General features: G+C 43.7%; 1 pseudogene; it reads left to right on the forward strand.

The window, feature by feature from the left end:
• Window positions 1–47,357: 47,357 nt before the first annotated feature.
• Window positions 47,358–112,831, forward strand: LOC134957823 (dimethylaniline monooxygenase [N-oxide-forming] 2-like; annotated as a pseudogene).
• Window positions 112,832–144,179: the final 31,348 nt, after the last annotated feature.

Genomic DNA, 144,179 nt, shown 5'->3' on the forward strand with positions numbered 1-144,179 from the left:
AGGAAACATAGCTACAGGGGTTCCACCAAAACTTTTAACTTTAGGAAGGCTAATTTCAGTATGCTTAGATGTGCACTTAACGACATAGAGTGGGAGGTTCTGTTTAATAACAAGAACACTTCGGAAATGTGGGATGTTTTAAAAGGGTTGCTGGATAGCAATATTCATAACTTTATTCCCATGGGCAGTAAACGCAGGAGTATTAAACTCAAACCAATGTGGCTTAACAAGAAGGTTAAGGCAGAAATGGATAAAAAAAAAAGCGGGCTTTCAAAGCATTTAAATCTAATGGAAAGGAGGAGTCTTTCAAGTATTACAAGGAGTGTAATAAGAAAAGCAAAAAAGCAATAAGAGCAGCTAAAATGGAAAATGAAAAGCAAATCGCTATAGAGCGTAAAACCAATCCTAAAAAGTTTTTTTAAATACATAAACGGTAAAAGGTTAAAAAAAGAGAATATAGGGCCATTAAAAGATGAATTAGGAGAATTGATAAATGATGACGAAATAAAAGCGGAAATACTGAACAAATTCTTTTCATCAGTATTCACCAGTGAAGAACTGATGGTGGGAGTAGAGTATAACAATTGTGACAGTAATGATTCCTGGTTAGATACTTGTTTAAGCGTAGAAGTAGTCCGGGAGAGACTAAGCAAAATTAAGATTAATAAATCACCTGGTCCTGATGGACTTCACCCGAGGGTTCTTATGGAGCTTAGTGCACAACTAGAACGACCCCTATACTTGATTTTCAATAGTTCAATTAGATCAGGCATGGTACCGAAGGATTGGCGTATAGCTGAGGTAGTGCCATTATTTAAAAAGGGATCCAAAAATCTTCCGGGAAACTACAGACCAGTTAGTTTAACATCTATAGTGGGGAAAATATTGGAAGGAATTCTAAGGGACGTCATACAGGAGTATCTAAAGTCCCCTAGGATTATTAGCAAGAACCAGCATGGGTTTGTGAGGGACAGGTCATGTCAGACTAACTTAATTAGCTTCTACGAGGAAGTGAACAATAATCCTGATCAAGGAAAAGCAGTGGATGTGTTCTTCCTAGATTTTGCAAAGGCCTTCGATACAGTTCCTCACAGGAGACTGATGATCAAATTAAAGGAGATTGGCCTAAGAAAAACTATTTGCACATGGATAAGCAGCTGGTTGGACAGCAGGGTACACCGTGTAGTGGTCAACGGGAAGTCCTCAACCTGGTCCCCAGTAGTCAGCGGAATACCACAAGGGTCCGTACTCGGACCACTACTGTTCAACATATTTATTAATGACCTAGAAATAGGCCTGGAAAGCACAGTGTCAATCTTTGCAGATGATACTAAACTGTGTAAGGTAATTAGTTCAGAATTGGATGTGGAGTCCTTGCAGAATGATCTATCTAAACTTGAACTCTGGGCGTCTAAATGGATAATGAGGTTCAATACAGACAAATGCAAGGTTATGCATTTTGGGACTAAAAACAAACTGGCATCCTACATATTAAATGGGGAACGCCTAGTGGAAACAGAGTTGGTAAAAAATATTTGGGGGTATACATTGATAATAGGCTTAATAACCGTACACAATGTCAAAATGCAGTAAATAAGGCAAGTAAGGTGCTAGTGTGCATAAAAAGGGGAATTGAGACAAGGGACTCGGATGTAATCATGCCGCTGTATAAGGCATTGGTACATCCGCACCTGGAATATTGTGTTCAGTTTTGGGCACGATTGTATAAAAAAAGACATCAGTGAACTCGAAAGTGTTCAAAGGCGAGCTACTAAATTGATTAAAGGCCTAGAAGGACTGGACTATAAGGAAAGACTTACTAGGCCTAATATGTATACACTAGAAAAGAGGCGCCTAAGAGGAGATATTATTAATATCTTCAAATATGTAAAGGGACATCACAAAGAGTTATCAGAGGAATTATTTATTAAAAGAACACAGTTTAGGACACGTGGGCATTCGCTGCGACTGGAGGAGAGAAAGTTCCGAACGCAACGGAGGAAAGGGTTCTTCACTGTTAGGGCAATCAGGATGTGGAATTCCCTGCCAGGGAAGGTGGTAATGGCGGACTCTGTAATTGGATTTAAAAAAGGAATGGTTACATTTCTGAATGAAAAAGCTATCCAAGGTTATAATACTTAAAATATCAACGTGGTTAATCCAGGGGTAACATGAGTTATAGTAGCTAACTACTCATAAAACATTATTCAGCAAGTATGTAGAATCATCACAACTTAAAACAGGTTGAACACAATGGGCAATTTGCCTCTATTCAACCTCAAATATTATGTTACTACAGTATGTTACTATGACTGTTTGCGCAATTGTCAACTAGGGATGAGCGGGTTCGGTTCCTCTGAATCCGAACCCGCCCGAACTTCAGTTTTTTCTTCACGGGTCCGAGCGACTCGGATCTTCCCGCCTTGCTCGGTTAACCCGAGCGCGCCCGAACGTCATCATCCCGCTGTCGGATTCTCGCGAGACTCGGATTCTATATAAGGAGCCGCGCGTCGCCGCCATTTTCACACGTGCATTGAGATTCATAGGGAGAGGACGTGGCTGGCGTCCTCTCCGTTTAGAGAAGAGAGTGAGACAGTAGAGAGAGACACAGTAGTAGTAATTTTGGGGAGCATTATTAGGAGGAGTACTACTATACTACTACTACTTGCTGAAGTGATATAGATTAGATAGTGTGACTGTATTAATTATCTGACTTGTGGGGGAGACACTGACAGTGGGGAGCAGTTAGAGTCTGAGAGCAGGACTCAGGAGTACATATAACGTACAGTGCACACTTTTGCTGCCAGAGTCAGTGCCACACTGCCATTGTGACCACACTGACCACCAGACCAGTATAATATATTTTGTTATTGTCTGCTTAGGAGTACTACTTGCAAGTTGCTGATAGTGTGACCAGTGACCTGACCACCAGTTTAATAATCAATCACCACCAGTTTAATATATATATATATATATATATATATATATATATATATATAATTGTATATAATATATATATATATATATATATATATATAATATTGTATACCACCTACCCGTGGTTTTTTTTTTTTTTCATTCTTCTTTATACATACTACTATAGTAGCTTACTGTAGCAGTCTGCGGTGCTGCTGAGCTGACAGTGTCCAGCAGGTCCGTCATCAGTCATTACATAATAAATATATATACCTGTCCGGCTGCAGTACTAGTGATATTATATATACATATATATTGATTTCATCTCATTATCATCCAGTCTATATTAGCAGCAGACACAGTACGTTAGTCCACGGCTGTAGCTACCTCTGTGTCGGCACTCGGCAGTCCATCCATAATTGTATACCACCTCCCCGTGGTTTTTCTTTTTTCTTTCTTCTTTGTACATACTACTATAGTATAGTAGCTTACTGTAGCAGTCTGCGGTGCTGCTGAGCTGACAGTGTCCAGCAGGTCCGTCATCAGTCATTACATAATAAATATACATACCTGTCCGGCTGCAGTACTAGTGATATTATATTGATTTCATCTCATTATCATCCAGTCTATATTAGCAGCAGACACAGTACGTTAGTCCACGGCTGTAGCTACCTCTGTGTCGGCACTCGGCAGTCCATCCATAATTGTATACCACCTCCCCGTGGTTTTTTTTTTCTTTCTTCTTTGTACATACTACTATAGTATAGTAGCTTACTGTAGCAGTCTGCGGTGCTGCTGAGCTGACAGTGTCCAGCAGGTCCGTCATCAGTCATTACATAATAAATATACATACCTGTCCGGCTGCAGTACTAGTGATATTATATTGATTTCATCTCATTATCATCCAGTCTATATTAGCAGCAGACACAGTATGGTAGTCCACGGCTGTAGCTACCTCTGTGTCGGCACTCGGCAGTCCATCCATAATTGTATACCACCTCCCCGTGGTTTTTTTTTTCTTTCTTCTTTGTACATACTACTATAGTATAGTAGCTTACTGTAGCAGTCTGCGGTGCTGCTGAGCTGACAGTGTCCAGCAGGTCCGTCATCAGTCATTACATAATAAATATACATACCTGTCCGGCTGCAGTACTAGTGATATTATATTGATTTCATCTCATTATCATCCAGTCTATATTAGCAGCAGACACAGTATGTTAGTCCACGGCTGTAGCTACCTCTGTGTCGGCACTCGGCAGTCCATCCATAATTGTATACCACCTCCCCGTTTTTTTTTTTTTTCTTTCTTCTTTGTACATACTACTATAGTATAGTAGCTTACTGTAGCAGTCTGCGGTGCTGCTGAGCTGACAGTGTCCAGCAGGTCCGTCATCAGTCATTACATAATAAATATACATACCTGTCCGGCTGCAGTACTAGTGATATTATATTGATTTCATCTCATTATCATCCAGTCTATATTAGCAGCAGACACAGTACGTTAGTCCACGGCTGTAGCTACCTCTGTGTCGGCACTCGGCAGTCCATCCATAATTGTATACCACCTCCCCGTGGTTTTTTTTTTTCTTCTTTGTACATACTACTATAGTATAGTAGCTTACTGTAGCAGTCTGCGGTGCTGCTGAGCTGACAGTGTCCAGCAGGTCCGTCATCAGTCATTACATAATAAATATACATACCTGTCCGGCTGCAGTACTAGTGATATTATATTGATTTCATCTCATTATCATCCAGTCTATATTAGCAGCAGACACAGTACGGTAGTCCACGGCTGTAGCTACCTCTGTGTCGGCACTCGGCAGTCCATCCATAATTGTATACCACCTCCCCGTGGTTTTTTTTTTTCTTTCTTCTTTGTACATACTACTATAGTATAGTAGCTTACTGTAGCAGTCTGCGGTGCTGCTGAGCTGACAGTGTCCAGCAGGTCCGTCATCAGTCATTACATAATAAATATACATACCTGTCCGGCTGCAGTACTAGTGATATTATATTGATTTCATCTCATTATCATCCAGTCTATATTAGCAGCAGACACAGTACGGTAGTCCACGGCTGTAGCTACCTCTGTGTCGGCACTCGGCAGTCCATCCATAATTGTATACCACCTCCCCGTGGTTTTTTTTTTTCTTTCTTCTTTGTACATACTACTATAGTATAGTAGCTTACTGTAGCAGTCTGCGGTGCTGCTGAGCTGACAGTGTCCAGCAGGTCCGTCATCAGTCATTACATAATAAATATATATACCTGTCCGGCTGCAGTACTAGTGATATTATTTATATATATATTGATTTCATCTCATTATCATCCAGTCTATATTAGCAGCAGACACAGTACGGTAGTCCACGGCTGTAGCTACCTCTGTGTCGGCAGTCGCTGGTCCATCCATAATTGTATACCACCTACCCGTGTTTTTTTTTTTCTTTCTTCTTCTTTATACATACTACTATAGTAGCTTACTGTAGCAGTCTGCGGTGCTGCTGAGCTGACAGTGTCCAGCAGGTCCGTCATCAGTCATTACATAATAAATATATATACCTGTCCGGCTGCAGTACTAGTGATATTATATATATATATATATATATATATATATATATTAATTTCATCTCATTATCATCCAGTCTATATTAGCAGCAGACACAGTACGGTAGTCCACGGCTGTAGCTACCTCTGTGTCGGCAGTCGCTGGTCCATCCATAAGTATACTAGTATCCATCCATCTCCATTGTTTACCTGAGGTGCCTTTTAGTTGTGCCTATTAAAATATGGAGAACAAAAATGTTGAGGTTCTAAAATTAGGGAAAGATCAAGATCCACTTCCACCTCGTGCTGAAGCTGCTGCCACTAGTCATAGCCGAGACGATGAAATGCCAGCAACGTCGTCTGCCAAGGCCGATGCCCAATGTCATAGTACAGAGCATGTAAAATCCAAAACACCAAATATCAGTAAAAAAAGGACTCCAAAATCTAAAATAAAATTGTCAGAGGAGAAGCGTAAACTTGCCAATATGCCATTTACCACACGGAGTGGCAAGGAACGGCTGATGCCCTGGCCTATGTTCATGGCTAGTGGTTCAGCTTCACATGAGGATGGAAGCACTCAGCCTCTCGCTAGATAACTGAAAAGACTCAAGCTGGCAAAAGCACCGCAAAGAACTGTGCGTTCTTCGAAATCCCAAATCCACAAGGAGAGTCCAATTGTGTCGGTTGCGATGCCTGACCTTCCCAACACTGGACGTGAAGAGCATGCGCCTTCCACCATTTGCACGCCCCCTGCAAGTGCTGGAAGGAGCACCCGCAGTCCAGTTCCTGATAGTCAGATTGAAGATGTCAGTGTTGAAGTACACCAGGATGAGGAGGATATGGGTGTTGCTGGCGCTGGGGAGGAAATTGACAAGGAGGATTCTGATGGTGAGGTGGTTTGTTTAAGTCAGGCACCCGGGGAGACACCTGTTGTCCGTGGGAGGAATAGGGCCGTTGACATGCCTGGTGAAAATACCAAAAAAATCAGCTCTTCGGTGTGGAAGTATTTCACCAGAAATGCGGACAACATTTGTCAAGCCGTGTGTTGCCTTTGTCAAGCTGTAATAAGTAGGGGTAAGGACGTTAACCACCTCGGAACATCCTCCCTTATACGTCACCTGCAGCGCATTCATAATAAGTCAGTGACAAGTTCAAAAACTTTGGGCGACAGCGGAAGCAGTCCACTGACCAGTAAATCCCTTCCTCTTGTAACCAAGCTCACGCAAACCACCCCACCAACTCCCTCAGTGTCAATTTCCTCCTTCCCCAGGAATGCCAATAGTCCTGCATGCCATGTCACTGGCAATTCTGACAAGTCCTCTCCTGCCTGGGATTCCTCCGATGCATCCTTGCGTGTAACGCCTACTGCTGCTGGCGCTGCTGTTGTTGCTGCTGGGAGTCGATGGTCATCCCAGAGGGGAAGTCGTAAGCCCACTTTTACTACTTCCACCAAGCAATTGACTGTCCAACAGTCCTTTGCGAGGAAGATGAAATATCACAGCAGTCATCCTGTTGCAAAGCGGATAACTGAGGCCTTGACAACTATGTTGGTGTTAGACGTGCGTCCGGTATCCGCCGTTAGTTCACAGGGAACTAGACAATTTCTTGAGGCAGTGTGCCCCCGTTACCAAATACCATCTAGGTTCCACTTCTCTAGGCAGGCGATACCGAGAATGTACACGGACGTCAGAAAAAAACTCACCAGTGTCCTAAAAAATGCAGTTGTACCCAATGTCCACTTAACCACGGACATGTGGACAAGTGGAGCAGGGCAGGGTCAGGACTATATGACTGTGACAGCCCACTGGGTAGATGTATGGACTCCCGCCGCAAGAACAGCAGCGGCGGCACCAGTAGCAGCATCTCGCAAACGCCAACTCTTTCCTAGGCAGGCTACGCTTTGTATCACCGGTTTCCAGAATACGCACACAGCTGAAAACCTCTTACGGCAACTGAGGAAGATCATCGCGGAATGGCTTACCCCAATTGGACTCTCCTGTGGATTTGTGGCATCGGACAACGCCAGCAATATTGTGTGTGCATTAAATATGGGCAAATTCCAGCACGTCCCATGTTTTGCACATACCTTGAATTTGGTGGTGCAGAATTTTTAAAAAAACGACAGGGGCGTGCAAGAGATGCTGTCGGTGGCCAGAAGAATTGCGGGACACTTTCGGCGTACAGGCACCAGGTACAGAAGACTGGAGCACCACCAAAAACGCCTGAACCTGCCCTGCCATCATCTGAAGCAAGAAGTGGTAACGAGGTGGAATTCAACCCTCTATATGCTTCAGAGGTTGGAGGAGCAGCAAAAGGCCATTCAGGCCTATACAATTGAGCACGATATAGGAGGTGGAATGTACCTGTCTCAAGCGCAGTGGAGAATGATTTCAACGTTGTGCAAGGTTCTGCAACCTTTTGAACTTGCCACACGTGAAGTCAGTTCAGACACTGCCAGCCTGAGTCAGGTCATTCCCCTCATCAGGCTTTTGCAGAAGAAGCTGGAGGCATTGAAGGAGGAGCTAAAAGGGAGCGATTCCGCTAGGCATGTGGGACTTGTGGATGGAGCCCTTAATTCGCTTAACAAGGATTCACGGGTGGTCAATCTGTTGAAATCAGAGCACTACATTTTGGCCACCGTGCTCGATCCTAGATTTAAAACCTACCTTGGATCTCTCTTTCCGGCAGACACAAGTCTGCTGGGGTTCAAAGACCTGCTGGTGAGAAAATTGTCAAGTCAAGCGGAACGCGACCTGTCAACATCTCCTCCTTCACATTCTCCCGCAACTGGGGGTGCGAGGAAAAGGCTCAGAATTCCGAGCCCACCCGCTGGCGGTGATGCAGGGCAGTCTGGAGCGACTGCTGATGCTGACATCTGGTCCGGACTGAAGGACCTGACAACGATTACGGACATGTCGTCTACTGTCACTGCATATGATTCTCTCACCATTGAAAGAATGGTGGAGGATTATATGAGTGACCGCATCCAAGTAGGCACGTCAGACAGTCCGTACTTATACTGGCAGGAAAAAGAGGCAATTTGGAGGCCCTTGCACAAACTGGCTTTATTCTACCTAAGTTGCCCTCCCACAAGTGTGTACTCCGAAAGAGTGTTTAGTGCCGCCGCTCACCTTGTCAGCAATCTGCGTACGAGGTTACTTCCAGAAAATGTGGAGAAGATGATGTTCATTAAAATGAATTATAATCAATTCCTCCGTGGAGACATTGACCAGCAGAAATTGCCTCCACAAAGTACACAGGGAGCTGAGATGGTGGATTCCAGTGGGGACGAATTGATAATCTGTGAGGAGCGGGATGTACACGGTGATATATCGGAGGATGATGATGAGGTGGACATCTTGCCTCTGTAGAGCCAGTTTGTGCAAGGAGAGATTAATTGCTTCTTTTTCGGTGGGGGTCCAAACCAACCCGTCATTTCAGTCACAGTCGTGTGGCAGACCCTGTCACTGAAATGATGGGTTGGTTAAAGTGTGCATGTCCTGTTTATTAGTGATGAGCGGATTCGGTTTTACTCGGTTTTACTCGGTTCTCAAAACGGCATCTTATTGGCTCACGGATGTCACGTGTTTTGGATAGCCAATAAGATGCCGTTTTGAGAACCGAGTAAAACCGAGTAAAACCGAACCTCGCTCATCACTACTGTTTATACAACATAAGGGTGGGTGGGAGGGCCCAAGGACAATTCCATCTTGCACCTCTTTTTTCTTTCATTTTTATTTGCGTCATGTGCTGTTTGGGGAGTGTTTTTTGGAAGGGCCATCCTGCGTGACACTGCAGTGCCACTCCTAGATGGGCCAGGTGTTTGTGTCGGCCACTAGGGTCGCTTATCTTACTCACACAGCTACCTCATTGCGCCTCTTTTTTTCTTCTTTGCGTCATGTGCTGTTTGGGGAGTGTTTTTTGGAAGGGCCATCCTGCGTGACACTGCAGTGCCACTCCTAGATGGGCCAGGTGTTTGTGTCGGCCACTAGGGTCGCTTAGCTTACTCACACAGCTACCTCATTGCGCCTCTTTTTTTCTTCTTTGCGTCATGTGCTGTTTGGGGAGTGTTTTTTGGAAGGGCCATCCTGCGTGACACTGCAGTGCCACTCCTAGATGGGCCAGGTGTTTGTGTCGGCCACTAGGGTCGCTTAGCTTACTCACACAGCTACCTCATTGCGCCTCTTTTTTTCTTCTTTGCGTCATGTGCTGTTTGGGGAGTGTTTTTTGGAAGGGCCATCCTGCGTGACACTGCAGTGCCACTCCTAGATGGGCCAGGTGTTTGTGTCGGCCACTAGGGTCGCTTAGCTTAGTCATCCAGCGACCTCGGTGCAAATTTTAGGACTAAAAATAATATTGTGAGGTATTCAGAATAGACTGAAAATGAGTGGAAATTATGGTTTTTGAGGTTAATAATACTTTGGGATCAAAATGACCCCCAAATTCTATGATTTAAGCTGTTTTTTAGGGTTTTTTGAAAAAAACACCCGAATCCAAAACACACCCGAATCCGACAAAAAAAATTCGGTGAGGTTTTGCCAAAACGCGGTCGAACCCAAAACACGGCCGCGGAACCGAAACCAAAACACAAAACCCGAAAAATTTCAAGTGCACATCCCTATTGTCAACCCTGTTGTATCAATGGGTTGAGGGCTTGCAAGTGAAGGACTATGATCAACTGAAAGATCTCATACTCCAGGAGCAGTTCATCACACTCTGCCCAGCTGAGGATAAAGAGTGGGTCCTGGATCAGAACCCCAAGTCGTCTGACGAAGCATCCACCCTGGCAGACCAAAACACCAGCACCAGGGCTTCTGTGGCAAAGAAGAGCTGGGGAGCACCAGGGCAAGTCGGGTGGAGAGAATGTCGACCCGAAGAATCACCCCCGTGGTCCTTTTCAATGAAACCAGCGGCTGCTGCATTTGTTGGGGGATGGGGGAAAAACCTGTTTTGGCAACTGTCCGCAGTTGTTTTAATTGTGGTGAAGTGGGGCACATCAGTTTTAATTGCCCCAAAAAGAAGGAATCTCCTGTGGGAGGCCCAGCCGTGAAACCTGTGCCTGCCATCCTGTGTGTAGAAGGACCCCAAGAGAGACCCCGCAACAATTTACAACCAGTCCAGGATGGACAAAAGATGGCACTTGGGCTATTAGATTCGGGTACAGATCTGACTCTCATAGATTCAGCGCTGGTGGGAGGGATCAACCTTGAAGTTCCTATGGCCCGAGTATATCTTGACTGGGGGGTTAGATGAGGCATCCGGGATGTTGGGGTGCTGGACAATTTACCTGCCAGTGTGCTTCTGGGGACTGATCATGGAAAAATGCACACTGCCTACGTAAATGAAAGTGATGCTAGTAATGATACAGTGTTACTAGCTAACTCTTTTTTCCCTCAGGTGACTCCTGCTGATCTGCAGAACATTAATGCAAATGTATGTGTTGTTCCGAGTGTTGCAGACTTGTGTGTACTAGAACCTAACCCTTTTCACTTTCACAGGGCAGAATCCAGTCAGAAGTGTGTCACAATGCATGTTACCAGATAATACTGCAAATGTAGTGGTTGGGGAGAATATTGTATGCAACCCGGTATCTCATGCAACTCCTGTGCTAGCAGTCATGGGGGTAATTCAGAGTTGATCGCAGCAGCAAATTTGTTAGCAGTTGGGCAAAACCATGTGCACTGCTGGGGAGGCAGATATAACATGTGCAGAGAGAGTTAAAGTTGGGTGGGTTATTTTGTTTCTGTGCAGGGTAAATACTGGCTGCTTTATTTTTACACTGCAATTTAGATTTCAGTTTGAACACACCTCACCCAAATCGAACTCTCTCTGCACATGTTATATCTGCCCCCTCTGCAGTGCACATGGTTTTTGTTAAACTGCTAACAAATTTGCTGCTGCGATCAACTCTGAATTAGGCACCATGACAAGAGCAGCAGCCCAGAAAAGCTATGATTTAACCCCTGCAAGTCGGGAGGGGGGCTCACAAGCAGGAGATCCCCCTCTACCTCCTCCCTCCCTGTAGAAATTACAAGCTCAGGCACTGTCCTAGGGGAGGGGAGGCTATCACCTGCCTTGTTTCCCCAAACTGATAAGCTACTCAAAAGTGACGCATTAAGGGCAGAACAAAAAACTGATCCTAGCTTGGTCTCTATGAGTGAGCGAGCCAAAAAGGCAACATTAGGAGATGAAACAGAAAGTATTTCTGTTGAAAATGGACTGTCCATTGAAAATGGACTGTTGGCTTTCCATATAGCAAAGAATGTAGAAATCTTATCAGGGTGACAAATCAGGGGAGGATAGGTAGATTTGAGTATCATCCGCATACAGATGGTACTGAAATCCGAAAGAGTTGATTAGTTTGCCAAGAGATGTGGTATAGATAGAGAAAAGCAGAGGACCTAGGACTGAGCCTTGCGGTACTCCAACTGAGAGAGGTAGCGAAGGAGAGGTGGAATCAGAGAAACGAACACTGAAGGAGCGATTAGATAGGTAGGATGAGAACCAAGAAAGGGCTGTGTCCTGAATACCTAGGGATTGTAGTGTTTGTATGAGAAGAGAGTGGTCAACAGTGTCAAAAGCAGCAGAGAGATCAAGGAGAATAAGTAGAGAGTAATGTCCTTTAGATTTAGCAGTGACCAAATCATTCACTACCTTAGTCAGTGCTGTCTCTGTGGAGTGTTGGGCACGAAATCCTGACTGAAGTGGGTCCAGTAGGCTGTGTGAGTTAAGAAAGTGTGTGAGGCGAGTGTAGGCAAGTCTCTCCAGTAGCTTGGAGGGGCATGGGAGCTGAGAGATGGGACGGTAGTTAGAGAGAGAGTTCGGGTCAGAGTTTTGTTTTTTCAGAATGGGAGTAATCACTGCATGCTTGTATAGAGAAGGAAAGATACCAGTAGACAGGGAGAGATTACAGATTTTCGTTAAGGTTGGGATGAGCACAGTAGACAGAGCTTTACTAATTTGTGAGGGTATAGAGTCAAGGGGAGAGGTATTAGAGTAGGCAGATGAAAAGAGTGCAGATACTTCAACTTCATTTGTAGGATCAAAGGAAGAGAAGGTGTTAGAGGGTTCAGGCAGGGAATTGAGCAGGTCACTTGCTGTGGAAGAGCATACCATTTCATTTCGGATCTTGTCAATCTTGTCCTTGAAATAGGAAGCAAGATCTTGCGCACTGACAGTGGCTGGTGGGTTAGGTGAGGGAGGGACAAGAAGTGATTTAAATGTATTAAAAAGTCGCTTGGGGTTAGAGGCTTGAGCAGAGATGAGAGATTGAAAATATGTTTGTTTGGCAGTGTCCAGAGCAGTACGATAAGAGTGGTAGGTGGTCTTATATGTGAGAAAGTCACTTGAACTACGAGATTTACGCCACTGGCGTTCAACTTTTCGTGAGAGTTTTTGTAAGTGTCTAGTGTATTTAGAGTGCCACGGTTGACATCTAAGTCTACGTGGAGTGTGATGGGTAGCTGGAGCCACTTCATCAAGTGCTGTTACTAGAGTTTGGTTAAGGTGTGACACAGGAGTCTCTGGAGAGGTGAATGTAGAAATTGGTGAAAGCAGTGGTTGCAGAGAGGTAGATAGTTGTTGAAAATTAATAGCGTTAATATTTCTGCGGGTAAGAGGTGTCCTTGTAGACTTTAGGGACATGGAGTTTGAAGTAATGGTGGAGAGCATGCATGTGATAAGGTTGTGATCTGAGAGAGGGAAAGGAGTGTTAGTGAGTTCAGAAACAGAGCATAGTCTGGTGAATACAAGATCAAGGCAGTGGCCCTCCTGATGAGTAGGGGAGTCAGTCCATTGGGAGAGGCCAAGAGAGGAGGTTAGAGAGAGTAGTTTAGAGGCATGGGGAGATTGTGGACTGTCAATAGAGAGATTGAAATCACCCATAATGATGGTGGAGATGTCAGAGGATAGAAAGTGAGGGAGCCATGCAGAAAAATCTTCCAGAAACTTTTTGGGTTGCCCAGGTGGGCGATAGATAGCTGCAACACGCAGAGAGAAAGGGGTGAAAATCCTAATAGAGTGTACTTTAAAGGATGTAAATGTGAGTGAGGGAACAGGTGGTAAAACAATGTGCGTGTAACATTTGGACAGTAATATTCCAACACCCCCTCCTTTGATGTTACCAGGCCTGGGGGTGTGTGTGAAGTGGAGGCCACCATGTGACAGTGCTGCAGGGGAGGCAGTGTCTGATTGTGTGTGCCAGGTTTCTGTTATAGCCAGCATATTGATTTTTTTTGCTATGAAAAGGTCATGAATAGCTGTTAATTTATTGCAAACAGAGCGTGCATTCCATAAAGCACATTTTAGTGACTTGGAGGTAGATGGGAGACAAGTGATGTTGATAAGGTTTGTTGATTTTATATTCCGTTGTGAATCAGCTGAATGTGAGCGTGGTATGTGGATGGGACCTGGATTTGGGGATATGTCACCAGCTAGTAGAAGCAGAAGAAGAGAGAGATAGGTATAGTTGGGGGAGGTGTGTGATAGTTTCTTATGATGACAGGTAGAGGATGTGACAGTTAGTGTACATAGATAGGTTAAAAGCTCATGAGTGTTGATAAGAGGGGAGTGGATTAATGAGGCTGCAATGTGTACAGAGCGATACATAACAGGAATAGTGAAGGACGATGTCATTTTATAGAGGATACCATGAAGTGCTATGAGGAAAAACAGTTTGTGGAGCATGGTGTTTATAAAGAGAAAAGTATAGATAGGAAAATGCTTATGGAAATTGTTAATTAAATGGTAGATTTACCTGCTTTCCAATGTTTTTCAATGTTTGTTCAACTGTTGGTTTAACTGTTCTTTTTAAAATTTCCTAACTTTGTAATTTCCAAACTTCGTATATTTCTAAACTTCTGACAACTGCCCCGCAGACAACTGCCCCATAACTGAATGCTAACATATACTAGTTCTAATTTACAAAGGCTTCAGCTGAAGCTAATTGGACATCTAATCAAAGGGCTTATATTACCCTGTGTTAAGTAAACACCAGTCCATGTATGCTAATAAACTCCACTCCACTGACCAACATCTATACAAGAGATAATATCAGCTATAAGCAAGTACTAATATTCTACAAATACAATTACATACACTGCTAAAATATACATTGGTGTGAATAGAGATCAAGAGTTATAGTTTGCATGTGAGATGGTTGATTTGCTATGATGAACCATGACCCTGTGAAGCTGCAAGGTGCTCAGCCAGAGCCATGTACAAAGTGTGAGGTTGTGTTTAATCAGGATGAGATACCTGTGGATAAGATGGAGGGTGATAATCCCCATTTACAAGGGCCAGGGGGTTATATGTGCAATAGGTTTGGAAAGGAGTGTGATGCAAGTCATGCCATACAAACCCCCTTCTGCCCTGGCAGAGTGCAGCCAGGGAGGGGAGGAGCCCTTCAGAGAGAGCCACAGTCAGATGCTGTAGAATCTCTGAGGGGGAGGGCCTATCAACCTTTCCCTGAGGCTGAGTAAGGAAAGGAATATGTTACCCTCTTCAATAATATAAACAGGGAGAGAGGTGCCACAGAGGTACCAAAAATTGACGTTACTGATGAACAGCGGGCTATGGCCCAGGCTGTTAGGAAAGGGCCTGCCCTTTCCATCCCAGAGCAGAGCCCATTAGGCCAGGTTACATGGGGTACTGTGGAGCCTGGTATGGTTAGTCCAGGGCCAGAGTCTTCCCTTGATTATTTGGAGATGGTGAGTGTAAAAGTAGGGACAGAGGGGCCTTGTCCCCAAATTATAATGTCTGACCCTATGCTGAAAATGTAATGTCTCCACTATGTTCCTGATGGGGGATGTAGAACTTGTGGGATGTCAGACACCGCAGATGGTCAGATGTTGCCTTGTGCTGCAGTGGTTAATGGCCATGCATCAGGTCCTGCTGTAAGTAGAGAGTCTGTGTCAGAGTCTAAGCTTGCACAGGTGAAATCCCCACCCATTGCGCCAGTATACAGTGTTTATTCACAGAGGTTGTGTATGGAGGTGAATCCGGTGTCTACAAATCCTAGTATCAAAACTTTCATCCGAATGGTTGAACAGGATTATATTGAGAAGAATAAATTACATCATGTGCGATACAATTTGACTAATGAACAGAGGATGGCCATCTCTTCACTTCGGAAGAATGAAGAGATTGTCATGCGGGTCGCAGACAAGGGAGGAGCAGTTGTGGTGTTAGATTTTTATTTTTATGATAGAGACATCAGGAATCAACTGTCCAATAGTGAAGTCTATACCAAGTTAAAAAAGAGTCCTATGTGGGAAATAAAAAAAGAAGGTTGATGATTTGCTATCAATAGGCCTTCAACACAGGTGGTTGGATGAAGAACTAATAAGCCTCTTAACTGTTGACAATCCAGTGTGTCCTGTTTTCTATAGTATAACTAAAATACACAAGTCATTGGAAGCCCCTCCTGGACGTCCAATAGTGTCAGCTAAAAATTCTGCCTTACAGCCATTTGCTCAGTACATTTACTTTTTGTTGCACCCGATAGTAATACAAAGTTTGAGTTATATTAGAGATACACCCCACTTGTCAAAAATTAAGGAAATAACGATGGATCTTGATAAGGTTTACTTTGCCACATTAGATGTGACATCGTTGTATACAGTTATCCCAGATGTACAGGGGGTAAAGACTGTGAGAAGGGCCCTGGAGGAGACAGAGTTTATTGGACCGCCGATAGATTATATATGTGAATTAATTTCATGTGTACTTAAGAACAATAATTTTCAATATGGTGATGCGTTTTTTGTGCAGAATGCTGGGACCGCAATGGGTTCTAATTTGGCACCGGTGTACGCAAATTTGTTTATGAATAGATATGAATGGACATTTGTGTATCCCAAATATGGTCCCAGCATTCTGCACTACTTTCGCTTTATTGATGATATTTTGCTCCTTTGGGGTGGTACTCCTGAGGCCTTTCATGAGATGGTACTCCTGAAGCCTTTCATGAGATGGTCACTGAGTTGAATTTGACTGATAGTTCAATAAGATTCACCAGTAATCTACAGAGTGAGAGAATAGAGTTTTTGGACATAATACTTTTTAAGAAAGGATAGTCCCTTGGTACTACCCTTTTTAGAAAATTGACAGATAGGAACACATTGTTATTTGAAACAAGTCATCATCCTAGGGCTCTGGTTGAGGGTCTCCCAGTTTGTTAGAGTCATTCGTAACAATACAGAATCAGATTTGGCACAGATTCAGATTGAGGAGATGAGGGAGCGATTCATTGACAGAGGTTATTCTGCAAGGGTGGTGAATCAGTGCCTGGTGAAGGCACAGAAGATTTGCCACAAGGAAAAAATTATGAAAGATCCAAAGATAGGAACACCATTTGTGGTGACCACTCAGTTTAACACTAGAGCCATGGTGTTTGCTGATTCTGTTAGGAAACATTGGCTGATTGTGAGTAGGGATAAAAACTTAGAGGGGTTGAGTAAACGCCCATTGGTGGCCTTTAAGACGGGGTCGAATTTGAAACAGCTTTTAATGTGCCCTACAAAGAATTTTGATAAACAGACAACCAAATCATGGTTAAGGAAGAGAAATGTGGGATGCTTTTGATGCACAGGATGCACAACGTGTAGTGGCATGCTTTCAGGTAAAGAATTTTCCCACCCACACACAGGGATCAAGATGCCGATTAAACACTGGCTCTCGTGCACTTCCAGTTATGTTATCTATATATTATTATGTCCTTGTGGACTTTATTATGTAGGTAAGACCATTAGGAATTTTCATGAATGCATGGAAAATCATAGACGGTCTATAAGGGAGGCATTACAGGAGGGATCCAGTGATAAACCTGTGGCGAGACATTTTTTGCAGAAAAAACATTCAGTGACTATGTTGAGATGTATGTTAATAGATCATGTCCCCGTACTGATGAGGAGGTGTGATCATGATAAAATCCTCTTGAGAAGGGAGGCGCAGTGGATCTTTGAATTGGACACTGTGTTCCCAAAGGGATTAAATGAGAACATCAACTTTAGATGTTGTTTGTAATTGAGATTAATGGGTTGGGTTTTTCACGTGCAGTGACAATGTGGGGGGAGCTCTATATAAGTCCAGTCATTATGTATAATAAAGATTTTAATGTATTTGTGATGGTTTTATATGTAATATGCACATTGTAAAAGCCACTGTGTGGGGACAAGGTTAACCCTTGCATATTAGATGCGCTGTTGGAGAAAAAATTTGATAGTGTATATGAAGCTGTTTAAGTTATTGAAATGCACTGTGACACGTATATACAACAGGAAGTAAGATGGCGCCAGTTGGCATACGGGGAAATGTAGTTGCGCGGTGACAGGATGTGAACTACAGGCTGACGCGCGCTAACACACCATCCTGAAGGGAGTTAAAAGGCTCTGGGGACAGTGAGTGAGGGATTACAGACATGCGCAGTGGTGTGGAATGCAGTCAGTCAGGTTTAACAGGTATGTGGATGTCAACACGGATAGTGCAGGGTGGTCTGGTCCCGGCATGGTGGCTTATGTTATTCATTGAGATATTGTATATTTTGTGTCTTTGAGGGAATAGGTATTCTGTCTTGAACTGCACGGATGGCAGCCAAAGTTGACCGACACACTCACCGCCTTGTGCTTAAGCCTAAAGACACCATAACTATGGATTGTGACAGATGATTTTTGTGAAACAGCAACAGATAACATATGTTACAAGTGTTGGACACTAAGGGTTACTATTCTGGATGGGCATAAGCCATGTTAGGCTCAAACCATGTTTTTGTTGTGTGATATGTAAATACCATACAGCACCTAGTGTAACATATATATGAAAAATCTGTTTTGCTGACAAGAAATTGAGAAATTATGATCTAATGAATAAATCCTCCGTATATGGAGAGGTGATATTAAAGAAGTTCTAAGAAAGTTATAATATTATAATATTGGAGAGTGTAAGCTATCATCTATATTATACTACACACTAGGTAGGGATGATTCCCAAGTTCATCCCATAATATATAGCCTAACTATTAGAGATGAGCGGGTTCGGTTCCTCGGAATCCGAACCCGCCCGAACTTCAGGTTTTTTTACACGGGTCCGAGCGACTCGGATCTTCCCGCCTTGCTCGGTTAACCCGAGCGCGCCCGAACGTCATCATCCCGCTGTCGGATTCTCGCGAGGCTCAGATTCTATCGCGAGACTCGGATTCTATATAAGGAGCCGCGCGTCGCCGCCATTTTCACACGTGCATTGAGATTGATAGGGAGAGGACGTGGCTGGCGTCCTCTCCGTTTATAGAGAAGAGAGTGAGACTAGAGTAGAGAGAGACACAGTATTTACTTTAGTAATTTTGGGGAGCATTAGGAGGAGTACTACTACTTGCTGAAGTGATAGTGTGACTGTATATCTGACTTGTGGGGGAGACAGTGGGGAGCAGTTAGAGTCTGAGAGCAGGAGTACATATTTTAACGTACAGTGCACACTTTTGCTGCCAGAGTGCCACACTGCCATTGTGACCACACTGACCACCAGTATATATTGTGATTGTCTGCTTAGGACTCGAGTACTACTTGCAAGTTGCTGATAGTGTGACCAGTGACCTGACCACCAGTTTAATTAATCAACACCAGTTTAATATATATATATATATATATATATATAATTGTATATAATCTCCTATATAATAGCCCAGATCTGTGATCTTGTGATTCATTTGCTAACGCTGGGCGGAGTCTCAACAGTGGGCGGAGTTAGTCAAATGAGTCACAGATCTGGCCAAATCTATAGGACACTAGGAGCAGCTGCAGAAGCAGATAGTATGGACATGGCACAGGCAGGGTGCATACCTCCCAGCTTTCACACACACACACACACACACACACACACACACACACACACACACACTCACACTCACACACACACACACACACACACACACACGGCGAAAAGGGGCGTGGCTTCGCGGGAGGGCCCCGTTTTCGTCAGTGAGGGGGCATGCCCAGCGCTCTGTGAGCTGCTGGCATGCCCCCAGGGGCTGATTATGAGTCCGGGGGGCACAGGGTACTTGAGACAGGGGAGCCCTATCTCATTGCTGTGCCTGCTGTGGGTTGGGGGCGTGGCCTAATCGCGAGACGCGAGGCCATGCCCCATTATGCAAATTCCGGGATTTTTTTTTTTTTTTTTATGGTATTTTGGCCCCTCAGCTATTGGTAAATCCAGAGGAGGTGGTCGCTCCCCCTACACACCCGCACAGGCAGAAGAAAGCAGGGAGACTGCTGCCTCCCTGCAACACCACAGACCTGCCAACATGCAGCAGCGTATGCTGACTGTAGCACAATGCTGCCGTTGTTGCTGGCAGGACGGGGGGGGGGGGGAGCTTCTGACCTGGGACAGAGCTACTCCAGCCAGGGGGCCCCCTAAAACTGTGGGGCCAACGGTACGTACCGCCTGCCCCCCCCCCCTTAATCCGGCTCTGCTGCTGGAACCCCCCCTTAATCCGTACCCCCTGATGCCCCCTCTCCCTCTGTCTCCACTATTCACAGCTGCTCTGCTAAGCAGAACAGCGAGTACAGGAGCTTTCCAACTGCTCCCCCCCCCCCACCGCAGGACACTGCGACCCGCGGGTGGGACAGCGGGACAGACCCCAAAAAATGGGACTGTCCCGCGAAAATTGGGACATTTGGGAGGTATGGGGGTGTGTGAGGGGGTATGCCATACTTGATCCCCACATCAGCATACTCAGCAGGGTCTCTCTGGCAGGGAGGAGCGTCACATTCTGGCACACTCCACGCTTCTTAGCTGTAGTTTTGTGGGTCACCAGCCGCTGTGCACTTTCCGTACTGCCTCTGTTATCTCCAGCCCCTGCGACCCCACCGCTAGCTGCAGCGCTGCCACCCGCAGTGAGTTGCGCCCAGCTCCTTCACACACTTTAGCCGGCGGGTAGCGCTGCAGAAGTCCGCGCTGCTTGCAGGCTCTGACCCCCTCCTCCCTCCAGCATCAGCGTCTCCTGGGAGCTAACCAGTCACTCCCAGTCTCCCCTTACCATAGTGCCCAGCAGCCGTGAGGTCCGCGCCACGTGCATGCTATGACCCCCTCCTCCCTCCAGCCGCAGCATCTCCTGGGGGCTAACCAGTCACTCCCAGTCTCACCTTACCACAGTGCCCGGCAGCTGCGCAAGGTCTGCGGTGTGTGACTGAGGAGGGGGGGAGTGATGCGGACGGGCAGAGGAAGCAGGAATACAGCCTAAGAGAGTCAGCCATGCCAAGTCTCCACCAGCAGCAGATGCCAACAGGTTGGAGTGGAACAGCAGCAGCCAGCAGCAGTGACTCCGGTAAGACACATCTGTCTGTCACCACTGTTCTGTCCCTAATACCAATCTCTCCCGTGCCCTGTGTTCTGTCATGTCCCTGTAACCCCTGGCCTTGACCTGCCACCCTTATCCTGGCCCTTTCACCCTTATCCTGGCCCTTTCACCCTTATCCTGGCCCTGTCACCCTTATGCTGGCCCTGCTACCCCTATCCTGGCCCTGTCACCCCTGTGCTTGCCCTGTCAACCCTATACTGGCCCTGACACCCCTGTCCTGGTCCTGCCGCCCCTACACTGACCCTGTCACCCCTATCCTGTCCCTGTCATTTCTGTCCTGGCCCCGTCGCCCATGTCCTGGCCCCGTCGCCCATGTCCTGGCCCCGTCGCCCCTGTCCTGGCCCCGTCACCCCTATCCTGGCCCCGTCACCCCTGTCCTGGCCCCGTCACCCCTGTTCTGACCCTGTCACCCCTGTCCTGGCCCAGTCAACCCTGTTCTGACCATGTCACCCCTGTCCTGGCCCTGTTACTGCATACCCTCCAACTACCTTTTTGGCAGGTACAGTACCCGCAGCACCTCCAGACCTCTCCCCAATGCACCACACCTCCGCACCTTCCCCTCCACCACATGCGGCACTCCACCCCTCCCCCACATGCTGTGCCTCCAGACCCCCTACACCACCCGCGGCTCCCACTCCTCCGCCCCTTCACCACCCCCAGCAATCTCCAGGCCCCCTCCACCATTCACCCCCCTTATATGTCTCCCCCACACCTGCCCCCCTCCACCCGCAGCATCTGCAGACACCCTCCTCCATCCGCGGTCCCCCCCTCACCCACCCCTCCCCCACCAATGGCACCCCCGCACCTGCCCCACCACCACCTGCAGCACCTCCGGACCTCCTTCCCCATCTGCCGCAACACCCGTACCTGCCCCTCCCCTACCCATGGCGCCTACGGACCCCTACCCCACCAGTGGCACTCCCGCCCCTTCCCATCCCACAGCACCTCCGGAACCCTTCACCCATCTGCAACATCCCCACACCTGCCCCTCCCCCACCCATGGCACCCCTGCCCCTCCCCCACCTGCAGTGCCTCCGGACCCCTCCCCCATCTGCATCCCCCACTCCTCTGCCCCTCCCCCACCCGCAGCACCTCCCAACCCTTCCCCATCCGGGCCCCACCCCCACTTCCGCCCCCCCTCCATCCGCAGCATCTACAGACACCATCCGCAGTACCCCCGGCACCCGCTACATTCTGTACATTGTGGCCTGCAGGTGCTGTTCACGCCGTCGCAAGGGGCTGCGCCTCCTTCACCATCGCACACCCTTTCATTGTGCAATATTTAACCACTAACAAAGGAATGCAGGTGATACTCCATATAACACAAATATTGAACCCCAGAAAGGCATGCAAGGGTTAAGGGGGCGTAGCCCCTTGCGACGGTGTGAAGAGCGCCCGTAGGGCGCGATGAAGCACCTAGTATATATATAATTGTATACCACCTACCCGTGTTTTTTTTTTTCTTTCTTCTTGATACATACTACTATAGTAGCTTACTGTAGCAGTCTGCGGTGCTGCTGAGCTGACAGTGTCCAGCAGGTCCGTCATCAGTCATTACATAATAAATATATATACCTGTCCGGCTGCAGTACTAGTGATATTATATATATATATATATATATATATATATATATTAATTTCATCTCATTATCATCCAGTCTATATTAGCAGCAGACACAGTACGGTAGTCCACGGCTGTAGCTACCTCTGTGTCGGCAGTCGCTGGTCCATCCATAATTGTATACCACCTACCCGTGTTTTTTTTTTTTCTTTCTTCTTGATACATACTACTATAGTAGCTTACTGTAGCAGTCTGCGGTGCTGCTGAGCTGACAGTGTCCAGCAGGTCCGTCATCAGTCATTACATAATAAATATATATACCTGTCCGGCTGCAGTACTAGTGATATTATATATATATATATTAATTTCATCTCATTATCATCCAGTCTATATTAGCAGCAGACACAGTACGGTAGTCCACGGCTGTAGCTACCTCTGTGTCGGCAGTCGCTGGTCCATCCATAATTGTATACCACCTACCCGTGTTTTTTTTCTTTTCTTTCTTCTTGATACATACTACTATAGTAGCTTACTGTAGCAGTCTGCGGTGCTGCTGAGCTGACAGTGTCCAGCAGGTCCGTCATCAGTCATTACATAATAAATATATATACCTGTCCGGCTGCAGTACTAGTGATATTATATATATATATATTAATTTCATCTCATTATCATCCAGTCTATATTAGCAGCAGACACAGTACGGTAGTCCACGGCTGTAGCTACCTCTGTGTTGGCAGTCGCTAGTCCATCCATAATTGTAAACCACCTACCCGTGTTTTTTTTTTTTCTTTCTTCTTGATACATACTACTATAGTAGCTTACTGTAGCAGTCTGCGGTGCTGCTGAGCTGACAGTGTCCAGCAGGTCCGTCATCAGTCATTACATAATAAATATATATACCTGTCCGGCTGCAGTACTAGTGATATTATATATATATATATTAATTTCATCTCATTATCATCCAGTCTATATTAGCAGCAGACACAGTACGGTAGTCCACGGCTGTAGCTACCTCTGTGTCGGCAGTCGCTGGTCCATCCATAATTGTATACCACCTACCCGTTTTTTTTTTTTTTTCTTCTTGATACATACTACTATAGTAGCTTACTGTAGCAGTCTGCGGTGCTGCTGAGCTGACAGTGTCCAGAAGGTCCGTCATCAGTCATTACATAATAAATATATATACCTGTCCGGCTGCAGTACTACTGATATTATATATATATATATTAATTTCATCTCATTATCATCCAGTCTATATTAGCAGCAGACACAGTACGGTAGTCCACGGCTGTAGCTACCTCTGTGTCGGCAGTCGCTGGTCCATCCATAATTGTAAACCACCTACCCGTGTTTTTTTTTTTCTTCTTGATACATACTACTATAGTAGCTTACTGTAGCAGTCTGCGGTGCTGCTGAGCTGACAGTGTCCAGCAGGTCCGTCATCAGTCATTACATAATAAATATATATACCTGTCCGGCTGCAGTACTAGTGATATTATATATATATATATATATATATATATATTAATTTCATCTCATTATCATCCAGTCAATATTAGCAGCAGACACAGTACGGTAGTCCACGGCTGTAGCTACCTCTGTGTCGGCAGTCGCTGGTCCATCCATAAGTATACTAGTATCCATCCATCTCCATTGTTTACCTGAGGTGCCTTTTAGTTGTGCCTATTAAAATATGGAGAACAAAAATGTTGAGGTTCCAAAATTAGGGAAAGATCAAGATCCACTTCCACCTCGTGCTGAAGCTGCTGCCACTAGTCATGGCCGAGACGATGAAATGCCAGCAACGTCGTCTGCCAAGGCCGATGCCCAATGTCATAGTACAGAGCATGTAAAATCCAAAACACCAAATATCAGTAAAAAAAGGACTCCAAAATCTAAAATAAAATTGTCGGAGGAGAAGCGTAAACTTGCCAATATGCCATTTACCACACGGAGTGGCAAGGAACGGCTGAGGCCCTGGCCTATGTTCATGGCTAGTGGTTCAGCTTCACATGAGGATGGAAGCACTCAGCCTCTTGCTAGAAAAATGAAAAGACTCAAGCTGGCAAAAGCACCGCAAAGAACTGTGCGTTCTTCGAAATCCCAAATCCACAAGGAGAGTCCAATTGTGTCGGTTGCGATGCCTGACCTTCCCAACACTGGACGTGAAGAGCATGCGCCTTCCACCATTTGCACGCCCCCTGCAAGTGCTGGAAGGAGCACCCGCAGTCCAGTTCCTGATAGTCAGATTGAAGATGTCAGTGTTGAAGTACACCAGGATGAGGAGGATATGGGTGTTGCTGGCGCTGGGGAGGAAGTTGACAAGGAGGATTCTGATGGTGAGGTGGTTTGTTTAAGTCAGGCACCCGGGGAGACACCTGTTGTCCGTGGGAGGAATAGGGCCGTTGACATGCCTGGTGAAAATACCAAAAAAATCAGCTCTTCGGTGTGGAAGTATTTCACCAGAAATGCGGACAACATTTGTCAAGCCGTGTGTTGCCTTTGTCAAGCTGTAATAAGTAGGGGTAAGGACGTTAACCACCTCGGAACATCCTCCCTTATACGTCACCTGCAGCGCATTCATAATAAGTCAGTGACAAGTTCAAAAACTTTGGGCGACAGCGGAAGCAGTCCACTGACCAGTAAATCCCTTCCTCTTGTAACCAAGCTCACGCAAACCACCCCACCAACTCCCTCAGTGTCAATTTCCTCCTTCCCCAGGAATGCCAATAGTCCTGCAGGCCATGTCACTGGCAATTCTGACGAGTCCTCTCCTGCCTGGGATTCCTCCGATGCATCCTTGCGTGTAACGCCTACTGCTGCTGGCGCTGCTGTTGTTGCTGCTGGGAGTCGATGGTCATCCCAGAGGGGAAGTCGTAAGCCCACTTTTACTACTTCCACAAAGCAATTGACTGTCCAGCAGTCCTTTGCGAGGAAGATGAAATATCACAGCAGTCATCCTGTTGCAAAGCGGATAACTGAGGCCTTGACAACTATGTTGGTGTTAGACATGCGTCCGGTATCCGCCGTTAGTTCACAGGGAACTAGACAATTTCTTGAGGTAGTGTGCCCCCGTTACCAAATACCATCTAGGTTCCACTTCTCTAGGCAGGCGATACCGAGAATGTACACGGACGTCAGAAAAAGACTCACCAGTGTCCTAAAAAATGCAGTTGTACCCAATGTCCACTTAACCACGGACATGTGGACAAGTGGAGCAGGGCAGGGTCAGGACTATATGACTGTGACAGCCCACTGGGTAGATGTATGGACTCCCGCCGCAAGAACAGCAGCGGCGGCACCAGTAGCAGCATCTCGCAAATGCCAACTCTTTCCTAGGCAGGCTACGCTTTGTATCACCGGTTTCCAGAATACGCACACAGCTGAAAACCTCTTACGGCAACTGAGGAAGATCATCGCGGAATGGCTTACCCCAATTGGACTCTCCTGTGGATTTGTGGCATCGGACAATGCCAGCAATATTGTGTGTGCATTAAATATGGGCAAATTCCAGCACGTCCCATGTTTTGCACATACCTTGAATTTGGTGGTGCAGAATTTTTTAAAAAACGACAGGGGCGTGCAAGAGATGCTGTCGGTGGCCAGAAGAATTGCGGGACACTTTCGGCGTACAGGCACCACGTACAGAAGACTGGAGCACCACCAAAAACGCCTGAACCTGCCCTGCCATCATCTGAAGCAAGAAGTGGTAACGAGGTGGAATTCAACCCTATATATGCTTCAGAGGTTGGAGGAGCAGCAAAAGGCCATTCAAGCCTATACAATTGAGCACGATATAGGAGGTGGAATGTACCTTTCTCAAGCGCAGTGGAGAATGATTTCAACGTTGTGCAAGGTTCTGCAACCTTTTGAACTTGCCACACGTGAAGTCAGTTCAGACACTGCCAGCCTGAGTCAGGTCATTCCCCTCATCAGGCTTTTGCAGAAGAAGCTGGAGGCATTGAAGGAGAAGCTAAAAGGGAGCAATTCCGCTAGGCATGTGGGACTTGTGGATGGAGCCCTTAATTCGCTTAACAAGGATTCACGGGTGGTCAATCTGTTGAAATCAGAGCACTACATTTTGGCCACCGTGCTCGATCCTAGATTTAAAACCTACCTTGGATCTCTCTTTCCGGCAGACACAAGTCTGCTGGGGTTCAAAGACTTGCTGGTGACAAAATTGTCAAGTCAAGCGGAACGCGACCTGTCAACATCTCCTCCATCACATTCTCCCGCAACTGGGGGTGCGAGGAAAAGGCTCAGAATTCCGAGCCCACCCGCTGGCGGTGATGCAGGGCAGTCTGGAGCGACTGCTGATGCTGACATCTGGTCCGGACTGAAGGACCTGACAATGATTACGGACATGTCGTCTACTGTCACTGCATATGATTCTCTCCCCATTGAAAGAATGGTGGAGGATTATATGAGTGACCGCATCCAAGTAGGCACGTCAGACAGTCCGTACTTATACTGGCAGGAAAAAGAGGCAATTTGGAGGCCCTTGCACAAACTGGCTTTATTCTACCTAAGTTGCCCTCCCACAAGTGTGTACTCCGAAAGAGTGTTTAGTGCCGCCGCTCACCTTGTCAGCAATCTGCGTACGAGGTTACTTCCAGAAAATGTGGAGAAGATGATGTTCATTAAAATGAATTATAATCAATTCCTCCGTGGAGACATTGACCAGCAGCAATTGCCTCCACAAAGTACACAGGGAGCTGAGATGGTGGATTCCAGTGGAGACGAATTGATAATCTGTGAGGAGCGGGATGTACACGGTGATATATCGGAGGATGATGATGAGGTGGACATCTTGCCTCTGTAGAGCCAGTTTGTGCAAGGAGAGATTAATTGCTTCTTTTTCGGTGGGGGTCCAAACCAACCCGTCATTTCAGTCACAGTCGTGTGGCAGACCCTGTCACTGAAATGATGGGTTGGTTAAAGTGTGCATGTCCTGTTTATACAACATAAGGGTGGGTGGGAGGGCCCAAGGACAATTCCATCTTGCACATCTTTTTTCTTTCATTTTTATTTGCGTCATGTGCTGTTTGGGGAGTGTTTTTTGGAAGGGCCATCCTGCGTGACACTGCAGTGCCACTCCTAGATGGGCCAGGTGTTTGTGTCGGCCACTAGGGTCGCTTAGCTTACTCACACAGCTACCTCATTGCGCCTCTTTTTTTCTTCTTTGCGTCATGTGCTGTTTGGGGAGTGTTTTTTGGAAGGGCCATCCAGCGTGACACTGCAGTGCCACTCCTAGATGGGCCAGGTGTTTGTGTCGGCCACTAGGGTCGCTTAGCTTACTCACACAGCTACCTCATTGCGCCTCTTTTTTTCTTTGCGTCATGTGCTGTTTGGGGAGTGTTTTTTGGAAGGGCCATCCTGCGTGACACTGCAGTGCCACTCCTAGATGGGCCAGGTGTTTGTGTCGGCCACTAGGGTCGCTTATCTTACTCACACAGCTACCTCATTGCGCCTCTTTTTTTCTTTGCGTCATGTGCTGTTTGGGGAGTGTTTTTTGGAAGGGCCATCCTGCGTGACACTGCAGTGCCACTCCTAGATGGGCCAGGTGTTTGTGTCGGCCACTAGGGTCGCTTAGCTTACTCACACAGCTACCTCATTGCGCCTCTTTTTTTCTTTGCGTCATGTGCTGTTTGGGGAGTGTTTCTTGGAAGGGCCATCCTGCGTGACACTGCAGTGCCACTCCTAGATGGGCCAGGTGTTTGTGTCGGCCACTAGGGTCGCTTATCTTACTCACACAGCTACCTCATTGCGCCTCTTTTTTTCTTTGCGTCATGTGCTGTTTGGGGAGTGTTTTTTGGAAGGGCCATCCTGCGTGACACTGCAGTGCCACTCCTAGATGGGCCAGGTGTTTGTGTCGGCCACTAGGGTCGCTTATCTTACTCACACAGCTACCTCATTGCGCCTCTTTTTTTCTTTGCGTCATGTGCTGTTTGGGGAGTGTTTTTTGGAAGGGCCATCCTGCGTGACACTGCAGTGCCACTCCTAGATGGGCCAGGTGTTTGTGTCGGCCACTAGGGTCGCTTATCTTACTCACACAGCTTCCTCATTGCGCCTCTTTTTTTCTTTGCGTCATGTGCTGTTTGGGGAGTGTTTTTTGGAAGGGCCATCCTGTGTGACACTGCAGTGCCACTCCTAGATGGGCCAGGTGTTTGTGTCGGCCACTAGGGTCGCTTATCTTACTCACACAGCTACCTCATTGCGCCTCTTTTTTTCTTTGCATCATGTGCTGTTTGGGGAGTGTTTTTTGGAAGGGCCATCCTGCGTGACACTGCAGTGCCACTCCTAGATGGGCCAGGTGTTTGTGTCGGCCACTAGGGTCGCTTAGCTTAGTCATCCAGCGACCTCGGTGCAAATTTTAGGACTAAAAATAATATTGTGAGGTGTGAGGTATTCAGAATAGACTGAAAATTAGTGGAAATTATGGTTTTTGAGGTTAATAATACTTTGGGATCAAAATGACCCCCAAATTCTATGATTTAAGCTGTTTTTTTAGTGTTTTTTGAAAAAAAAACCCGAATCCAAAACACACCCGAATCCGACAAAAAAAATTCGGTGAGGTTTTGCCAAAACGCGGTCGAACCCAAAACACGGCCGCGGAACCAAACCCAAAACCAAAACACAAAACCCGAAAAATTTCAAGTGCACATCTCTACTAACTATATACTAACAGCTTGGGTGGAGGCAGCGAGCTTGTAGGGTAGGGTTGATTGTAGAGTTCTCAAAAGTGATAGAAATATCAGTTTGGTAACTGATATTAGCTGGTGAAAATATAACTAACTCTGTTTTGGAAATATTAAGTTTGAGGTGACGAGATGACATCCAAGATGAAATGGCAGAGAGGCATTCAGTGACCCGGCCCAAAACAGATAAAGACAAATCAAGGGAAGATAGGTAGATTTGAGTATCATCTGCGTACAGATGATACTGAAATCAAAAAGAGCTGATTAGTTTCCCAAGAGATGAGGTTCTATAGCTCATCTCTTGGGAAACTAATCAGTTCTTTTGGATTTCAGAAAGAAAAGCAGAGGACCTAAGACTGAGCCCTGCGGTACTCCCAATGAAAGAGATAGTGAAGAGGAGGTGCATTCAAAGAAACGGACACTGAAAGAGCGATTAGATAGGTAGGATAGGAACCAAGAGAGGGCTACACCACATTAATAATTAATACTAGAGATACAGTGGTGGAACTCACTTTTAACATTTGTATTTTCACACTATTCCAACCTTTTCACTTCTCTGTATATGTATGTCAATTAAAATATTTTAACCTCTATATATTGCTGTGTATATCCCAAGATTGGGACAACTTTTATACAGATGGGTCCTCCGTTATCTTGGCATGCTGAGGCGTTAGTCGCAATCGGCCATACACAGTGTACCTAGTCATAGGGAGGCGCGACTAGTTGTAGGGAGGCGCATAGAGCGTTTGCATTACCTATGAGTGTAATACCTGCGATCATCCACCAGATGTCGCTTTTTCAAATCACCAATGCGCATGCGTATGGTCTCCATTAAAATACAATATTGAACTACAGTGTAAGAACTACTTTACTGGTGCATCTCATTACGCTTCACGCTACAATATGCTACAGTATGTCATACAGTATATAACGGTATATACAATACAGACGCAAATAGTACAGCAGATACAGATGCAAATGAACATGTTACAGGTACAGTATGGTCTATTGATGTTAGGGATATGTGAGCATCCAAATCCCGTAGTATTAAGTATTATGGGGAGAGATAAAAGCTCCTCCCTAAGTTCCTGGATGCCAAATCACTGTGCTTAGCGTCTCTGTACGGTATTTTGTATTTGAGTACTAAATAGCATGAACAGCTTGTAATGTACAGTGGCAAGTTTAATCTTTCTAAGTATAATGGAGAAAGATAAAATCTCCTCCCTATGTTCCTGGATGCCAAATCACCATCCTTAGTATCTCTGTACAGTATGATCTATTAGAGTACTAAATAGCATGAACAGCTGGATGCCAAATCACCGTCCTTAGTATCTTTGTACAGTATGTTCTATTAGAGTACTAAATAGCACAAACAGCTTGTAACGTACTGCGACAAGTATAATCTTTCTAACTATAATGGAGAAAGATAAAATCTCCCTAAGTTCCTGGATGTCAAATCACCATCCTTAGTATCTCTGTACAGTATGTTCTATTTGAGTACTAAATAGCACATACAGATTTTAACATACAGCGTCAAGCATAATCTTTCTAAGTATAATGGAGAGAGATAAAAGCTCCTCCCTAAGTTCCTGGATGCCAAATCAACGTCCTTAGTATCTCTGTACAGTATGTTCTTTTAGAGTACTAAATAGCACGAACAGCTTGTAACGTACAGTAGCAAGTGTAATCTTTCTAAGTATAAAGGAGAGAGAGTAAAGCTTCTCCCTAAGTTCCTGGATGCCAAATTCCCGTCCTTAGTATCTCTGTACAGTATGTTCTATTAGAGTACTAAATAGCATTAACAGCTTGTAACATACATCGGCAAGTGTAATCTTTCTAAGTATAATGGAGAGAGATAAAAGCTTCTCCCTAAGTTCCTGGATGCCAAATCACCGTCCTTAGTATCTCTGTACAGAATGTTCTATTTGAGTACTAAATAGCATGAACAGCTTGTAACGTACAGTGGCAAGTGTAATCTTTCTAAGTATAATGGAGAGAGATAAAAGTACCTCCCTAAGTTCCTGGATGCCAAATTCCCGTCCTTAGTATCTCTGTACAGTATGTTCTATTAGAGTACTAAATAGCACAAACAGCTTGTAACATACAGCGGCAAGTGTAATCTTTCTAAATATAATGGAGAGAGATAAAATCTCCCTAAGTTCCTGGATGCTAAATCACAGTACTTAGTATCTCTGTACAGTATGTTCTATTTGAGTACTAAAGAGCATGAACAGCTTGTAATGTACAGTGGCAAGTGTAATCTTTCTAAATATAATAAAGAGATATTAAAGCTCCTCCCTAAGTTTGTGGATGCCAAATCACCATCCTTAGTATCTCTGTACAGTATGTTCTATTTGAGTACTAAATAGCACAAACAGCTTGTAACGTACAGGGGCAAATGTAATCTTTCTAAGTATAATGGAGAAAGATAAAAGCTCCTCCCTAAGCTCCTGGATGCCAAATCACCATCCTTAGTATCTCTGTACAGTATGTTCTATATGTGTAAGCATGGAACCCCTTTAGTGGCGTGGATCGGACTTTCATTTTTTTATTTTAGACAAGGCCGTGGATTACTTCAGGAAAGGAGAGGACCGATCATCACTGGATAATAAGTGAGTATATTGGAATTTTGGATTTACAGGTACACAATTGAATTCTAGATGGAGAAGGGGATGTGATTGGGCGGCGTGGGATGTAGGTAAGTATGTATGAGTGTGTAAGTGTGTTTTCATAAAATTGTACTGTCACGGTGTGTGTGTGTCTTGTTTTTATTTGGGTATTTCTTTTGTTGTAGAACTACAGGTACCAGCAGGCCCGTTATTTCCCCGTAAGAATGCCAAATTGATTTCTCACAAATATTTAAAATGCCCGCTCTAATATATATTGTAAATGCCTGCAACTCTTATTACCATATCCCATGAATGTGCGCTGTACATCGCACAACACTGCATCCCATAAGAGAAAACAATACACCCACACATTATCTGAGTTCCAAAGCTCATTGATGTATATATTTGTTGTTAAAAGGATATGGATTCAATACATATTACAAAGTACAGTATACCTATAGTTACATGAATACAACTCACACAGTAAACAGTTAGAACAAACAATTACATACAGTTATATGCAGTTTCAGTTACATGCCAGCGATACAATAACATATCTTTCTCATATAAGTTTGTCCCTCCATATGACTCTCTCTCTCTCTCTCTTTCCTCTGTAAAATCATGCTGAGACTTCATCTTCCTCTGAGACCAAAAAGCAACTAACTTCCTGTGTGACCAGCAAAGTGTGTTAACTAGTTTCTGGTGGAGGGGTTCATGGTGAGTCACTATTCTCTTTGTATATGCTGATCAGGTTCAGCCTTGAAGACTGACAAAAGGCTGGCTTGAGTTCCCTGTCCACTGTAACATTCATTGTTCTAACAAAGTGATTTTAGCTTTTATACATGTAATCATAATTCCGTGTTGCAATGTACTACAACTTAATAACAAGTATCAAATTAATCTACACATTAAGCTGGTTGCTTCAATAGTAAACATGACAGGTCTATCTGGTTCCATTCAAATAATACACATACATGACACCACTTCATTACATATACAATTCTAAATCATCATGATGTCTGGCGCTTGATATTATTATAATTATGTACTGTATGAAATAAGTGTCGAATCCATCTCTGTGGCATGTCCATGTAAATGCGTGTGTTACCATATTTTGCTGTGCTCGCTGCGCGTATTTGCAAGTATAGCGACTTAAATGTGTGTAGTTTGTATGTTCTCTTTATGTAATATTTTTTTTACTTCGACACCCGCATGCTGGTACTTGTGGTTCCCCAAGTACAAGCAAGCAGGGGAGGCTTTCTGGGACTTGTAGTTCTAAAAAAAAGACAATATTCTTTTTTACACACAAAAAGTCTATCAGCCCCCCATCCACCGCCCAGGGATGGGGGGACAGCCTCGGGATTCACCCCACTTCCCCAGGGTACCCCGCCCAGAGGTGACTAGTTGGGGGGGGGTAATGCCACGGCCACAGGGACCTACATAAATGTGTCCTCCGGCTGTGGCGTTATCTTCTCAGCTAGTGGAGCCCGGTGCTGGTTTTAAAAATATGGCGGACCCCTATGTCTTTTATCCCCTGTATTTTTGGAACCAGGGCCAGCTCAAGAGCCCAGTGCTGGTTGTCTAAATACAGGGGGACCCCAGTCAATTTTTCCCCAGTATTTAAACTATAAGGACTGGCTCAAGGAGCCCGAGGCTGGTTATGCTTAGGAGGTGGACCCCATGCAAAAAAGTTTTATTTTTTTTAACTATTTCTGACCATTTTCCACAGAGAAACATGCACGGATCTCACTGATCCGTGCATGACTATCTGAACATGCCAGCAAAAAGCAGGTCAATTTGAAAGCTCCTTTTTTTATGAATTCTATGCTTTCCCGGCAGTGTTTGCCTATTGTCAGCAGTGATGGAGAATACAAATTCTTAGTAAATTACCGAGTTGTATAAAGTACAACACAGATTCTCTAACACCGACGATCTACAGTACTGTGTTGCTCGAACAGTTAGTTTAGTCAGAATACAATAATTTATATTTACTGGGTACTGTATGTCTATGGGTGCTCATTACCGCTGTGTATTTTCTATAGCGGAATGAGTCACTCCTGCAGATTTACTCTGATTTATGTGAAACCTGTGTGCACCCTTCCATTGAATGTATTACAAAGAAAAATAAATAAATAAAGTGAATGTCAGGGGAAATTGATTGGCACTTTGGGAATCGAACCCGGGACTCTCAGCATGGGAGGAGGGAACCTTCACCGCTTGCTCACCCACATCACTGCATGGAAGTTACACAAGTTCATGTGTAAAAGTAATGCAAGCAGCGATTCCTTCCCATTGGTTTTTGTTTATGCTGTTAGGGGACTAGGGCGCTCATATACAAAACACGGTATTTAGTGCACTGTACATACTTTAAAGTCAATGAGCTACATTATTCCTTTCACACATGAGTTGCGTCTGCATACACAAGTGTTTTAACACATTCATTTGCATCTGAATAAACTATTTTTTTACTCTATCTGACCATTGATTACCATCTGTGTGTACACTATGCAGTACAGGACTGTATATTATCATTACAGTCATCACTGACCATTTGCCAGAGCTTGTACTGTAGTTCAATCTGCCACTATTCAAACTAAAGTACTGGATTAGTGGAGCAATAGCCACCCAGCGGTGGAGATGTGTATTGCATGCTCGTGCCTCAATGCAACTGTCCATGATTAAACTCAGCAACCTAAGCTATCACCTAGGCATGACTAAACTTCCGTGTCAAAGCAGAAACAGCCTAGATAATGGAGGACTCATCTGTATTTTAAGCATTAAAGACTAAGGGCCCGATTTATCACCATCCACATCCTTGCAAGGATGTATCATTTATTGGAGGGATGCATCAATTATCACATGCAGGGATGGCACTCTGCAGCATTATCGGGGTATTTTTCGTAAAAAATACCCTGATGTCCTGCTGCGCATGTGCCGCCCCACTGATATCGCTGCTACTGCCAACACATGGTTGACCCTCTGTCGGGCCTACCCCCCATGCTGCAGACCCCCATCTAGCAGGATAATATACTTACTATTTCAGGGAGCCAGTTTCCTGCTTGGCTACCAGGCACCGGATCCTGTCTGCTGCGGTGTGCCCCAGTGCTGTAAAGTGTGCTGCAGCATCACTTTACTGCACCGGGGTCACAGCACAGCATATGGGGGACCCAGCACCCGGCAGCACTCCCCGGTGCAGCAGACATTGGCTAAGTATGGTTTTATTTTTTTTATCTTTTTTTTTTCTTTAGCTGATCACTGGAGCTGGGTCCCGCACAGCTTTCTTTGCCAGGGGCAGAGAAAGCTGGGCATATACCTGCCTATTGCAGTGCTGCCTTGTGATATCGCCAGCCTGAGCTGGCGAGATTATCTCAGGGCACACTGTAGTGTTTTTTCACATTTTATTTTTAGTAAATTTGGCCACATCGAATTTCTCCATTATAAGTATGGGGAATGCGATGTGGGTTACAAAAAAAAGTGAATTAAAGGTTTTGGAGCAGTTTTTCATGAAAACTGCTCCAAATGCCCTTTAATACCGATGGAGCCATGCTAATCGTGGTTCCGTCTGTGCCTGGGTGCCCCCGCCTGGGCAAGCCTATCACTGTGTCTTGAGCGTGCGCACACACGCATCCATGATGCACCCCATTCACTAGTATGGGAGCGTCTCTGTGCACTCCCGGCGGGGCTAAGTGGCTGGATCACCTAGCCCCACCTAGTAGGAGTGCACGTATGCGATGGAGCCACACTACATGAGTGCAGCTCCATCTGTACGTTGGAATGATACTAAAAAAATGTGTAAAGGGTGTGAAAACACCCTTTTTCACATTAATTTTGTAAAAATAATGATAATAAATGGGCCCCTAAATTTTAATTTGATATAAATCTCTTTAAGAATTTTCCTCACATTTGTGCACCCAATCGAACAACTGCTTTTTGGTCCTTACTTCCTTGCTCACAATTACCTGGTTTCTGCACCCCCAGAAACCAAAATTTAATCAAGGCATAATATTATTGGGGTACCATGGTGAACTAACTCACCAATAGTGTGCAGATATAAATCTTTCTCTCTTTAACTTTTGTGGGATTACAGGTCAAGCTGGAGATGAGTGGAAACAGTAAAAAAAAGTCAATTAAAAGACCTGCCATTTTAGGACCCCCCTTTTTTTAATTACTTGATTCTGTAAAAGTTATGCTGACTCCCTGTCCATAAATAATTTACAGCCCTATTTCTCTTAATGTTCCTTGAGTGCAATTTTCTAATGACTCTTGTCTCTGAGTTACAGTATAAATGTTTTTAGCACTAAAGTTGGCATAAAACTAGAGATGAGTGGGTCCAGTTCTCCAGGAACCAGACCCACATGAATTTTGTGATCCGACCTGGGATCCAAGTCTGACTCTGAGTTTCCCACCTGACTCGGATCCCAAAATGAGGCAAAACATCATCCTGTCGGATTCTCATGGGTTTTGTATTCTATAAAGGTCCCCGATGATTGCACTATCTTCACTCTGGTTTGTATTGAATGGACGTGCCTGTGCGGATTCCGTCAAGGGGTGCTATGTTGTCCATCCAGGGGTGCTATTGGTACTCTCTCCATCCATAAAGGTGTGCATTGTCCTCCAGGGGTATACTCTCCATCATAAAGGGGTGCTATGTCCTTCAGGGGTACTCTCTCCATCCATAAAGAGGTGTTGTGTCCTCCAGTGGTGTCCAGTGTACTATACTATTATTTTTCTGTGACACTACTGGTCAGACCACAGTGTATAATCATACATGTATTGCAACACTGTAGGTGGAAGTAAACTGCAGTGTAATATATATTCTAGCTCTTACATGTATTGTGTGACACTGTAGGTGAAAGTAAACCACAGTGTTAGATTATTATTTCTGTATCATACACGTATTGTGTGACACTGTAGGTGAAAGTAAACCGCAGTGTTAGATTATTATTTCTGAGTCATACATGTATTGTGTGACACTGTAGATGAAAGTAAACCATGGTGTTAGATTATTATTTCTGAGTCATACACGTATTGTGTGACACTGTAGGTGAAAGTAATCTGCAGTGTTAGATGATTATTTCTGACTCATACATGTATTGTGACACTGTAGGCTGAAAGTAAACCGCAGTGTTAGATTATTATTTCTGACTCATAGATATATTGTGACACTGTAGGTAGTACTTTTTTTGTACAAATTGTGGTGTGTGATGTACCCCTATGTGTTCGTGTTTGTTGATAGAGATGGAGGATGAACAATTGAGAGGAGAGCAGTAAGCACATACTAGTACTGCAGTTGTCACAAGTCAAAGTCATCTACTAAAGCCAATGCCCAAGGGCATAGAGGACTTAAGGCAGGGCATATAAATTCAAAGAAGCAATTTAACTTTACATTGGTAAAGAAAAAAACATCAAATGGAAAGTTAGCTGCAGAGAAACATGAAATTGGCAATATGCCATTTGCCACACAAAGTGGCAAGCAACTACTCAGGTCTTGGCCTTTATTTATAAGTGGTAGTACTGCAACTGTCAGTGAGGCAACTTCTTCTGTGTCTCATGATGATGCAAGAACTTTTCACTCAGAGTCTAGAAGAGATGTCAAAAAATGAAAACCACTAAAGCAGTAGAACAAACTGTGTTCAGAACCATCACACATTCCTGAGGAACATTTAGGGGTGTCCATGTTAGCTATGTGTGAGTCTGACATTTCTCACACTGTCCTCATAGAGAAGCCTCCTTCACCTTCTTCCACCATTTCTATACCATCTGCACATGTGCGGAGCAGTACAAGTAAAGATGGTGTAGATGACATAATAAAAATTGAGGATGCTTGTGTGGACTTGGATCAGGATGCTGGGGATATGTGTGTACTGCTACTATCTGAAACTGAAGATGAGGATGTTGATGCTGTTGTTTGTGTAAGTCAACCAGCAGTGGCTGCAGTTCTTGCCCATGATAAAAAGAAAGCCATTGTGATGCCTGGGCATAAGACCAAAAAAGCCATTTCTTGGATGTGGGATTATTTTTACCCAAATCCTAACAATGTTCATGAAGGCATCTGCTCCATTTGTGAGGCCAAAGATAGTAGAGCTAGGCAGCTCCTCCATGTTAAGTTTTTGTGGTGAGTTTATGAAATGTATTTTACAAAATTACAATGTAATTAGCACCCTCATCATCAACCTCCTCATTAGTGATCGGAGGTAGTCATTCCAAAAAATTGTTTTGTGGGGGTCCAAAGAAAGCAACCACTTCAGCCACAAAAGTGTCAGTCCCTATCACAGAAGTGCTTGATTTGTTAAACTGTGCATAGCTTTTTAAATAACCATCATGGGGGGGCAAAGACAATTCAATCTTGCCCCACTTTTCTTTTTTGCCACTGCTGTGTGACAATCTTTCATAGATGTGCTATAAACTGCCGAGTGTTTGTGCATCGGCTCTGAGGGTTAGAAACCAGCTGGCTTGCTTGAGCCTTTGGACTAAAATGGATGAAAACAATATTTTGAGATGTGAAGTGGTCAAACTTGACTGTAAATGACTGGAAATTAATGTTATTGAAGTTAATAATACTGTAGAAATAAAAACAGACCCAACTTCTGTGATTTTAGCTGTTTCTATGATTTTTGGAAAGAAATACAGATCCAAAACCAAAACATACAATGGCGGTTGGGGCAAAACCAAATACAGATCCAGAACACAAAGGAGATACAAATCCAACATCAAAACCAAAGCCAAAACACAGGGCTCAGCACACATCTCTACATAAAACTATACCTAGATTATTGCCGGTATCCAATTGGCACCGATAATTACAGCACAGCAAAAATGAGCTAAAAAATTGTGTGATATTATTACAGTCTATCCATTTTTATTGTGCAGTAAATTACCTAAATCGTTCTCCGTTGGTTTTATAAGAAAATAATGTTTTGGGTGCGTGGATATGGTAACAATGTTACCAAATATGTTCAGAGGAGGACCACAATGGCTGGATCTCTGGGATGTAACTCAAAACTAAGTAGTAGCAGCAGCAAGGAATCATCATAGACAGAACAGATGTATGTAACCAAGGATATTTAACCATTTGCCTGGCATGGTCGGATCGTTTACTAACACACAAGGCAGTGTGTTATCTGATCTTGTTGCAAACGATGTGTAACCATTCAGATACTCATAGTGGACAGCTGCAGGAAGTGAATTTTCATGCAGCTGCTGCTCTCATAGGGATCTCCTGGTCCCTCTGCTTCCTGGTAACCTCCCCTCAGTGCCTACGTGCTTCTGATCACTGCTGATTGGTCAGCCCAGAATTACCCTCACCCGGTGGCTGCACAGAGGAGCAGCTGCCGGAAAATGTACATAAAAGCCCACCTAGTGTGTACCTTGCAATCAAATGTACCCAAAAGCTTAAAGTCGCAATGGTAGCAATGTTTTACTATGTTTCGGTGTTGTGACGGTGATGATCCAATGTTCAAATGTTCCAAAAATTATGTTTTATAAATATTTTAAAAATTCATTTTTTTTCCCCATAAAATAATTTTGGATAAGTTTAAATATATGTTCTTCACTTTATTCAGTCACAAAAACATTTGCCAGTTAAGTGATTATTGATGTTACTGGTACTATAGGTGTTTTAGGGTCTGGGACTCAGGGTCGACACCAATTAGGTCAACACCACTTAGGTCGACACCAGTTGGTTGACACACCTTTGGTCGACACACCTTCGGTCAACACTGCAAATAGGTGGATATGGACAAAAGGTCGACATGGACAAGGTCAACAGGAAACATGGTTGACATGAGTTTTTAAAAAAAATTGTGTTGTTTTCTTTGTAATGTGACCGGGAACTCCAATTAGGTCACTGTGTCCCCTCGCAAGGCTTGCTTCGCGCGCCATGCTTCGGGCAAGGTTATCGTTCCCAATCGTAGTCCATGTGGATCATAAAGTATGAAAAGGTTCAAAAAATGAAATTTTTTAAAAACCTCATGTCGACCTTTTACCTGCCGACCTTGTTCATGTCGACCATTTGTCCATGTTGACCTAGTTGCAGTGTCGACCTAAGGTGTGTCGACCAACTGGTGTGGACCAAAGTGGTGTCAACCTAATTGGTGTCGATCTGGAGTCCGGATACCAGGTTTTTATCAGGTATTGATAGTCGCAAAGCAGAATAATGCACAAGAAGCATGGTCTAATACTGTCCAGGTATCTAGACGTAGTCAGAGGCATAGTCTTAAACAGTTCCAAAGGTCTGTTACAAGTGTGAGTAAAAAGGTGATAAAGGTCAGTTAGAACTGTACAGGTACATTAAAGAGTTGTAGCTTTTGCAATTTGTTGCTTCTTTGCTGAATCAACTTAAAAATTTAAAGTGCGGTTAGTATAAGTGCAAAACATGGCAGGCTTATTATTAACCACTTGCCTGGCATGGTCGCATCAGATGTGACCATGCCTGCAAGTGCTCTATCTGACCCGGTCGCACAGGATGCGACCAGTCAGATAGAGAGTGTTAGCAGCGGCAAGGAAGGGACACTTCCCTCTGCCTCCCTGCACTCTCCCCCACTGATTTCCATGCTGCCGATCACTGCTGATCGGTCAGCACGGCAGGATCCCCCCCTCCAGCGGCTGCAGACAATGGCAGCAGCTGGGGAGTGTAAATTAACCCTCCCAAGCCATCCCCAGCCCCCCCCCTCCGTGTACCTGCAGTCTGTCCCGGCCTTTCAAAATGAAAGCCACGATGTTCCTGATGTTCTGATGGTTGCGATGTTCCCGACTGATGTTTCGATGTTTGAAAATAAAATTAAAAAAATATATTTTCACGGGAGATGGGGAATATAATCCTAAGCTGTGACGCAGACAAGGCCTTCGACAGGGTGTCTTGGGCACATATCAATAGGATGCTTAGACACCAGAACTTTGATCCAGCCTTTACACATGTTTTTCAAACACTATACCAAAATCCCCAAGCATTCTTAACAGTCAACGCCCATAACTCCAAACGTTTTACACTGCAACGCGGGACCAGACAAGGCTGTCCTTTATCCCCTCTCTTATTTAACCTAGCAATGGACCCCCTCCTCAGACACTTCTTAAAGGAAAAAAAATGGAGAGGTATTAAACTAGCCAATCAGGAACTTAAATTTTCAGCATTTGCAGATGACATATTACTTTATGTTAGCAATCCTCATGAGGCCATACCACATTTGCTTAACATACTTAATTCCTTTGAAACAGTATCAGGATTCAAAATTAATTACTCAAAGACAGAAGCATTAGCCTTCTTTCCTGCAGCTAAATTAGGGTGGGGTGACACCTTTCCATTCCAATGGGCAAAGAACAACCGTCTCACATATCTGGGCATCATAATCCCAGATCACCCTTCCAAATTATACTCCCTTAACGTTCTCCCACTCCTCGCCAGAACTCACGCAGACTTCACCAGATGGGCTCACCTTCCGCTGACATACACAGGCAGAGGTCACTTGTATAAGATGATCAGCTTCCCACGCCTCTTATACGTGTTACAAATGCTTCCGATGATCCCAAATAAAGGCACATTCACACAACTAGATAAAGCGCTGACTAAATTTATCTGGGCGGGTAAACGCCCACGCTTTTCCCTATTCAAATTGCGACAACCAAGATCACTCGGGGGTTTAAATCTACCGTGTCTTCGAGCATACGCATTAGCAGCAAATTACAGGATTGCCCTAGACTGGATTGGTGGACAAAACAAATACACCAATGCACAATTAGAACAATCCTTCAGTCCCACCTGGAACCTGACGTCCCTACTACACACCTCTCCGAATAATATGCCTACCCATATAAAAGACAATGTGCTCATCTCTGCGACTTGTGCTGCATGGCAAAAGATCCGCTCTCAATTAAAACTCTCAAACCAGATGTCACTCTTCACACCCCTCTGGGGCAACCCTGACTTTAAGCCACATGATATTCCGTAATTGGCACGAAGGGGGACTGAAACATGCACATCACTTCTTAGACTCCCAAAATCTAACACTACTCACACACTCACAGATCATAGAACGTTTCCCAAACTTATCCATACCACTATTCCCCTTCCTTCAAGCAAGCAGCTTTGTAAGAAAATTATTATCCAGTCTATCCTCCCAAGATATCTCCAACGCTTTAGATAGATCGGCTCGACTTAATCCAAAAGATCATTTCTCAATAGCATTCATACACACACACTCTCGTCCATTACTAAATATAGATTCTGGCACAGTGGGCTTACTGAAATGGACGAGGGACTTCCCGGACCTGACACTAAGAACTATTCTAGACGCCAACAGCTACCTAGATAAGACACTGGGCTCAGTCACATACACAGAGATGCACCAGAAAATATTACACAGAGCATACGTCACCCCCAGATTGAGGTTTCTTATAGGAGCTGCCCCTACATCACGCTGCTACAAATGCACCACCTTAGAAGCGGACATAGTCCATTGTCTCTGGTCATGCCCTAAAGTACAGGCCCTATGGCAGGCACTCCAATCATATATATCCGCAGAGCTAAAAATACAGTTTACCATAAATAAAACCTGGGCGTTCTGGGGCATATACCCACCTTCTTCACACAACACGCTAACCAAAGGCAATCGCATCCTATTAATCAAACTGGCCGCTGCAACAAAGAAAACAATCCTCTCTCAATGGATCGCCACAGACCCAATCCCCATCACACTGCTACACCCCAGAATCTCCCATCTCTTCCACTTGGATTGGACCAACACCTCACTACAGAAAGACAAACTAACAGAAAAATACTTCCAAACTTGGCTACCGTATGTTATAACCCTATCTCCACTGGTAAGGGCCGCTTTGCGACAATGTTTTCAAGACACCAGATGGTACCTACTAGAGACGCTTAACTCTACTGCTCCTTTCTGACTCTGATCTTCATCTGTATACATATCTTCACACAATTTCCATAGAATCTGATATGACTTTGTAATATCACGCTCATCTTTACATAATTGATTGCTCTAACTACATATCTAAGGATGTTAAAATATGGCGGAACACCATAATTTATATGTATTGTCAAGATGTTTTGCACTGAATACATTTGTGACCTGTTATCTGTTACTATATTCTGTAACCATCTGTCAATAAAAAAAATTTGAAAAAAAATAAAAATATATATTTTTTCCTTTTTTTAACTAAAATCATTTGGGATAGGGTTAAATTCATATTCTTCACCTAATTCACTCATTTAAAAAAATGACAATTTCGGAGTGGTTTTGGCAAAATAAATCGTCAGTTTAATAATTAAAACTACTATGCCCCTTGTGGGAGCTGGAAAGAAAGAGAGAGTGAGTGATTGAGAGGAGTGAGAAAGAGACAGAGACAAACACAGGGGGTATAGGGGGAGAGAGAAAGAGAGAGGAGCAAGAAAGGGCAGGAGAGAGGGAGGTCAGGGAGAGAGAGAGAGTTTCATGAAAAAGAGGGAATGAGAAAGAGAGAGACAAGAACGAGGAGAGAGAGAATGGGGAGGAGGAAGAGAGAAAAAGTGGGGAGCGATTGAGAGTGTCAGGGAGGGAGGGAAAGAGAGAGAAAGAGAGGAGCAATAGAGAGTGAGGGTGTCAGTGAGAGAAAGAGAGGGAGAGAATGAGAGAGAGAGAGAGGGTGTCAGGGAGGGAGAGAGAGGGTGTCAGGAGAGAGAAAGACAGTGTCAGAGAGGGAGAGAACGATAGTGTCAGGGAAAGAGACGGGGAGAGAGACAGTGTAGGGAGAGACAGTGTCAGATAGAGAAAGTGTCAGGGAGAGAGAGAGAGAGAGGGAAAGAGCAACCGTGTCAGTTAGAGATAGACAGACAGTATCAGGGAGGGAGAGACAGTCTCAGAGAGAGAGAGAGTGATAGTGTGATAGGGAAAGAGAGGGAGAACAGCAGGGGAGAGAGTATCACGGAGAGAGAGGGGGGGGGGTAAACAAGCAGGAAATACGTTACCCGTCTGTCCTGAGTACAGCAGAGGTCTCTGAAAGGGGTGGTCACTTCACAGAATTAGTACCTACCCCGTAAATGTCCGCGAATTGCAGCACCGACAGCCGGGACTTGGAGCTGGCCAGAAAGGGCCCCCATACACCACCTCTAGATCCTCTGCATAGCTGTTCTCACCATGGATCGGGCTGAAGGAGGGGAGCAGCGGGCCTTGGAGGCAGTAGATGTCTGGGTCCAGGGGGAGCAGCGGGCCCTGGAAGCAGGTTGGGCCCCATAGAAGCTGCACCCCCTGCACCCTTGGTAGGTACACCACTGACTGTACACCTGCAGGCAAATTTTTAATCTTTAAATGGTGCCAAGAGTCTAATACTTGTGCAGTCAAACAATAGTCAGAACAGCTGGAAAATGTAGAAAATGAAAATGGAGAATGTACACCCAATAAAGTACATAAGAAATCACAGGAGCAGGTTATGATGGTCAGCAAGATAGAAGAGACACAGACCAATCAACCACCTGGTACTGAGAACAAAGTCCAGACTTCCTATATACCCCATAGAGGTGGAGAACAAGGATAAAAGAGACTGTTAGCATCTTTATGCATGCAAAAAATAACTCTTACAAATGCTGGACAGTGATGCAAGTAAGTCTTTCTTACTTTCAGCCTGCAGGAAATCAAATCACTTTGCTAATCTAGCAAACTAAGGCCCTAATTCAGACCTGATTGCAACAGCAAACTTGTTCTCTAATGGGCAAAACCATGGGGGTCATTCCGAGTTGATCGCTAGCTGCCGTTGTTCGCAGCGTAGCAATCAGGCTAAAAATCGGCATTTCTGCGCATGGGTACGGACCGCAGTGCGCGCGCGCGAAGTACTTTCACAAAAAACTATGCAGTTTTACACAAGGTCGAGCAACGCTTTTCTGTCGCTCTGCTGATCGGAGAGTGATTGACAGGAAGTGGGTGTTTCTGGATGGTAATTGACCATTTTCCGGGAGTGTGCTAATAAACGCAGGCGTGTCAGGTAAAAATACAGGCGTGCCTGGGGAAACGGGGGAGTGGCTGGCCGATCGCAGGGTGTGTTTGTGACATCAAAGCAGGAACTAAACAGACTGAAGTGAGCGCAAGGGAGGAGTAGGTCTGCAGCTACTCTGAAACTGCTTGAAAAAAATTCAGCACTGTTCTGCTAACCTTTCGTTCACACTTCTGCTAAGCTAAGATACACTCCCAGAGGGAGGCTTAGCTTATGCACTGCTGCTAAAAGCAGCTAGCGAGCGATCAACTTGGAATGAGGGCCCATGTGCAGATATAACATGTGCAGAGAGAGTTAGATTTGGATGGGGTGTGTTCAAACTGAAATCTAAATTGCAGTGTAAAAATAAAGCAGACAGTATTTACCCTGCACAGAAACAAAATAACCCACCAAATCTTTTTTTTGCTTTTGCGATCAGGAATGAATTAGGCCCTAAGTTGTACTAGTGCGGAATGAGTGGCATAGACCAAACTTCCAGATAACATGCTCCCCTGTGCACCATAGGCTTTGTAGGATATTTCAATAATGCTTTAATACAGTAAGTTTGGGTACATGTACATTTTATTCAGGTTCTCATGAGCTTTCTTGTAGTCCATAACCTTTCCATTTAGCAAAAAAGTTTTTAAGCGACACAAGAGTCCAGAAATCTTTCCATTATGCAACTGCTTGGATTGTGTAGTCTTATGGGTAATAGTCCAGTAGAAGATGCTCAAGAATGTGAAAAGAAACTTGATTTGAGACCAATGAAATACACTCAGGGTGCAACACTTCTCCCCCTTTTTAAGAATTAGGGTCCCTGTGATTCTCAGACGCTCAGATATTTTTCTTTGTAGAGTAGATTTTTCTAAAAAGTGAGTTGGACTAGTAACATTTTTTATTACATTCTCTGCCTTACTTGAAGATAATAAGGGGGAAAGGCAAAGGGGACACATGTACCAAGCCACCTTTCCAGGGGAACCCCAGATGGAAAGACCAAGGGATAGATCGCTATAGCCCTGTGCAAGGCGCAAATAAAAAAAAATAGCATACTCGCAATTTTACTGAGATGCTCTGTACTGTATGGTGGGCACTGGGATGCTCTATGTACTAACACACAGTCACTGGTATGCGATGAGTATAGTATAGATGTCAAAGGGATGTTCTTTTTTTATATTTGGATACATTTCAAATAAATAATCCATGAAGGTTTTCACATATATGCATCTTTAATATCCGCAACCTACAGTACAGTACTTTTAATGTGTATGATGACACTATACCCTTAATATTCAGCCATTGGGGGACCCCAGTTCTAAGGAGTACTTCTGCTACATAATATAGGTCTCCACAAAATGTGCAAAATAGGAACACTTTGGATTCTGATCAACATGGTACATAGCAGGAGACCTGATAAATGTACAATGCTTACAAAATAAAACATTTGGAAATATTGTAAATATAAGTGTTCAAACTATCCATATAGTCTTTATGATTCACTACAAATTAGAATCAGGGTCATTGGTGATTGTAAATTTTCATGATTAAAGAACTGGCGAAATTTTATAGAATTTAGAATGAGACTTAAATTTTCAAGCAACTCTAATTTAATGTGAATTAATAGATTTAATTCTTACCTATAAATTCTCAGGACACGCAGTGTGAGGTTTATTTTTCAGCAGTACTCTCCATATTCAAAATCAATAAAAATGGTTCTCAATCGATATTGGGTTACAGGGGATGAATCACACATTTACTAACAGATGAGTTTTTATATTCATTCTAACATTTTAGTAAATGTGTGTTTTAGCCCTGGAAGTAGAACAGTGATTTCAAATAAATGAAAATCAATCAGATTTGACCGTAAGTAAATATACCCCTAACTCTTGTGCAGATTCCCTTTTAGTTTCTTATTTCAATAAATAATATTGTATGTCCTGCTTTGGATACATTCTCGGCTCTCTATACTTGGCTGCTCTTGTTATTTCAGCCTCTGGTAAAACTAAAGAATACTTTGTGTGTTTTATTATTTTGGACATTACAGTTTACAGAACAGTTATGTTTGTAGGTACTGTCTCTGCTCTATGCACACTTTTTCTGACCTTGTTATGAACTATGGGGGTCATTCCGAGTTGATCGCTCGCTAGCAGTTTTTAGCAGCCATGCAAACGCTATGCCGCCTCCCACTGGGAGTGTATTTTAGTTTAGCAGAAGTGCGAACGAATGTATCGCAGAGCGCATGCAAAAAATGTTTGTGTAGTTTCAGAGTAGCTCAAGACCTACTCAGTGCTTGTGATCACTTCAGACTGTTCAGTTCCGGATTTAACGTCACACACCCGCCCAGCGTTCGCTCAGCCATGCCTGCATTTTTTCTGGCACGCCTGCGTTCTTCTGAACACTCCCTGAAAATGGTCAGTTGCCACCCAGAAATGCCCACTTCATGTCAATCACTCTGCAGCAACCAGTGTGACTGAAATGCATCGCTAGACCCTGTGCAAAACTACATCATTCGTTGTGCCCGTACGTCGCGTGTGCGCATTGCGCTGCATATACATGAGCAGAACTACCGTTTTTTTACCTAATCGCTGCGCTGCGTACAAATGCAGCTAGCGATCAACTCGGAATGACCCCCTATACCTGGTGCTTTGCTACCAGGTGAATGCTGTGAACATTAGGCATAAAACTTTAAAACTTACAGTATTTTTTTCTATTAATCTTTAGATCACACAATGGTTAAGACTGTTGCAATCATTGGAGCTGGATTTGCCGGGTTGGGGTCTATGAAAGCATGTTTGGAAGTAGGATTAGGGCCCACCTGCTTTGAAAGAAGTGATGATCTTGGAGGCCTCTGGAGGTTCACAGTAAATGCACTTCTTTTATACAGTGTTTTCTTGGATTTATTAATGACATAAACAAATCTTAATTTAAATCATTTAAGAGAAAAAACTATTATTATGTATCAAACTGACATATTAAAAATATCCTGTTTTAGGATAAAGTTGAGGATGGAAGAGCCAGCATTTACTGGTCTTTAGTCACCAATTCTTCCAAAGAAACTATGTGCTTCAGTGACTTTCCAATGCCAGATGATTTTCCCAACTTCCTACCCAACAGCAAAGTTTTAGAATACATCAAGTTGTACGCTGAGAATTTTAAACTGCAGCAATATATCAAATTCAAGGTAAGGTATATTACATTTCACAAGATATAGTCACATTTTACATAAATCCCAAACCATATAGAGAGGTATTGTATAACACAGAGTCACTAATTATAATGCCTTTAAAATGCTGTTGTCCTCCAACAAACTACCAGATCTGCCCCATAGGGTTGCAAGCATTTTTGTGCGGCTCAGGCATTCGGCAAGCTAGGTGAAGGGTGCGAGAAGGGGTAATTTTGCCACCATTTAAACCAAGTGACAACAGCAATTTGCACCCTTCAGCTGGAATTGCATTTCCAGTGTCTAACTGTATGTTGCAAAAGAGTGTCAAAAGAAAAAAAAACACATCAAAATATGTTGGAAAGGAGCAACTTGAAATGTTTTTACTATGGCTAACATGAGTATTCCTGTTACTGGTGAGAAAGAACAACCACGTGGTACAAAGTGACTATACAGAAGAAAAGCATAAAGAATCTGCATTTGTGTAAACTAAAGAATGCTGCACCTCCACATGTTTACTATGTGTTAATTACTAGCACCCTATTTGTAGGAAAACACGTTATTAATGTCAATATACTACTACATGTAATTATGGATGAAATGTAAAGTTTTGTTCCCTGTGCTAAATATGGTATGTTAAACAATGCATGATACAAATTAGCTGTTTCTGGGTGGCTTCACTAAAAGATATTTTTATTATCTAGCCTGTCATATTTCAGTGGAATGCAGTGCCATTGAGAGACATAAAGGGCGCTAGGGGATAGGCCGAACGCCGATCACGTGACCGGAGACGCTCACGTGATCGTATCAATGGATGAAATACAGATGAGCTGTGAGAGTGATGCACTCGCGGTCACGTGATCAAAGGTGGTCACGTGATCGGAACATAAGAGTGATACGATAGAGGAGATACTATGATAGGTTTACTCCAAGTCACGTGATCGGAGCACGGTCACGTGACCAGGAAGTATTATAAATGGTTCAATAATCTATGCACCGAATAAAGGTATTAAATACTAGTTTTTAAGATATATAATGATTATTAGTTATGTGACACAATGGGAATGCCTTCCATAATACATTTTTATCAGTTCTTTGGGACGTTTTTTTAAATATATTTTGATAACAACAGGTGACTGTGATCTAAACCTAATTAAGAAGGTATATAGACAGATATAGATGGCCTGTGAGATATGCTCCTGAGAATGCTGGCAGCCATTAGTCCAGCAAAACGCGTTGAGCTTTACATCATCTGACCACCAGCACGATCTCCACTTCTGCTCCCACTGGTAACAATTGGACTCTTTTGCCTCCATTGGACTTTCAAAAGTGTTTCAGCTCTGGGACCCGGAACCATCCCCTACTGCCATTTGGATCTACAGCTGCAATTGAGATCCTTTGGTGACTATACCTGTAAGGACTGGGTAACATTACACTCGAAAACAAACCAATGGCTATGTTGAGGAATGAGCCCTAACCAGATGTGGTGCATATCAATTTGAGAGAGAACTAAGTGGTCATTTGCATATATTTCTCTGTCACCAACTCAGTTCAGATAGAGAACTGTGATAATTCAGTTTAGACAGAGAACTGTCATTTATTTCTTTTAAAATATTTTAGTATATAGTTTTTATTGCATATTTAATAAATTGTTGACAATTATATTTTTGGTTTATCGTCCCTTATTGGATTAACAGCCGCCGCAAGTATATATATTTATATCTTTAGGCAAGACTTATTAGGGGCTGACCCCCCCTATAACGGCTGCCGCTGACAGCGCACTCATAATCTTTTTATTTGTAAATTACTAGCACCCTATTTTTGCTCAATTCGACTTAATATCCTCCTGTTGGCATCATGAGATCCCTAATGTATGTATACTTGTGTTTGTGCACAGACAGGAGTTTGCAGAGTGGAGAAGACTCCCGACTTTCCTATTACTGGGCAGTGGTTAGTTACTACCGAGACCGATGGAGACAAAAAGACTGACCTCTTAGATGCTGTTATGGTTTGTACCGGTCAACATGTGCAACCCATGCCATTAAACACCCTTCCAGGTAATTTTTAGAGTGTATAGATCTAAAATGTGGTGCTGGTACCCAGAAAAGGAGTACATTTTGGGGGAGATTTACTAAACCTTGGAGAGTGATAAATTGCACAGTGATAAAGTACAAGCCATCATGAAATTTATCACTTTTCAAGGCTTAGTACTTCTGGCCCTTTAAGAGATCGCAAAATAAACTGCTATCCCCATATCAGCTCTCTGATATCCCTTATGTTAAAACTAAAGGCATTATTGTCATGAAACACCCTTCATCACATACCCTCATCCTGCCTGAAGAGCTTGTAGTTCATGTAGTTCATAATCTGCGCCTCAAACATTAGCGTGAAAAGACTCGCACATAAAAAAATGCCTTTGCTTTCGTACGTTTGGTAGGATGCATCCAGCTGTACAGCAGTATCATATGCACCAGGTACAGTATACATCAAGAGCAAAACGTGTGGTGTAAAGAAAGTGCAGTGTGTCCATATGACTTGGGCTTTTTGGAACTTTTATGCCCCGTCAACCCCCTGTACTCACTTGAAAGGCATTAGATTACTTTTTAAGCCCTTATAGTCACTGCTTGGATGAAAACAATTCTTTACCAGTGGAGTAAGAAAGAGCCCATTCTCATACCTTTGATGTTACCACGTTTGGCATTTTTTTAATGAAATGGACTGTATTGAATGTTTACTTGATGTCGAATCCGGGGCTGAAAGATTTTTTACTATTTGGCTTCCTTATCACTCTACTACAACACGCATGGGAATATATTAGAAGAGCAGCTGGGCTGACAACATGTTGGAAGTTACCCCTATTTTAAGCTCTTTACATTTTTACTGATTGAAGTAATAATGATTATCCTCTCTCTTTCTCTCTGGCCACTCTTAATGGTGTTCTCCTAATTTGCTCATTAATTACATTATTGGTTGGAACATTAATGTGCATATTGGTTTGCTTGTTGTTTTATGTATTATTTGCACTTTATTTACCATGTGTTGTATTATTGTAATTACTTTGGGTGTTCTTTATAATAAATACTAGTTACCAACCCGTCAAAATGACAGAACAACATAACAGTAATGTCAGTGCTGGCGGCTGAGTGCTCCCGATTGAAGCAACACTTGAATTGCTTTGTTGGGTGCCCCCTAGAGGTGAGGAGCAGCATTCGCCTTTATATTATGTAGGACAGGGGTGTCAAACACAAGGCCCGCGGGCCAAATCCGGCCCGCCAGACCTCGTCTGATGGCCCGCGGTGCCGCCGCCAGCCTTGCAGCCTCCCCTTTTTTTTTTTCAATGAATTTACTCCGTGCCTTACCTTCCGGGACCTGGCCCGACTTCTTCCTGCCCCGCACTGCTCCCTGGGTGTCGGACGTGACGTCATCACGTGACGTCCGCCCGACATCTCCAGGGATCAGAGGAGCGCGCGGACGCCGCGGAGAGGAGCAAGAAGAAAGAAGTAAAAGAAAGAAAGAAGTAAAAGGTAAGTAAAGTAAATGGAGGGGGCAGATGGCTGGGCACTATAAAAGGGGGCAGATGGCTGGGCACTATAAAAGGGGGCAGATGGCTGGGCACTATAAAAGGGGGCAGATGGCTGGGCACTATAAAAGGGGGCAGATGGCTGGGCACTATAAAAGGGGGCACATGGCCTTGTGTTTTCCATATGTTTAATAAAGTGTTTGGCAATATTTGTATGTTTAAAAAAAAATTAATGTTTGTTACCAAAAAACATTTTTCAATACATTGTACAATAATTGTACATTTGAATATCTACTTGTCATTATTCTGACTATGTTTCTGCTTTCAGAGCTAGTTATTACTTACATTATTACAAAAAACAGTAATAATTGAATGCAGTGACATTAATTTATGATAATAAAGAGTGGACACATAGACCTACAGATACAACCGGCCCTTTGATGGGGACCAAACTGCTGATGCGGCCCCCGATGAATTTGAGTTTGACACCCCTGATGTAGGATATTTTTTTTGGGAAAAAGTACAGCGATGTATTGGTAGAAACATAGCAACGTAGATTTTGACGGCAGATGAGAACCACTTGCCGCCTCTAGTTTTCCCATGTACATGCACAAACTTTTTTTTTTTTGGGGGGGGGGGGGGGGACCCTGTAAACCTACCCATATATTTTTGGAGTGTGGGAGGAAACCCATGCAGGTATGGAGAGAATATAAAAACTGCACACAGTTAGGGGTATAGTGGAAATCAAACTCATGACCCTGTGAGAAAGGTAATGCTAACCATTACACCGTACTGCCCAAAGTGCACAATATAATAATATAATGCTGTGTCACTTACTATTTCTAGATAGTGTTATTAAAACTGTATATGTCAAGGTCACATTTGCTATATAACATAATTACATGCAAATATGAATTTGTATAACTAAAAACATAACTAAAAATGTACTTAAATTAGGTGATATTTTATTAACTAAACACATGTTATTTTGCCTTTAAAAACTTTCCTGCCACTGTCCACATGGAAATAGCAAATAAATAATGCAAACTGACACCGATCACTTGATATACTACAGCCGCCACACCAATATACTTGTATCACCCCAGGGTTGGCAGGTATGTCTAAGTGGTTGGAAGAGGTATCACAGATGTTCATGGCTATGTGACAAACCTTTTCCCTAAAAAAGTGTTCTTCCCCATACCTTATCCATAGTATAATGCTCAGAGAGGTAGTATAGATTGATACGCAACAGGAATGTATAGAGAGCAGTTCCAAGAGGATGTATTTTTATTGAGCTGCAATGAACTCTGGATTTAAAGAGGATGATTGGTTATTTGGCAAAAATTAGGCAATCACAAGAACAAGATGATATTGAAGAAGATTTGAAAATCACAATTGACCATAGCATACAATGCACTGGAACATTTAGGGATCTATTCATGAAGCAGTGAAAAGTGTGGAGAAGTGAGCCAGTGGAGAAGTTGCCCATGGCAATGAATCAGCATTGAAGTAACATTTATCATTTGCATATTATACAATTGTACGGAGCAGACTCACTTCACTCTTTTCACTGCTTCATGAATAGACACCAGTAACTAAAAGGGACAATCAATCTAATCACAGATATATGCATATTCCGATAACACAACAATAATGATGGTGATGAGAAGAGTGATGAAAAATACAATTCTCAATAACAGTTGCTAACTTTCCCTAATAATGATGTTTCAGTCTTCACTGGCAATTACATTGGAGCTCTCTTTTGATTCTTAAGGGCCACAGTGTTGCAATGGAGTGGTGATTACATTTGTAAAGCAAATTAGTAAAGTCACTGTAAGTCAATTATGCAAAGATGATGTAAATAGCAAATAGATTCTAGTGTCTCTAACAAAAGCAGCTTACTCTGTAGTAAGGGTTCCTTGGATAGGTTTACTCAGTTTCTTTTTCTCAAATAGCTAGATATTCCTTCGTAAATGACTCGGTCTTTGTACTCCTAAAAATGACTAATGTCTCAAGTTTCTTAGAAAGTGTGTCTCTGTCCTGACAATTGTATTCAAATGAGGGCTGGTTTATGAACTGTCAATATAGGGCCTGGTGACAACCCAAAGGATATGTTACCAAAGGATAATTGGGCCTGGCGCTTGCTTGCAACTCTCCACACCAACAGTCTCTGTGTACTCACTCCTTTCCTCCGTGATAGCTATTTCCATTGGCTAGAACTGTCTCAGCAGTTCTCAGTGTTACAAGATGGGCATCCACACCTTTCAATAGGCCTGGCGGTGTCCAGTCCCAGGCTGTGACATCTCATGCCCACTCTCCAGTTCTCTGCACTCTGGCAGCACTCCGCTGCCTCAGCTCTGCAGTGCTGCTCTCCACCAGCCAGCATGAACACCCCGTTTGCTCCATTCTGTCCGCTCCTGCTCCGCTCCTGTCTGCGTGTAAAGCACTACAATTACTTCCTTTCAACTCCAGAAGGCTCCATATGGCCAGACTCCGGTCTAACCTTAACCCTTGCTATACCAGCATGACACTTTCCAGGCTTCAGACACTGTACGTCTCTTTTTAAAAGGGTACATACACAATGTTCTGGGGTGCCACATAATAAGTAGTATCAGCTGCAGTGGTGAATCAGCACACATCCATTCAGAAGAATACAGTAGGTTGAAATTAAAGATGGCTACCAGAGACAAAATGAGGTGCAGGTGAAGTGTAGATCTATGTTTGATGATGGAAATCCAGTTTAAACCGACTTTTGAAATTTTTGCATTTTTGTTACAGAAGAAATTAATTTTAAGGCTTGCATATAATCAGTGTGTCATATAGTACAAAGGGTTTAGTACAATAGTAAAAAACATAAACTCCCTGATTTATTTCATGTTTTTGTGAGAAGAATCTGTAAATTGTGTGACAAGAATCTGCAAAAACAATAACAGATTCAATTTTTATGTCAGTTACCTAAACTGTATTAATTCATTAAGTATATTTTTTTAAGTTTGTGGGCAGAGTCATTTCCAACAGATATTTTGGGGTCCTGTTGGAGCATTTAAAAAGAGATTGCCCTAATTATATGTCCCAAAATTTAATTGTCTAATTAATGATGTAATATGGGGATAATTGACTTGTTTCTGTAAAGGTATTGAAAAGTTTCAAGGACAAGTTCTACATTGTCAAGAATACAAAAAGCCAGTTGGGTTTGATGGCAAACGAATATTAGTAGTCGGAATGGGTAACACTGGAGTTGATATCTCAAGTGAACTTTCTACACGAGCCTCACAGGTATATGTATTTCACTGAATATATATATATATATATTACTAGATAATAAGTGGAGAATGTTCTATTAATTCAATTTAATTTACAACTGTAGTTTCTAATATAAGAGTCATAGTATTTATTGTAACCTATTCCAGGGCAATTAAAGCTACAGAGAAAAACTAATTTTAAATTGAAAAAAAGCACAATCTGGCAATTTCAAACTTACAAACCTGTGGAAAATTAAATAAAAACAATATATAAAGAGTGCCATGTTTTTATTCATGGACATGCACATGAGGGGTTAAGAGGTCTAAGCATTAAATCTTGGGGAGAGATAAAGTGGCTGCAGATAAAGTACAATCCAATCAGCTCCTAACTGCCATGTCACAGGCTGTGGTTAAAAACTGACAGGAGCTGGTTGATTGGTACAATGGGACTCATTTATCAATAAGTGATAGAACTTGTTGGAAATGATAAAACTTGTTTCATATGATAAATGGTTCTCCAGACAATCAGCTCCCAACTGTTATGTTTACTAACCATCATGTGTTTGAAAATGACAGTTGGGAGCTGATTAGCTGGAGCACCATTTATCACTCAATGCATTTTATCATTCACAATGAGTTTTATCACTCATTGATAAATGGGCCCCTTTATCTCTGTCACTTTATTTCTCTCCAAGGAAACCCCAAAGTACCAACAACCAGCTCCTAACTGTCATTTTTCAAACACAGCCTGTGACATGGTAGTTAGTAGCTGATTGGCTGTACATAGACCCCATAGACCTCTATTCCTCTAGCTCCTCAGTTGTGATTGCTGCACATCTGTTTGGACTATTTTCCCTGCCTCTCATATATCTGCTGACCATATCTTCATGTCTTTTCAGTCTTCTCTAGGTTTCCTGAGAGCTGTCAGCTGTCTGGACTCTTGTTTATGTAATTACTCCCTGGATTGTTGAGTTGTTTAATTTTCCTGCTGTGTGACTCATTACTGTTATTTTGTCATATTCTTATGTTTTACTCCAAATCTTATACAGGTTGAGTATCCCATATCCAAATGTTCCGAAATACGGAATATTCCGAAATACGGACTTTTTTGAGTGAGACTGAGATAGTGAAACCTTTGTGTTTTGATGGCTCAATGTACACAAACTTTGTTTAATACTCAAAGTTATTAAAAATATTGTATTAAATGACCTTCAGGCTGTGTGTATAAGGTGTATATGAAACATAAATTAATTGTGTGAATGTACACACACTTTGTTTAATGCACAAAGTTATAAAAAATATTGGCTAAAATTACCTTCAGGCTGTGTGTTTAGGGTGTATATGTAACATAAATGCATTCTGTGCTTAGATTTAGGTCCCATCACCATGATATCTCATTATGGTATGCAATTATTCCAAAATACGGAAAAATCCCATATCCAAAATTCCTCTGGTCCCAAGCATTTTGGATAAGGGATACTCAACCTGTAATACAATGTTAATACAGTGTTATATCTGCTTGCACCTTGGTGGTCATTCTGAGTTGATCGCTCGCTAGCAGTTTTTAGCAGCCGTGCAAACGCTATGCCGCCGCCCACTGGGAATGCATTTTAGCTTAGCAGAAGGGAGAACGAAAGGATCGCAGAGCGGCTACAAAGTTTTTTTGTGCAGTTTCCGAGTAGCTCTAAACCTACTCAGCGATTGCGATCACTTCAGACTATACAGTTCCTGTTTAGATGTCACAAACACGCTCTGCGTTTTTCCTGGCACGCCTGCATTTTTCCGAACACTCCCTGAAAACGGTCAGTTGACACCCAGAAACGCCCACTTCATGTTAATCACTCTGCGGTCAGCAGTGCGACTGAAAAGCTTCGCTAGACCCTGTGTGAAACTATATAGTTCATTGTGCCCGTACGTCGCGCGTGCGCATTGCGCCGTATGCGTAGAAGTGCATTTTGTTGCCTCATGCAGCTAGCGATCAACTCGGAATGACCACCCTTGCGTCACCATTACCATCTTTACTTTTTACTACAGAACTCATTATTATTTTAGTTACTTTTCTGTTTGCAGGTTCTTTAATTCCATGTGTGACACGTGTTTCAATAATACGCTGTGGACTTTGCGCATGCACAGCTGGCCAAAAAGCACCCGTCTGAGATTTTAGCAGTTTTACAACTGCTACTGAATTAGGCCCTGTGCTGCTCATTGCTGTGCTGCTTGCAGATGAAATGGACTATATATATATATATATATATATATATATAACAAGTATATTCCTGCACTCACATCAAAGTTTTAAGACAACGGTGGGGTGCTCCTAGTGGAGATCTCCATAGAAATGGTAGACCCACAATATTTAAACAGAAGTCCAACAGTGTGGAGGTGCAAATACATACATGTTCGCTGTAGAAGATGAGATCTTCTTTAAGGATGCTGAAATTAAGTCTAAAGTATTCTTTTATACTCGTTTCATAGACTATTTGTTAATTTTCTGGAGTGGCACTAGAGATGAGTTCATGAGGGTTGTGGAGGATCATAATTCTGATTCCCCAGTAAAATTTAACTGTACCATGAGCCAATCTTCACTGATCGGAATTCAATGCTACATATTAGCAGTTGTCATCCTAGGTCATTAAAAATGGGATTGCCCTACTCCCAAATGATATGTATTTATAGAATTAATTCCAACCCTTAGATAGCTATGACCCAGATGGATCTACTTATTGATAAATTTACAGCACGAGGATATAAACGTAAACATTTGGTAGATACAAAAAATAAAATCCTCTTGTTAAATAGAGAAGATCTCCTTAAAAAGAAAGAGACTGTAATTAAATCTAACAAGCTGACATGGGTTAATAAATTTAATGTAGGATCATCTATCACTAATCAGGTCTCTAGAAAAGTATGGCCTATAGTTAAGAGTGATCGTGAAGTGGGGATCCCTGATCATTCTCTTATGCATTGTTATTCCCGTGGGAATAACCTTAGGGATATTCTTGTTAAAACAGATTTACCCAGTCTAGTTCCAACTACTGTAAAAACATTTTTACCCCAGGCCAAAAATGGCTGTTTCAAATGTTCCTGTACTACATGTGGTTTCTTGCTATCAGGTGACTTGTTTTTTCACCCACATTCCGGTAAAAAATATTCTATTAGATACCGTTTGACATGTGAGAGTACCTATGTAATCAATCAATTGATTTGTCCTTGTGGACTATCATACATAGGTAAGACAATAAGGAAATTCAAGTAACGCATGACTCTTCATCGGTCGGCAATTAGGGCGGCATTGGCAGGTGGTATAAAAGACCAACCAGTGGCGAGGCATTCTGTTGAGGCTAAGCATAGCCTGACTAGTTTGAAATACCGCATGATTGATCATGTCCCTCCTCTACGTAGAGGGGGTGACCGTGGCAAATTACTCCTTAGGAAAGAATCCTTTTGGATTAACAAACTAGATGTAATAGCACCAAGGGGTCTAAATGAGATGCTCCCGTTGTCTTGCTTTAACTAATTGAATCTATCTTACTACTGATGTACTTGTAGTATAAGATCGTTACAAATGATTTATCATGCAAATATAGCTTTGATCTAATCTAGTTTTCTAGTATATGATCGGCATACACGAATGATCACACAATTTGATCTGCCAAAAATAGGATAAATGCATATATTATATTTATCTCATGATTAAAATATAGGTTGATATAGTTATTCCAGCCTTTACACTAACTAATGATGAACCCATCTAGTAGCTCTGTATAAATTTGAGCCTTTGGATTAAGTGATCTATCTCCCAGTTTGTTTATGTGTATGCTTATGCTTTATTTCAGTATTTTGTCACAGTGGTGTATGTATTGCCATGACAACAAGCGCACGGAGGTGCGATGACGTCATAGGCGGGCGCCCGACCCCGGAAGCTGCATCTGGCGCCGGTGAGCGGGACCCACACGTGTATGGTGGCGGGTATATAGGTAAGTCACTTGTGTTTGTTTTAATATGTATCCTGACGAAAACCATTAAAGGTTTGAAACGTTGACATCCATCCAATGTCTCTGTGATCTTGTCCTGTGTGCCGCTGATGAGGACTTATATATATATAAATTTATATACATACATACATACATACATACATACATACATAGTGGTATATGGAGTAAATATGGCTCTGATACTAGCCAGTGCCTCACCAGCAATAGACCTCACCGCACGTCGCTGGTGCCACGGTATATCAATGCCTTTCCTATAGTGCTGTTTCCCCATCATTCACCTTTCATTTTTATTGTCAAATAAAAATACACCCTTCACTTCCATCAACTAGTACAACTGCCATTCGTCCTGCTCTCTCTCTCTCTCTCTCTCTCTCTCTCTCTCTCTCTCTCTCTCTCTCTCTCTCTCTCTCTCTCTCTCTCTCTCTCTCTCTCTCTCTCTCTCTCTCTCTCTCTCTCAGACATACAGTGCAGAGATTAGTGAGTGTTTGCATGGAGGTAGTGGTATCATATACTGTATATTTCCAATATGCTATATAGCCATACTCCTTAACTACAGACCTCTCTGTTATAAATTCTAGGGAAGGCCAATCCCTGCCCGTTTTTTCAATCCCAGGATACAGGATTGAAAAACCTCTCAATCCTGGGATTCTCAGGATCCCGGGATTGAGTTGGCCAACTAAAATATTATTTATTCATGGCCATGCAGCACAGGCCCACAGGTAGAAAATAAAACTCATTTTTCCTGTGGGCCTGTGCTGGGCCATGAATATTATTTTATACCTGTGGTTTTATGTTAGGACTCAGCTGAGGCCCCAGACACCACAGGTATAAAATAAATAACATTCATGGCCCAGCACAGGCCCGCCACTCCAGCAACACAACACAGATAACAATGGCCCACCATTGCACCCAACAAGCCCCCCCCATCGCCCGAATAAAATAAATAATACTAATTAATACTCACCCAGGCCTCCACTCCTTTCCTCAAAGATAAGCAGCAGGATTAAGCAGGGCACAGACAACAGGCAGTGGCCCTGTCTCATTGGGCACTGGGACAGGGCTGGCTGGTGTGGCACTGGTTTGCAGCAGCAAGGTTTCCTACTTCTCCTGAGTCCTGTACCAAACTCCCGCAGCCTGCTTTTATGAGCAGTGGCACTCAGAGTCATTATAGTATTGCTGCTCAGATCAACTGTGGTGACTGAGTGAACAGTAGCATGCCAGTCCACCTCCGCTTAATTTAAGATTGCTGGTGGGTGCAACTGAAGGGGTGGGCTGGTGTGGGGCTGCAGTTTAGGTATAGGCTGCCGGGGGGGGATTAGTGTCAAGCGGCATGGGGGGTAGGGTTAGGTATCCCAGGGGAGGGTTAGGGTTAGGCTATGAGAGAGGGAGGGTTAGGTTTAGGCTGTGGGAAGGGGGGTTAGGCGCCTCTGGGGAGGGTTAGGTTTAGGCTGCAGGGGGAGGGAAGTAGGAGGGTTAGGGTCAGGCTTTAGGAAAGGTGGGGTAGGGAGGATAGAGATTAGGGGTAAGTATACTTACCAACTCGATGTTGGAATCCTGAGCGTCTGGATGTCGATGTCAGTATTCTGACTGCCATACTCCTTTACCACTGACCTCTCTGTTATAGATTCCCTACCATCAATATCTGTATGCTCCACTTGTTATACATACTCCTTTACCACAGACCTCTCTGTTATAGATTCCCTACCATCAATATCTGTATGCTCCACTTGTTATACATACTCCTTTACCACAGACCTCTGTTATATATTCCCTACCATCAATATCTGTATGCTCCACTTGTTATACATACTCCTTTACCACAGACCTCTGTTATATATTCCCTACCATCAATATCTGTATGCTCCACTTGTTATACATACTACTTTACCACAGACCTCTCTGTTATAGATTCCCTACCAATATCTGTATGCTCCACTTGTTATACATACTCCTTTACCACTGACCTCTCTGTTATAGATTCCCTACCATCAATATCTGTATGCTCCACTTGTTATACATACTCCTTTACCACTGACCTCTCTGTTATAGATTCCCTACCATCAATATCTGTATGCTCCACTTGTTATACATACTCCTTTACCACAGACCTCTGTTATATATTCCCTACCATCAATATCTGTATGCTCCACTTGTTATACATACTCCTTTACCACAGACCTCTGTTATATATTCCCTACCATCAATATCTGTATGCTCCACTTGTTATACATACTACTTTACCACAGACCTCTCTGTTATAGATTCCCTACCAATATCTGTATGCTCCACTTGTTATACATACTCCTTTACCACTGACCTCTCTGTTATAGATTCCCTACCATCAATATCTGTATGCTCCACTTGTTATACATACTCCTTTACCACTGACCTCTCTGTTATAGATTCCCTACCATCAATATCTGTATGCTCCACTTGTTATACATACTCCTTTACCACTGACCTCTCTGTTATAGATTCCCTACCATCAATATCTGTATGCTCCACTTGTTATACATACTCCTTTACCACTGACCTCTCTGTTATAAATCCCCTACCATCAATATCTGTATGCTCCACTTGTTATACATACTCCTTTACCACTGACCTCTCTGTTATAGATTCCCTACCATCAATATCTGTATGCTCCACTTGTTATACATACTCCTTTACCACAGACCTCTGTTATAGAATCCCTACCATCAATATCTGTATGCTCCACTTGCTATATGTTCTCCTTTACCACAGACCTCTGTTATAGAATCCCTACCAATATCTGTATGCTCCACTTGCTATATGTTCTCCTTTACCACTGACCTGTTATAGAATCCCTACCATCAATAGCGGTATGCTCCACTTGCTATATGTTCTCCTTTACCACTGACCTGTTATAGAATCCCTACCATCAATAGCGGTATGCTCCACTTGCAAACTATCTTTTTTCTGTTGATCTAGTATTATCTCTGGTAAAACTGTATGACCTTCTCCAGACAAATGGTCATAGTGGTCCTCACTTATTGACGGATTCTAAGTCGCATACAAACCGTCTGTAGTTGTCAACTGCTGCGGAATCCTGATTAATCTACTTCATGCTTATGCAGGAATCCATAGGGCTAAGCGGAAAGCTGTGCAGCCCATAGATTTTCTGCCAGCCACAGCAACCATCCTTATGATTACTATAGGCACTTACACCAGCCCAATGCTAGGTGCAAGAGATCCATCAGACACAGGCTCTGTATACACCATTCAGAATCGCGCAGCACATTACATATACACCTATGACACTCCCACAAAACAGGATGGATCCGTGTGCTGGGTCTGCCACTGCCCTGTTGCCACCCCGAAACACCTAATGTCACAGAGATAGTTTTGGCCAAGTTCTGTCACCCTCTGAATAGGACAGGCACAGACATACACAAAATGCCTCCGTTCACATCTGTGCATGCGCTATATGCAGAAACTGGCCATATGCAACAGTACACACAGATCTGACTCAGAATCAGGACCTTATAGTGCTCACTTACTGCTTGTCCCTGTATCTTACCTCTCCTATGTAACATATCTTGCAGGTATACCTTAGCAACAAGAAAGGAGTATGGATTTTACAACGTCTGGGCAAAGGAGGATTGCCATATGATTTGCTATTGCTGCGCCGTTTCAGCAATATGATCGATAACCTGATGCCTCCGGCTGTGTCTCGATGGATGACAAAGAGATTCATGAATGAACGATTTAACCATGAATTGTACAACATAGAACCTGAGGGGTAACTTGAAATCTGAGTAATTAATTCTTCCTGCAGACATTTTAAAATAACAATCTTAAGTTATCATTTCTATCAGGCTGCTGTTGTTACAGGATATATAGTAGTCTTTCATAAAAGGGAGAAGTGTACAAGGACATAGCGTTCCGAGCAGGGATCCGAGTCCGGCTCAGGTTTTCTTGTCTGAATCGGTTCCCAAAATGAGGCAAAACGCCATCTTCCCGATGTCGGATTCTCGTGGGTTTTGGATTCTATAAAGGTCCCATCTGGTGATCGTGTCATCTTCACTCTGGTGAACGGATATGTCCGTGCTGTGTCTAGGGGTGCTGTGTTGTCCATCCAGGGATGCTGCCCTGCTGTCCATCAAGATGCTGGTGCTGCTGTGTCCAACCAGGTGTGCTGCTGTGTTGTCCATCAAGGGGCTGTGGCTGCTGTGACTGACAAGGGGTGCTGCTGTGTCGTCCATCAAGGGGCTGGGGCTACAGTGTCCAATGAAGTGTGCTGCTGTGTTGTCCAGCAAGGGGCTGGGACTGCTGCATCTGACCAAAGGTGCTCTGTCCATGCTGTTTCTGTCCATACAGGGGCTGCTGTGTCCATCCAGGGGTGCTCTGTCAACCTAGGAGTGCTCTGCAACGGTGTAAAAAAAATACATATAATTCAAATTTTATATATATATATATATATATATATATATATATATATATATATTTATTTTCGCGCTAGACCCCAGTGTACTCTACTATTATTTTTTCTGTGACACTGCAGTTCAGACCACAGTGTATAATCATACACTTATTGTGACATTGTAGGTGTCCACAGTGATACTTTGTTGTACATAAAGAGGTGCTGTGTTGTCCATCAAGGGGCTGCTGTGTCCATCCAGGGGTGCTCTGTCAATCTAGGGGTGCTTTGCCCCAGTGTAAACAAAATAAAAGCTAAAAATATAATAAAAAAAATATATGTTTATACAATTTCCAAAGGACCGGCACTCACATAATTGTAGCAGCTTGACCCGGTGCCAGCATAACAAAGAATTATTAGCTTCACCCAGGATGCGGCACTCAGGGCACGATGTTCATGGATAGACAACACAAACCATGTTTACATCAACGTTTCAGTTTTTTATAAACTGTTTTCAATATATATATATATACACACACACACACACACACACACACACACACACACACACACACACACACACACACACACATACACACACACATACACACACACACATATATATATATATATATATATATATATATATATAATTATTATTTTTGTGTGTGCTATGCCCTGGTGTACTATACTATTATTTTTCTATGACACTGCCGGGCAGGCCACATTGTATAATCATACAGATATTGGGGAAAAAGACAAAAAAGCCACCTCTTACGTGCAGAATTATTTCTACCCAAATCTGGACAACAATTGTCAAACCATCTGTACCACTTGTAAAGCAAGAGTAAGTAGAAATAGGGACCTTAAGCATCTAGGAACCTCCTCCCTGTTACATCACTTGCAGCGCATTCAAAAGTTTTAGCCAAATTCAGAAACTTTGGCTGAAGACGTAACAATCAGTCCAGCGTCACCTAGTTCCCTTCTCTCTGTTAGAGCCAAGTGCCTGCAATCTCCACCATCAACACCTTCATCATCAAACATCCTCAATCATGATCGGAAGTTACAATGTTTGCTTTAAAATGGAAAAAGAAAACTGGTATTACAGTGCACAGGAATTGGAAACAAGTAATTAATTGAAACACATATAAATCAATGAATCTCAGCTACCGGACGCTTTTCAGAGCTTCACAACAGACACATTCATAAAAACATATACAATGTATCAAAATTTCTTTCTGGCAGTGAGTCTCCCAGCTTGGAAACAGTTTCTAATGGGTTCACTTAACTCATTGGAGTAAAATGCAGACAATGGGGGTAATTCTGAGTTGATCGCAGCAGCAAGTTTGTTAGCAATTGGGCAAAACCATGTGCACTGCAGGGGGGGGGGGAGCAGATATAACATTTGCAGAGAGAGTTAGACTTGGGTGGGTTATTTCATTTCTGTACATAAATACTGACTGCTTTATTTTTACACTGCAATTTAGATTTCAGTTTGAACACACCACACCCAAATCTAACTCTCTGCACATGTTATATCTGTCCCCCCTGCAGTGCACATGGTTTTGCCCAACTGCTAACAAATTTGCTGCTGCGATCAACTCAGAATTAGGCCCAATGGGGTATATTTACTAAGGTCCCGATTTTGACCGAGATGCCGTTTTTTCATCAAAGTGTCATCTCGGTAATTTACTAAGCAATAATCACGGCAGTGATGAGGGCATTCGTAATATTTTGGAAGTCCTAGGAAAAAATCACGAATCAATACACCATCGGTCAAATACGCCTGCAATTTGCTAGAAATCGGGAATTTACTAAAAAGTGCAAAACACAAACACTGCCGACAATAGCCAAACACTGCCGTGATAAAATACAAATCGTGAAAAAGTGCTAAAAAAAAACAGACCTGCTTTTTTATCCCGTGTTTGTATAGGCATGCACGGATCCATGAGATCCGTGCATGTTTTTCAGTGGGAAGGGGGGGGAAATGTTCTAAATTTTCGGGGGGAAAATTGCGTGGGGTCCCCCCTCCTAAGGCAAACCAGCCTCGGGCTCTTTGAGCCGATCCTGGTTGCAGAAATATGGGGAAAAAATGGACAGGGGTTCCCCCATATTTAAGCAACCAGCATCGGGCTCTGCGCCTGGTCCTGGTTCCAAAAATACGCGGGGACAAAAAGAGTAGGGGTCCCCCGTATTTTTGAAACCAGCACCGGGCTCCACTAGCTGGACAGATAATGCCACAGCCGGGGGTCACTTTTATACAGTGCCTTGCAGCCATGGCATCAAATATCCAACTAGTCACCCCTGGCCGGGGTACCCTGGGGGAGTGGGGACCCCTTCAATCAAGGGGTCCCCCCCCAGCCACCCAAGGGCCAGGGGTGAAGCCCGAGGCTGTCCCCCCCCATCCAATGGGCTGCGGATGGGGGGCTGATAGCCTTTGTTGATAGTTATGAATATTGTTTTTAGTAGCAGTACTACAAGTCCCAGCAAGCCTCCCCCGCAAGCTGGTACTTGGAGAACCACAAGTACCAGCATGCGGCAGAAAAACTTGGCCGCTGGTACCTGTAGAACTACTACTAAAAAAATACCCCAAAAATGACAAGACACACACACCTTGAAAGTAAAGTTTTAATACATCCATCCATCCACACAAACATATACACATACTTACCTTATGTTCACACGCAGGTCGGTCCTCTTGTCCAGTAGAATCCATGGGGTACCTGTTGAAAAAATTATACTCACAAAATCCAGTGTAGATCGGTCCTCTTCAAATCCATTTGTAATCCACGTACTTGAGAAAATAAAAAAACGGAGTCCCGACCACGAACTGAAAGGGGCCCCATGTTTTCACATGGGACCCCTTTCCCCGAATGCCAGAAACCCACTCTGACTTCTGTCTAAGTGGGTTTCTTCAGCCAATCAGGGAGCGCCACGTTGTAGCACCCTCCTGATCGGCTGTGTGCTCCTGTACTGACTGACAGGCAGCACACGGCAGTGTTACAATGTAGCGCCTATGCGCTCCATTGTAACCAATGGTGGGAACTTTCTGCTCAGCGGTTGACCGAAAGTGACCTCACCGCTGAGCAGAAAGTTCCCACCATTGGTTACAATGTAGCGCATAGGCGCTACATTGTAACACTGCCGTGTGCCGCCTGTCAGTCAGTACAGGAGCACACAGCCGATCAGGAGGGTGCTACAACGTGGCGCTCCCTGATTGGCTGAAGAAACCCACTTAGACAGAAGTCAGAGTGGGTTTCTGGCATTCAGGGAAAGGGGTCCCATGTGAAAACATGGGGCCCCTTTCAGTTCGTGGTCGGGACTCCGTTTTTTTATTTTCTCAAATACGTGGATTACAAATGGATTTGAAGAGGACCGATCTACACTGGATTTTGTGAGTATAATTTTTTCAACAGGTACCCCATGGATTCTACTGGACAAGAGGACCGACCTGCGTGTGAACATAAGGTAAGTATGTGTATATGTTTGTGTGGATGGATGGATGTATTAAAACTTTACTTTCAAGGTGTGTGTGTCTTGTCATTTTTGGGGTATTTTTTTAGTAGTAGTTCTACAGGTACCAGCGGCCAAGTTTTTCTGCCGCATGCTGGTACTTGTGGTTCTCCAAGTACCAGCTTGCGGGGGAGGCTTGCTGGGTCTTGTAGTACTGCTACTAAAAACAATATTCATAACTATCAACAAAGGCTATCAGCCCCCCATCCGCAGCCCATTGGATTGGGGGGACAGCCTCGGGCTTCACCCCTGGCCCTTGGGTGGCTGGGGGGGGGACCCCTTGATTGAAGGGGTCCCCACTCCCCCAGGGTACCCCGGCCAGGGGTGACTAGTTGGATATTTGATGCCACGGCCGCAAGGCACTGTATAAAAGTGACCCCCGGCTGTGGCATTATCTGTCCAGCTAGTGGAGCCCGGTGCTGGTTTTAAAAATACGGGGGACCCCTACGCTTTTTGTCCCCCGTATTTTTGGAACCAGGACCAGGCGCAGAGCCCGATGCTGGTTGCTTAAATATGGGGGAACCCCTGTCCATTTTTTTCCCATATTTCTGCAACCAGGATCGGCTCAAAGAGCCCGAGGCTGGTTTGCCTTAGGAGGGGGGACCCCACGCAATTTTTTAAAAACATTTAAACTTTATTTTTTTTTTAAACAAAGTGCACAATGAAGCCCAGCACGGATCTCTCAGATCCGGCCGAGATTCATTGTATTAAAGTCGGCAGTGTTTTACAAGTCACTCACGTAAAACACTGCCTAAAAAAACGAATGACATCGACATCGGAAAACCTGAAAATGCAGAATACGGCAGCTTAGTAAATTAGTCGTAATCAATTAAAAAAGTTGCATATTTACACTTTCGATGTCATTCGTGATTGAACTTTGACCTCAAACGGGATAACACGAATCTTAGTAAATTTACCCCAATGTGTCAATTTAGTATCAAGTTAGTACAGTTGATGAGAATTCTGTGCTATTCCTACATGCTGGCCAAAGAACATTAAAATGAATTTGCAAATCCTCTAGATAAGTAGAATCAACTGTATAAAAAACATAAACTATCTGTTTTGTCTGGACAGACGGTTAATTAACCACTTGCCTGGCATCATAGGTGTGCACAGCTTATTTTATTATGGGGTGCACTGCCTTTTGGATATGTCTAGCACTATTTTACATGCAGTAAAATCACATGGCTTAATCGAATTTCTCCGTAGTTCCTAATAATACAAGTAGATATAATACACCCCAAAGAAATAAAACATAAGGGTGCGACCACTGGCCGGTACTGACTGTCCGCTATGGCATAACCCTGAGACCTAGCTGTTGCTGCACCCTATTGCTGCTTACTCTTCCCCAACCTATCCCTGACCCAGTGGCAGAACTAGAGAGTGGTGGGTCTAGGTGCACATTACGCCACATGGTGTGAGACAAAATTTACAATCCGCTGCCCAGTATGAGCCAAAATTCACATTACACCACACAGCATGAGCCAAAATTCACATTATGCCACACTGTATGAGGCAAAATTAATATTACGCAACACAATATGAGCCAAATTTCACATTATGCCACACAATATGAGCCAAAATTCACATTATGCCACACGGTATGAGCCAAAATTCACATTATGCCGCATGGTTTGAGCCAAAATTCACATTATGCTGCATGGTATGAGCCAAAATTCAAATTACACCACACAATATTAGCCAAATTTCACATTACGCCACACGGTAGGAGTCAAAATTCACATTACACCCCACAATATGAGCCAAATTTTACATTACACCACACAATATGAGCCAAATTTCACATTACACCACATGGTATAAGCCAAATTTCACATTATGCCACATGGTATGAGCCAAAATTCACATTATGCCATAACGTATGAGTCAAAATTCACATTACGCCACATGGTATGAGCCAAAATTCACATTACGCCACACAGTATGAGTCAAAATTTGCATTACATTGCATGGTATGAGTGGAAATTCACATTATGCAACACAATATGAGCCAAATTTCACATTATGCCACACAATATGAGACAAAATTCACATTACACCACACAGCATGAGACAAAATTCACATTACGCCACACGGAATGAGCCAAAATTTACATTACGCCGCATGGTATGAGCCAAAATTCACATTATGCTGCATGGTATGAGGCAAAATTCACATTACGCCACGTGGTATGAGCCAAAATTCAAATTACACCACACAATATTAGCCAAATTTCACATTACGCCACACGGTATGAGTCAAAATTCACATTACACCCCACAATATGAGCCAAATTTTACATTACACCACACAATATGAGCCAAATTTCACATTACACCACATGGCATAAGCCAAAATTCACATTATGCCACATGGTATGAGCCAAAATTCACATTATGCCATATAGTATGAGCTAAAATTCACATTATGCCACACGGTATGAGACAAAATTTACAGTCTGCTGCACAGTATGAGCCAAAATTCACATTGCGCCGCACGGTATGAGCCAAAATTCACATTCGCCACACTGTATGAGACAAAATTCACATTGCACAATACAATATGAGCCAAATTTCACATTATGCCACACAATATGAGCCAAAATTCACATTACGCCACACAGTATGAGCCAAAACTCACATTACGCCACACAGTATGAGCCAAAATTCACATTATGCTGCATGGTATGAGCCAAAGTTCACATCATGCCACATGGTATGAGACAAAATTCACATTACACCACACAATGTTAGCCAAATTTCACATTACGCCACACGGTATGAGCCAAAATTCACATTATGCCACACAATATGAGCCAAATTTTACATTACACCACACAATATGAGCCAAATTTCACATTACCCCACACGGTATAAGCAAAAATTCACATTATGCCACATGGTATGAGCCAAAATTCACATTATGCCATAAGGTATGAGTCAAAATTCACATTACGCCACATGGTATGAGCCAAAATTCACATTACGCCAAACAGTATGAGTCAAAATTTGCATTACATTGCATGGTATGAGTGGAAATTCACATTATGCAACACAATATGAGCCAAATTTCACATTATGCCACACAATATGAGACAAAATTCACATTATGCCACATGGTATGAGCCAAAATTCACATTACGCCGCATGGTATGAGCCAAAATTCACATTATGCCGCATGGTATGAGCAAAGATTCACATTACGCCATATGGTATGAGACAAAATTCACATTACACCACACAATATTAGCCAAATTTCACATTACGCAACATGGTATGAGCCAAAGTTCATATTATGCCACACAATATGAGCCAAAGTTTACATTACGCCACATGGTATAAGCCAAAATTCACATTATGCCACACAGTATGAGCTAAAATTCACATTAGGCCACATGGTATGAGCCAAAATTCACATTATGCCACACAGTATGAGTCAAAATTCACATTACGCCACATGGTATGAGCCAAAATTCACATTACGCCACACAGTATGAGTCAAATTTTGCATTACATCACATGGTATGAGTGGAAATTCACATTACGCCACACAGTATGAGCCATATTCACATTATTATGAGCCTCCCCCTGGCGTATCTCAGCCAAAACGTATGAGCTTTACATCACCCTTGCATCTCTTAGCCACACCATAATCTCCTCCCTGCGTTGCCTCTCATCATCATCATCATTTCACCCAGTGGAGGATTGCTGTGTGGATATCACCGGTGTGGGTATTTCGAGATCCAGTAAGTACAGTCTTAATGCATTTCCCTGTCTCCTTCCGGCATCAGGGGCTTCATCATCTGATCAATGCTCAGCATCGGTACACTGTAATTTTTCCACTGACAGTCCCCCTGAGATGACTGTGCATTAAAAGATATAAGCCCCAGTAGCAGCAGGATGACAATTTGCAGCAGGATAGTGTGGAGAGTGGTGAGAACACCTTTTTTTAACCATCTGGCCAGACAAAACAGATAGTTTATGTTTTTTATACAGCGGATTCTACTTATCTAGAGGATTTGCAAATTAATTTTAATAGACTTTTGCCTGCATATAGGAACAGCACAGAATCCTCATCAACTGTACTAACTTGATACTAAATTGACATATTGTCTGCATTTTACTCCAATGAGTTAAGTGGACCCATTAGAAACGGTTTCCAAGCTGGGAGAAATTTTGATACATTGTATATGTTTTTATGAATGGGTCTGTTGCAAATCTCTGAAAACCGGCCGGTAGCTGAGATTCATTGATTTATATGTGTTTTAATAAATTACTTGTTTCCAATTCCTGTGCACTGTAATACCAGTTTTCTTTTTCCATTTTTGTCCAAACTAATCGGGAGAATAGCCCTATATTACAGGCTGCACAGAAATTAATGTGGGAAAGCGCTTGGTCAATTCTTTTTTCTATATAGGTTTGCTATAAAAGTAGCTAGAAAATAGCAAAAACCATTATACAATATTTAGAAATGATAGTACTTTCTTAGATCTCTACTGTACACAATGGTGTAACTATAGAGGTAGCAGGAGATACAGCTGCTATGGGGTCTGTTGGCTTGTGCGGGGGGGCAAACGCAATCCCACTGCACCCTCTAAAAAATATTTTGTCTTCATTTTTTTTTTTTGCCGCATCGGGTTTGGGGCCCAGCAGTCTACTTACTAATAAGAAGGTGGAGCCACTTGTTCTACAGAATCCAAAAGAGTGGCTTTGCCTGAGGTTGTGGCGGCGGGACAGCATGGCCAATGAACGCACACTGATTTCGTTTATACAGTGACATTTCCGCTAGTCACACACCGCTGGCACCACTACTGCAATCACAGCCACGCTTACAGTTTCACTAGAAAAAGTGGATTTGCCTCCGTCCACCCTACCAATAAGTACACTGCTGGGCCCCAAACCCGCCATGGCAGCAGAAAGTAAAAATACAAAAATAATAAAATAATAATAATACATTTTAGAGGGTGCAATGGGATTGCCTTCGGGACCCTCTCAAGCCTCCAAGTCCCATAACAGCTGCCTCACCTTGTATAGTTAGAGGGTATGGCCATGTCTGTCCATCTATGACCCCTTTCATATGTCTGTCTATGACCCCTCTCATACATCTGTCTATGCCCCCTCCTGTCCGTCCACTTGTCCGTCTATGCCCCCATATGGTTGTGCTCTATCCTTCCATTTGCCTGTGTATGTCCCTTCCTGTTCATACTGTAACATGAATATGTTTTATATCTTTTATAAATATTAATTATTCATTTGTATATTTATGTATATGTATGAATTGTAATGAAAATAGTATATGTATATTTGTTGTGGTGCAGAAATAGAGAAATAGCCGCGTGCTGGTAATGTAGGGAGGCCGTGTGCAATGAGGGACCGCGCGCCGGTAACTTAGGGGAGCCGTGTGTAGAAGGGAGACCGCGCGCCGGTATAGAGAGTAGAGCCTTGTGCAAAGGGGGACCCGCGCGGCCGGTAAGAGAGCGTATAAAAGACGCTCTCAGCCGCCCGACAGCAGTATGCTGATCCATCTTGCAGTGTTGGCACCTAGTTCTCTCCGGCGCTGCTAAGAGCTGTAACGCTGTAAACATTACAGCAGCAGCCGGAGAGCTCCTGGGGTAGCGCAGCCAGTCAAGGAAGTCTCTGGGTGCTGGGAGACGGAGCGGCTGGGATTACGAGGCAGGAGGCAGGAGAAGCGCTAAGGTTGCCTGCCTGTCCTCGGATCCCTAGGCTGCTGTTCCGCTCCAGAGTGCGGCTGCCGTAGCACCCTTGCTCCCGCAGACGGCTGTAAACATAACTGCGGGTAGCAGGAGTCAGAAGGCGGCGGCAACATAGAGGGAGCTCCGGCATCTCTCACCCCTGGCAGCAGTGCAACAAGAAAGGAGGAAAGGAGGTGGCCCCTTATACCCTCACAGTTCAGTAAAGGGGCCATTCCATTGCTGAGACTCCAGACAAAGGGAAGTGGCGCTTGCAAGCTGAGCCAATAAGAGAGTCGGGGAAGAAAGTGACAGCACCGCTGATACGCCAATGATCGTGGAGGTGTAAGTGAACTATTAACCCCTGCACATATTAAGTGTTAGAGGCTGCCCCACTGAGATGAGAGACATTTAGCTTCACGCATACTGTATGTTTAGACTGTATTAGTCCAGAGGAAATCCTTATTGCACACTAACGTTAACCCTTTAAAGGACTGAGAACTGAAAATATACATACAGTAAGGGGTATAATAATAAGGATGTAAGCAGTTAAAGTACATATGACTGGCAATAGACTTTATTCCTTCTAAAAGTGAGAGACTATAAAGGCTTGTGACTTCCTTGCTATTTGGAGTTTCTGAAGTATATTAAAAGAGACTGAAATAATTTGGGGACTCAAGAACTTGTGGCATTAATGAGCCTCTGCTTAATTACACTAATAACCTGCAAGTGTAATTATTATTTATAGCCTGCACTACAATAGTTATAAGAACAAAGGAAGTGCTGGACATAACAGTCTGTTAAATAGAGTGGTACCTCCTGTCATTTAATAAAATGGATATTATAATAGTATATATTTATATACACCGAGGTAATGAAATAGAATATACTCATGAGCAGGAGGAGTGAATATTTAAGTCATTCAAGTTTATATGCAACTAATCCTTTAATATATTGGAATTGGAGCATTATTTATGCAAGGATGCAACTATTCAACTGAACAAGCCTTTATAATACTTATGAGAGACTATTTCTGGCAGGAGTTGCAGTGTTATTACTAGAGATGAGCGGGTTCGGTTTCTTTGAATCCGAACCCGCACGAACTTCACTTTTTTTTTCACGGGTCCGAGCGACTCGGATCTTCCCGCCTTGCTCGGTTAACCCGAGCGCGCCCGAACGTCATCATGACGCTGTCGGATTCTCGCGAGACTCGGATTCTATATAAGGAGCCGCGCGTCGCCGCCATTTTCACACGTGCATTGAGATTGATAAGGAGAGGACGTGGCTGGCGTCCTCTCCATTTAGATTAGATTTAGAAGAGAGAGAGAGAGAGAGAGATTGCTGTGATACTGTAGATTAGAAGAGAGTGCAGACAGAGTTTAGTGACTGACGACCACAGTGACCAGTGACCACCAGAGACAGTGCAGTTGTTTGTTTTATTTAATATATCCGTTCTCTGCCTGAAAAAAACGATACACAGTCACACAGTGACTCAGTCTGTGTGCACTGCTCAGCCCAGTGTGCTGCACATCAATGTATTGTATATAAAGCTTATAATTGTGGGGGAGACTGGGGAGCACTGCAGGTTGTTATAGCAGGAGCCAGGAGTACATGATAAATAATATTATATTAAAATTAAACAGTGCACACTTTTGCTGCAGGAGTGCCACTGCCAGTGTGACTAGTGGTGACCAGTGCCTGACCACCAGTATATTAGTAGTATTGTATACTATCTCTTTATCAACCAGTCTATATTAGCAGCAGACACAGTACAGTGCGGTAGTTCACGGCTGTGGCTACCTCTGTGTCGGCACTCGGCAGGCAGTCCGTCCATCCATAATTGTATTATAATATATACCACCTAACCGTGGTTTTTTTTTCATTCTTTATACCGTCGTCATACTAGTTGTTACGAGTATACTACTATCTCTTTATCAACCAGTGTACAGTGCGGTAGTTCACGGCTGTGGCTACCTCTGTGTCGGCACTCGGCAGGCAGTCCGTCCAACCATAATTGTATTATATACCACCTAACCGTGGTTTTTTTTTCATTCTTTATACCGTCGTCATACTAGTTGTTACGAGTATACTACTATCTCTTTATCAACCAGTGTACAGTGCGGTAGTTCACGGCTGTGGCTACCTCTGTGTCGGCACTCGGCAGGCAGTCCGTCCATCCATAATTGTATTATAATATATACCACCTAACCGTGGTTTTTTTTTCATTCTTTATACCGTCGTCATACTAGTTGTTACGAGTATACTACTATCTCTTTATCAACCAGTGTACAGTGCGGTAGTTCACGGCTGTGGCTACCTCTGTGTCGGCACTCGGCAGGCAGTCCGTCCATCCATAATTGTATTATAATATATACCACCTAACCGTGGTTTTTTTTTCATTCTTTATACCGTCGTCATACTAGTTGTTACGAGTATACTACTATCTCTTTATCAACCAGTGTACAGTGCGGTAGTTCACGGCTGTGGCTACCTCTGTGTCGGCACTCGGCAGGCAGTCCGTCCATCCATAATTGTATTATAATATATACCACCTAACCGTGTTTTTTTTTTCATTCTTTATACCGTCGTCATACTAGTTGTTACGAGTATACTACTATCTCTTTATCAACCAGTGTACAGTGCGGTAGTTCACGGCTGTGGCTACCTCTGTGTCGGCACTCGGCAGGCAGTCCGTCCATCCATAATTGTATTATATACCACCTAACCGTGGTTTTTTTATACCACCTAACCGTGGCAGTCCGTCCATAATTGTATACTAGTATCCAATCCATCCATCTCCATTGTTTACCTGAGGTGCCTTTTAGTTCTGCCTATAAAATATGGAGAACAAAAAAGTTGAGGTTCCAAAATTAGGGAAAGATCAAGATCCACTTCCACCTCGTGCTGAAGCTGCTGCCACTAGTCATGGCCGAGACGATGAAATGCCAGCAACGTCGTCTGCCAAGGCCGATGCCCAATGTCATAGTACAGAGCATGTCAAATCCAAAACACCAAATATCAGAAAAAAAAGGACTCCAAAACCTAAAATAAAATTGTCGGAGGAGAAGCGTAAACTTGCCAATATGCCATTTACCACACGGAGTGGCAAGGAACGGCTGAGGCCCTGGCCTATGTTCATGCCTAGTGGTTCAGCTTCACATGAGGATGGAAGCACTCAGCCTCTCGCTAGAAAACTGAAAAGACTCAAGCTGGCAAAAGCACCGCAAAGAACTGTGCGTTCTTTGAAATCCCAAATCCACAAGGAGAGTCCAATTGTGTCGGTTGCGATGCCTGACCTTCCCAACACTGGACGTGAAGAGCATGCGCCTTCCACCATTTGCACGCCCCCTGCAAGTGCTGGAAGGAGCACCCGCAGTCCAGTTCCTGATAGTCAGATTGAAGATGTCAGTGTTGAAGTACACCAGGATGAGGAGGATATGGGTGTTGCTGGCGCTGGGGAGGAAATTGACCAGGAGGATTCTGATGGTGAAGTGGTTTGTTTAAGTCAGGCACCCGGGGAGACACCTGTTGTCCGTGGGAGGAATATGGCCGTTGACATGCCAGGTGAAAATACCAAAAAAATCAGCTCTTCGGTGTGGAGGTATTTCACCAGAAATGCGGACAACAGGTGTCAAGCCGTGTGTTCCCTTTGTCAAGCTGTAATAAGTAGGGGTAAGGACGTTAACCACCTCGGAACATCCTCCCTTATACGTCACCTGCAGCGCATTCATAATAAGTCAGTGACAAGTTCAAAAACTTTGGGTGACAGCGGAAGCAGTCCACTGACCAGTAAATCCCTTCCTCTTGTAACCAAGCTCACGCAAACCACCCCACCAACTCCCTCAGTGTCAATTTCCTCCTTCCCCAGGAATGCCAATAGTCCTGCAGGCCATGTCACTGGCAAGTCTGACGAGTCCTCTCCTGCCTGGGATTCCTCCGATGCATCCTTGCGTGTAACGCCTACTGCTGCTGGCGCTGCTGTTGTTGCCGCTGGGAGTCGATGGTCATCCCAGAGGGGAAGTCGTAAGCCCACTTGTACTACTTCCAGTAAGCAATTGACTGTTCAACAGTCCTTTGCGAGGAAGATGAAATATCACAGCAGTCATCCTACTGCAAAGCGGATAACTGAGTCCTTGACAACTATGTTGGTGTTAGACGTGCGTCCGGTATCCGCCGTTAGTTCACAGGGAACTAGACAATTTATTGAGGCAGTGTGCCCCCGTTACCAAATACCATCTAGGTTCCACTTCTCTAGGCAGGCGATACCGAGAATGTACACGGACGTCAGAAAAAGACTCACCAGTCTCCTAAAAAATGCAGTTGTACCCAATGTCCACTTAACCACGGACATGTGGACAAGTGGAGCAGGGCAGGGTCAGGACTATATGACTGTGACAGCCCACTGGGTAGATGTATGGACTCCCGCCGCAAGAACAGCAGCGGCGGCACCAGTAGCAGCATCTCGCAAACGCCAACTCTTTCCTAGGCAGGCTACGCTTTGTATCACCGCTTTCCAGAATACGCACACAGCTGAAAACCTCTTACGGCAACTGAGGAAGATCATCGCGGAATGGCTTACCCCAATTGGACTCTCCTGTGGATTTGTGGCATCGGACAACGCCAGCAATATTGTGTGTGCATTAAATATGGGCAAATTCCAGCACGTCCCATGTTTTGCACATACCTTGAATTTGGTGGTGCAGAATTTTTTAAAAAACGACAGGGGCGTGCAAGAGATGCTGTCGGTGGCCAGAAGAATTGCGGGACACTTTCGGCGTACAGGCACCACGTACAGAAGACTGGAGCACCACCAAAAACTACTGAACCTGCCCTGCCATCATCTGAAGCAAGAAGTGGTAACGAGGTGGAATTCAACCCTCTATATGCTTCAGAGGTTGGAGGAGCAGCAAAAGGCCATTCAAGCCTATACAATTGAGCACGATATAGGAGATGGAATGCACCTGTCTCAAGCGCAGTGGAGAATGATTTCAACGTTGTGCAAGGTTCTGATGCCCTTTGAACTTGCCACACGTGAAGTCAGTTCAGACACTGCCAGCCTGAGTCAGGTCATTCCCCTCATCAGGCTTTTGCAGAAGAAGCTGGAGGCATTGAAGAAGGAGCTAAAAGGGAGCGATTCCGCTAGGCATGTGGGACTTGTGGATGCAGCCCTTAATTCGCTTAACAAGGATTCACGGGTGGTCAATCTGTTGAAATCAGAGCACTACATTTTGGCCACCGTGCTCGATCCTAGATTTAAAGCCTACCTTGGATCTCTCTTTCCGGCAGACACAGGTCTGCTGGGGTTGAAAGACCTGCTGGTGACAAAATTGTCAAGTCAAGCGGAACGCGACCTGTCAACATCTCCTCCTTCACATTCTCCCGCAACTGGGGGTGCGAGGAAAAGGCTCAGAATTCCGAGCCCACCCGCTGGCGGTGATGCAGGGCAGTCTGGAGCGACTGCTGATGCTGACATCTGGTCCGGACTGAAGGACCTGACAACGATTACGGACATGTCGTCTACTGTCACTGCATATGATTCTCTCAACATTGATAGAATGGTGGAGGATTATATGAGTGACCGCATCCAAGTAGGCACGTCACACAGTCCGTACTTATACTGGCAGGAAAAAGAGGCAATTTGGAGGCCCTTGCACAAACTGGCTTTATTCTACCTAAGTTGCCCTCCCACAAGTGTGTACTCCGAAAGAGTGTTTAGTGCCGCCGCTCACCTTGTCAGCAATCGGCGTACGAGGTTACATCCAGAAAATGTGGAGAAGATGATGTTCATTAAAATGAATTATAATCAATTCCTCCGCGGAGACATTGACCAGCAGCAATTGCCTCCACAAAGTACACAGGGAGCTGAGATGGTGGATTCCAGTGGGGACGAATTGATAATCTGTGAGGAGGGGGATGTACACGGTGATATATCGGAGGGTGAAGATGAGGTGGACATCTTGCCTCTGTAGAGCCAGTTTGTGCAAGGAGAGATTAATTGCTTCTTTTTTTGGGGGGGGTCCAAACCAACCCGTCATATCAGTCACAGTCGTGTGGCAGACCCTGTCACTGAAATGATGGGTTGGTTAAAGTGTGCATGTCCTGTTTTGTTTATACAACATAAGGGTGGGTGGGAGGGCCCAAGGATAATTCCATCTTGCACCTCTTTTTTCTTTTCTTTTTCTTTGCATCATGTGCTGATTGAGGAGGGTTTTTTGGAAGGGACATCCTGCGTGACACTGCAGTGCCACTCCTAGATGGGCCCGGTGTTTGTGTCGGCCACTAGGGTCGCTAATCTTACTCACACAGCTACCTCATTGCGCCTCTTTTTTTCTTTGCGTCATGTGCTGTTTGGGGAGGGTTTTTTGGAAGGGACATCCTGCGTGACACTGCAGTGCCACTCCTAGATGTGCCCGGTGTTTGTGTCGGCCACTAGGGTCGCTAATCTTACTCACACAGCTACCTCATTGCGCCTCTTTTTTTCTTTGCGTCATGTGCTGTTTGGGGAGGGTTTTTTGGAAGGGACATCCTGCGTGACACTGCAGTGCCACTCCTAGATGGGCCCGGTGTTTGTGTCGGCCACTAGGGTCGCTAATCTTACTCACACAGTCAGCTACCTCATTGCGCCTCTTTTTTTCTTTGCGTCATGTGCTGTTTGGGGAGGGTTTTTTGGAAGGGCCATCCTGCGTGACACTGCAGTGCCACTCCTAGATGGGCCCGGTGTTTGTGTCGGCCACTAGGGTCGCTAATCTTACTCACACAGCTACCTCATTGCGCCTCTTTTTTTCTTTGCGTCATGTGCTGTTTGGGGAGGGTTTTTTGGAAGGGCCATCCTGCGTGACACTGCAGTGCCACTCCTAGATGGGCCCGGTGTTTGTGTCGGCCACTAGGGTCGCTAATCTTACTCACACAGCTACCTCATTGCGCCTCTTTTTTTCTTTGCGTCATGTGCTGTTTGGGGAGGGTTTTTTGGAAGGGACATCCTGCGTGACACTGCAGTGCCACTCCTAGATGGGCCCGGTGTTTGTGTCGGCCACTAGGGTCGCTTATCTTACTCACACAGCGACCTCGGTGCAAATTTTAGGACTAAAAATAATATTGTGAGGTGTGAGGTATTCAGAATAGACTGAAAATGAGTGTAAATTATGGTTTTTGAGGTTAATAATACTTTGGGATCAAAATGACCCCCAAATTCTATGATTTAAGCTGTTTTTTAGTGTTTTTGGAAAAAAACACCCGAATCCAAAACACACCCGAATCCGACAAAAATAATTTGGTGAGGTTTTGCCAAAACGCGTTCGAACCCAAAACACGGCCGCGGAACCGAACCCAAAACCAAAACACAAAACCCGAAAAATTTCAGGCGCTCATCTCTAGTTATTACTAGAAGACTAGAAAGGTTACATTATTGATACAAACTTTGTGGACACTATAAAGGAAAGAAACAAAAGTAACCACAGAGAGAGAGAAAGAGGCTGAATAGAACCCTAGCAATCTTTCTAACTAAATATATATGCCAAATGGAGACCAAATAATATGTTTGGCTATTTGTCAAGTACTGCATCTATTAACAGATTGAAGGATAAGAAGATAGGGAAAGGAGAAGGAACATATATTATTCCCAGTGAAGGAAATTGACTAATTTTAGGTCATAAACTGGAAAATATCCATTACTTCCTAAGGACAACAATTTCTTATGTACTAAACGGGCCCCAACTGCGCAAACAGTTTATTAGATGAGAGTACCCGGGTCACTCTTTATAGTATATTCAAGTGTTTTTTTGTAATGCATGCAAAATATTGAATGTATAGGAAAAAGACATTGTTTAAATAGAGGAGTATTGTAATAGGGAGTTAGACATAAGTATTGAGTAGAATTAAAGTAAAGAATGTATTAAAACTAACCTATAATACTTACCATAAAAGTGTTGTGTTGGTATCAACAGACTCTGGGACCCTGAAAAGAGAAGAAAAACAGGTATTAAATGTATTAAGGGGATTGATATATTAAATGTATATTTAATGAATGGTACACATACTTTACACCTGGCTTTCCCAGGCAAGCCGACAAAGAAATTAGCTTGGGTGGAGGCACACATTTATACTAGTGACCCTCATCTGGAGGTAAGGTAGGGTTACATTTTGGAGGCACTTAGCCGAGACGAATATATAGGACATTATAATGGAAAAGATTACAGAAGAAGAGTTATACGCTTGGTGTATACAGAGAGGAATAAGTTTAAAAAAATGTATGGGAGTAGGGGGAAATTTCTCTGACATTCACGATGATGTAGTATTAGAGACTTTAGATAAACTGTATGGAGTAAATAAACCCAGGATCATAGACAAAAGGAGAGAAGATTCTGGGAGGGTAGTAGCTATACTAATAGAGACGGAAAAAGAGTTAGATGCTAAACTAATACCCACAATGATTGTAGCTGGAGGAGAGATTGGAAGATTATGGCGTATTATATGGCCTAAAAGTAGTGATGAAGAAACTATTAGTGCTCACATTTCAGCTTCTGTTGGAAACCCTGAAAGGATTGATGTAAACTGTAACACTCGGGAAAATGGTGCTAATGTAAATTGAGGGCAGTTTGAGACTATGGTAGATAGAGTGGTTACCCAGTTAGAGTGGTGGCACTATGAAGGAAGTTACAGGAGATTGAGAATATTTTCAGGAACAGTGCCTGTGCCAATTGGGGAAGAAACATACGAAGCATGGAAAGAAGCTGCTGTTCAGCAAGCTGAAGAGTGGCAATGTCCTGACCAAATTAAAAGGCAGAGGGTAGTAGAGAGCTTGAGGGGTCCGGCCATGGGTATTATTTAGGCAGCTAGGAGAAGCAACCCACAAGCCACACTTGAAACTTATTTTGAAGCTTTAGATTATGCCTATGGCACTTTAGAGGATGTGGGAGATTTGACCTCAAGATTCCATCATACATTTCAAGAACCTGGGGAGAAACTTAGCACTTATTTGATTAGGATAGATAAACTTTTGTATAAAATAGTGGATAAAGGGGGCATTATTAGAGAGGAGGTAGATGGAAGTAGGATGAAGCAGTTCCTTAGAGGAGCATTGACTACTGACTTTGTGGCACAAATGTTAAGATGTTCAGGAATAAGAGAAACCCTCCCACTTTTAATGATCTGCTAAAAGAAGTAAAGCAGGAGGAGGTATTAATTGAAATGAGAGAAAAAACTATAAAAAAGTAAAAGTGATACAACCCACTGTGGAAGTGAATCCATTTGAAGAAAAAATACTTAAAATGATAGAAGAACAAAATAAAAAATTAGAACAGTTTATGGTTTTACAAACCAATAGTAATTCTAATCTTTCCTTAACAAGAACAAATAATAATATGTCTGTGAGAGGAAGGGGAAGTAATTATAGTAATAGAGGCCGAGGATGTTTCAGATGTGGTAGGTCCGGCCATAGGGCATATGAATGCACTATTGATCCTGGAAACCTTTCACAAAGAGTTAGTGATAATAATTTAACATTAAACAGTCATAATCCTTCTGGACAGGGAAACGGACGGGGGAGGACTGTGAACCCCTCACAGTCCCCCTAGAAGTCAGCTACTGCTTTTCGGGGAATTCCTGGTGGAATGGGAAAATTCCAGAAGGTCTGATGGGTCCTACGCCAATAGTCTCTGCATCCATTAATGGGAACAAATGTAAAGTTTTACTAGACAGTGGTTCTCAGGTGTCAATTATTTTTGAATCCTGGTATAATGAACACATATCAGATGTGCAAATACAACCCCTTAATGGATTAATAATCTGGGGTTTAAGTGTAAGCAAATATCCTTACCTAGGGTATGTACTTTTCGTGAAAGATCTCGCAGGATAGCTCCTGCAGATTTTGAAGATGTCCAGTTACATTTAAAGGGATTATTAGAGAATCAAATCATTATAGAATCCTGTAGTCAATATGCTTCTCCAATTGTAATTGCTAAAAAAAAAAAAGGGAGAATTCGTATGTGCGTAGATTACAGGACCCTTAATGCAAGAACTGTCCCAGACCAGTACACAGTTCCTAAAATTGATGAAGCATTAGACTGTTTGCAAGGAAGTGTATGGTTTTCGGTATTAGACCTACGGAATGGATTCTACCAGATCCCCATGCGCCCTGAAGATAGAGATAAAACTGCATTTATTTGCCCATTAGGTTTTTTTGAATTCCTAAAAATGCCCCAGGGTATTAAGGGAGCACCAGCTATATTCCAGAGGACAATGGATAAAGTAATTGGGGATATGAATTATAGAGAGGTCATTGTCTATTTAGATGATATCATTGTTTTTGGGAGTTCCCTTCAAGAACATAATACCCGTCTTATTAAAGTTCTAGATAGATTAATTGAAGGAGGATTGAAGTTGTCTATTGACAAATGTCAGTTATGCCGATCCTCAGTGAAATACTTAGGACACATTGTAAATAGAGAGGGAATTGCCACTGACCCTGCGAAGGTTGAGGCTGTAGTAAATTGGCCTAAGCCTAATAAATTAAAAGAACTCAGATCTTTTTTTAGGTTTTTGCGGGTACTATCGCAGATTTATTCCCAGTTATTCTAAGATTTCAAAACCCCTTACTGAGTTGACTAAAGGATATCCACCTACTTATAGGAGAAAAGAGACCAAGACAACCCCTAAGTGTTGGTTTAAACCTAATGAACCTTTTGGAAAACGGTGGACTCAGGAATGTGAAATGGCATTCCAGAATTTAAAAACAAAGCTAGCTGGGGCTCCAGTTTTAGCTTATGCAAACCCTTCACTTCCATATGTACTTCATATAGATGCTTCACAAGAAGGTATTGGGGGAGTATTGTATCAAAAGCATCAAGAAGAGTTGAAGCCTGTGTCCTTTACTAGTAGGGGGTTATCTGCTAGTGAAAGAAATTACCCCACACACAAATTGGAGTTTTTAGCTTTAAAATGGTGTGTGGTGGAAATATTTCATGAATATTTATATGGAGTAACCTTTGAGATTCACACAGATAACAATCCTTTAACATACATTCTTACTACTGCAAAATTAGATGCGACAGGACACAGATGGCTTGCAGCTTTGGCTCTATATAATTTTTCTTTGAAATATAGGCCTGGAATTAATAATATTGATGCTGACTCATTATCCCGAATACCTAATCAAAGTAATTGTGTTACTATTGATGAATGGATTGAGGTACCTGCTTGTGAAGTGAAGGGGATGTGCCATCATATTGAGATTAAGGAAATGACCCCAGGAGAATCATTGAGTTCATTGGGTGCCACTGAAAAAATTCTGCCTTTATCATATTGTTGGTTGAGTCATTTAGAATTAGATGGGTTGCCAAAACTCAGGAAAACCCAGATACAGGGAGATCAGAGGAAAGATCCAGACATTGGATTTATCATATCTGAAATAACAAAAAATAAAAGTAATGAAAAAATAGGATTTTGGTACTTACCAGGTAAATCCTTTTCTTTGAATCCATAGGGGGCACTGGAGTACTCTTGGGATATGGACGGCTTCCACAGGAAGTAGGCACTGAATAAATTAATTTTGAAACTACACCTCCCCTCCATATCCCTGAGTACCTCAGTGTTTTTTACTGAGCCGAACAGGAGCGATAGAGAGGTTGACAATGTAGAATTACATATAACATAACGGACAACAATAAAGTTGACAACATTACTGACAACTAAACAGTTGACACCATAACTTGTTAATCTGAACCAGTCGGTGAAAATGTGTTACCATAAGATCTACTGAACCTACCCCAAACCAGGTAAACTGCTCTGGGTGGGCGTCCAGTGCCCCCTATGGATTCAAAGAAAAGGATTTACCTGGTAAGTACCAAAATCCTATTTTCTTTTTCATCCACTAGGGGTCACTGGAGTACTCTTGGGACGTACCAAAGTTTCCCCCGTGGGCGGGAGAGCTGTTTGGCACCTGTAACACTGGGCGGCCAAAGCTAGATGCTGATGCCGCCAACGTATCAAACTTGTAGAGGCGCACAAACGTGTGCACCGAAGACCATGTAGCCGCCCGGCAAAGCTGTGTCGTAGAAGCTCCATGACTCGCTGCCCATGATGTTCCCACAGCACGTGTGGAATGAGCTGTTACTGATGTAGGCAGCTGTAACCTAGCATGAAGGTAAGCCTGACGTATGGTCAGTTTAATCCAACTGGATAAGGTCTGCCTATAAGCTGGCCAACTCATCTTGGCAGCATCATAGAGAGCAAACAATGTATCCATCTTACGAACGGTCGACGTTCGGGATACATAAATGGGTAATGCGCGTACCACATCCAACCTACCAGAGTCTCCTGTAACACAGGAACAACTATTGGTTGATTGATGTGAAAAGATGACACTACCTTTGGTAGAAAAGCGGAATTCGTCCGGAGTTCCGCTCTGTCATCATGAAACACTAAATACGGTGGCTTGCACGACAAAGCACCCAAATCTGAAACACGCCTTGCTGATGCTAAGGCTAAAAGAAAAATTGTTTTCCCAATTGAGATATATAATATCCACTTGTTGTAAGGGTTCATAATAAAAAGACTGTAAGAAATCTAAAAACCAGATTCAAGTCTTATGGCGCAGTAGGTGGAGTGAATGGAGGCTGAACTCTGAGGACACCCTGCATAAAGGTGTGAACCGACGGCAATAGGGCCAATCTACTATGAAAATAAATGGACAACGCCGATATCTGCACTTTAAGTGTGGATAAACTCAGACCTCTATCTAACCCCATCTGTAGAAATAACAAAAGACGGGATAACTTAAAAGATGATGTCGGAAACTTCCGAGCTTCACACAAACCTACATAGGCACGCCACATTCTGTAATAATGAGCTGCCGTAACCGGCTTCCTAGCTCGTAACATGGTTGGTATAACTGATTCTGGAATGCCCTCTCTTCTTAAGAGGGCTGTCTCAACAGCCACCCCGTCAAACGCGGCCGCACTAAATCGGGGTAAAGGAACGGACCCTGCTGTAACAGGTCAGAACGTAGTGGGAGCGGCCAAAGACCGACTGCGAGTAGACCGCGGAGATCCGAGAACCAAGCTCTCCGAGGCCAAAGAAGCGCCACTAGTATAACTGTGACGGACTCTCCTTTTGATCCGTTTTAGCCACAGAGGGAGCAGCGGAAACGGTGGAAACAGATACACGAGACTGTATGGCCACGTGATTGTGAGAGCATCCACCGCCACTGCCTTTGGATCTCTCGTTCTGGACACGACCTGGGGCGTTTGATGATTGTGGCGAGATGCCATCAGGTCCACCTGCGGGTAACTCCATTTCTTGACCAGCATGTGAAATACTTCTGGATTTAATGCCCATTCTCCTGGATGAAAATTCAGACGGCTGAGATAATCCGCCTCCCAGTTGTCCACTCCCGGAATGACTACTGCCGACAATATAATTTGGTGATACTCGGCCCAATAGAGGATTCAAGCTACTTCCCGCATTGCCATACGGCTGTTCGTTCCTTCTTGTTTGTTGATGTATGCGACCGCCGTCGCATTGTCTGACTGCACCTGAACAGCCTGAGCCTGCAGCCTGTGCACTGCTTGTCGTAGCGCATTGTAAATTGCCTGGAGTTCCAGGACATTTATAGACAGCAATCTTTCGTGAACCGCCTAGAGACCCTGGAGCTGATAATTTTGAACTACAGCTCCCCAACCTCTGAGACTCGCGTCCGCCGTGAGAATTATCCAATTCCAGGCACCGAACCGTTTCCCTGCGGTTAGATTCTGTACTTTTAGCCACCAGAGTAGAGACACTCTGGCCCTTGGAGACAACCTCACCCTGCGGTAAATCTGCAGATGCGAGCCCGACCACTGTGCGAGCACATCCAATTGAAAAGGACGTGAGTGAAGTCCTCCGAACTGAAGCACTTCGAAAGCTGCCACCATTGTGTCTAATAGGCGAGTGCACAAATGAACAGAGACTGTGCGTGGCTTGAGCACTAATTGTACCAGATGACGAATGACCTGTACTTTCTGTTCGGGTAGGTAAATTCTTTGATTTACCGTATCGAGAATCATGCCTAGGAATTGAAGTCGTTGAGACGGAATCATTCAGGAATTCGCGTAGACAATGGTAGGAAATCAGATTTTCCCACCTACTTGGTCTGCGATCTATCTCGTTTAGAATCCGACTCCGCCTGTTAGGAACGTAGCCAAAGTGGACGTTATGCGCCACTAGCGAAGCTGAAAACGCAAGAACCAACTGCCAACGTCCAAAGAAGCTGTAGGCAGCAAGAAGTGTAAGGTGGTCTTTATTTAGGGCAAACCTGAACTGGAGTGCCCTGCCACTACAGCCTTGTTACCTCAAAACCCTTACCAAAGCAGGGCGAAGCAACAGCCCTACTGCTGTGTAGGGTACACTCCGATAGGTAGTAAAACACCCAATAATTGTAATTGTCTCTCATTGGAAATCGTTCTGCCTTCGTTGAGAACCTGACGTACTGGCCTGGTGCTATGAGGGCTGGCGGCAAATCGACCGCAACAATCTAACTGAAACAGTAAAAAAGAAAATTTATTCCCCCCCCCCCCCCCTCAGGCAGTACATGCCCCCGCATTCCCCCAAAAGAGGACCGGTAAGGGTCTGTCTTGTGCAGTTTTTACGCAGAGTACTAACCACTATACGATCATGGCAACTTAAACGAGCCAGGTAGGAGACGAACCTACAATCTTGTTATCTGTAGTCAGATGCGTTATACATTGCGCCACTGGCCCAGATTCGTATTTGTCCGACACACTGTGTGACCGACTTTGCAGCGAAGCTGCTTGTTTGACTATGCATTAGACTTAGTGATCATGTACTCCAACCAGTAAGTACACCACGGAAGTAACGTGTGTATTAACCTGCATTACCGTGCATGTGGTTACCAGCAATAGTGAATCTTCCTGTAGAGTCATGCTGTACAAAAAACAATTAATAAATTAAACTCCTAACAACACCCCGCTCCTCCAGATGCTAAGTGTTGTAGAGCAGCAACCTCTGGGAAAGAACCAGGAAGTAACGTTAAAAGAAAATGGTGTCCTACCATGTTTTTTTTTCTTTTTTTTAACACCTGTTAAACCAGGATCTGAACCAGTGTCCATGCAATCATAATGTTCACTGTGGCCGGAAAGCCTAACCACTTAGCTACAGAGCCACCTGTAAAAACAATAAGCAAAGCTGCTGCAGATGAGGCCTGAACTCACCATGTTTGCTGTGCTCAACAGATACTGTTTAATAAGCACTGTGTGCTGACCAATTAGTCTTGCTTACTGCAAAATAGATTTTTAATGTCAGCATATTATATATATATATATATATATATATATATATATCTACACATACATACAATAATGTATATTCACACATACTCAGACCTTAATAAATATATATATATATATATATATATATATATATATATTCCATATATCCATACATACACATATATATTATATACCCATATACAAATATCCAGATATATCCTGATACAGAGGTATAATACATTTTTAGAAGTCTGAAACTAAATGTGACCTCACACAGGCTTAAAACCTGAGATGACTGCTGCTTAACCACAGCTTAGTTAATGGGCCCTATCTAGTGGCCGGCGCCGAGAGCGCGCTCTTGGGAGCGGCCTCTGGAGAGCTATCCTGACTGTAAAACCTATGGTAGGTTTATATTGATAGTGTAAGCCCAAACTGAGCTATTTAACAGTTTAAACTAGCATGTATTAGTATGCAATCTAGTTGGATCACCAGTTTCCCCCAGATGGCAAAACAATATGCAACATTGCTTAGCTTCCAAGCTCAGATGAGTTTGGGCGTATCCAGAGTGGTGTGGCTGTAGATTAAAAATACCTACAGCACCTTGTACTCCCAGGTGGCTAATCAGGCCCAACACTGCTTAGCTTCCAAAATCAGATGAGATTGGGCGTATCCAGTGTGGTGTGGCCAAGTGAATTAAGCCAAAGCTGCTGCAGGTGAGACCTGAACTCACAATGCTTTGCAGTGCTCCACAGATACTGTTTTATAAGCACCATGTGCTGACCAATTGATATAACATATCTTACTTTACAACAGTGAACAAAGCCAGTATTTGGCTGCCACAGCCATGATTCAGATTTGCAGTCTTTAGGATCAATATAAACAGTTATGAAATAAATAATTAGTAAGAGAAGTGAGTGTATACCGATGTTTTAGACATGGCAGGGAAACTGCTTATTAGTAATTGCTGGTGTCTTACTCATGCAGACAGACAATACAAAAAAAAAATACAAAGACAGACAACTTGCACGACTCAGTAAATAGCACTAAGGTGTCTCTATAAATATATATCTGGCCAAGTGCAGTGCACGCCAGCAATATGCCTAATCCCAAATTCCCCTTAACACCCCTGCGCCTTCAATGAAGGAGAGATGTAACACAGGAAATTCTGGAAATACAATAGGAAACATGGTTAATCTTGTTTTAACAAAGACTTCATAGCCTATTGTAATACATATGCAGCGCTGCTGTATTCCCTTTATCAATAAGAGTTGAAACATGAGATTATATCCAGTGACCCTGACATTTCTGTGTACAGGGAACATCACTGTGGCAGCAAAGTTACTCACTAGGCTAAGGAGCCTGCCTTTTGTCTCTCATTTGTGTGCCCCCCCGTGCTCCGTGTACCTCGAAGGCCTGGGAGCGCGCTGCATATAGCCGTGAAGCGGCCTATGCATAAAACCACGTGGCTCAGAGCGGCGGGGGAGACAGCTTAAACAGCGGCGCTGGAAGCGGTGGCGGGCAGCTGAAGGCAGCGGCGGGCGGCCACACACACACACACACACACAGTATCCCACACAGCGGGGCGGCAGCGTGAGCTGACCGCCCCGTTCAACATACCTGGACCCTGTGGTGAGGGCTATGACGGGGCTTCTCTGTAAGTTCCGTCCAGCCTTTACTGCAGGTTTTAGTCCAGCACGTGGTAGTGAGGGAGCTCTTTTTTAGAGAGGTCCGACACCCACAGCTGCTATAGCAGCCTTCACTATCCCGGACCCACGCCTATTGGAAGGGGGGAAGGGATGTGGTAAATCGTTGAAAAAAGAAAAAACTTAGAAAAAATTCCAATGAAATGTGGACAAACTCCACAAGCCTACTAACTGTGTCGAGCACAGAAAAAACACTGAGGTACTCAGGGATATGGAGGGGAGGTGTAGTTTCAAAATTAATTTATTCAGTGCCTACTTTCTGTGGAAGCCGTCCATATCCCAAGAGTACTCCAGTGACCCCTAGTGGATGAAAAAGAAAAAGGACCCTTTAATATTTAATGCTTCTGAGGAAGTAAAATTATTAGAGAGACAAAGGAAACATTTATTGATGATTAATGGATTGTTATATCGGGTAATTGGAAGGAGAGGAGAAAAAAATAAATATCAAATAGTATTACCAAAGATATATCGATCTATGGCAATGAAGGCATTATATGATGACCATGGCCATTTAGGAAATTATAAGACATTACATTTGATATATGATAGGTTTTATTGGCCTGGCATGAGGAAAGACGTAGAAGCATATTGCCAAAATTGTGGGAATTGTATAGTACGGAAGACTGTAAGTAGCCAATTTGCCCCACTAGTAAATTTTAGGAGTAATGGTCCTATGGACCTAGTTTGTATGGATTTTTTAACATTAGAAGTAGAACCCGGAAAGAAATGCCACATATTGATAATTACAGATCATTCTACAAGATATGCCCAAGCATACGTTACACCAAATCAGAAAGCCCATACTGTAGCCAATACTCTATGGGATAAATATTTTGTCCATTACGGTCTGCCTAACCGATTACATTCTGACCAAGGGAGAGAGTTTGAGAGTAAGTTGATTAAGGAACTCTGTACGATTTGTGGGATAACTAAATCACGAACCACCCCTTATCATCCTCAGGGAAACCCTCAACCTGAAAGGTTCAACAGAACCTTGTTGAATATGTTAGGAACTTTAAACCCATTGGAAAAGGCATATTGATCGTTTAATACATGCTTATAATTGCACACGGAATGAGGCCACAGGGTATTCCCCATATGCTTTGATGTTTGGGCGAGAAGCTAGACTTCCCATAGACGTATGTATGGCGACCTCTACTAGTGGCAAACCTGCTATTTCTCATCTTAAATATATTAAGAAACTAAGAAAAGATTTAAAAGAAGCATATGACTTAGCCAATAAAACTACTACAAAATTAGAAATGAAAAATAAAAGTCATTATGACAGGAAAGTACGGGATCAAGTCTTGGCTCCTGGGGATAGAGTATTATTAAAACAACTTGGGACCCCTATAAAATTTTAAATAAGTAATAGATGGAGAGAAGATCCCTTCATAATAATAGAAAAGTTTCCTGGATTACCTGTATATAAAATTAGGCCAGAAAATGGGGATGAGATTGTATTAACTTTCCATAGACAACACTTACTCCTAATAGGACGAGAAGTTCGTTTAGATAATTATAGGAATGACTTGGAGTCAAGTTCCGATATAGGGGTCAGGGAGGATGGATCTGAGCAAATTATTGAGGTTGACGATATGGAAAATTTAGAGGATGAAGTTACAGGGCAAGGATGCTACTTTAAGGATGGGGTTGTTGACTTATGGGAATTCATTCAAAAGGGGAATACTGATGGACCCATTGGATTTTCTTTTGATGAAAACCCAGAGGGTAATATCGACCGGTTTTATTCAGAAAACAGCAATAATATGAGTGAGTTGGAGGACAATGTACCAGTAGGATTGGATGATAGTTCTATGGAATATACTGACAATGACAGTATGGTGGAACAGGCTATAGAAAGACCCAGAAGGATATGTCAACCCCCATGCATACTTACTTATGATGAACTAGGAGTACCTAGCATAGTACCCAGGGTAGTGCACCCTAATATGGTTAATGTATGGCCATATTATGGAGATAAATTTTATCAGATGAAGTTAGGATGGTGATCCAGTGAAATATTTTCTTAATTTTAATGGATCACCAGGGGAAGAAGTGTAACATGAATATGTTTTATATCTTTTATAAATATTAATTATTCATTTGTATATTTATGTATATGTATGAATTGTAATGAAAATAGTATATGTATATTTGTTGTGGTGCAGAAATAGAGAAATAGCCGCGTGCTGGTAATGTAGGGAGGCCGTGTGCAAAGAGGGGCCGCGCGCCGGTAACTTAGGGGAGCCGTGTGTAGAAGGGAGACCGCGCGCCGGGGAGCCGTGTGTAGAAGGGAGACCGCGCGCCGGTATAGAGAGAGTAGAGCCGTGTGCAAAGGGGGACCCGCGCGGCCGGTAAGAGAGCGTATAAAAGACGCTCTCAGCCGCCCGACAGCAGTATGCTGATCCATCTTGCAGTGTTGGCACCTAGTTCTCTCCGGCGCTGCTAAGAGCTGTAACGCTGTAAACATTACAGCAGCAGCCGGAGAGCTCCTGGGGTAGCGCAGCCAGTCAAGGAAGTCTCTGGGTGCTGGGAGACGGAGCGGCTGGGATTACGAGGCAGGAGGCAGGAGAAGCGCTAAGGTTGCCTGCCTGTCCTCGGATCCCTAGGCTGCTGTTCCGCTCCAGAGTGCGGCTGCCGTAGCCCCCTTGCTCCCGCAGACGGCTGTAAACATAACTGCGGGTAGCAGAAGGCGGCGGCAACATAGAGGGAGCTCCGGCATCTCTCACCCCTGGCAGCAGTGCAACAAGAAAGGAGGAAAGGAGGCGGTACCTTATACCCTCACAGTTCAGTAAAGGGGCCGTTCCATTGCTGAGACTCCAGACAAAGGGAAGTGGCGCTTGCAAGCTGAGCCAATAAGAGAGTCGGGGAAGAAAGTGACAGCACCGCTGATACGCCAATGATCGTGGAGGTGTAAGTGAACTATTAACCCCTGCACATATTAAGTGTTAGAGGCTGCCCCACTGAGATGAGAGACATTTAGCTTCACGCATACTGTATGTTTAGACTGTATTAGTCCAGAGGAAATCCTTATTGCACACTAACGTTAACCCTTTAAAGGACTGAGAATTGAAAATATACATACGGTAAGGGGTATAATAATAAGGAGGATGTAAGCAGTTAAAGTACATATGACTGGCAATAGACTTTATTCCTTCTAAAAGTGAGAGACTATAAAGGCTTGTGACTTCCTTGCTATTTGGAGTTTCTGAAGTATATTAAAAGAGACTGAAATCATTTGGGGACTCAAGAACTTGTGGCATTAATGAGCCTCTGCTTAAATACACTAATAACCTGCAAGTGTAATTATTATTTATAGCCTGCACTACAATAGTTATAAGAACAAAGGAAGTGCTGGACATAACAGTCTGTTAAATAGAGTGGTACCTCCTGTCATTTAATAAAATGGATATTATAATAGTATATATTTATATACACCGAGGTAATGAAATAGAACAGGGCCGGCTCCAGGCCTACTAGCACCCTGAGCGAGAAAATTTAAAAGCGCCCCCCAACCCCTATGCGCGCGCCTAAGGCGCGCGCACTTCGGGAAAAGTGTGCGTGGCCTCCTGGGAAAGTGGGTGTGGCCTCGTAACTTCATATTATTAAACTATAAATAAATATATTTTTTCACACCCCCTCTATGCACACAATTAGCAGCCTTATGCAGAACAGCCACAGTAGTGTTCCTTACACACAATGTCTCCAGTGTAGTGCCAGCTACACATGACATGCCCCGCAGCAGTGCCAGCAACACATGACATGCCCCGCAGCAGTGCCAGCTACACATGACATGCCCCTCAACAGTGCCAGCTACACACAATAGACCCCCAGCAGTGCCAGCTACACATGATAGTGTTCACGTTTTAGGGCAGGGTGCTGAGCACAAGGAGGGCACATTTTTAAGTAAGGAGGGCAAAATGATGTACATACTGTAATGCTTGGTGCTCCTCCACCCACATGCTGAAGCATGGACAGTGCGCGCCGAAGGCGCGCAGCAAAAATTTAGGGGCGTTGCTTCGTGGGGAAGGTGCATGACCACAGAATAGTGGCAATTCGCATTACACCACATAGTAGTGCAGCTAATACACATTGCACCAGGTAGAACCTCCTATACACTTTGCGCCAGGCAGAGCACGTTAGACACTTTGCGCCAGGCAGAGCACGATAGACACTTTGCGCCAGGCAGAGCACGTTAGACACTTTGCGCCAGGCAGAGCACAATAGACACTTTGCGCCAGGCAGCGCACGATAGACACATTGCCTAGCCACAGACGCCTAGTAGATACACTACATGATATGCCCCCCAGCAGTGCCAGCTACACGTGACATGCCCCCCAGCAGTGCCAGCTACACGTGACATACCCCCCAGCAGTGCCAGCTACACGTGACATGCCCCCCAGCAGTGCCAGATACATAAATGGCCACACAGTGCAGATATGCCCCCAGTGCCAGATACATAAATGCCCCCACAATGCCAGATACATAAATGACCACACAATGCCAGATACATAAGTGCCCCCACAGTGCCAGATGCATCAATGACCCCACAGTGCCAGATACATAAGTGCCAGATACATAAGTGCCAGATACATAAATGCCCCCAGTGCCACAAAACATAAATGCCCCCACAGTGCCAGATAAATAAATGCCCGCCATGCCACAAAACATAAAAGCCCCCACAGTGCAGATATGCCCCCACAGTGACAGATACATAAATGCCCCCAGTGCCAGAAACATAAATGCCCCCACAGTGCCAAACATAAATGCCCCCACAGTGCAGATATGCCCCCACAGTGCCAGAAACATAATGCCCCCACAGTGCCAGAAACATAATGCCCCCACAGTGCAGATATGCCCCCACAGTGCCAGAAAAATAATGCCCCCACAGTGCAGATATGCCCCCAGTGCCAGAAAAATAATGCCCCCACAGTGCAGATATGCCCCCACAGTGCCAGAAAAATAATGCCCCCACAGTGCAGATATGCCCCCACAGTGCCAGAAAAATAATGCCCCCACAGTGCAGATATGCCCCCACAGTGCCAGAAACATAAACGGCCCCACACAGTGCCAGACAGATTTTAACTTACCTGTCACTGACACTGCGGTGCTGCTGGGAGCCGGGAATACTGCTGTGGGCGCGGGCGGGTGGGCGGGCTGCGGACGGAGGAACGAAACTGTCTTCGCGCTATGCACGCTGCGCGGCGCCGGCGTCCAACGTCAGACGCCGGCGCCGCACAGCGCGCTGCATAGCGCGCACACAAGCGGCCGGGAGTGGGACACACAGAGGCTGGCTCCAGGCAGGAATATGGCGGCCGCAGCGTGCGGCGCCCTGTAAGAGTGGCGCCCCGCGCGGCCGCTCTAGTCGAACATGCCTGGAGCCGGCCCTGAAATAGAATATACTCATGAGCAGGAGGAGTGAATATTTAAGTCATTCAAGTTTATATGCAACTAATCCTTTAATATATTGGAATTGGAGCATTATTTATGCAAGGATGCAACTATTCAACTGAACAAGCCTTTATAATACTTATGAGAGACTATTTCTGGCAGGAGTTGCAGTGTTATTACTAGAAGACTAGAAAGGTTACATTATTGATACAAACTTTGTGGACACTATAAAGGAAAGAAACAAAAGTAACCACAGAGAGAGAGAAAGAGGCTGAATAGAACCCTAGCAATCTTTCTAACTAAATATATATGCCAAATGGAGACCAAATAATATGTTTGGCTATTTGTCAAGTACTGCATCTATTAACAGATTGAAGGATAAGAAGATAGGGAAAGGAGAAGGAACATATATTATTCCCAGTGAAGGAAATTGACTAATTTTAGGCCATAAACTGGAAAACATCCATTACTTCCTAAGGACAACAATTTCTTATGTACCAAACAGGCCCCAACTGCGCAAACAGTTTATTAGATGAGAGTACCCGGGTCACTCTTTATAGTATATTCAAGTGTTTTTTTGTAATGCATGCAAAATATTGAATGTATAGGAAAAAGACATTGTTTAAATAGAGGAGTATTGTAATAGGGAGTTAGACATAAGTATTGAGTAGAATTAAAGTAAAGAATGTATTAAAACTAACCTATAATACTTACCATAAAAGTGTTGTGTTGGTATCAACGGACTCTGGTACCCTGAAAAGAGAAGAAAAACAGGTATTCAATATATTAAGGGGATTGATATATTAAATGTATATTTAATGAATGGTACACATACTTTACACCTGGCTTTCCCAGGCAAGCCGACATAGAAATTAGCTTGGGTGGAGGCACACATTTATACTAGTGACCCTCATCTGGAGGTAAGGTAGGGTTACAATATGTCTATACCACCATATAGTACTCTGTCTGTACATCTGTCCATCTATGCCCCCTCTCGTTTGTCTATACCCCTATATGGTGCTCTGTCTGTTCGTCTGTCTGTAAATGCCCCCTCCCATCTGTGTATGCCCCCATATTGTGCTCTGTCTGTCCATCTGTCTGTCAATGCCGCCAACGTCCTTCAATGCCCTTATATGGTGCTCTCTCTGTACGTCTGTACGTCCATGATCCGTCCACACCCTCCATCCATCCGTCTGTCTGTCTATGCCACCTCCCTGTCCTCTGTTGTAGTCAAGTACTTTCTCTACTGCTCGCTCCTTCTCCCTCTCTGTCTCCCCTCTCTCTCCCTAATCTTTTCCTCTCCCTGACACTCTCTCTTTCTCTCATTCGCTATTTTTCCATGAAACACCTCTCTTTCTCTCTTCCCTCTCTAACTCTCTACTCCCTCTCTCTCATCCTAGCGCCCTCTTTCTCTCTCACTCCCCTCTCTGCCCTGCCTCTAAATGTCACCCTCAGCTTGAGTTTGGGATCTGACAACTGATAATTGACTGAGGGAGCAGCTATTGTCAAAAGAAGGAAACGAGGTGGCTGAACGTAGTTCTTACTCATGGATTGAAGACTTAGGCCCGGAGATGTAGAGGGGTAGGCAATGAGGACAATGAACAAGAATGATACACTGAAGAAAGATTAATTAATCTTTACTGAGACCTCAATCATACACAGTGACTAGGAGATAAGTCTGAGTGAATTCTGAAGGATGAAATGTTTGTGACTTGCAAACTATGCTGAAGAATACTGAATGAAGAAGTGACTTGTGATTTGTAAATGATGCTGAAGAACACTGAATGAAAAGATGACTTGTGAATTGTAAATGATGATGAAGAGCCCTGAGTGAAGAGATGACTTGTGATTTGTAAATGATCCTGAAGAACACTGAATGAAGAGATGACTCGAAGAACGATGTTGAAGAGAGAATCACTGTGAGCACCATCAGCAAATGGAGACCCTCTATCAGATAGAGGACCCAGCATCTAAACTGCAAGAGCAGGTGGACCTGGAGTAAAGGAATGTGATAACAGAACTGTCCACCGGACGGTCTCCACAGAAACAGGATACCAGGGGTTAACCTGGGAGTGCAGAGCTTGAGCACCTTACAGCAGAAAGTAACTTAAAGCACTGGCATCATAGCTAAGCATCAACACCTTTTTATAAGGGAAGACTGCACTGGATTGGCTGAACGTGAACTGGAATACCTATTGGCTTGGCTTGGTCTCCAACATGGCGGCTCCCTGCACAGAGGACACACATGGTACCAGCACATAGCTACTACCTCTGGCCTCAGCCTCCCACATGCTGCACTCAAGCAACAGGACACTTGCAAACAGACACCTCCGGCTACCATGCTCTGCTCCCCAGGACTCAGGCCCCAGCCTCCAGTTGCCCAGCAGTCGCACCGGAGGACCTTGCTGCTACAGCTACTATCAGCCGCAGCCACACCAGTCAACTAACATGAAGGCTGCAGGGATCAGAACTAGAGGTAAGACTCTGGATGCTGACAGTAACCCCCCCCCCCCATCCCGTCCCTTTTAGGTTGGTCTCTGAACACCCACGCTGCTTAGTGGGATTCTTAGCATGAAAGGCACAAATTAGTCTTGGAGCATGAACATCCTCTGTGGCCACCCAATATCTTTCCTCCAGACCATTTCCTCTCCAATCTATGAGATACTGGAGACGACCATACCTCTTGCAGGAGTCAAGAATCTTATAAACCTTGAATTCCTCATTTTGAGTGGCTTGAACCTAGGGAGGTTAAGGAAAAGCTGCCTAAAAACAATTTAGTACAAGAGGATTTAGCAGAGAAATGTGAAAGGCATTGGGAATTTTTAAATAGGGAGGCCGTTTCAACTTGTAAGAAACAGGATTCAGCACTCTTTTAATAGGATATGGACCAATGAATCTTCGAGTGATTTTTTTTGGTAGTAACTTTGAGTCTGAGGATTCTGGTGGATATCCAAACACTATCTCCCACTTTGAGACTAGGAACAGCTCTCCGTTTCCGATCGGCGTAGATCTTATATTTCTGGGAAGTCTTCAGTGATACCTTATGAATTTGTCCTCAAATCTTAGTGAACTGATGAAGAGTGGATTCAGCAGCAGGAACCTCGAGAGCTGGGAGAGATTTGAAGGTAGGAACTTGTGGATGGAAACCGTAGTTAATGAAGAAAGGAGTGGAATTGGTAAAAGAATGTAAGAAATCTTACATTCAGTAGTATCCTTTAAAGGATACAGGTGTTTTACCTTGAGGACCAGCACTGCTGTGCACTTAAACTCCTACTTGGAGTCGTGTGTAGGAGCCCAGTTTGACAACTGCAGCCCGGAGATTCCAGCCTGCAGCATTTCATTTTTACACCCGCACAGTTCTAGCCGCTCACATTCTGACCAAGCGGCAGGAGCGGTTATTGCCGTCTCACAACAGGTTCGGCACGGGTTTATGGACAGAGACTGCACCAGGTGCCTTTCCAACTACAACACACTGCTGCTCAGAGAGGCCGGCTGGTAACCAGCGCATCCGTCCCGACGACCGCTGCAGCTCCGGCTCCATTACTCACCTGTCCCTGCTTGGGAAACATGGAGCCGCCTGATGCTGCACCGACCGGGTGACTGCGATTAACTAGGGCTCCCTGCACATTGCGGCATGGCTCTTGCCTATCGCTGAGGCTCTGGTGTTTCACATTTCCCTGGCCAATGGGATAGCACCAGGGAGCAGGCATTGAAAGCTCCTGCCCAGCGATATATGTGCTCATACATCTATTTGCTACATCATCGATCTTGTACCGGTTGAATAACACTATTTATCTTGGGCTTCATGTAGTATTCTTCAAGTGCACAGCCGTGAGTTATTTTTCATTTATTGACAACCATATTCCAGGTTTTCATCCAAGTGCATATACTGAACTCTGCACTTCTCACGTCCCCCTTGGGGTTATCAGTAATTGAACGTTTAACATTTATCTTAATTGGTGTCCAAGCCACATTTTGGATGCTTAATTATATATTATATATCAACATTATTGTGATGTTTTAATATTGTAACATACCCCCGGAACGTTGTTGTATTTTATTTTTCAAAAATAAATGTCTCCAATTGCTTGATTGTTAAGCGCCACTTGGTTTTGTTTGCTCTTTTAAAAATGTGAAGGCTTTCAGAGCCTCGGGTTGCCAAATCGAAGGATTGGCTCTTTTCCTGGCTAACATGGTAATTGGGGCGATGATATTGGAGTAGTTTTTGATAAATTTTCTGTAAAAATTGGCAAAGCCAAGAGATCATTGGATCCCTTTTGGAGTTGTAGGAAGAGTCCAATCATAACCGCTTGGACCTTGGTTGAATCCATCTGTACCTCAAAGGTGCACTTTTCTAACTTGCAAAAAGATGATTCATCCTAAGACGGTTTAAGACCTCTTTGACTTGCTCACGATGGACCTTCAAATCTTTAGAAAAAATGAGAATATCATCCAAGTATACCACTAGACAACTGTAAAGATGATCTCTGAATATCTCATTCAAGAAGTTCTGGAAGGCCACCGGAGCATTGCAGAGACCGAAGGGCATCACTAGATACTCGTAATGCCTGTTCCAGGTGTTAAAAGTGGTCTTCCATTCATCTCCAGAATGAATACGTATCAGATTATAAGCCCTTCGATGGTCCAATTTACTGAAAACGATAGCCCCTTTCACCCGATCTAATAACTCGGGAATCAGGGGCAGAGGATATCTGTTCTTCACAGTGAGATCATTGAAACTCTGATAGTCTATGCATGGCCACAAACCCCCATCCTTCTTTTTCATGAAAAAAACCCTGCCCCAGCCGGGGAGGAAGAGGGGCGAATAAAACCCTTACTGAGATTTTCTGAAATATAGTCTGACATAGCCTGGAGAGTCTAGACGAGCTGACATACTTTGCATAAACTGCATGATTTGAGTTTGCGTAGCTTCCTGCTTATTTAAATGTGACAGGATGTCTGAGACTGCGTCACCCCCAGAAGCCTGATCACTTGTCGGATCCATGGGGCCATTTACTGTCACGCTCGGCTTGAGTTGGGGAGCTGCTGATTGATAATTGACTGAGGGAGCAGCTAGGAAGGAAACGAGGTGGCTCAGTGTAGTAGTTACTCATGGATTGAAGACTTAGGCCCGAATATGTAGAGGGGTAGGCAATGAGGACAATGACCAAGAACGATACACTGAAGAAAGATTAATTCAGTTTTAATGTGACCTCAATCATATACAACGATTAGGAGATAAGTCTGAGTGAATTCTGAAGGACGAAATGTTTGTGACTTGTAAATGATGCTGAAGAATACTGAATAAAGAAGTGACTTGTGATTTGTAAATGATGCCGAAGAACACTAAATGAAGAGATGACTTGTGGTTTGTAAATGATGCTGACGAACCCTGAATGAAGACATGACTTGTGATTTGTAAATGATGCTGAAGAACAGTGAATGAAGAGATGACTTGTGACTTGTAAACGATGCTGAAGAACACTGAATGAAGAGATGACTTGAAGAACGATGTTGAAGAGAGGATCGCTGTGAGCACCGTCAGCAAAAGGAGATCCTCTACCAGATAGAGGACCCAGCTGTTAAACCACAAGAGCAGGTGGACTGGGAGCAAAGGACTGCGATAACAGAACTGACCACCGGACGGTCTCCACAGAAACAGGATACCGGGGGTTAACCTGGGAGTACAGAGCTTGAGCACCTTACAGCAGCAAGTAACTTGAAGCACTGGCAACATCGCTAAGCATCAACCCCTTTTTATAAGGGAAGACTGCACTGGATTGGTTGAACGCGAACTGGGATACCTATTGGATTGGCTTGGTCTCCAACATGGTGGCTCCCTGCACAGAGGACACATATGGAACCAGCACACAGCCACTACCTCTGGCCTCAGCCTCCCAGGTGCTGCACTCAAGCAACAGGACACTTGGAAACAGATACCTCCGGCTGCCATGCTCCGCTCCCCAGGACCCGGACCACAGCCTCTAGACGCCCGGCAGCAGCATCGGGAGGACCTCGCTGCCACAGCTCCTATCAGCTGCAGTCACACCAGCCAACAGGAAGGCCGCAGGACCAGAACCGGAAGTGAGACTCCGGATGCTGACAGTAAGGGGCATTGTAGTGACAAAGGCTGGGGGGTTGGAGAGGGTGACCTTCCATGATATTGCTATAGGGCCCACAAAGTTCTAGTTGAGCCCCTGACTGTACATACATTGACATCAGGACTGGTTGAAATGATTTAGTTGAACACAAAAGAAAGAAAAGTACATCTGCACACTTGAATGGTCTACATTAACGGTTTAGTTCAATAATAAATGAATCAATGAAACCCCAATATACATGTGTCTGGATTAGACTTTAGGCCTCTCTGGGGGTGCGACCCTATTACAACCAAAATATCGAAACAAATATAGAGAACTAGAAAGACGGTTGTGGAGTTGGGTGCACAGTATCAATTAATTGGATTGATTGTCAAATATAAAACATAACTTTTATTATTTATATTAATATTCAGAAGGTCCTTGTCTTAGGACACATACAGCAAAATATAGAGGTTAAAAAACATGACATATACAAACACATAAGTGATATAGAAGAAAAAAGAATGTGAGACAGATTCTTAAAAAGTGGGATCACCACAATGACTCCTGCAACAAGTATGATTGTTTATATGTGGGACGTTATCCACTCAGGATACAGCTTGAATCACATTTATCAGTTCTAGATATATTTAATATTGTGTGGAGCGATTGGGTATAGCCACAGATGGTGGGGTATTTCTAATGGGACACTACCTCTGGTGCGTAGATGCAATATAATGTGTGATACTGCTAGAACCTCTTGCCAATCTATTAATAATGGATTACTCTTAGGTAAAAATCATTAACTGAATTGATGCTGAGAATGACATCATAAAGAAAATTGTGCCACTGGTGCCCTATATTAAGTGTGTGATGTATCCCCTTATAGATAACTAGTAGGCGAATCCATAATGCTAGAGGTGTATATGTTTGTCAAACAAACATATACACCTCTAGCATTATGGATTCGCCTACTAGTTATCTATAAGGGGATACATCACACACTTAATATAGGGCACCAGTGGCACAATTTTCTTTATGATGTCATTCTCAGCATCAATTCAGTTAATGATTTTTACCTAAGAGTAATCCATTATTAATAGATTGGCAAGAGGTTCTAGCAGTATCACACATTATATTGCATCTACGCACCAGAGGTAGTGTCCCATTAGAAATACCCCACCATCTGTGGCTATACCCAATCGCTCCACACGATATTAAATATATCTAGAACTGATAAATGTGATTCAAGCTGTATCCTGAGTGGATAACGTCCCACATATAAACAATCATACTTGTTGCAGGAGTCATTGTGGTGATCCCACTTTTTAAGAATCTGTCTCACATTCTTTTTTCTTCTATATCACTTATGTGTTTGTATATGTCATGTTTTTTAACCTCTATATTTTGCTGTATGTGTCCTAAGACAAGGACCTTCTGAATATTAATATAAATAATAAAAGTTATGTTTTATATTTGACAATCAATCCAATTAATTGATACTGTGCACCCAACTCCACAACCGTCTTTCTAGTTCTCTATATTTGTTCTGGTTGAAATGATGCAATGTTGCTGATATTAAACTGAAATTAGGACTCTTGGGGCAATAACAAACAAGGCTAAGCAGCAAAAGTAACCCAAGTTAAAAAGACAATAAAAGAAGAATAAAAAAAAAATTGATTAATTGATTGTGGTAGGCACTGGCAAATGTATGGTCCTCTGTGAGGTGAGGCCTGTTGGCAAAAAGACAATAATAGAATAAGACAGTAACCAATGCCCCTCAAAAATGCAGCCCATAATGACAATAGAGCTATGATCTTTAAAAAATATCTCTGCAAATAAGACCATCCCTAATGACCCCCAAAATTACAGCACATTTTGAAAAGAAAAGTGGTGCAAGATAGAATTGTCCTTGGGCCCACCCACCAACTTTTATGTTTGATATTAAAAAGGACATGCACAGTTTAACAAACTGCTAGGTTTGTTTGGGCCCCTGCAAAACATTTTTTTTTGGGGGGGAAGGACTTCCTTTGATCACTAATGAGGAGGTTGATGATGAGAGTGTTAATTACATTATAATCTTGTAAAATAAATTTCTTAAACTCGCCACAAATGACTTAATATGAAGGAGATGCCTAGATGGCTAACGTCCCTACCTCTATTAACTTTGTCCTCACAAATGGAGCAGATGCCTTCACAACATTGTCAGGATTTGGGTGCAAATAATTCCACACGCAAGAGGTGGCTTTTTTGGTCTAATGCCCAGGCATTACAATGGTTTCTTTTTATCACAGGCAAGAACTGCAATCACTGGTGGCTGACTTACACAAACAACTTCATCAACATTCTCATCTTCAGCGTCAGATAGTAGTAGTACACACATATCCCCCTCATCCTCTTCCAAGTCCACACAAGCATCCTCAATTTCTATTATGTCCTCATCACCATCTTTACCTGTACTGCTCCCCACATGTGCAGATGATGAAGAAATGGTGGAAGGATGCAAAAGAGGCTTCTCTATGAGGACAGTGTGAGAAATGTCAGACTCACACATAGCTAATGTTGACACTTCTAGACTTTCCTCAGGGATGCGTGATGGTTCTGAATACACAGTTTGTTCTACTGCTTTAGTGGTTTTTATCATTTTTTACATCTCTTCTAGATTCTGTATGAAAACATATTGCATCGTAATGAGAGGCAGAAGAAGATACCTATATAGAGAGAATGGGAGCGCATATACAATTGGAAAATATAAAAAAAGTTATTTATTTATACACATATATAAAAACATATATTTGTGGATTCTAACTAAAAAGTTGCCAATGCTTAACACATCCTAGGAGCATTTACCACAGTTCTTATAATCCGGTTATTGGTTGCACACGCGCCCCAATCACTTTAATGGAAGTGTCTCTGTGTACTCCCATAGTGGGGCTAGGCGCCGGAACACCTAGTCCCGCCGGGCCTGCGACGGAGCCACACTAGATGAGTGCAGCTCCATTTGCGTATGTTATGAATACACAGTGGTGTATGGCCTGCGAAGTCACAGTGCTTGTACTTTATAAATACACAGTGGAGCATACTTTTAATATTTTTTCAACTGTTTTTACTTTTCTTGACCGTTTAATTTTTTTTTCCCATTTTTAAAACTTTTGTAAAAATTTTTATTTTTTTTTAACACTTGAGCAGATGGACACTGGACAGGTGTGTCATCTGAACTGGAGCAGATGGACACTGGACAGGTGCACCAGCAGCACTAGAACAGATGGACACTGGACAGGTGCACCAGCAGCACTGGAACAGATGGACACTGGACAGGTGCACCAGCAGCACTGGAACAGATGGACACTGGACAGTTGCATCAGCAGCACTGGAACAGATGGACACTGGACAGTTGCATCAGCAGCACTGGAACAGATGGACACTGGACGGATCATCATCAGCACTGAAGCGGATGGACACTGGATAGGGGCATTGGAGGTCATTCCGACCTGATTGTAGCTGTGCTTTAGCACAGCTATGATCACTGACACTGAAATGCGGGGGGACGCCCAGCACAGAGCTAGTCCGCCCCGCATGTCTGGCCAGCCCCCCTTCCCTCACAAGTACAATAGCATTGCTCAGTGGCGATGCTTTTGTACTTGAAGAGTAACTCCCAGCCAGCGCAGCTCCTGCGGCTGGCCGGGAGTTACTCATCGCTGCCCTGGGTTGAAGCGGCTGCATGTGACATCACGCAGCCGCTGCGGCCCACCCCCTGCCACACCTGCGTTGGCTGGACCGCACCCCAAAAATGGTGGGCAAACACCGCCGTGCCACCCCCTCCCGCCCAGCGACTGCCTCTGCCTGTCAATCAGGCAGAGGCGATCGCTAGGCAACGACGGCCATTGGCCATCTGGCATGTGCCGGTGCAATGCAGAACCGGCGCATGCGCAGTTCTAACCCAATCGCACCGCTGCAAACAACTGTAGCGTGTGATCGGATCAGAATTACTCCCATTGATAGCACTGGAGTGGCTGGACACTGGACAGCCGCTTAATGGACACAGCACAGCCACTTTAGATGGACATATGCAGCACAGTCACTTGTATATAGAGACTGGACACAGCACAGCCATTTGTATGGATGGACACAGCATAGCCACTTCTTTGGAGTCTGGACATAGCACAGGCATGGCATCTTTGTATGCAGAGTTTGTGCTAAAATATGCAAAAGATACAGGAGGTGTCTTGAGTTAAAAGACGCACACTGCAGGCTTCTGTGATCCGCTGCTGCATCCAAGGATGCAGTATCAGATCAACTGCATGACCATCAGGCAACTGAGTAACCCTCAGGTTGAATCAGGCAGCTGAGGCCAGTGTACAAAGATGCAGCCACTTGCTTTGGCCCGCCCAGAAAATGGGACCAACATGCCCCCATTTCTTTTGACACTTCCTGATACTGCCCCCAAATGCCAGCAATATGTCAGGCATGCTGCAGTGTTTGGAGGAGCACTACTAGCAATCTTGCAGCCCCAGATCTGATCATGGCCCTCATTCCGAGTTGTTCGCTCGTTATTTTTCTTCGCATCGGTGCGATTTTCCGCTAACTGCGCATGCGCAATGTTCGCACTGCGGCTGCGTCAAGTAAATTTGCTATGCAGTTAGGTATTTTACTCACGGCATTACAAGGTTTTTTCTTCGTTCTGGTGATCGGAGTGTGATTAACAGGAAGTGGGTGTTTCTGGGCGGAAACTGACCGTTTTATGGGTGTGTGTGAAAAAACGCTGCCGTTTCTGGGAAAAACGCGGGAGTGGCTGGAGAAACGGGGGAGTGTCTGGGCGAACGCTGGGTGTGTTTGTGACGTCAAACCAGGAACGAAACTGACTGAACTGATCGCAGTAAGTGTCGAGCTACTCAGAAACTGCTAAGAAATTTCTATTCGCAATTTTGAGAATCTTTCGTTCGCAATTCTGCTAAGCTAAGATACACTCCCAGAGGGCGGCGGCTTAGCGTGTGCAATGCTGCTAAAAGCAGCTTGCGAGCGAACAACTCGGAATGAGGGCCCATGTGCAGTGCGGCTCCTGTGCATGTGCAGATCTAAAAACATTAGAGATTTACATACATCCCTGAATTAGGGCCCTCATTCCGAGTTGATCGGTCGGTATTTTTCATCGCATCGCAATGAAAACCCGCTTAGTACGCATGCGCAATATTCGCACTGCGACTGCGCCAAGTAATTTAACAATGAGGATAGTATTTTTACTCACGGCTTTTTCATCGCTCCGGCATTCGTAATGTGATTGACAGGAAATGGGTGTTACTGGGCGGAAACACGGCGTTTTAGGGGCGTGTGGATGAAAACGCTACCGTTTCCGGAAAAAACGCAGGAGTGGCTGGAGAAACGGAGGAGTGTCTGGGCGAACGCTGGGTGTGTTTGTGACGTCAAACCAGGAACGACAAGCACTGAACTGATCGCACAGGCAGAGTAAGTCTGAAGCTACTCTGAAACTGCTAAGTAGTTTGTAATCGCAATATTGCGAATACATCGGTCGCAATTTTAAGAAGCTAAGATTCACTCCCAGTAGGCGTAGGCTTAGCGTGTGTAACTCTGCTAAATTCGCCTTGCGACCGATCAACTCGGAATGAGGGCCTAGGTCCGTACTGTGTAAAAGAAGAATCTGCTAAAGACCAAAAACATTAAATAAGTAAATAAAATTATCAAAATTTTATTTCAATGCTATCCTCCAACAATTATCTTCTCAATGAAATGCATCACAATATGGAAACTTTTTTCTCTTTAGTTGGTGTTAACCAGCAGATATTTGCTAAAAGACCATGGGGGTAATTCTGAGTTGATCGCAGCAGGAACTTTGGGGGTCATTACGAGTTGATCGTACCTGTGCAAATTTTGCACAGCTACGATCAACTTTCCTGTCAATCAAGCAGAGGCAATCGCCGCCCTGCTAGGGCCGTCGGCCGTCCCGCAGGCGCACAAAGGCGCCGGCGCATGCACAGCAGGGACCCGTTCGCTCTGCTGCATGAAAACGCAGTGAGCGAACGGATCGGAATGACCCCCTTTGTTAGCAGTTGGGCAAAACCATGTGCACTGCAGGAAGGGCAGATATAACATGTGCAGAGAGAGCTAGATTTGGGTGTGGTGTGTTTAATCTGCAATCTAAATTGCAGTGTAAAAATAAAGCAGCCAGTATTTACCCTGCACAGAAACAAAATAAACCACCCAAATCTAACTCTCTCTGCACATGTTATATCTGCCTCCCCTGCAGTGCACATGGTTTTGCCCAAGTGCTAAAAGATTTCCTGCTGCGATCAACTTGGAATTACCCCCAAAGTTCCTGCTGCGATCAACTCAGAATTACTCCCCATGTACTCATCTGTCCATTATAGTTACTCATATTATGTTGCTTGGGACATTAACCAAGCTTTAGGATTATTTCATTTATACATTATAAATTTTTTTTAAAGCGGCGGTCATTTACAAAGAATGGTTTTGCCTTGCAAATGATTGACGTTTTTAAAATAAATTCCAAGTTCGCTGGAAGCCCGCACCTCTGGCCAACTCGGCTATCATTACATTCGGCCCATTATTTTAATTACTAAGTAAATTAGTGATGTGTCAGTATATTTTTATTAATGCCGTGTTCTGTCGGGCTCAATTATTATCAAGCCAGAAGTTAAATCATTCACGGAGACATCAGCCCATTTTGCAGATGGTTCTGTTGTGAGCAACCTTGATGTTGTCATACTTGCCACAGGATATACATACAGTTTTCCTTTTCTGGATGATTCACTTGTGAAGATTGATGAAAGCAAAGGCTCTTTCTACAAAAAGATCATTCCTTTGGGCATTGAAAAGCCCACAATAGCATTCATTTCCTTTATTCTCCCAATTGGGCCAACCATGGTCGTTGCTGAACTTCAGTCTCGATGGGCTACAAGACTCTTTAAGGGTAAGAGATTGTGATAATAATGAGTAAACTTACAGGAAAACTATAAAAACAGATATCTCTAACTTTATCCTATCCAATGGGGGTCATTCCGAGTTGATCGCTTGCTAGCTAGTTTTAGCAGCTGTGCAAATGCTATGCCGCCGCCCACTGGGGAGTGTATTTTAGCTTAGCAAAAGTGCAAACGCATGTGCAGCTGAGCTCTACAAAAACAGTTTGTGCAGTTTCAGAGTAGCTCTGAACCTACTCAGCGCTTGCGATCACTTCAGCCTATTCGTGTCCGGATTTTACGTCATACACCCGCCCAGTGAACGCCCAGCCACGCCTGCATTTTTTCAGACAAGCCTGCATTTTTGCAAACACTCCCTGAAAACGGTCAGTTGACACCCAGTAATGCCCCCTTCCAGTCAATCTTCTTGTGGCCGCCAGTGCGAAGGAAAACTTTGCTAGAACCTGAGCACAACCACAAAGAGCTTTGTACCCGTATGTCGCGTGTGCGCATTGCGGGGCATACGCTTGCGCAGAAATGCCATTTTCCACCTGATTGTTGCGCTGCGAAAATCGGCAATCAACTCGGAATGACCCCAATGTGTCAGTAAATTATTTTTCTACAATCATTTTCAGGATTACACAATCTTCCAAATGCAGAAGAAATGAAGGAGGAAATGATAAAGGATGAGAAAAATAGAAAGAAATGGTGAGATAAGAGACACTTCCTTTATAGATAAAATATTTAATAATTGTTACAAAATAAAAATGAATTATATATTTATTAATGCTTCCATTATAATGCATCTAAGGACATGTCTTCTCTTTTTAAGCATGCATAACTTACTGTATAGTATGTTTAACTGCTGTGAGATGCACACACAGGTGTGTTATATTTTTTCAAGATTCATTATGTCGACATTCATAATGCCAACATGAGAATGGTCACAATGTCGATAGGCAGAATGTTGTCAATAATGAAATGTCAACATTATTAGAATATTAACAAAACATACCAAGTGTTCTAGTGGGGGATTTATCTGTTCCGGGCGGTAGTAGAGCCCCTTATACACATTACATCACAGTAGAGCCTCTTATACTCATTATGCCAGGTAAAACCCCTTATACACATTATACCATATAAAGCCCCTTATACACATTATTCCATGTAGAGCCCCTTATACACATTATGCCAGGTAAAACCCCTTATACACATTATACCATATAAAGCTCCTAATACACATTATGCCAGGTAGAGCCCCTTATATACACTATGCCAGGTATGCACCATATACACATTATGCCAGGTAGAGCCCCTTATAAACATTATGCCAGATAGAGCCCTTATACCTCATTCCTCCTCATCATCATCCCCCCCCTTCCCCTCACAAGGTTTAATGTCAGTGAACAGAGTGTGTGTTAGAGCTGGGTGTAATGTCAGTGAGCAGAGTGTGTATGTGAGCAGTATGTATTGTTATTGCACAGTGTGAGCAGGGTGTTGTGGTAGTGAGCAGTGTGTGTGTGTGTGTGTGAGCAGGGTGTTGTGCCAGTAAGCAGTGTGTGTGTGTGTGTGTGTGTGTGTGTGTGTGTTTAAGCAGGGTGTAGTGCCAGTGAGCAGAGTTTGTGTGTGTGTGCAGGGTGTAGTGACAATGAGCAGTGTTGTGCATCAGCAAGGTGTAGTGTCAGTGAGCAGTGTGTGAGTGTGTGTGTGTGTGTGTGAGCAGGGTATAGTGTTAGTGAGCGGTGTGTGTGTGTATACGTGTTGAAACAGGGTATAGTGTCAGTGAGCAGTGTGTGTTTTTGTGAGCAGGACTTTTATCAGTGAGCAGTTTGTGTGTTTAAGGAGGGTGTAGTGTCAGTAAGTAGTGTGTGTGTGAGTAGGGTGTAATGTCAGTGAGCAGTGTGTGCGTGTGTGTGCGTGTTTGTGTGTGTGTGTGTGTGTGTGTGTGTATGTGTGTAAGCAGGGTGTAGTGTCAGTGGGCACTGTGCGTGTGTGTGTGTGTGTGTGTGTGTGTATGTGTGTGTGAGCAGGGTGTAGTGTCAGTGAGCAGGGTGTGTGTGAGCACCTTATCCCAGGAGTACCTATACTGTGTTTGAACAGCAGCAGTCAGCAGCTGGCTCCAGAATTCCCTCTTCACACACTGCAAGAGAGGAGAAGGGGGGGCGAGCAAATCGGGGATAGACTCTAAGAGTCTAACTGCCTAGCAATACCTGCTGTAATGTATACAGTGGCCAGCACTGCAGCTAACAGCGCATACATAGGTGGCCAATTGGAGTGGATGCAGATAGTGCCCTCACAGGGCAAATGCTGTTTACTAAACACCACCTGCGCCACACTAGATACGGGCCTGGGTTATATAATATGTAGTAGTCACATTAAAGTAGTATGAACTCAAGTGACTGGCACTTAATTCAGGCATTCATATTGATATGCTAACAGACATTCATGTTAATGGTATGTTAGGTTGATGGCTATCATATTGATGTATCAGGTTGACATGAGAATGTCGACATGGTCACAATGTCAGCATGCAGAATGTCAGCATGCTTAGCATGTTGACATTGACCATATTGACATTCATCGTGTCTACATTGATGACATGTCAACATGATAGAATGTTGACATATCATCCCTAGTGGCCCAGCGAACACTTACAGTATCTTGCGGGATATAAACTAACAGTCGATTTTGTGTTTCAGTCGATTTTCAGTTGATCTTCAGTCGATTTTGAGTGACCGCTATTTACTAAAGTCAAAATCGACTCAAAATTGACCCAAATAGAACTTTACACTCAAACAAGACTACAATAGAACCTTCTATACTTTAACAAAAAGTTCAATTCCTAACCTATATTTACTAATAGTTGATTTGAAAATCGTCTCAAAATCGACCCAACATCACCATTTTTAACAGGACCACCAGAAATAGATCTATTTGATTTTTTTTCCATGTAAAATTGTCTGAAGCCTCATTATGATGGAAAAAACATGGTAGAGAAGCACTACCATGGGGCACTCTGGCTTCAGAAATCATGACATTGAAAGGCACAGCAATGATTTGAAAAACAAAAAGGCGGAGATACAATTTAGGCCAGGAATTAAGGTGTTTGTGGGTAATACAGTGTATGTGACCTGTTTTTGGCCAATAGAAATATTTTTGGTCAATTTTGAGTTGATATTGGGTTGATGTGTGATCGATGTTATCAATTTTTGATGAAAAAATTGATAACACTTTTAGAACTTTAAAATAGAACTCACATCACAGCTATTTTTAAAAGGAACTCAAAATTTACTTTTAGTAAATTTGCTATTTGGAATAGAACCACTGTAGTCGCTTTTGTGGGGATGTTGGTTCTATTCTGGTTCATTTTAAATAAAACCAAGATCGACTGGTAGTAAATATACCCCCTAGTCCCAATTGCTGCAGCAGCAAAAGCATGGCTTCCGGATCCAGATGGTTATGTGACCATCACTTCCAAAAACATAATATGCAAAACATGGCAAGCAATCAGTTTATTGGTCCACTACAGTTGCTCGCAAGGGAGGGGCTAAACTAGACAAGATAAAACAGAAATCCCCCAGCACACAGTAATGGACAAGCAAATTAGATTTACACCCTATATGATAGTAGTATTGCAGAGATCTCAGTTACTCATATTTGCAAAGATATGGGGGGTCATTCCGAGTTGATCGCTATGCTGCGATCAGGTCTCTGCTGCACATGCGTATGCACCGCAATGCGCACGCGCGTCATACGGGTACAATGCGGATCGTTGCTGCGCTATGGCTTTAACAAAGAATCCATTCGCACAGCCGATCGCAAGGAGATTGACAGAAAGAGGGCGTTTATGGGTGTCAACTGACTGTTTTCTGGGAGTGGTAGGGAAAACTCAGGAGTGTCTGGGCATTTGGAGGGCAGGTGTGTGACGTCAATTCCGGCACCAAAAAGACTGAAGTGATCGCAAGGGCTGAATAAGTTCAGACCTACTCTGAAACCTCAGAAAATGTTTTTGCAGAGCTCGGCTGCACAGGCGTTCGCACACTTGCAAAGTGAAAATACACTCCCCCGTGATCGGCGACTATGCGTTTGCACAGCTGCTAAAAACAGCTAGCGTGCGTTCAACTCGGAGTGACCCCCAAGGTGTAGTCAAAGGCCACTTTGCAGCATCTCTGATATGGTGGTCTTAACACTACAGTACATGATAATAGTACCAACTTTGGGTCGTACATTGGTCTATTGCTACATGATAATAGTACATATAATTATATATTTCTGAAACAAGAGCTACAGTAACTCTGTAGGATATCGGCATGGTGTTTGGCAACATATTGAACCATGTTGACATTCTTGTGTCAACATTGTGGTGTCAAGATTATGAACGTCAACATAGTAACTGGATCCCAACATTTATGTCACTGATCTGATTTTCTGTGCCCACCACCCCTCATGCACAATTGCGTGATTTTCAGGTGAAGGCGATGTAGACCCTGCATCTAATCTGGACACAATGCTTATCCATAAATCATACAGAAGAAAAACTTCTTAAAACTAAAAACATTTTATTACAAACATGCTGAATTTCACATTTTGCAGTGGATTCTAACGGCAGGATGTAGTGCTTTCCAAGTTGGCCGGAGGTGCAGGTTTATAAAGCACCACTCATTTACAAAGCATGGTTTTGCCTTGTAATGATTGCCCCTTTAAGAAAATGCCTGAGATCTGCCAGCAACCTACACCTCCGGGCCAACTCAGATGTAAGTTTTGTCACAGAAATTTCTATGCAGTACATGAATGTTGGTCTACTCTAGACTGTACCATGTTTGTGAAGCTTTAAACACCTACGAAACAGAAAAGTATCTCTGGAAATTGTTACAATTTGACAACTATGCTGAAATTAAATCTTTTCATTGATTAAAACTTTTTTTTGCTCTTCCATTAAGGTTTGCAACAGCTAAAAATAATTTTCGACGTATATATTACATTCCATACTTGGATAATCTTGCTTCAGATATAGGGGTGAAACCAAACATATTCAAGATGTTCCTAACCGACCCACTTCTGGCATTCAAAGTTGTTTTTGGCCCCTTCAATTCTTACCAACTCCGTCTGACTGGTCCTGGCAAGTGGTCTGGAGCTCGAGAAGCCATTTTGACCCAATGGGACCGTGTTGAAAAGCCCCTAAGAACGCGAGTGGCAAAACGACAGTCTACATCACCACTGGCATCATTGACGCTCTGGTTTTATTGCTTTTTGGTGTTGCTTGTAGCTATCTGGCTTAAAAACTGAAATGTACAGTAACAAAGCTTTACTCTGTGATATATAAAATGGTTAATCAAATAGCAACACTGTTGTTTTGCACAGGTGTTTTGAAAATCATAACAAATTTGCAATTTTTAAAAGTTTTTCTTAACTGCAAAAACATGCTAATCAGGAAAGTGTCTCAAAAGTAATCTGTAACTACTCTTATAAAGTCATTGCTACAGAATGTGCATTGGATTGAATGCAAAATGTACTGTAGGCACCCTTTTCAGGAGATTTTCTTATTCTTACCATGGGCTGAACAGAAGCCTATTCATTGAGTTAAATGACATCCGGTCTAACATAGGAATAACAAACATCCACGAGTATTCATATGTGGTATTCACTAATACTTTTAGTGCTGAAGACAAGTGAGACTCTCCCCTAGATGTACATTAAAAGTGCTAAGGAAGAGTCCCACTTAACCTAAGCATTGCTGTAGCCAAATGGAGAAAAAAAAATCAACACCTTCCAGTACTTCCACTTCTTCTTTCTAGGGTGTGGTTGATCGTACATTATGTTAGGGTGCAATAACATGAAATGAGGGAAGGACATTAAAATCACTCTACTCCGAATCCTATCACCCAGGGGAGTCTATGCTTTCACATATTGTGTCCCCTTAGTGGTTATTATCTGGTGAGAACAAGCGATTCAAATACATTTGAGTATCCACTATCTGGGTAGAGTGAAGAATATTGTAACAAGTTCAGAGGAGTAACTAGGGTTTTTGGAGCCCAGGGCAAAATTAAGAGTGGTACCCCCTCCACCCCCTCCCCCCAAAAAAAAACACACACTCATAAATGAAATGTGTGGGCGTGCTGGAAAATGGGCATGGTCACACACCAGAAGGGGTGTGGTCACTGAAAATGGGGCATGCCAACATGACATGTCACCTGTTTCACATCACACTGGTAAAATATTTTTAAATTTCACATGCACTTTACCAATATGATGGTTTCTCACAATGTGGGACCTCCTGAAGAAATGTATCCTCTAAGGCAGATGGCATCTTCAGTCAGTAAGAGTCCCACTTATCCTAAGCACTGCTGTAGCCAAATGGAGAGAAAAAAATCAACACCTTCCAGTACTTCCACTTCTTCTTTCTAGGGTGTGGTTGATCGTACATTATGTTAGGGTGCAATAACATGAAATGAGGGAAGGACATTAAAATCAATCTACTCCGAATCCTATCACCCAGGGGAGTCTATGCTTTCACATGTTGTGTCCCCTTAGTGGTTATTATCTGGTGAGCACAAGCGATTAACACAATATTACTGTGCATTACAGAAACAGAGCTAGGTGATGGGAGGCAGTGCTAAAATGCCTAATCCTGCCACATACACACTTGAGAGCACCCTAGTTTAGTATGGTTGAAACCCTCTTTCAAATACATTTGAGTATCCACTATCTGGGTAGAGTGAAGAATATTGTAATAAGTTCAGAGGAGTAACTAGGGTTTTTGGAGCCCAGGGCTAAATTAAGAATGGCACCCCCTCCACCCCCTTCCCCCCCCAAAAAAAAAACACTCATAAATGAAATGTGTGGGCGTGCTGGAAAATGGGCATGGTCACACACCAGAAGGGGTGTGGTCACTGAAAATGGGGCATGCCAACATGACATGTCACCTGTTTCACATCACACTGGGAAAATATTTTTCAATTTCACATGCACTTTACCAATATGATGGTTTCTCACAATGTGGGACCTCCTGAAGAAATGTATCCGCTAAGGCAGATGGCATCTTCAGTCAGTATTCGCTATTCATGTAGGAGATCACAGCATCCAGAATATGCCTGTTTGTGTAGGAATATTAACAAGGTCAGCATCATACAACAGCGGTTCAACCAGACTCACTTCCAGCCCCCTGTGTCTCTCAGCCACACCATCTTCCTCCTGTGTCTCTCAGCCACACCATTATCTCCCCCTTGTGTCTTCTCTCAGTCACACTATCACCTATCCCCTGCGGCGTCTCTCAGCACACCATTTCCTTACCCCACTGTCATCTCTCCTCACACCATCAACTCCCCCTGCGACATCTCTCAGCACATGATCACCTACCCCCTGCGTCATCTCTCTGCACACCATCACCTCCCCCTGCAGTGTCACTCAGCACACCATCATCTCCCTCTGCGACCTCACTCAGAACACCATCAACTACCCTCTGCTTTGTCTCTATGCACACCATCACCTCCCCCTGCGTCATCTCTCTGCACACCATCACCTTTCCCTGCGTCATCTCTCTGCACATCATCTCCCACCCTGCGCAGTCACTCAGCACACCATCATTTCCCCCTGTGATGCCTCTCAGCATGTATGCAGTTAGCATACCATTTGTCGGGATCACGGCTGTCACAATACCGATGCCGGGATCCCGACAGGGGCATCATACTGCCACCGGTATACCGGCGAGGTAGGTGTTTACTCCTCTATGGGTGTCCATGACACCCATAGAGGGATAATAGAACCTGTAGTGAGCATAGCTCGCCACCGAGCCAGTAAGGGGGTTTCGCTGCGCTCGCCCCCCTGCCGGCATTCTACCTCTTGGGATGCCAATGTCGGGATACTGACATTTGGCATCCCATCAGGTGGTAAATCATACCGAACTCTCTCGGCACACAATCACCTACCCCCTGCATTGTCTCTCTGAACACCATCACCTACCCCCTGTGTCATCTCTCAGCACACCTTCACATTCTATGTCTCTCAATGTGGTCCCCCCCTTCATTCTATGTCTCTCAGTGTGTCTCCCCCCTTCATTCTATGTTTCTCAGTGTCTCCCCCTCCCCCTTCAATGCCTCTCAATGTCTCTCTCTTTCCCCCCCTTTCTATGTCTTTCAGTGTCTTTCTCTCTCTCCCCCCTTCTATGTCTCTAAGTGTGTCTCTAAGTTTGTCTCTCCCCCTTCTATGTCTCTGAGTGTCTCTCTCCCCCCATGTCTTAGTCTCTCTCTCTCTCTCTCTCTCTCTCTCTCCCCCTCTCCTCCTATGTCTTTCAGTGTCTCTCTCTCCCCCATGTCTTTGTTCTCTTTCTTCTACTCTCCTTCTATGTCTCTAAGTGTCCCCACCCCCCTTCTAATCCTATCAAAGGATGTCACCTCTCTACCCCCTTCCCTTACCGAATGGGAGCCAGGAACTGGGAACTGGGAGTTGGTGGGGTGAGGCGACAGGCAGCAGACTGAGCAGAAAGGGGAGTGTGACACATTGCAGTCACGCTCCTGGCAAAGTGGGAGGTTGGGAGGAATGCTCAGTGGTGGTGCGACTAGAGGAATAGTGTAGCTCAAGAGGTGGTGGGTGCATGGGGTGAGCGGGGCGTGCAGGTGCTGGTGGCGCCCCCCCCCTCTGCTGGGGCTGTCGCGATGCCCATGACATGTGCCCTAGTCGCACCCCCCAGTTACGCCACTGAAAAAGTTCACAAAATGATGTGCATTATCTAATGCAATACCATTATAGCCTATATAATAAAAGGTTAACACTGCTCCTCACCTCTATGGGAGTAATTTAAATATTTTGCACGCTGACAGCCACTACATGGAGCACAATGGAGCAATTCAATTGTTAAGATGACTTGATACAGAAATAACAAAAATTGATTGAGCATTCTAAAGAAATAAAGGGGAAGTGATAGTGGGGGATAAGTAGGGGAGAAAAAGAGAGTAATGTGGGGAAAGTGAAAGAGAGTAGGGAGAAGGAAAGGAACTACCCATATAACAGGAGTGAGTGAGGTATTCTAAGAGAGGTAAAGGCTCCAAAAAAGTTACTCCAAGGAGTCCAAGTACATGAGAACTGATTCGAATTGTATTGGATAATGCTAGTGTTGTATTCTAAGTTCTGTATGTTTTAATGAAAAATTGTTTTCTATTCTGCATTATCATTTTAAAATGAAGATTTTATTATTAAAACCTGTGAATGGAGCTCTGCTTTTGGAAAAGTGAGTTAATACTGAAACAATAACCACAATGAATTTCTAGTTGGCAGACAATTAAAATCACATATTTGCTGTCATTTTACATTCTTGTAAATTCAATAAATAAATAAATAAATAAAAGTTTTATGCCCTGGGTCTGCTTTTCTGGCTGTGATTTGCAGGGAGCGCTTTCTATGGGAAGTCACTGCCACTGCTATGTAGTCCCTACAGGAGGCAGATGTTACTGGGGGGTAACTGCAATCCTGCAGCCCATAGGTAAAAATAAGAATTTACTTACCGATAATTCTATTTCTCGTAGTCCGTAGTGGATGCTGGGAACTCCGTAAGGACCATGGGGAATAGCGGCTCCGCAGGAGACTGGGCACAAAAAGAAAAGCTTTAGGACTACCTGGTGTGCACTGGCTCCTCCCCCTATGATCCTCCTCCAAGCCTCAGTTAGGATACTGTGCCCGGACGAGCGTACACAATAAGGAAGGATTTTGAATCCCGGGTAAGACTCATACCAGCCACACCAATCACACCGTACAACCTGTAATATGAACCCAGTTAACAGCATGATAACAGAGGAGCCTCTGGATAGATGGCTCACAACAAGAACCCGATTTGTTAACAATAACTATGTACAAGTATTGCAGATAATCCGCACTTGGGATGGGCGCCCAGCATCCACTACGGACTACGAGAAATAGAATTATCGGTAAGTAAATTCTTATTTTCTCTGATGTCCTAGTGGATGCTGGGAACTCCGTAAGGACCATGGGGATTATACCAAAGCTCCCAAACGGGCGGGAGAGTGCGGATGACTCTGCAGCACCGAGTGAGAAAACTCCAGGTCCTCCTCAGCCAGAGTGTCAAATTTGTAAAATTTTACAAAAATATTTGACCCTGACCAAGTAGCAGCTCGGCAGAGTTGTAAAGCCGAGACCCCTCGGGCAGCCGCCCAAGATGAGCCCACCTTCCTTGTGGAGTGGGCTTTTACAGATTTTGGCTGTGGCAGGCCTGCCACAGAATGTGCAAGCTGAATTGTACTACAAATCCAGCGAGCAATAGTCTGCTTAGAAGCAGGAGCACCCAGCTTGTTGGGTGCGTACAGGATAAATAGCGAGTCAGATTTTCTGACTCCAGCCGTCCTGGAAACATATATTTTCAGGGCCCTGACAACGTCCAGCAACTTGGAGTCCTCCAAGTCCTTAGTAGCCGCAGGTACCACAATAGGCTGGTTCAGTTGAAACGCTGAAACCACCTTTGGGAGAAATTGAGGACGAGTCCTCAATTCTGCCCTGTCCGTATGAAAAATCAGGTAAGGGCTTTTACAGGATAAAGCCGCCAATTCGGACACACGCCTGGCTGAAGCCAGGGCCAACAACATGACCACTTTCCATGTGAGATATTTTAATTCCACAGTGTTGAGTGGTTCAAACCAATGTGATTTTAGGAAATCCAAAACAACATTCAGATCCCAGGGTGCCACTGGAGGCACAAAAGGAGGCTGTATATGTAGCACTCCCTTAACAAACGTTTGGACTTCAGGTACTGAAGCCAGTTCTCTCTGAAAGAAAATCGACAGGGCCGAAATCTGGACCTTAATGGATCCTAATTTTAGGCCCATAGACACTCCTGCTTGCAGGAAATGCAGGAATCGACCCAGTTGAAATTCCTCCATCGGGGCCTTTTTGGCCTCGCACCACGCAACATATTTCCGCCAGATGCGGTGATATTGCTTTGCGGTTACATCCTTTCTGGCTTTTATCAAAGTAGGGATGACTTCGTCTGGAATGCCTTTTTCCTTTAGGATCCAGCGTTCAACCGCCATGCCGTCAAACGCAGCCGCGGTAAGTCTTGGAACAGACAGGGTCCCTGCTGGAGCAGGTCCCTTCTCAGAGGTAGAGGCCACGGGTCCTCTGTGAGCATCTCTTGAAGTTCCGGGTACCAAGTCCTTCTTGGCCAATCCGGAGCCACGAGAATAGTTCTTACTCCTCCCCGCCGTATAATTCTCAGCACCTTGGGTATGAGAGGCAGAGGAGGGAACACATACACCGACTGGTACACCCACGGTGTTACCAGAGCGTCCACAGCTATTGCTTGAGGGTCCCTTGACCTGGCGCAATACCTGTCCAGTTTTTTGTTGAGGCGGGACGCCATCATGTCCACCTTTGGTTTTTCCCAACGGTTTATCATCATGTGGAAGACTTCTGGGTGAAGTCCCCACTCTCCCGGGTGGAGGTCGTGCCTGCTGAGGAAGTCTGCTTCCCAGTTGTCCACTCCCGGAATGAACACTGCCGACAGTGCTATCACATGATTTTCCGCCCAGCGATGAATCCTTGCAGCTTCTGCCATTGCCCTCCTGCTTCTTGTGCCGCCCTGTCTGTTTACGTGGGCGACTGCCGTGATGTTGTCCGACTGGATCAGCACCGGCTGACCTTGAAGCAGAGGTCTTGCTTGGCTTAGAGCATTGTAAATGGCTCTTAACTCCAGGATATTTATGTGAAGTGATGTCTCCAGGCTTGACCACAAGCCCTGGAAGTTTCTTCCCTGTGTGACTGCTCCCCAGCCTTGCAGGCTGGCATCCGTGGTCACCAGAACCCAGTCCTGAATGCCGAATCTGCGGCCCTCTAGAAGATGAGCACTCTGCAACCACCACAGGAGAGACACCCTTGTCCTTGGGGACAGGGTTATTCGCTGATGCATCTGAAGATGCGATCCGGACTATTTGTCCAGCAGGTCCCACTGGAATGTTCTTGCTTGGAATCTGCCGAATGGGATTGCTTCGTAGGAAGCTACCATTTTTCCCAGGACCCTTGTGCATTGGTGCACTGATACTTGGCCTGGTTTTAGGAGGTTTCTGACTAGCTCGGATAACTCTCTGGCTTTCTCTTCCGGGAGAAACACCTTTTTCTGGACTGTGTCCAGGATCATCCCTAGGAATAGAAGACGTGTCGTCGGGATCAGCTGCGATTTTGGGATATTGAGAATCCAACCGTGCTGCCTCAGCACTACTTGAGATAGTGCTACTCCGACTACCAACTGTTCCTTGGATCTTGCCCTTATCAGAAGATCGTCCAAGTAAGGGATAATTAAAACTCCCTTCCTTCGAAGGAGTATCATCATTTCGGCCATTACTTTGGTAAAGACCCGGGGCGCCGTGGACAATCCAAACGGCAGCTTCTGAAACTGATAGTGGCAGTTCTGTACCACAAACCTGAGGTACCCTTGGTGAGAAGGGTAAATTGGGACATGGAGGTAAGCATCCTTGATGTCCAGAGACACCATATAATCCCCTTCTTCCAGGTTCGCGATCACCGCTCTGAGTGACTCCATCTTGAATTTGAACCTCTGTAAGTAAGTGTTCAAAGATTTTAGATTTAGAATAGGTCTCACCGAGCCATCCGGCTTCGGTACCACAAATAGCGTGGAATAATACCCCTTTCCCTGTTGCAGGAGGGGTACCTTGATTATCACCTGCTGTGAATACAGCTTGTGAATGGCTTCCAATACCGCCTCCCTGTCGGAGGGAGACGTCGGTAAGGCAGACTTTAGGAAACGGTGAGGTGGAGACGCCTCGAATTCCAATTTGTACCCCTGAGATACCACTTGAAGGATCCAGGGATCCACTTGTGAGTGAGCCCACTGCGCGCTGAAATTCTTGAGACGGGCCCCCACCGTGCCTGAGTCCGCTTGTAGAGCCCCAGCGTCATGCTGAGGACTTGGCAGAAGCGGGAGAGGGCTTCTGTTCCTGGGAACTGGCTGCTGGCTGCAGCCTTTTTCCTCTCCCTCTGCCACGGGGCAGAAATGAGGAGCCTTTCGCCCGCTTGCCCTTATGGGGCCGAAAGGACTGCGCCTGATAATACGGCGTCTTTTTATGTTGAGAGGCTACCTGGGGTAAAAATGTGGATTTCCCAGCAGTTGCCGTGGATACCAGGTCCGATAGACCTACCCCAAATAACTCCTCCCCTGTATAAGGCAATACTTCCATATGCCTTTTGGAATCAGCATCACCTGACCACTGCCGCGTCCATAACCCTCTTCTGGCAGATATGGACAGCGCACTTACTCTTGATGCCAGTCGGCAAATATCCCTCTGTGCATCATGCATATATAAAAACGCATCTTTTAAATGCTCTATAGTCAGTAATATAGTGTCCCTATCCAGGGTATCAATATTTTCAGTCAGGGAATCCGACCAAGCCACCCCAGCACTGCACATCCAGGCTGAGGCGATTGCTGGTCGCAGTATAACACCCGTGTGAGTGTATATACATTTTAGGATATTCTCCTGCTTTCTGTCAGCAGGTTCCTTAAGGGCGGCCGTATCCGGAGACGGTAGTGCCACCTGTTTTGACAAGCGTGTGAGCGCTTTATCCACCCTAGGAGGTGTTTCCCAACGTGCCCTATCCTCTGGCGGGAAGGGGTATGATGCCAATAACTTTTTAGGAATTATCAGTCTTTTATCGGGAGAAACCCACGCTTCATCACACACTTCATTTAATTCCTCAGATGCAGGAAAAACTACAGGTAGTTTTTTCTCACCAAACATAATACCCTTTTTAGTGGTACTTGTACTATCAGAAATGTGTAAAACATTTTTCATTGCCTCAATCATGTAATGTGTGGCCCTACTGGAAGTCACATTCGTCTCTTCATCGTCGACACTGGAGTCAGTATCCGTGTCGGCGTCTGTATCTACCATCTGAGGTAGCGGGCGTTTTAGAGCCCCTGATGGTCTTTGAGACGCCTGGACAGGCACCAGCTGAGTAGCCGGCTGTCTCATGTCATCAACCGTCTTTTGTAAAGAGCTGACACTTTCACGTAAATCCTTCCATAAGCTCATCCACTCAGGTGTCGACTCCCTAGGGGGTGACATCACCAGTACAGGCAATTGCTCCGCCTCCACATCATTTTCCTCTTCATACATGTCGACACAGTCGTACCGACACACAGCACACACACAGGGAATGCTATGATAGAGGACAGGACCCCACTAGCCCTTTGGGGAGACAGAGGGAGAGTATGCCAGCACACACCAGAGCGCTATATATATGTTGGGATAACACCAAACAGAGCGTTTTTCCCTTTATAGCTGCTGTGTATATTATACTGCGCCTAATTAGTGCCCCCCCCTCTTGTTTTACCCTTTTCTGTAGTGCAGGACTGCAGGGGAGAGTCAGGGAGACGTCCTTCCAGCGGAGCTGTGAGGGAATATGGCGCCAGTGTGCTGAGGAGATAGGCTCCGCCCCCTTCTCGGCGGACTTTTCTCCCACTTTTTTTCGGAATCTGGCAGGGGTTAATATACATCCATATAGCCCTGGGGTTTATATGTGATGTAATTTAGCCAGCCAAGGTGTTTATATTGCTGCTCAGGGCGCCCCCCCCCCCCAGCGCCCTGCACCCATCAGTGACCGGAGCGTGTGGTGCATGAGGAGCAATGGTGCACAGCTGCAGTGCTGTGCGCTACCTTGGTGAAGACTGATGTCTTCTGCCGCCGATTTTCCGGACCTCTTCTTGCTTCTGGCTCTGTAAGGGGGCCGGCGGCGCGGCTCTGGGACCGGACTCCGAGGCTGGGCCTGTGTTCGGTCCCTCTGGAGCTAATGGTGCCCAGTAGCCTAAGAAGCCCAAGCTGGCTGCAAGCAGGCAGGTTCGCTTCTTCTCCCCTTAGTCCCTCGATGCAGTGAGCCTGTTGCCAGCAGGTCTCACTGAAAATAAAAAACCTAAAACTAACTTTTCCTAAGAAGCTCAGGAGAGCCTCCTAGATTGCACCCAACTCGGTCGGGCACAAAAATGTAATTGAGGCTTGGAGGAGGGTCATAGGGGGAGGAGCCAGTGCACACCAGGTAGTCCTAAAGCTTTTCTTTTTGTGCCCAGTCTCCTGCGGAGCCGCTATTCCCCATGGTCCTTACGGAGTTCCCAGCATCCACTAGGACGTCAGAGAAATCTGCTACTTTTCAACTGTGCAGAATCATTTGGACTTAATGGGTTTTATTGATGTTGATGAATTATGTAACATAACATATCTAAGGATATAATGCACTGCGCGCCTTGTTTGTAAATTACTCCACTAGTTAAAAGAAGCACATAGTATAAAAATTACTATTTTAATTAGTTGTAATTGCTTGCTTGAAATTAAATGTAGGCAAATTAGACCCTTTGTTCTTGTTTTATTAGAAGTGGAAAACTGATCGTATATAAAGCACCAGGATAATTTTAGAATGCTGTATTATTAGAGGTTCATTTTCTAAATACAAATGAATAAAAGTTCTCACATAATACATGCAGTTGAAAAGAACTACACTGATCATCAAAAAGGAGAGGTTATATAACTTTATTAGAAAAAATTTAAATGCACCATACAGTACATAATTTATGATAAAAAATATGCTTTAGTAAGACTCAAGATTAAACTCCAAACTGCTAATTTTGTAACTTACTCTCATCCACAACAATTTCTCTTTACTTCTCTTAATTAAAATGTCTCTTCTTTAGCTGAATAGTCTAACCAAATCCTTCCCTAATAGCACTCTGAAATACTACACTATTTACTGTAGTTTTGCATTACAACACCATTTTCTAGATACAGTATTCTTGTTTTCTCTAGTAAATAAGGAGCAGTGTAGTTATTTGTTAAAACCATTATATTTCACTGGCGATAACATCAGTATTCCCCATCAGAAGGCTAATGGCACTTGAAAAAAATCAGCCCCTGTGTTATATGCATTAAACAACATAGGGATTTGCCATTTCTTACGGGCCAGTGATAATACTTACACCCCCCCCCCCTCCACCCCCACCCCCCCACACCACCACGAAGGTAAATTTAGCAAACTAGCCCCTGGGAAGTACTGTACACTGGTTACATTGTATGAATGTCAAATATGAAGTATAAGTACGAAAAGTAAAATACAAAATAGACCAGTCCAACATAATAAGATAAAGACATAAATATATGAACATTTATAAATAAAAGACCCACAGAGTCATTAGTGCCAGGGACTGGGTATCCTACCCACAGAGGTACCAGGACAGGCAGCCATAGTAGGCACATAAAAAAAAGGTTACATTGCGAGGACAGGCAATGCCTGGAAGTGATGAAATGTAATGGGGGGTTAGAGAATACTGAAATAAGACATGAAATATGGAAGTTATACAGATTCATCATCTCCACATAAAGGTTTATCCTACAACTCCTCCCCACCAAAAAAAATAAATAAAGACAGCTGTCTGAGGCTATAGTTGCCAAGAAAAGCAATGCATGGACATGTAAAGCAAAACTGTGTAGTACAGGAGACAATGATATAAAGATCTAAATGGTGAAAGGAATCTGTAGGATTGAGAGTTGTGTGAATTATTCTTAACCTGCTAAACCTTATCCAAAAAACTGAAGTAGCAATATTATGTTGAAAAGCCTCCTGGAGCATAGACCGAAGTCCATAGTGGGAAGAGGTCAGAGTTACATGCAGCAGTAATGGCCTTCTGGGCCATGATGGTTACCAGGTGGCTTTAGGAATCATTTGGAGCTAGGTAAGTGTCAGGTCAGGTGGAGTAGATGCCATAGGTAGGATCTAGACCAGTGATGGTGGCCAGTGCTGCAGGAAAGGAGAAAGCAACTCTGCTCAGAAGAATTATGGTAGCATAACAGTGGTCCAGTAGAAGAAAGCTTCACCCATAATTGTTGTTATCAAGGGGATGTGGGGAAGGGACTGAAACACCTGCACAAATTGGTGTTGGAATACCTATATGAGATCCCCAAATTATGTTACCAATAGATAGTTCAATTCTTGATGTGTGGGTGCTGCCCAAAGCAATAATGAAAGAAATCAACGAAAGAACAGAAAAAGGATTCTTTCTTTGTTGACACACTTAGAGAGAAAAATAATTATATATTACTAAAATGAAGCTTTTAATACTTATTATTTAACACTCCTTGTGTGAAAAATACAGACGAACATTAAAAAGCAAAAAACAAAAATTATAATATTTAAAAAAAATTAAAATTACAGACTCACTGTACATTTCTTGAAAGTTATTCTTCATTTCATTATTATTCTATATCCATGTATGGATCACTAAATATTATAGTATCAATTTGATCTATCAGAGGAGTAATTATTACAGCTCATAGATTTGTTAAATGTTCCTGAGATATTAATAATTATAGAGTGGATACAGATCTAATATATCAGATCTTAATTTTATGTATTGATTGAGTATGTCCAAATCTAATTCTTAGATAATTATGGCTCTTGTATCCTAAAATGTTGATTCAATTATATGGATTTCATTATTATGAACTTATTTTAAGCAAAGATTATTGGTATGAGTTTAGCAATATATGTTTATTATCAGCAGGAACCCCTGCTCAGGGAATTGATATTTATCTGTATATATCCAATCAAGTATTATAAATTCTGTCAGTTGCGGTGACCTCAGCCGCATCTATTCCACAGACTATATATTATGAGAGTATATGTTAGTATATATCTCTTAAAATAAGTCTGCTGACAATGGCACTTTATGTATTAAATATTGCTCTGGTTTATTCAGTTGGTGAATGCTCACCTTGCAATATACATGCCTTAATATTGAGCAAAATGTATTATTATTATTATTATTATTATACAGATGCCCTCATTAATAATTTTCTGACTATGGCATTAGACACCATATACACTGTGCAGATTAGTTACTTGATCGCTAGGCCAAATAGTGTGTTATAATCACACCATTGAATATACATTGTCTTATATATGTGTATTTAATAAATAAGGTAAAGATATCCCTGCTACTATTTATAATGATTATTTATCCACATAAGATGAGTGTAATAAAAATAATCAATGCTCAGTGGTAATTATTACACTTCAAATATATAAGACATATCTCAGAAGCAATGTGTTTTATTGTAATTATTTGTTTCCGTTGAAAGTAACAATATATTAGACAGCCACATAATAAATTGATATAACATATGAGCTTATTACAACAGTTACATTTATTATAATAACATGTAGCTGCAATTCAGCTTGTTAAATTCTGTATGTCCAAGTTGTACTCAATATGAACGCCAAACAGTGATTCATTAAACGTTAGTAGCAGCTTCTTTCCATATCATTGTTGCTATATGCTTTTCTGAAGCATGAAAATAAACTGTGCAACCATCTATACTGCAGAGGCTCTGTTATCTATATACATGGAAATACATTTGTTGGCTTCAGATGCCTATCTAACATAGCAAGTATAGAAGTCCTCTGTTTAGATGTCATTGTAAAATGTACTTAATTAAACATAGTGAGTTAATAAACTTAGAAAAAGCCTACATGCACGTTTCGCACATAAAAGTGCTTTGTCAAGGGGAACCCGCAAACAACAAAGAGAAAATCCCTTTTCTGTTCTGTCATTGCTCTTCAGCCGTAATTGTGGAGGCTCAATTGGTACCCAGTGGGCTGCACAACCAGAGGCAGCAGTCTTAATGAAGGTGGTCTCTTCGCATAATTCATCCAGATTTTATGCACTGTATTCCTGGTTTGTAAATTACTCCACTAGTTGAATCATACAATTACATTTTTATTTTAATAAGTATTTAGTTGTAATTTCTTGCTTCAAATAACATCCTTGCCTTGACCCAGACAGTAGACAAGCCTGGGTTGAGGCATGAATGTAGTCTGCCAGACCTGGGTGGTGATCAGATGCCTACTGTGATCTGTCCACCAGCTTTGACAAGCACCACGGGAGTTATAGTGAAGCCCAGAATCAGGGCCATGCTCCCAATGCAGCAGTCAGTCTCAGTGTCACCAGAGATGAGATGGTAGATTTGGCTCCTTCAACAGCACTCACAGTAAGCCACAGGGGTGACTGTATAGCAAGTTGAGTGGGGATCCACTTCACAGTACTCAATGACAGCAGTGAAGCTGTCATTGAGGACTATCAAGACCTGCTCAGTACAGTCCTTAGTTTAAACCTTAGCCTTCATGTTTGTACTTTGAGATTCTAGCACATACTCACTACATTAGAAAGTACAATACTATGTGTAACCCCCTTTAACCTCTAAAGAGACTATTCCCTTACTTTACTTAGGGTTTCCTTAATGTCTCTGATGTATCCACACTTAACCAAAGTTGGTGTACCTCATATGTCAGTGCCTCCACCCAAGAATTGGTATTAATGAGCCTTCTTAGGAAAACCTATAGTTGTGATGTAGATGTGTAAATCCATGAAATATACATTTGGTCATACATATATTTATAATATATGTACATTTGTGTGGTAAGGGTATATGGGGGACCGGAGTACTGGTGTTTTAAGCAAACCAATAATTATTAAATTGGAAAAGAAAAAAAAGAAAAGAAAGGTAGGTATATCCATCAATGTAACACATATAAATGCCTACTATGGTGTGTAATATAATGGTGAGGCCCAGAATCAGGGTCATGCTCCCCAACATTGGTAGGTTGGAAGTTGAAACAATGTAGCAGTCAGTCTCAGTGTTACCAGAGATGAGATGGTAGAGTTGGCTCCTTCAACAGCACTCACAATAAGCCACAGGGGTGACTATATAACAAGTTGAGTGGGGGTCCACTTCACAGTCCTCAATGACAGCAGTGAAGCTGTCATTAAGGCTTGTCAAGACCTGCACAGTACAAATAGTGGAGCTGTGTGGCATCTGGGACAGGGTAGGTCTCCTATAGTAGGTAGTTTCTGTTGCATCATGTGGAGGGTATTAGTTATAGCTTCTCTAAATAGCATTACCTAAGAGAAAAAAGCTTTGCCTTTTGTTAATTGATGAATTGACAGATTAATTGTATATATGAGATCTTAGTTTGGACCGTAGTCTTCATGTTTGGACTTTGAGATTCTAGCACATACTGGATGGTATTCAAATAATATATCATGCCTAATCTTCTTACTAAAGTGATCCCCGTTATCATGCATCTTGCACCCTTAGAAATCAGTTTAAGCTGCATAAAGGATTGGGCACCCTTGCTACCCCAGGTGTAGCGAGCTGAAATGATTATACCACTCCCATCAGCAGAAACAGATGAGTGTGGAAGGGGGTGAAAAGAATTGAATATCACCCACTGACTACATTAGAAAGTTCATTACTGTGTGTAAACACCTTTAACCTCCAAAGGACCTAATCCCTTACTTTACTTAGGGTTTCTAGTTTTCCTCTATATATCTACGCTAAACCAAAGTTGGCGTACCTCTTTTGTTAGTGCCTCCACCTAAGTATTGGTATTAAACTAGGTGATTTAACAGACTGCCTTTATTTAGTCTGTCACATAGACAACCTAACTGACCCAAATAGATTTCTTGGCTTTCAATAGGATAAAAAACTAGAGCGTCCCGCCTTTCAGGAGGTACTTGGCACTTGGGAATCAGAGTTTAGGAGCCAGAGCAGTTCACCAACGAAAACATAAAACTGCATACCAGGCGTGTGGAGATGGAGCAGCAGTGGCAAACGCAGGATTTGCATGGGGGGGTTTCCAGAACTGGGCGGAGCCAATCACGGGGGTGGGGACAGAGGTGACCCAGTATATGCTGGGTCCGTAAAACTAGTGTGTGTGTGTGTGTGTATATATACATACATATATCTACACACATATATATATATACATACATACATACATACACACATACATACATATACACATATACATAGCATATTAAACATGCATACATATATATATATATATATATGTACACACACATACAGTACACATATATATACATGTATATATATATCATGTGTGTGTGTGTGTGTTTGTTTATATGTTTGTATGTATATACATGTGTATATATGTATGCACATGGATATATATGTACTATAATTAAAATAAAGTAAACTTTTATTGCACTTACAAGTGCCACCAGGAAGACAGCAGGCTGCAGAGGACGCTAGACAGCCATTAATCATCATGCAGCTAAGTGTTCTCTACAATCTACGCGTTTCGCCTTACGGCTTCGTCAGGATGGTCGAGATGGTCGATTGCATTGCGGGGCTGCCTTTTATCTCTGATGTGGTCCGTCTTTAATTGACACAGCTGTAAGGCGAAACGCGTAGATTGTAGAGAACACTGATCGCCGCCGAGCCCGCAGATCCCCGCCTGACGCCGGACACCGAAAACAGGGAGCCCAGGACCAAGGAGGAGGACGCGGTAAGCGGAAGAAAAGTCTGCCGGCAGACTAAGATAATTTGCATTGCGGAATGATATTTGAGACTTTAAACTGACACTAGCATCATCACGGGACGTCTTCCCGAATTTGGTCTTTAAATAGACTACAAATAAAATATATTAACATCAAATCAAGGAAACAAGCAATAATAGTCCTAACTAATTGACAACTGGAAGCTGGAAACACCCTTAATAAGATAGAGGAGAAGAGTAAATCGCTACAAAGTGTGTCAACTCCCTCAGAATCAGAAACAATTACCAAGAATAGATACATGTGTCTAAATGTTTGTGTGTGTATATGTATTGTCTATGTGAATTAAATAGATGTACCGGTATTTTTACAAATTAATACTCTTGTGATCACAAGCATAGAGTTAAATTGTTTTATCTGATAAAGTGTTTATAATAAAAGAAATATATTTACAAATCTGGTTATAACAAAATTGTTTATTGGGCTCATACAAAGAAAAGCGCTGGAAATTCTCTTCTTTTTATAGTGCACAAACTGTTTAGGGGAAGGAGTACCCCTGACAACCCTACATTTCCAATAGCAGCTACTTTGTATCAAAGATCTAGGAAGAGTTGAGCGCAGCTTGCCACCATCCAAACTTAGCTCCTGATGCTCCTCCAGCTCCTGACTCAGGCCCAGATTAATCAAGCCTTGGAGAGTGATTAATTGCACGGGGATAAAGCATCAACCAACCAGCTCCTAAATGCCATGTTATAGACTGTGTTTGAAAAATGACAATTCGGAGCTGATTGGTTGGTACTTTATCACCGTGCAGTTTATCACTCTCCAAAGCTTGATAAATCTGGGCCTTAGGGGCAGATGTATTAAGCCTGGAGACATCATAAGGAAGTGATAAACTAGTGATAAGTGCAAGGTGATAAACGCACCAGCCAATTGGCTCCTAACTGTTAATTACATATTGGAGCTGATTGGCAGGTGCGTTTATCACCTTGCACTTATCACTGGTTTATCACTTCCTTATGCCTTCTCCAGGTTAATATATCTGCCCATCAGTTACTAATGGCTGCTGCTGACCTTAATCTTGCAAGCTCTTTCACTCCTCCCAACTGCTATGGGCATGCAGGGAAATCACTGACATAGGGGTATATGCAATTGCCGGCGAATCGCGGCAATTTTTCGCCCGTTTTTTTAATTCGACACAATTCGACCGTCGAAATCCTGCAAGTGGGTGCCAAAATTCAACATATTCAATAAAAAACGGATTTGACAGTCCCACTGTCAAAAAACGGCCGATTTGACGGATTTTGATCCGATTTTTAAAAAACATAAAAAACTGTAAAAAAAAACGGAAAAAAATTGCGTGGGGTCCCCCCTCCAAAGCATAACCAGCCTCAGGCTCTTCGAGCCGGTCCTGGTTCTAAAAATCCAGGGGAAAAACTGACAGGGGATCCCCCGTATTTTTAAAACCAGCACCGGGCTCTGCGCCTGGTGCTGGTGCAAAAAATACAGGGGACAAAAAGAGTAGGGGTCCCCTGTATTTTTTACACCAGCATCGGGCTCCACTAGCTGGACAGATAATGCCACAGCCGGGGGTCACTTTTATACAGCGCTCTGCAGCCGTGGCATTAAATATCCAACTAGTCACCCCTGGCCGGGGTACCCTGAGGGAGTGGGGACCCCGTCAATCAAGGGGTCCCCCCCCAGCCACCCAAGGGCCAGGGGTGAAGCCCGAGGCTGTCCCCCCCATCCAAGGGCTGCGGATGGGGGGCTGATAGCCTTGAGAAAATTGAAAGAATATTGTTTTTTCCAGTAGTACTACAAGTCCCAGCAAGCCTCCCCCGCAAGCTGGTACTTGGAGAACCACAAGTACCAGCATGCGGGAGAAAAACGGGCCCGCTGGTACCTGTAGTTCTACTGGAAAAAAAATACCCAAATAAAAACAGGAGACACACACCGTGAAAGTAAAACTTTATTTCACACCTGCCGACACGCACATACTTACCTATGTTGAACCGCCGACTGCCACGCCTCCCTTGTCACTGAAGAATCCGGGGGTACCTGTGAATAAAATTATACTCACCTGATCCAGTGTCCAGATTATAATCCACGTACTTGGCAAAAAACAAAAACGAACACCCGGACCAGGCGGACTGAAAGGTGTCCCATGTTTACACATGGGACCCCTTTCCCCGAATGCAGAGACCCCCCCGTGACTGCTGTCACAGAAAGGTCTCTTCAGCCAATCAGCGCGCGCAACGTCCTGGCACTCTGCTGATTGGCTATGCGCGTCTGAGCTGTCAGACAGCGCATCGCAAAGCCTCTCCATTATATTCAATGGTGGGAACTTTGCGGTCAGCGGTGAGGTCACCCGCGGTTAGCCGCTGACCGCGGGTAACCCCACCACTGACCGCAAAGTTCCCACCATTGAAACTAATGGAGGGAGCTGTGCGATGCGCTGTCTGCCAGCAGACGCGCATACAGCCAATCAGGAGAGTGCCACGAAGTGGCGCTTCCTGATTGGCTGAAGAGACCTTTCTGTGACAGCAGTCACAGGGGGGTCTCTGCATTCGGGGAAAGGGGTCCCATGTGTAAACATGGGACCCCTTTCAGTCCGCCTGGTCCAGGTGTTCGTTGTTTTTTTTTGCCAAGTACGTGGATTGTAATAAAAGACCACAGGACACTGGATCAGGTGAGTATAATTTTATTCACAGGTACACCGTGGATTCTACTTGGACAAGTGGACAGAGGTCAGCGTGTGAACATAGGTAAGTATGTGTGTGTGTGTCGACATGTGTGAAATAAAGTTTTACTCTCACGGTGTGCGTGTCCTGTTTTTATTTGGGTATTTTTTTTCCAGTAGAACTACAGGTACCAGCGGGCCCGTTTTTCTCCCACATGCTGGTACTTGTGGTTCTCCAAGTACCAGCTTGCGGGGGAGGCTTGCTGGGACTTGTAGTACTACTGGAAAAAAACAATATTCTTTCAATTTTCTCAAGGCTATCAGCCCCGCATCCGCAGCCCTTGGATGGGGGGGGGACAGCCTCGGGCTTCACCCCTGGCCCTTGGGTGGCTGGGGGGGACCCCTTGATTGAAGGGGTCCCCACTCCCCCAGGGTACCCCAGCCAGGGGTGACTAGTTGGATATTTAATGCCACGGCTGCAGGGCGCTGTATAAAAGTGACCCCCGGCTGTGGCATTATCTGTCCAGCTAGTGGAGCCCGATGCTGGTGTAAAAAATACGGGAGACCCCTACTCTTTTTGTCCCCCGTATTTTTTGCACCAGCACCAGGCGCAGAGCCCGGTGCTGGTTTTAAAAATACGGGGGGATCCCCTGTCAGTTTTTCCCCCGGATTTTTAGAACCAGGACCGGCTCGAAGAGCCTGAGGCTGGTTATGCTTAGGAGGGGGGACCCCACGCAATTTTTTTTCTGATTTTTAACATACCATTTAAAAATAAAAAATAAAAATAATAATAATATTTTTAAAAATATATACATAATACTTGTGCCTCCAAAATAGACAAACCAAGTACCTAATCCCTTCTAATATAAATAGATATGCTATTACCAATAAAAAAAACACAAAAAAAAAACATGTTTTTAAATTTTTTATTAGATTCCGCCAGCAAAGTGTGGCGGATTGAAAATGACGAATTTACTGTCTAAAAGCACTGTTGTCGAATTTACAAACTTCAATTGAATATACTTTTGTCGAATTGCCGCATTTGTACCATTGCAGAAATGTCGAATTTGACAAATGTCGAATTTCAAAAAGTCGAATTTGGAAAGTCCGTTTTTTTGGTGAAAAGTACTGAATTGCATTGTCGATTTTTTTTTTTTTGCCGAAAATGTCCCGTTTTTCGACATTTTCGGGAATTCGACCGCAATTGCATATACCCCATAGTGGTTCCCAACGTTTTGGAATCACGGAACCCTAGAGTATCAGGACATTTTTATCATGGCACCCCAGGCAAAAAGTTTATTTTCGAGAAATTTAGAAAGAAATATTAAATTAAGTAAATTGTGTTTATATGTCATCCTTAGGATCAATTTTTTGGTGAGGGACAAGATTTGCTTCTGTTTGTCCACATATTTTATAATTGACAGCCACCAGCACTGGTTTTGCCAATTATATTGACCATACAGATGCAGCCGTGCTCATCTGAGGTGGCTCCATCGCAGGCGTGCACTCCTGGCATGACTAGGTGATCCGTCCACCTAGTCATGCCTGGAGTGCACAGAGATGCTCCCATTCTGAGCGTCTCCATCCGGGCGATGCCCAGATGGAGACATTCTCCATTCAAGTGAATGGGGTGCATCTCCATTGCGGGCGCGTGCGCCCAGCAGGATGGAGATGCTCTCCGCATTAGGTGCACCCGGGCAGGCACACCTAGTCACAGACAGAGCCATTACTAGCGTGGCTCCACCTGTAAATAATTTGAATTGGTCCTGGACCACCAACCCAGGGCACCCCTGCAAGTGTCCCGAGGCATCCCAGGGTGCCATGGCACACAGTTTGAGAACCACTGCACTAAAAACTTTCTGTCACTGAGCTCCGCCTCCCATCAGGCATCCAATGAATGCACTCAATCATCACACTCAATATTGGTGTGGCGTGGATCTGAAGGCAGACTGTGAGCTTACCAATGCTGACAGCCTGTAGCTGTGACAGAGCAAGTTCCCTCAGGAAGCCTGACTCTGCCATACCTGGTAAGCTAAGTGACAAAAGGATTGTCACTGAATGGGAGACCAGGAGCTGTAAGCTTTTCCAATGAATGCAGCTACTAGAACTCACCAGACACCACCAGCCCTCCGGCTGTAGCTGCTGCCACTGTCACCATTGCAGGCTGTCAGTGCTGGTAAACTCACAGTATGCTGCCCAATCTGCGACACTGCTCTCCATGGATTCAACATGCTCTACACTGCCCAAGCTCTCAGCCACTGCTGTGTTTATAGCTCAGCTTAGGAGGCAGGGGGTAAACTCTGGTGGGGATCCGCAGCCTGGCCAGCCTGTACTATCTGCAGATCCCACCAAGATCCCAGCTCGTCCACTGATGTCACTCCCATGTTCCTGGCTTCCTAATTACAGCTCATGCTCATAGCTCCAGTGGCGGCACAGGACACAAGGGGGGTGAGCACTGGAGGGAGGAAACAGGAGAATGGCCAGCAATGGCTGCCTGCTACCCTTATATGCTCTGGCCACCAGTGTCCACGTGACCCCCTTTCTGTGGCATAAAGGAGCCCTTTCCCACAAGTGGCTTGTGACTATGCCCAGTGTGCAGTGCTTCTAGCATCTAATCAATGTATGGAATCACAGCTCCACATCTCTCTCTCTCTAAAACCTTGCCCAACACACACAGGATAGTTAACCCTTTATGGTCCATACCAGGGCTTAAAGTGGTCCTGGAGAGGTGGGGGAACTCATCCCCTTTATCACCTGCGCGCCGTAGAATGGGGTGTGGCCTCACCAAGAAGGGGCGTGGTCACACAATAGTACCCCCAATTAAAAATCCGCTCCATTACACCTAATTACATCACTGTTACTTTAACGTTAATGAAAAATTGAGCCAGCCTAAAACTACACCTGCAACCTGGGAAGCATGTAATCCAATGCACAGCCAAGATGGGGGTAGGGGACCCCAGCTGGATACATACAGAGCAGTATCTCTATATATACACAGCGAGGGGTCTTAGCCCCGGTACTCACAGAAAGATCCCGAACAGCAGCGCAACAACTCCGAGCTCCTGTAGCAGCACCCTCATCGTCCACTGCAGGGGCAAACACAGGATTTGGTAGGATGGGGGCGTGTGTGTGTGTGTGATATATAAATAAAATGCCCCCGCACACACACTGGGACTGCAGACTGTACATACACACACACACTGGGACTGCAGTCTGCCCCACCACACCATGGCTGCAAATTACAAACACACACTGGGACCGCAGACTGCCCCCACCCCCCCCCCCCCCCCCACACACACACACACACACACAGATACTTAAACTGCAGAATACATTACACACATGCTCACCCCCCCCCCACACACACACACACATATACACAATGGGACTGCAAATTACACACACACACACATATGCTGGGACTGCAGATAGTACACACACACTCCCCCTCTCCCTCCTTCCCCAGGGACAGCAGCAGCTCACACACATCTGACCTGTGTAATGATGGGAGGCACTGGCAGCTGTGGACTGGAGCTGAGGAAGACGGAGTTCCTGCCGATGAGTAGTGCAGTGAGTGTCTGGTCCCCTGCACTGCTTGGAACATGAAAGGGCTGCACGGAGCTGTGCCGCGGCAGCACAGATCACAGTTCAAGCTTGAGGCTTCTCTCACAAATAAATAAACAATAATCAGTGCACTGCGATGGGTCTGCCTGGCAGTCCTCCTGCATTGCAGTGCAATGATTATTGTTTATTTATTTGCTTGTTTGTGAGAGAAGCCTCAAGCTTGAACTGTGAAATGTGCTGTCCACCGGCATCATAGGGATTGGGACAGCCGGAGGCACTGCACTGGAGGGAGGCGGCTATCCGGGGCCTGCACACTGCTAGACGCGGGAGAGAGGAGGGAGCACACCTCTGTCAGTGGGACGGAGGAGTAGCAGGGTGCGTCAGTGGGTCCCAGCTGTAGTGAGGTTTGACGTTGTCAGCAGCCGTCAGCCATTCCTGCGGACCAGCTGCTGATCAAAAGAAGAGGCCGCTCTTTGAATCTGATTATGGCGCCGACTGTGCACCAATCACGGCTGGCGGACCGCCAGCCAATGAGAAGGTGCCACTAGGCTGCTTCTCATTGGCTGGCGGTGCGCGAGCCATGATTGGCTCACAGGCTCATCCAGTTGGAAAAAAAAAAGCCTTGCTTTCTTTTTATTGGCAGCCGGTCCGCCCATGAGCCAGGATTGGCTGGCGGGTGCTGCAAGCTACCAAGTGCACTGATCAGACGCTAGTGGTCGGACGGAGGCGGAACTGGTTCCGCCTTCAATTTGAAGTGACGGAACGCAGTTCCGCCCCGTTCCGGCCCACTTTAAGCACAGTTAACCCTTTATGGTCCATACAATACAATAACAGCAATTACACTAAACAAATATTAAAAATCGGATTTTACATGTATACTTTACATGCTTTTTTATCACATAACAGGCAAAGGTTTACAGTATTAAGATAAATAAATGCCTTTATTTATGAGTTATGAGGGAGCCCCTAATTTGATCTCCACCATACACTGAGATAAGTTATTTATCCTTCAGACTCAGTACTCATTGTTTTTATGTTTAATCCTTTTTATAGCTGTATTTGTTATTTTGCTCAGCTCCTTTATGATATTTTATTAAATTTATATTTTTTTATTGATATTGGCTTTTAGGTTCCATTTTTAATGGTCATATAGAGTATTCACCAGTAATCACATTTGGTCGCCTTACCTCTATTCCTTACACCCATTTTTGGCATGCGCGCACACAGTATCACTAAGACATTTTTTTCTACTTGCACCACTGGATAGATGCATGAGATACTGCAGGAGGGGGGACTGTTGTAGCAAGGGATAATAATGGGTAAGGTTGCCTGTTGCTGAAGAGAAGCAGTGCTACAGCAATATTTCAAAAGGGGTGACAGGACTGGGAGAGAAACTGGTGTTACATGTAATAGTCTGCAAGTTTCATAGATTTAGCACTAGATTTAAAACAGAGATTTTTTAAAAGGCAAAATGACAGCTAATAACAGAACAAGAACACACTGTGCCACTAATCCAAATATCATTGACATTGAGTTTTTTTTTTTTAGCACACGAGTTTTAGTTGGCTTTAAAATCCGATCCCACATGGTCATGATTTGCGTCCTGGCCATTGGCCACTGTCCTGGGCCTGTCAGGCGGAATTGTGCTGGTGTGCAAGGGCCAAAGAAAATTATCAGAGCTAGAATGGGGTCTTTCAGAAAGACTCACAAAAAAATTAGGCTTAGAGCCAATGTCTGTAGACAGCTCATCCAAATATTCAACGTAATCCAGCTGTAGCCTGTTTTCTCTTATTGTACCAAACCTGCAATGGACAAGTAGACAAAGATCGTGAAATATATTTATATTTTATTGACAAATACAGTAGTGCTGGCTATAAAATATTTATAATGTTTCTCTTATATCCAATACCCTATATTTAAATACAATATATTGTTTATAATGTATCTATAGCAGTCAATTCAATATCTGACAATTATAGAAAACTCATAACATAAGAGACCTATTCAACAGTTTATTATACAGGGTCGGGTTTCTGATTAGGACAGAAAGGGGCTCCCAGGGATCGATGAAGTCTAAGCATTAGTTAAGTATATCCTTATTTTCCTATTAGCTTTATCCGCTTATATACATACAGTAAATATATATATATATATATATACACACCATAGAGACAGAGTGCGCTATACAATACAGCTGGTTGAATATTATCACTTCCAGAATCAAGGGAAGGACTTCTCTTGAGTTTTTTCCTTTAGAAAACTCCTAATTGAGGCCTAAAGAGAAACCCTCTCACCGGAAAGAATCACCTGACAAAAATTCACAGTTTCGTAAAATGAAGGCTTTATATAAAATATTTATTCCATAATCAGAAATTTAACATTATAAAACATCATAAGACAATGTTACAATTGTTTAGTACACATCAAAAATGCATGAGGTGTTATAATGACAACCCTCCTCACCTTAACGGTGTGAGCTCTTGGAGGAATAGTCACAGCATAAGGGATAGTGTACAATAATTGATAAACCCTACGCGCTTCGTCCCGTCGGACGTCTTCAGGGGTAAAATTTTGTCTAAAAATACAATGTATATGATTCCATTACAGATGTCCCTATTAGAATGTCTTTATTTTACAGTGATTACTTTGGAATCTCTTATATCCCAAGCAGAGTTGGACCCAAACATTCACCTTAAAGCGATATGAAGGTTGCCATGTTGGAAAAATAGAAACCGTGAGTAGTGGTAGAGACAATTTATCACCGTTTATATAAATATATCTCTAATGATTGGCGACAACCGGAATCAACGGGTAAAAACCAGAAACTGAATAACACTTCTTCCTGACATAAACTGATAAACTGTTTGGCATACAGGATCAATGATATATGACAATCCAGTGTATACAGGATCAATAATGCGTGATAGCAATCCAATGGTTAGCACTTGAATAAGTCCTAAATTAGCACGCCAGCCTTGAGTGAGTTTACAGCATTCAGGAATTCCGCACAAGGCTGGAGTTGCAGCAGTGAAAAGGCTAATTACGCACAACAATCTATATGAAGGCCCTGACATAGATTTTTTTCTTCAATTACTGATGTTCACTCTCTCACATAATTATTTCCTTTTTAATGGTAAATATTATATACAGGAAACCGGGTGTGCGATGTGGTCCGCTGTGGCCCCGTCTCTAGCCAACACGTATATGTGGCAGGTGGAGAAGCAGCTATTTTTTGAGAACACTGCTATTACGGATCAGATCAGGTTGTATTTTAGATACATAGACGACCTACTGTTGTTTTGGGATGGTGCACTGGATACTCTCACCTCATTAATTATGGAACATAACATCTCCCCTAGTCCAGTCAAATTAACCATGTTCACTAGTACATCAGAAATTTGTTTTCTGGACATTAAAATTATGGTCAAAGAGGGTAGGATCCAGACATCACTCTATAGCAAACCCACCGACCGCAATACACTTTTAAGACATGACAGTTTCCACCCACCAGCTACTATTAAAGGATTACCATATTCACTATATTTGAGGGTGTGCAGAACCACCAGTGAAATAGAAGAACGGGAGATACAGTTAGACATTATGACCAACAAATTTTTACAGAGAGGGTATCCCTGTGATCTGTTGAAATCAGCCAGGTCCAAAGCATCTTTGAAAACCAGAGAGGAACTATTGCAGGACACCCCCTCCAAATCCATGGCTTCACGGTTACCATGGGTTAATGAATTCAACACGGCGAGTAAGAGCACATGTAAAAAGAGTCGGCAGATGTGGCCGATGGTCACTTCTGATCCGAATTTACCATCTTTACGTAACAGTAAAATTATGCCCTGTTTTACCAGAAGTGCAAATCTAAGGGATTTATTAGTTAAGAGTGACGTAACGACCTTTAAAAATCCTTTAACAGCCACACATTTCCTCACCCGTAAACCAGGATGTTACAGATACTTGGGGTGCACCACCTGCAGCTACATGCAGACAGGTGACTATATATCACACCCACATACCGGTAAGAAGATTCCAATTAGATGGCCTCTTTCCTGTAGCTCGGCCTTTGTAGTGTATGTACTGGTATGTCCTTGCAGTCTTTATTACATTGGCAAGACCCAGTGCCAATTCAAAGAAAGGATGGCCCAGCACAGGTCGGCCATCAGGGCAGCTCTCCATTTTGGCACCAGTGAGCAACCCGTAGCGCGACATTTCGTGCAAAATAGACATAGCCTTACTTCTCTGTGTTATAAGATCGTGAACCAGGTCCCAATTTCGCCGCAAGGAGGCAACAGACCCAAAAAATTGTTGCAACTTGAATCGCGGTGGATTTATAAGCTTGATACTATCCACCCAAAGGGTCTTAATGAGAACTTGGGCCTAAGCTGCTTTTTATAATAAGAAAAAAGGTTTCTTTCTAAATATTATTGTAAATAATTTTTCATGTTTATATAGTTGCTTTATCTGTATGCATTACTTAATTTTAGTATTTATGCATTATTTGATACAGATATTAATGTAAATACCATAGAATTATAGCTTGTTGGAGGTATTAGTATAGTACCTATCTGCTGAAGTAGTGTGTAATTGATTGTATGGTGAAGATTTTTGCAGTTTTTTTGCAATTTTTGATGTACGTTAAATGACCAAAATATTATATCTTAACACTATCATGCACTTTAGTGATTCTGAGGGCGTGTCCACCAGGTTACCATCACACAAGGGTTAATACCCGAATGTGTCTTATGGATCAACTTATATTAGTCACATGTTTCTTTTAATGATAATCATTACCTTTTATTTACACTGTTTGAGATAGGTGATTTTTATAAAATATTTATGTACGTTCTTGTTTTGTTTATGTCATGTGTCTATAAGCAGAGTTTGTTTCCATGGTTACAGAACGTGTCCCCGTCCACAGCCGCTGCGGGATGACGTCCGGGGGTGGGATGACGTCACTTCCGGGCTTGTCAGTGAGACGCGACCGGAAGTGCGGGGTCCGTAGCTCCGGCCCGGCGCCGATGTGACGGGGGTTGACGCTCCATGGAATGGTAAGGTACTTAATGTGATTTATGCACTGTTTGCACTTGTGTTTGGTTTTTCCTGAAGAAGGAGGTGCGTCCCCCGAAATGTTGAAGTGATTAAACACTTGATGGTTTGCTTCACCTAATTTTCCAGCCTCCGAGTGGCGCCTTTCTTCTCTGTGTATATGTATATGTATATGTATAAGTGTATATATTGCCAAAGTCGAAAAATATTGTAATAAATATGCCTTGTACTAACCCCATGCACATGCCCGCTGCTCGTGCACTCAGTCCTCCGTTCGTGCACATATCCGCAATTTGCGTAGGATCGCTCCGGCGATCATGCGCGTGATATGGGTATTTACGGCGGAGTTTGTGAGCGTGTAGAGGGTTATTAGAACATAACATATTTAACCCAAATAGTGCACTTTGTACACATAGCCCCCTGCACCACATCAGAAAGAAATAGCTGTTTAAAATGGTAACAGAACAAAGGGATTCACCTTTACAGGATAGGAGGGGACAGAACAAGGTTACAAGGTGGTGTTTGGTATCCAGCTGTAGGGTATTTTAAGGGAAACATTCTGGTGTTGGTTTGAGGAAAATCGCATGTTCCTGAGGATAGTTAGATGCAGAAGCAGAATATAGGTTTAAACTTTATTTACTGTATATTATGTATGCGGGGGGAATCCAGAGGAGACCACCCACAAGAGCAGTTGAGAAAGACATAGCCCACCTTTTCAAATCAACCTATGACCTCTCCCGTAATGAAAAGGTACATCTCTGTGTCCAATAGACAAAGGGATTACAGTGACCATTGTATTGTTTTGGATGAAGTGAATAAAGAGAGCTTGCAGCAGGCTTGGACACACAAGACTCTGAACGCTATCTGTATGACCAGCGGAGGACCGGCTCGGGTTGCGCTTGCAAACATTCTCACGTATGTACATTCTCTGTAGCCATTATTCTGTTTACATTTATCTTGTTAGCCTGTAGTGTATGATTTGTACTGTTTACCTTTTGGAACAATCCACAGTGGCCTTAGAACCCTGTGGTTTCAACTACAAATCAGTGTTGTGTCTTCACTTTCCTGCTAGGGTTTAAAGCGTATAACATTACCAAACTGTATAAGGTTTTAAAAGTGTATTGATAAGGTGTAACATCATTGCAGTGCTTTGCTGCATGAGGTTTAAGGTATAACATCATTGCAGTGCTTTGCTGCGTAAGGTTTAAGGTGTAACATCATTGCAGAGCTTTGCTGCATAAGGTTTAAAGTGTAATCATATCATTGCATTGTATAACTGTATAAGGTTTTAAGGTGTATTAATTGTGTGTGTGCGCACGCTGTGTGTACTTTGTACCCACAGTGCGGCGTTTGTACGCTGAGTGTGTACACGGTACGGGACTCTGTGCGCAAATAGCGTACGAAGTACGTAGCGTGAGCTAGCGACCGCAGCAGCTCCATGGTAAAGGTGTGTTTAAAGGTATAGCTTTATGGTTTAAGATAATATCGACATTATATATATATATATATATATCAAATCTAACTCTCTCTGCACATGTTATATCTACCCCCCTGCAGTGCACATGGTTTTGCCCATTAGCTAACATACTTGCTGCTGCGATCAGGTCTGAATTAGGCCCACAGTCGTAAAAGAAAAAAGCAGACGGTGATAGGCCCACAGAAATAGCAAAGTAAGCAAATAGAAAATTACTATTAAACTATGCTTAAACTCAATAAAATAAAGTCTGGTTGTGCCCCTTCCCCCCCACCATCACACTGAAATTGGAGGATCACCCTCACCCATGCATCGTAGATACCAAGAGGTATTATAAAAAGAGTTTGGGTCTGTATGGCTGTGCAGGGGGTCACAATAAAACTGTCCCACATTTCAAATACTTTTTCGTTTTTAGCCTCCTTTTCCTGCACAACTTCCACCCACGCCATCCGAAAGAGATAAAATAGTTTTGTTTTAAAAAGAGATATGGTAGTTGGCTCTGGATGTAGCCACACTTGCAAGTTAGACTTTCGAGCAGCTGCGCTGACCAACAGCAGCAATCCTTTTGAGATTCTAAGCCCTCATGGGAGAATACCATACAATGTCCCTTCAGGGGTTATTGACAGGTAGTTAATCGTATGTTCTTGAGAGTAATGGAAAACTTGAAACCAAAATCTAGGAATTAGCGGGCAGGACCATAAACAATGGAATATATTGGCCTGGGACTGGTCTTATTTGAAACAAGTTTGAGTTGTTGAGAGCCCAATCATATATCTCTTAAACACATTGTGCCAGGTAGAGCCACTTAGACACTTTATTACAGGTAGGGCCTCCTATAAACATTGCGCCAGGTAGCCCCTTAGACACATTGCACCAGGTAGAACCCCTTAAATACACTGTGCCAGGTAGAGCCTCTTAAACACTTTATGCCATGTAGAGCCTCTTATACACATTGCGCCAGGTAGAGCCCATTAAACACATTGCACCAGGTAGAGCCCCTTACACACAGTGTGAGTGTGAGTATATGTGTGTAGCCTTAGAAAAGTGTGTGTGTATATAGCCTTAGACACAGTGTGCGTGTGTAGTGATGGAAACACACCACTAAGATCCAGTACTGTCAGTGTACTATTACCGCAGAGGGAAGATGGCTTCTCTCCCACAAGCACCGCTGCTGAGCTGCTGCCTGTGAGCACAGGCAATCTGGGTACAGACTTAGGATGGGCGGGGCCAGATGCAATATTTGCTGTGGCCTGGAGGTGGGGATGTTACAAGTTAAAGTGACGTCGGTGGCCATGTGCTGCACAAGCCCAGCCCAGTTACACTTAACGTTTTGTTTACTGTTTCTGTATCCCATTACTGGGATATGCGTGTATGGGTTGGTGTAAATCGTGCACAGCACAAGCACCACCTGGGAGAATAGTAATAAGATAGCCACACATCATGGCGCCCGCACTGCCGAACAGCTCTGCATCTGGCAGGGTGTCAAATCGGGAGTACACAGTGCACGATGCGCTACCACCACAAATGTGCTGTGTGCCAGGCACAGTCATCCCACACCTAGTTACGACCCTGCTCTTTATGCATGGTAGAGGAAAGCATTTGGCATGACTCAGTATGGGCCCTTAACAGGTCAGCTATCTGCGTGCTTAGGAGCTGTGAAATCCATGTTTGAGGGCCCCCCCTGGGAAACTGAGTAGTCTAAAGAGAGTTGTAAGTGTCTTTAGGTCAAGGAAACAAACCCTCTACTTGCCGGTGATTGTTGGAGAAAGGCGTCTATGGGATTTGACCAGTCAACTTAAGAAAAGTGACAAATAGTCAAGCTGACGTAATAATACTAGGCCAAAGGAAGGCCACGGGGCATGTAGCCAATATAGGCAACTTCTCAGTTGGCATCCTGGAATGTGAGAGGCAATTTAGCTGATGAATTGACCAAACATCCGATATTATTCACCCCTTCTACTCTCATGAGATTGAAGGGGTACACATCCTGACCTTCCTGAAAGTCAGGATTGGATATGAAAGGGAAATATATACATTTGTGAGCATTTAAATCATGTTTATGCTACAGTGTATGCCACAATCTCCTGGGATGACAAAGCAATGGCTTCTCTCTCACGTGAGTTTGAACCTCCTGATCATGGAGTTGTAGAAAAGTAATCAAATCTCCCCCTGCCAAAAATTCCTTCCCCAGGAACGTATTGGTATAAACATTCAGATCTTGAAGCCAGTCTTTGAGATAACATAAGAGAACCACTTGGGAGCACCATTGTACATTAGGGAAATTAATAACGCCATTCAACTGTATAGAGCTAATAAGGGCTGGACTGGCCCACAGGTGGACAGGGGAAAGCCCCGGTGGGGAGGGGGGGTTGTATCGGGGGCAGTCCCACCACCCCCTTCACTAAGGATCAGGTTCCAGACTGTGCACTTGTGCACTAGCATTCTACATTATACATATGTTACTTTATCCTGCACAGGACTATAGTGGAAGTGTTACAGTGCATTTCTGTTATTAACCTGGTACATTATCATACATGCACATAGCAGTATGTA

The sequence above is a fragment of the Pseudophryne corroboree genome, chromosome 9 (genome assembly GCF_028390025.1).
Source record: "Pseudophryne corroboree isolate aPseCor3 chromosome 9, aPseCor3.hap2, whole genome shotgun sequence".
Lineage (NCBI taxonomy): Eukaryota > Metazoa > Chordata > Amphibia > Anura > Myobatrachidae > Pseudophryne > Pseudophryne corroboree.